Here is a 144,179-nt window from a genome sequence, read left to right as displayed (position 1 = left end):
TAAACCTAGATCTTATAATCTTTTTTCTAATGTCTGAGATTCTTAGTCTTCAAGCCTCAGTTGACTTCCTTTGACCGTTCCTAATTGTTAGCTTCAAAGGATTCTTCTTTTCTGATTAACGTTCCAAATTTCCCCAGTGTAGTGATAGCAGTCCATTTCTCAAGTAATGAAAAAGAAAAATGTAGACAAGATTCTTGGTATATTTCAATATCACTTTTATAACTTATTTCTAGATGTATAATTCCTTTCACAATATTGCTCTTTAATAGGAAAAGGATTTTTTCTTCAGTGCAAAGAATATTGTCATAAAAAGTATGAGTAGAAGTTATGGATAATGGAGGATCATTTAGAAGTATTAGTTTAAATTTTTGTACAATAACATCTTTAGACATCAATGCATTAGAATGTTTTAGATTCCAGGATATTTTTCTACCACATCCACAAAGTCTCCTACAGTATCTGTTATGCATTTGGCTTAAAATGCATATTTATTAGCTAAATACTAGAGAGATGGCTTAGTGGTTAAGAACTTTGACTGCTCTTCTAGAGGTCCTGAGTTCAATTCCCAGCCACAACAACCATCTGTAATAGGATCAGATGCCCTCTTCTGGTGTCCCTGAAGACAGCTACAATACTCATATGCATAATATAAAAATTTTAAAACCAGTTTTTCTGCTTTTAAACTGTTTCTTTGGGCAGAAAGCTTCAAGATGCATTTCCACAAATAATACAAAGATAATTAAGTACTTCTAAACTAAAGAGTTGATGCAGCACTCACGAAAAAAATTCCTCTGTGCAATAATTCCAAGGAAACTCATTGTTTGAGAAAAATTGGAAGTACCTGCCTTGAGGACAACTGCTCTTGAGTAATTAGTTTTTATGATCTTTCCGTGAGTGGAGGATCTACTTTCACCCAAAGTGTCAAGATTACATAGCTTTGCCACACTCATTTGACTTTGCATTTCCTAAGATGAAACTCAGAGAACGTGATGGCCTGGTGAGTAAAGCCCTTCACACATAAGTATGAGGACCAGAGTTTGAATCTTAGCACTCACTGAACATCACAAAAGTGTGGTAGCCCATCAACTCATACTGAGGGAGAGAGAGACATGGCATCCCCAAGAATAAGCTGCCTAACTAGACCAGCCAAAAAGGCTAACTTAGAATTCAAATTTGAGAGTTTGCTTCCATATATACAGTGTTTAGTGATTGATGCAGACACCATAAGTCTATCTTTGCATAAATATTTAAGAGAAAGAAGAAGCACAAAGAAAAGCTAGAGGTTAGTCTTGTTTGAATGAAAAATTTAAAGTGTAATTTTGCTTAACCAAGTATGTTCCACTTTGATGACAATTATTATCTTTTTATTGCATATTCCAGAGGTTACCAAATTATCTGCTTTAATTACACCTCCTTTTTTTCTCTTCTAGTACATGGGAAATGTACATTTCCTTTACACAGTATTTAGACACATTTAATTTTATTCTGTTTGTTACTAGTCTGAAATACAGATTACCATACATTTAAACAGAAATAGAATGTGGTTCTGCACAATATATGAAATTATAGTTTTATACACTGTAAGTATTTTGTGTGCTTATTTTAGATATTAATTTGTTGCCTGCTCCCAAACTCCGTGGGAGAGAAAGCTCACAGGCCAGAAAGGAGGGCACTCCTGAGACTGCAGAATGGGAGAGATTGCCAATACTGCCCACCCTTGCCCACATCCTGGGCCCAAGAGGAAACTGTATAGCGCCTCTGGGAACAGGAAGATAGGGGTATGCAAGCAGCAGGTCCCCTGCAGTCCAGACACCCCCCGGATCTAAAGGGACCCAGTCAACAGCTCCCTGTACCTAAATCCCGTGGGAGGTAGAACAAAACCTTCAGAGGGGCAGACTTGCCTGGGAAGCCAGAAGAGACTACACTCTGCCCACATTTCTGACTCCAGAGGAAAACAACTAACGCCATCTGAGACCCCTGTGCACAGGAGCCAGGGAAAAGGCAGGACAGGCCTTCTGGTTGCCACCCTCACAGAGAGCTGAAATGCATGCCCCCCGGGAACAATTTCCGGCCATGGACCAGAGGTAAGAAAAAGTTTTCTGCTCCAAATGACCTTCCTGGTTGACTCAGGACACACGCCCACAGGAACACCTGAAGACAGGAAAGACTACACGCCTGAAAGAGAACACTCTGTTCCCATAACTGGTTGAAAGAAAACAGGAAAACAGGTCTATGGTACTCCTGATACACAGGCCTATAGGACGATCTAGCCACTGTCAGAAATAGCAGAACAAGGTAACACCAAAGACAACCTGATGGCAAGAGGTAAGGACAGGAACCCAAGCAACAGAAACCAAGATTACATGGCAACATCAGAGCCCAATTCTCCCACCAAAGAAAATACTGAATATCCAAACACACCAGGAAAACAAGATCTAGATTTAAAATGACATTTGATCATGATCCTTAGAAAAAACACAGAAAAACATAAATAAACAAGTAGAAGCCTATAGAAAGGAATCACAAAAATTTAAAAAAAAATTCCAGAAAAACACAATCAAGCAGGTGAACGAATTAAAAATGGAAATAGAAGCAATAAAGAAAGCACAAAGGGAGACAACCCTGGATATAGAAAACCAAAAGAAGAGACAAGGAGCCGTAGATACAAGCATCAGCAACAGAATACAAGAGATAGAGGAGAGAATATCTGGAGCAGAAGATTCCATAGAAATCATCGACTCAACTGTCAAAGATAATGTAAAGCAGAAAAAGCTACTGGTCCAAAACATACAGGAAATCCAGGACTCAATGAGAAGATCAAACCTAAGGAAAATAGTTATAGAAGAGAGTGAAGACTCCTAACTCAAAGGACCAGTAAATATCTTCAACAAAATCATAGAAGAAAATTTCCCTAACCTAAAGGAGATGCCCATAAACATACAAGAAGCCTGCAGAACTTCAAATAGACTGGTCCAGAAAAGAAACTCCTCCCATCACCTAGTAGTCAAAACACCAAATACACAAAACAAAGAAAGAATATTAAAAGCAATAAGGGAAATAGGTCAAGGGACATATAAAGGCAGACCTATCAGAATCATACTAGACTTCTCACCAGAGACTATGAAATCCAGAAGTTCCTGGACAAATGTAATACATACCCTAAGAGAACACAGATGTCAGCCCAGGTTACTGTACACAGGAAAACTCTCAATTAACATAGATGAAGAAACCAAGATATTCTATGACAAAACCAAACTTACACAATATCTGTCTACAAGTCCACCCCTACAAAGGATAATAAAGGGTAAAGCCCAACATAAGGAGGCAAGCTACACCCTAGAAAAAGCAAGAAACTATGCACCTTGGCAACAAAACAAAGAAAAGCACACAAACATAATCTCACATTCAAATAGGAATATAACAGGAAGCAACAATCACTACTCCTTAATATCTCTCAACATCAGTGGACTCAATTCCACAATAAAGAGATATAGATTGACAAATAGGATATGCAATGAGGACCCTGCATTCTGCTGCCTACAAGAAACACACCTCAGAGACAAAGACAGACATTACCTCAGAGTGAAAGGCTGGAAAACAACTTTCCAAGCAAATGGTCAGAAGAAGCAAGCTGGAGTAGCCATTCTAATATCGAATAAAATCAATTATCAACCAAAAGTCATCAAAAAAGATGAGGAAGGACACTTCACATTCATCAAAGGAAATATCAACCAAGATTAACTTTCAGTCCTAAATATCTATGCTCAAAATACAAGGGCACCTACATACGTAAAAGAAACCTTACTAAAGCTCAAAGCACACATTGCACCTCACACAATAATAGTAGGCGATTTCCCCAACACGCCACTCTCATCAATGGACAGATCACGGACACAAAAATTAAACAGAGACATAGACAGATTAAGAGAAGTCATGAACCAAATGGACTTAACAGATATTTATAAAACATTCTAACCTATATCAAAAAGATTTACCTTCTTCTCACCACCTCATGATACTTTCTCCAAAATTGACCATGCAATCGGACATAAAACAGGCCTCATCACATACAGAAAGATAGAAATAATCCCATGCGTCCTATCAGACCACCATGGGCTAAAGCTGGGCTTCAATAACAATAAGGGAAGAATGCCTACATATACACGGAAGTTGAACAAGTCTCTACTCAATGATTATCTGGTCAAGGAAGAAATAAAGAAAGAAATTAAAGAATTCTTAGATTTTAATGAAAATGAAGGTACAACATACCCAAACTTATGGGAAACAATGAAAGCTGTGCTCAGTGGAAAACTCATAGCTCTGAGTGCCTGCAGAAAGAAACAGGAGAGAGCATATATCAGCAGCTTGACAGCACACCTAAAAGCTCTAGAACAAAAAGAAGCAAATACACCCAAGAGGAGTAGAAGGCAGAAAATAATAAACTCACAGCTGAAATCAACCAATTAGAAACAAAAATGACTATACAAAGAATCAACAGAAAGAAAAGCTGGTTCTTTGAGAAAATCAACTAGATAGATAAACCCTTAGTGAGACTAACCAGAGGACACAGAGAGTGTGTACAAATTAACAAAATCAGAAATGAAAAGGAAGGCATAACTACAGAGTGAGAGGAAATTCAAAAAATCATAAGATCCTACTACAAAGCCTATATTCAACAAAATTTGAAAATCTGCAGGAAATGGACAATTTCCTAGACAGATACCAGGTACCGAAGTTAAATCAGGAACAGATAGACCATTTAAACAACCCCATAACTCCTAAAGAAATAAAAGTAGTCATTAAAGGTCTCCGAAACAAAAAGAGCCCAGGTCCAGGCAGGTTCAGTGCAGAATTCTACCAGACCATCACAGAAGACCTCATCACAATACTATCCAAACTCCTCCACAAAATTAAAACAGATGGAGCACTATCCTTCTATGAAGCCACAATTACTCTTATACCTAAACCACACAAAGATCCAACAAAGAAAGAAAACTTCAGACCAATTTCCCTTATGAATATCAACATAAAAATACTCAATAAAATTCTTGCAAACCGAATCCAAGAGCACATCAGAACAATCATCCTTCATGATCAAGTAGGTTTCATCCCAGGCATTCAGGGATGTTTTACTGTACCAAAAACCATCAATGTAATCCATTATATAAACAAACTGAAAGGTAAAAACCACATGATCATTTCATTAGATGCTGAGAAAGCATTTGACAAAATTCAATACCCCTTCATGATAAAAGTCCTGGAAAGAATAGGAATTCAAGGCCCATACCTAAACATAGTAAAAGCCATATACAGAAAACCATTAAACTAAATGGAGAGAAACTTGAAGCAATCCCACTAAAATCAGGGACTAGACAAGGCTGCCCACTCTCTCCCTACTTATTCAATATAGTTCTTGAAGTTCTAGCCAGAGCAATCAGAAAACAAAAGGAGATCAAGGGGATACAGATCGGAAAAGAAGAAGTCAAAATATCACTATTTGTAGATGATATAATAGTATATATAAGTGATCCCAAAAGTTCCACCAGAGAACTACTAAACCTGATAAACACCTTCAGCAATGTGGCAGGTATAAAATTAACTCAACTAAATCAGTAGCCTTCCTCTACACAAAAGAGAAACAAGCTGAGAAAGAACTTAGGGAAACAACACTCTTCACAATAGTCCCAAATAATATGAAATACCTCGGTGTGACTTTAACCAAGCACGTGAAAGATCTGTATGATAAGAACTTCAAGCCTCTGAAGAAAGAAATTGAGAAGATCTCACAAGATGGAAAGATCTCCCATGCTCATGGATTGGCACAATTAATATAGGAAAAATGGCCAATTTACCAAAAGCAATCTCAAGATTCAATGCAATCCCCATCAAAATACCAATCCAATTCTTTAGAGAGTTAGACAGAACAATTTGCAAATTCATCTAGAATAACAAAAAACCCAGGATAGCTAAAACTATCCTCAACAATAAAAGGACTTTCAGGGGAATCACTATTCCTGAACTCAAGCAATATTACAGAAAAATAGTAATAAAAACTGCATGGTGTTGGTACAGAGACAGACAGATAGACCAGTGTAAGAGAATTGAAAACCCAGAAATGAACCCACACACTTATGGTCACTTGACTTTTCGCAAAGGAGCCAGAACCATCCAATGGAAAAAGAGCATTTTCCGCAAATGGTGCTGCTTCAACTGGAGGTCAGCTTGTAGAAGAATGCAGATCGATCCATGCTTACCACCCTGTACAAAGCTTAAGTCCAAGTGGATCAATGCCCTCCATATCAAACTAGATACACTCAATCTAATAGAAGAAAAAGTCGGGAAGAATCTCAAACACATGGGCAATGGAGAAAATATCCTGAACAAAACACCAATGGCTTATGCTGTAAGATCAAGAATCGGCAAATGGGATCTTGTAAAACTTCAAAGCTTCTGTAAGGCAAAGGACACTGTTGGTAGGAAAAAGGGCAATCAACAGATTGGGAAAAGATCTTTCTTTACCAATCCTACAACTGATATAGGGCTTATATCCAAAATATACAAAGAACTCAAGAAGTTAGACTGCAGGGAGACAAATAACCTTATTAAAAAATGGGGTTCAGAGCTAAACAAAGAATTCACAGCTGAGGAATGTCGAATGGCTGAGAAACACCTCAAGAAATGTTCAACATCTTTAGTCATAAGGGAAATGCAAATCAAAACAACCCTGGGATTTCACCTCACACCAGTGAGAATGGCTAAAATCAAAAACTCAAGTGGCAGCAAATGCTGGTGAGGATGTGGAGAAAGAGGAATACTCCTCCATTGTTGGTGGGATTGCAGACTGGTACAACCATTCTGGAAATCAGTCTGGATGTTCCTCATAAAATTGGACATTATACTATCTGAGGACCCAAAAGATGCCCCAACATATAACAAAGACACATGCTCCACTATGTTCATAGCAGCCTTATTTATAATAGCCAGAAGCTGGAAAGAACCCAGATGCCCTTCAACAGAGGAATGGATACAGAAAATGTGGTACATCTACACAATGGAATATTACTCAGCTATCAAAAACAATGACTTTATGAAATTCATAGGCAAATGGATGGAACTGGAAAATATCATCTTGAGTGAGGTAACCCAATCACAGAAAAACACACATGGTATGCACTCATTGATAAGTGGATATTACCCAAATGCTTGAATTACCCTAGATGCACAGAACACATGAAACTCAAGGAGGATGACCAAAATGCGAATGCTTCACTCCTTCTTTAAAAGGGGAACAAGAATACCTTTGGGAGGGAATAGGGAGGCAAAGTTTAGAACAGAGGCAGAAGGCACGCCCATTCAGAGCCTGCCACACATATGACCCATACATATACAGCCACCAAACTAGGTAAGACAGATGAAGCAAATAAGTGCAGGCCAACAGGAACCGGATGCAGATCTCTCCTGAGAGACACAGCCAGAATACAGCAAATACATAGGAGAATTCCATCATTAAACCACTGAACTGAGAACAGGACTCCCTTTGAATCAATCAAATAAAGGACTGAAAGAGTTTGAAGGGGCTTGAGACCCCATATGAACAACAATGCCAATCAACCAGAGCTTCCAGGGACTAAGCCACTACCCAAAGACTATACATGGACTGACCCTGGGCTCCAACCTCATAGGTAGCAATGAATAGCCTAATAAGAGCACCAGTGGAAGGGGAAGCCCTTGATCCTGCCAAGACTGAACCCCCCAGTGAACATGATTGTTGGGGGGAGGGCGGTAATGGGGGGGTTTGGGATCAGGAATACCCATAGAGAATGGGAGGGGAAGGGTTAGGGAGATGTTGGCCCGGAAACTGGGAAGGGAAATAACAATCGAAATGTAAATACGAAGTACCCAAGTTAATAAATATGAAAATAAAGGAATAAATTGTAGTTACAGAGACTTGGAATAAAATTTGTCCTATTGATATTAGTTTATACAGTTCCCTTTTTCTTCCAAGAGCAAACTGTTTAATCAAGTAGTGTTCAACATTTTTTCCCATTGTTAATTTAAGATATCCTGTGTTGAGTACTAGTTTTATTATAACATATTTAATGATTGATTATTCTCTCTCTCTCTCTCTCTCTCTCTGTCTTTGTGTGTGTGTGTGTGTGTGTGTGTGTGTATTAATTTATACATGTGTTTTTATGTACACAGACCTATTCATACCTTGAGGGACAATATAACAAGAATAATAATATATCGTGTTCTGCCATTCTCCACCTTATTCCCTTTAGAAAGGGTCTCCAACTGATTTTGAAGTTAGGCTGTTCTCCAGCAAGGATTCAGAATCCTGCTGTCATCAGTCCCATCTCTTATCTCTGGAGATATAGTTTCATGCAGCCAAGACCAGCTTTTTAGGTAGTTGCTGGAAATTTGAATTCAGTCAACAATGTATCTTAAACACTATCCATCTCCCCAGCCCCATACTTTGCTTTTATTTGTCTCTCTTCTCTGTTTCCCTTTCCCTTTGTTTATTGTCCGTTCAACTATGCTTTCTCCCTTGAGTAATTGTATTTTTGCTTTTATGTAAATATCTTTCATTTCTCTCTCCTTACTTGCTCCCTGATCCTGAAGGACATTTAATCCCCTCTCATGTTTTTCCTCTGTTTCAGAACACAAGCACATACCTACACATGTTTAATGATAATTTAGGTTTGCACACATACACACAAACCTAAATTATCATTAAGAGAAAAACACATGGGATTTTCATTTTCTGAGTCTAACTTATTAACTTAAGGTAATGAACTCTAGCTTCATTCATTCACCTGAATGAATATAATATTATAATATAATATAATTTTCTTTTGCTTCATGAATGAATAAAATTTTACTCTGTGTATACATTTTTAATTCACTCATTTGTCTTTAGATATCTGGGATGGTTCAACTTCTTAGCTACTGTGAATAATATCATTAAACATAGATGTGTAATTAGCTCCACAGTAAAGTGTAGACTCCTTTAGCTATATGTTTGGGGGTGGTATGTTTGGGTCATATGTCAACATTACTTTTCATTTGCTGAAAATACCTTTATCACAATTTATATACTGTCTGTGCCAGTTTAAATTACCAACAAAAATAATTAAGGGTTCTTTCTTCTCACAATATCACCATTGTTTGGTATTGTTTGTTAACCTGATGTTCACTCTTCTGATTGGGATATAACATCCACCCAAATGACCTTTAAATTGCATTATTTTGATGATAGCTAAAGGTATTAAGCATTTTCAAGTACTTATTTCTTATTTTTATTAAGAGTTTTTACTATTTTATTTTTTATGTATAGATATTTCATCTATTTATGTGTCTCTGTACCACAGGCTACACTGATATCTATGAGGACTAGGACAGGATAATAGAACACCTAAAACTGTAGTGACAGATGATAGCAAGCTTCCATGTGGGTCCTGGACATTGACCCAAAGGCTTTTGAAAGACCAGCAAATGCTCTTAACTTCTGGCCCATATATCTAGCTCCTTTTTGGGAACTGTATATTAGACTAATAAATAATTGAGAAAAGTTGTTCAACTTTTACAGTCTTTTCTGGTTATATATACCATAAATGATAAATATTTGACAAAGATATTCTCCCATTCTTTCTTTTTATATTCTCCCATTCTTGATGGTACTTCTTCACTCAAGTGATTGTCTTCTTTACAGTACAAAAGCTTTTTATTTTTATGTAATCCAATTTGACAATTACTGTAGTACATGGCTGAGTCTTGTCACAAATTTCTGGTCTATGCCTGTGTCTTCAAGTATTTTCTATAGTCTTCTCTTTATTATATTCTATTGCTCAGGACTTTTATTTTGACTTATTTTATTCTGCAAGTCAAGAAATACAAATTTAATTTAATTTTTTTACACTTGAATATCTAGATTTTCAAGCACCATTTGTTAAAAAGTCTTTCTTCTCTTCAAAGAAGTGAGGGCATCTGTATGGATTTAGCTCTAGTTCTCTGGTCCATTTCACTACTCTTCATGTCTGTTTTTCTATGCAAACAATGTGGGTTTTGTTATTATTACTCTATAATTAAATATTGAAGCCAGAAATTAGGAATCCTCTTGCATTGTTCTTTCTGTTTAGGCTGTTTGCTTGGCAACTAGGAGATAAAAATTCAATCTTAGACAAAATTCAGCTACATTATTCTGGTAGGACTTTACTTTCCCCATATCTCTTTGTATTTCTCACCTTTTCACATATTTTTCCTAATAATGTTACGTGATTTATGCAAAATAGCTCTTGTACATAATTTATATTGAAGAAAGTCTCTTAGTAAAGGAATATATTATAATTGAATATGCAGAAAACGTGATAAAATACATTAAAACTGTTTATTATTGGACTATATTGTAATTGATCACTTCAGAATTTTTTAACACAGTTGTATTCAGAACTTTTAGTTAATGAGGTAACTGGATCAGTTGAAGTCATGTTGTAAATTCTAAATGAAATGGAGAGATTTCTTATATTTTTGGTTGCGAGCCTACCCTTTAGTGGCTGAACCATCTCTCCAGCCTGAGATTTCTCAACATACACACTCAAAAAATGTTTTCTAGTGAGATGAGAGCAGAGTTGAAAAAATGAAAGGTCAGAGGCATTTCCATCATTTCATATTTACACAAATACTTTATCTGAGAATATTTAGAGAAAAAAGTCTCTCTTTTTTTCACTAATCTAGGATTTGTTTGAATCTCTAATCCTACCAACATAACTACATGTTCAGAAGGCCAGTAGACACAGTCCATGCATAGATCTGGCTGGCTTATTATGGATATGGGAAAATATGTAAGAAAAATAACATGTCAAATTTTCCAATTGTTTCTTCTGTTTTTAAATATTTTTTATAATTTTATGTGTATTAGTACTTTGCCTGAATGTATGTATGTACATCACATACATGCCTAGTATCTACTGGCATCAGAAGAGAGTATTGCATGCAGTGGAAATGGAGTAACAAACGATTGTGAGGGCTTAGACTTGAACCTGGGCCCTCTGAAAGCACAAGGAGTGCTCTTAACTTCTGAGCCAACTCTCTAGCCCCTTCTACACTTTCTTTAGTGAAGTCAATCTCAGACAAACCTTTTCATCTGGTTTTCTAAAAGTCTTATCTCAATATCTGTATACATATAACTAGATAGTACAATGGTTAAGTGTTATTGTAGAATCTAAACAAACCATCGAAGAACATGAATTACTTAAATACAACAGAAAAGAAAATTAGATGATTGAGTGTTAAGTACCAGCATACCAGAAAAGTTGATAAACAATGGAGGGTTGGTTTCCACCTGCATTGCCCATGAGGTCCATAAAAGGAGGCAGATGAAGATGACTTGACGTATTCCTAGGTCATTATGTTTAAGCCAACCGTGTAAAAGTAACAGGTCTGTGGAAAGTGTTAAAATGTAGAACACAGATGAGTGGCCACTACTTAGACAACTGAAACTAATTTGAAATCATAAAATCGGTTCATCTCCAGATTAGGTTTTATGAAACTTTAGTATGTGATTGCAAAATTTGTACACGTAAGCATGTAGGTATGTATCCATATGGAATTTGAAGGCCAACCTCTGATGTTCTGCTGGACACTCTTCAACAGATTTTTGAGACAAGGTTTCATGGGCTGAGATTTTAGAAGACAAACTAAGCTTACTAGTCAGCAATGTCTAGAGACACTTTTCCCCATATCCCTTATCAGAAGTACATGACACCATGTTTGGAATTTTTACAGGGCTTCTTTATACACTCAGTCCTCATGCTTACAAAGCAAGCATGGTACCAGTTGGTTCACTTTTTAGTCCTACTTTACATGTCTGCATTTTAAATATTTTTTCTAAATGTATATATTTCTGTGTATGTGTGTGGGGGGGAATATGGGGCGATATGGAGGAGTGGGTATATTTGATTATTTTGGCAATCATGAAAGCAACATGAATGTCCAACACAAGATGAATAAATAAAGATAACTTGATACAAGTATTAAGTGTAATTCATTCAACATTAAAAACATGATGTAAGTGAAAACGCATGTAAAAGTTTAGAAAACATAGAGGATAAAACAGACACAGAAAAATACTACATGTTTTGTATTAAACTTGGGATCTAAAGTAATCACATTTGCAGGAATGATGCTGGTTACTGGCAGTGCGAATGTGATGGGGTGGTTGAGTGTTGAGAGGAATTTGGAAAAAGAAGTGAAAATTACACTTAAACATAAGGGATAATGCCGTAGAGAGCTTCAGGATAACATAAGGCTATGGATCATATATATATAGTATATAGCATATACTATATATATACTATATACATATATACTATATATATAGTATATATAGTATATACATTTAGTATAGAATGGAATGAATACTACTCAGCTATTAAAAGCACAACTTCACAAATTTTGCAGGTAAATGGGTAGAACTAGAAAATATCATCCTAGGGGAGGTAACAGAGCCAAAAAGACATACATGGTATGTACTCACTGAATATTAGCCCAAAAATCTCAGAATATCCATGATACAATGTGGGTATCCTATGAAGAACCCATGAAGCCAAAGTGCTTCAATCATACTTAAAAGGGAGAACAAAACAATCTTTGGTAGCAGAGGAAGGAAGGAACCTAGGTGGCAGAGATGAGAGGGCTGCAAAAGGTGAGGGCAGTTTCAGGTATGGGAAGAGATAGGAGAGAAGTCAGTGCAGATGGCCAGGAGAATGAGATGAAATACTTAGCAGTGGGGGTGGAGAACAGAGAGAATGAACCACCAGAATGTCCCAAACACCAGGGATGACAGGGGATTCCAGGACCCAATGAGAATGACATTAGCAGAAATACCCAACAAAGGGGAGATATAACCTAATGAGACCCCCCACATGAGTAGATACACATGGTACATAGTTGAGGAAAGGGACCAGTCACCCAACTCAAAATTTTAATTCAGAGTTGTTATCTAAAGGAAATGCAGAAACAAAAATTAGAGCAGAGTTTGAAGAAAGACCCTCCAAAGACCTCCCCACCTTGGGATCCATCCCATCAACAGACACCAAACCCAGACACTATTGCTGATTCCATGTACTTCCTGCAGACAGCAGACCAGTTGGGCTGTCCTCTAAGAGGCTCTGCAGCATCCGACATCAGACAGATGCAGACATTCATAGCCAATTATTGGACAGAACCCAGGAACTCCAGTGGAAGACATAGCAAAGTACTGAAGAGGCTGGAAGGTATTGCAACCCCATAGGAATAACAACAATATCTACTATCTGGACCCCTCGGAGCTCCAAGGGCCTAAACCACCAACCAAAGAATGAGTGGATCCATGGTCTCTGTAACATAAGTAGCAGGGGACTGCCCTATCTGGCATCAAAGTGAGGGGAGGCACTTGGTCCTGTGAACGCTCTTTCCCCAGGAAAGGACGATTCCAGAGGGGTAAAGTGGAAGTTGGTGGGTGGGTGGGGGAGCACCCTCTTAGAAAGAAAGGTGAGGAATATGGGTCCGGGTTTGTGGAGGGAAGATCAGAAAATGGAACATTTGAAATGTAAATAAATAAAATGATTAATATAAAAAGAATGCTTTCCTGAAGCTAACATATGTGAAAGAATGTTTTGTTATAGCAAACACATTAAAAGATGCATGATGATAAGAAGGAATATAAATATGACCCAACAGAGAGGGGAAGCCTGAGCACTGGTTTGCTTTGCTTAGCCTCACTACTCTTTGGTATCCACATGTAGACACACATATATTGGTTTTCCTTACATTACATTGGTGAGTTCAGCTTGTTGCCATTGAGCTAAACTTGCCAAAGACCTTCTCTTGAGGTCCCTGGGGCTTCTTGGCCTTGAGCTAATTGTCAAGACTTGTGGTTACTTCAGGATTCAACTGCCTGCCCTTTCTGGTTCATGTGCGGTCACTCCCAAGTAGACTGGACTACAGCTTCTGATTTGTGTTTGGTGTTTGCTATTAGACTTAACTATAGACTGACACAGAGTCAATTCACCCAAGAACTATATCCAAATATCTCTACTTCCCTTGTGTCCTAATATGTTTTATTTTCCACTACCTCTGGTACATGGTGGGCTAGAGGGAGGGTTGAATGCTTGTTAAACTAGGTTGAGAAAATTTATGTCTAAATTGCTGTGTGGATGTAACCTATTTTTCAGCAAAAAAAAAAAGAAAAGGAAAAACTTTTAAAAGTTTAAAAATATACAGAAAAATTTATGTAACGAAAATGCAAATACATTCTATAATTAAACAAGGTTTTTTGGTATGTTTTAAGGTTGTGCTACTAAAAAAGAAAATTAAGGGTTTATAAAGTAAAGTCATAGTTATTATATTTTGTATTTATTTTATATGTTTTTATGTACAGGTGCCTATAGAGGCCAGAGAGGGGATTAGATCCACTGGAGTTAAAGGTATAGGAATACTGGTACATTATTAAATCAAAGGTCAAATGCATGAATGATAACCTATACTCCAGTGATTACAAAAGCAGAGTAAATACAATAGGCAGTCAAGTAAACAAATACAAACCAACTACAATATTCTATTCTGGAAACACCATAAGCATCCATGTGCAAGGATATTAAACACAATGTGATAATAAAATATTACAAAAGTTATACTTAAAATGTAGTAATAACAATAAAAATGATGTTTTAATTAAGACACTTTATTAAATATAAAGAAGTTTTATATTTCTTCTACACATGGGAAGAAATGTGGCATACATGAGTGACATAGTTCTTCTATGTCACTCTATTGTTCAGGATAGTTTTGGCTATCCTGGGTATTTTGTTATTCCAGACGAATTTCCAAATTGTTCTGTCTAACTCTCTGAAGAATTGGATTGGTATTTTGATGGGGATTGCATTGAATCTGGAGATCACTTTTGGTAAAATGGCCATTTTTCCTATATTAATCCTGCCAATCCATGAGCATGGGAGATCTTTCCATCTTGTGAGATCTTCTTCAATTTCTTTCTTCAGAGGCTTGAAGTTCTTATCATACAGATCTTTCACTTGCTTGGTTAAAGTCACACCGAAGTACTTCTTATTATTTGGGACTATTATGAAGGGTGTCGTTTCCCTAATTTTTTCGTGGCTTGTTTCTCTTTTGTGTAGAGGATTTATTTGAGTTAATTTTATCTCTGAACTCAAGCAGTATTACAGAGCAATAGTGATAAAAACTGCAAGGTATTGGTACAGAGACATACAGATAGACCAGTGGAATAGAATTGAAGACCCAGAAATGAACCCACACACCCATGGTCACTAGATTTTTGACAAAGGAGCCAAAACCATCCAATGGAAAAAAGATAGCATTTTCAGCAAATGGTGCTGGTTCAACTGGAGGTCGGCATGTAGAAAAATGCAGATCGATCCATGCTTATCACCCTGTACAAAGCTTAAGTCCAAGTGGATCAAGAACCTCCACATCAAACCAGATACACTCAAACTAATAGAAGAAAAGGTGGGGAGGAATCTCGAACACATGGGCAATGGAGAAAATATCCTGAACAAAACACCAATGGCTTATGCTGTAAGATCAAGAATCGACAAATGGGATCTTGTAAAAATTCAAAGCTTCTGTAAGGCAAAGGACACTGTTGGTAGGAAAAAGGGCAATCAACAGATTGGGAAAAGATCTTTCTTTACCAATCCTACAACTGATATAGGGCTTATATCCAAAATATACAAAGAGCTCAAGAAGTTAGACTTCAGGGAGACAAATAACCCTATTAAAAATGGGGTTCAGACCTAAACAAAGAATTCAGAGCTGAGGAATGCCAAATGGCAGAGAAACACCCAAAGAAATGTACAACATCTTTAGTCATCAGGGAAATGCGAATCGAAACGACCCTGAGATTTCGCCTCACACCAGTGAGAATGGCTAAGATCAAAACCTCAGGTGACAGCAAATGTTGGTGAGGATGTGGAGAAAGAGGAACACTCCTCCATTGTTGGTGGGAATGCAGACTGGTACAACCATTCTGGAAATCAGTCTGGAGGTTCCTCAGAAAATTGGACATTATACTATCTGAGGACCCAAAAGATGCCCCAACATATAACAAAGACACATGCTCCACTATGTTCATCGCAGTCTTATTTATAATAGCCAGAAGCTGGAAAGAACCCAGATGCCCTTCAACAGAGGAATGGATACAGAAAATATGGTACATCTACACAACGGAATATTACTCAGCTATCAAAAACAATGACTTTATGAAATTCATAGGCAAATGGATGGAACTGCAAAATATCATCCTGAGTGTGGTAACCCAATTACAGAAAAACACTCATGGTGTGCACTCATTGAGAACTGACTATTAGCCCAAATACTCGAATTACTCTAGGTGCACAGAACACATGAAACTCAAGAAGGATGTCTAAAATGCAAATGTTTCACTCCTTCTTTAAAAGGGGAACAAGAATACCTTTGGGAGGCAATAGGGGTCAAAGTGTAGAACAGAGGCAGAAGGAACACCCATTCAGAGCTTGCCCTACATGTGGCCCATACATATACAGCCACCCAACTAGATAAGATGGATGAAGCAAATAAGTGCAGGCCAACAGGAACCGGATGTAGATCTCTCCTGAGAGACAAAGCCAGAATACAGCAAATATGTAGGTGAGTGCCATCATTCAACCACTGAACTGAGAACCGGACCTCTGTTGAAGGAATCTTAGAAAGGACTGAAAGACCTTGAAGGGGCTTGAGACCCCATATGAACAACAATGTCAAGCAACCAGAGCTTCCAGGGAACAAGCCACTACCTAAAGACTATACATGGATTGCCCCTGGGCTCCAACCTCATAGGTAGCAATGAATAGCCTAGTAAGAGCACCAGTGGAAGGGGAAGCCCTTGGTCCTACCAAGACTGAACCCCCAGTGAATGTGATTGTTGAGGGGAGGGGAACACCCATAGAGAAGGAGAGGGGGAGAGGTTAGGGGCATGTTGGTCTGGATACCGGGAAGGGGAATAACAATCGAAATGTAAATAAATACTCAAGTTAATAAAGGTGAAAAAAATAAAATAAATATACTTTACCTCCTAAAGGTTGTACAATCTCTCCAAAAAGTGTCACCAATTAGAGAGAAATGTTTAAATACCTGAGTCTACGGAGGACATTACTCAGTCAAGTCATCATCGTTAAAAACTAGTAGAAAAACTATAAGCATTAATGTAAGACTCGAGAAAAGCCCACCGAGTCCTGAATTTGGAATGTCCCACTCACAGAGACACAGAAACGGAAATCTGTATAAACAAGAGGTTTACTAATCCAGTGCACTGGAGTCCTTCTGCAATCGGGGTAGAGGTGACCCCCAGGAACAAAGGCACATACTTTTTATACTTTTTAGGGGTACAAATTACATCAGCAAGGTTATAGTTTAAACTTATTGTCTAAGCATATTGACCTTTAAATCTATTGGCTAGTAAGTAGGACATACATTCAAGCTCTGGCAGGGAGATATCTTTGGCACTGTAGAAGAGTTAGTGGGGGATTCCACCCCTATTGCGGTTGTGACACTTCTAGAATAGGTTGTTTACTCAGCAAATTCTTGTCGTATTTTTAAAAACAGATACTTTTAATACTAATAATAAATTACTTGACATTCAAACATAAAACAAACTATTACCTCTTTATTCATTTTTGTCATGAACTAATTAAATTTGGGAGAAGTAATGTGAACTGATAGTCATTTTTTCTATAAACAATACATCATCAATTACTATTATTCACTTTTATAGAACAGAGTAAATGTTCTATAAACTATTTTTTAATTTTATTAGTTATCATCAATCTGCATCTTATTTTAGTGATATGTTTTATTTGTGGGTACACATATCCATTTAGAAATCTCTCACACTTAGAGAAGCATTTAAAATTTATTTTTATGTTCCATATTTTTATTCCAAATTTGTGTTTTATGGTTGGGTTAGTTAATGTAAACTGCTAGCAACTAAAATGATGGCACTTACAAAAAAAGATTGCACATAAAATAATCACAAAATATTAATTACATAAATATATAATTTTGAGTAACTAAAATATATAAATTTAATAAATAAAATATTTTAAGCTTAAAATATATAACCTTAAGATTAATTCTGAAAGAAAATATGGAAGAACAAAAAGAAATCTAAGAGGAATAGAAAACATCTGAGCAGTGGATAAAATGAAGACAGAGACTGAATGGTTCCATTATATCTGTCTGTTTTCTGATTGCGAATGCAATGTGACCAGCTGCTTCAAGCACTCATTTCCTCACCAGCACAAACTGGAATCTGTGAACCAAAATAAATGCATTCTCTTATGTAGCTTTTGTCAATATATGTCATTACACCCACAGGAAAAGAAGCAAAAACAGACTTGTTTTAATTGATAATCAATATACATATATGTTTATATTGATACATATATATTCTTCATGTTAATAATACTTAGAATCAAATTACTTTGTAATATTTTAACTGTCCTCTCTCTCATATATATATATATATATATATATATGTTCTATATACATATATACTATATGTTCTGTATCCGTTCTTCGATTGAGGGTCATGTGGGTTGTTTCCAGCTTCTGGTTATTTTAAATAAGGATGCTATGAACAAGTGGAGCATGTGTCCTTATATGTTGGAGCATCTTTTGGGTATATGTTCAGTAGTGGTACAGCTGGACCTTCAGGTACAATTATTTCCAATTTTCTGAGAAACTGCCAGGTTGATTTCCAAAGTGGTTGAAACAACTTGTAATCCCACTAGCAGTGGAGGAGTTTTCCTCTTTCTCCACATCTTTGCCAGAATCTGCTGTCACGTGAGTTTTTTATGCTATCCATTCTGATTGGTATAAGGTAAAATCTCAGTGTCATTTTAATTATCATTTCCTTAATGATGACAATGTTGGAATTTTCTTTAGGATATTCTCACCCATTCCAAAATGCTCACTTGAAAATTCTTTGTTTAGTTCTGTCCCCTATTTTTAATAGGGTTATTTCATCCTCTGGAGTCTAAATTCTTGAATTTTTTGTATATTTTGAACATTAGCACTCTATCAGATGTAGGGTTGGTAAAGATCTTCTCCAAATCTGTAGGTTGCTGTTTTGTCCTATTGACACTGTCAGACGCTTATCAATTTCATGACATCCCATTTGTTAATTATTGATATTAGACACTGAGCCACTGTTCTCTTGTTCAGAAAAGTTTCCTCTGTGCCTATGTATTCAACCCTCTTTCCTAATTTATCTTCTCTTTTATTTAGAGTATCATGTTTTATGTGGAGGTCCTTGTCCCACTTGGATTTGAGCTTTCTAGGAGATAAAAATGGATCAATTTACATTCTTCTATATGAAAACCTCATGTTAGAGCAGCACCATTTGTTGAAAATGCTTTCTTTTCCACTGTACAGTTTTGACTTCTTTGTCAAAGATCAAGTGTCCATAGGTGTATGGGTTTGTTTCTTGGTCTTTGATTGTATCCCATTATTCTCTTATTGTTAAAAATTGTTTTCAATATCCTGGGGGTTTTGTTATTCTAAATGAAGTTGAGAATTGGTCTTTCTATCTCTGTGACAAATTGAGTTGGAATTTTGATTGGTATTTCATTGAATCTGTGGATTGCTTTCTGTTTGCCATTTTTATTTTTTTTCAAGTTTTAAATTTTTAAAAATTTATTTATTTTTACACTCCAGATTTTATTCCCCTCTGGCCTACCCCCTCCACTGACAGTTCCTCATGCCATACTGCCTCCCACCTCCTCCTGTCTCCATAAGGATGTCCCTGTGATTTGCCCTGGAGTTATCTGTATTTTGATGATGGTTCCTCTGCGACAAGGAAAGCTGCCTAGTCACCTACTCATGACTCAGATGACTTCATCAGAACCTTCTCCCCATTTAATTTGTTAAAATAAAGGCAAGAGCAGATGGTGGTAGGACAGGGGAAGGGAAGGTGGAACAAAAGAGGAGGGAGAGACTGGGCCAGAGAAGTAGGAAGAAGTTGGAGCTGAAGCACACGACATGAAGAAGCCTCAAGTTCTGAGGAATTTCACAGCTGGGAAGAGGATAGTGCAGTGGTAGATCTGCCCAATCTAGACACAAGCTTGTATTCACATTACTCGAGTTGTGTTTTCTTTGCAAGGGCATATTCGGGTTGTAGAGGTTACAGCAATATGTCCCCACCCCACCCACCCCACCAGACCTCTAAAAAGTCTCTAGTCTCTTCAGGGTTAGGTACCTCTTCTCTGACTTAACCCAGACCATCTGTATATGTGTTGGAGGCCTCGTCTCAGCAGGAATATGCTGCCTGGTTGGTGATTCAGTGTCTTAGAGATCTTGGGGAATCCAGGATAATTGATACTGTTGGTATTCCTACAAGGTTGCCCTCCTCCTCAACTTCCTCAAGTTTTTCCCAAATTCCAGAGGTGTCAAGAACTTCTGTTCACTGGTAGGGTGGCCATATGTGCATCTGAATCTTTCAGCTGCTTGTTGGGTCTTTTGGAGAGCAGTCATGATAGGTCCCTTTTGGTGAATGTCCCATAGCCTCTTAAATGGTGTCATGTAGTGGGGCTTCCCCTTGAGCTGGATCCCACTTTGGGTCTGTCTCTGCACCTTCTTTTCCATCCCTGTATTTCTTTCAGACAGGAAGAAATATAGGTCAGAGCTTTGACTGTGGGATAGCAAATGCATCCCTCCCTTGATGCTGTCTTTCTGCTAGAAAGGCTCTATATGTTCTCTCTGCTCACTGTATGGCATTTCATCTAGGATCCTCCACTTTGAGTCCTGAGAAACTCTCACTTCCCTGGTCTCTAGTACCTTCTAGAGGGTCTTCCCAACCTCCTTCCTCTTGAAGTCGCCTGTTTTCATTCTTCTGTCGGCCCTCAGGACCTCAGTCCTTTTCCCCCACCCAATACCAGATCATGTTCCCCTCTCCCCCACACCCATCCCCTTTTTCTTCCCTGTCCCTCCCTACCTACCCCCGTGTGGTTGCTTTCTTCTCACTCCCATGTGGGACTAAAGTATCCTCAGTTTGTTGATCTTTTTGGGTTTTGTGGACTATATCTTGGATATTCTGTACTTTATTTTTGGCTAATATTCATACTGTACATATCCTTTTGGGGCTAAAATACCTCACTCACAATGATATTTTCTACTTCCATCCATTTGCTTGCAAAACTCAGGAAGTCCTCATTCTTAAGAGCTGAGTAGTATTCCATTGTGTAATGAACCACATTTTCTGTATCCATTTTTCTGTCATGGGACATTTGGGTTGTTTCCAGCTTCTGGCTGTCACAAATAAGCCTGCTATGAACATAGTGGAACATGTGCCCCTGTGGCACAGTGGGGCATCTTTTGGTTATATTCCCAAGATTGGTATTGTTGGATCTTTAGGTAGTACTATTTCCAATTTTGTGAGGAACCTCCAAATTGATTTCCAGAGTGGGTTTATCAGTTTGCAATCCCACCAGCAATGGAGGAGTGTTCTTCCTTCTCTACATCTTTATCAACATGTGTTGTCACCTGAGGTTTTTATCTTAGCCATTCAGGCTGGTATAAGGTAGAATCTCAGAGTCCTTTAGATTCGGATTTCTTTGATCACTAAGGATTTTGAACATTGCTTTAGGTGCTTCTCAGCCATTCGAGATTCCAATTCTCTGTTTAGTTCTACACCCTGTATTTTGATTGTGTTGTTTGCTTTTGGGGTGGTTAGCTTCTTACATTCTTTATATATTTTGGATATTAGCCCGCTATCAAATGTGGGTTAGTGAAGTTTTTTTCCAATCTGTAGGATGCTGATTTGTCTTGTTGAATATGTCCTTTGCCTTATAGATGCTTTCCAGTTTCATGGGCTCCCATTTATCAATTCTTGAACTTAGAGCATGAACCACTGGAGTTCTGTTTAGTAAATTTTCCTCTCTGCCAATGAGTTCAAGGCTCTTTCCCACTTTGTCTTCTATTAGATTCAGTGTATCTGGCTTTATGTTGAGTTCCTTGATCCACTCAGACTTGAGCTTTGTGCATGGTGACAAACACGGGTCTATTTTCATTTTTCTACATACAGACAACCAGTTAGACCAGTACTGTTTATAGAAGATGCTTTTTTTTCATTGTATATTTTTGGCTTCTTTGTCAAAAATCAAATGTGCATATGTTTGTGGTTTAATTTCTGGGTCAATTCTATTCCATTGATCAACCTGTCTGTCTCTATACTAATACCATTCAGTTTTTATCACTAATGCTCTGTAGTAGAACTTGAGGGCAGGGATGGTGATTTCCCCAGCCATTCTTTTATTGTTAAGAATTATTTTCACTATTCTGGGTTTTTTGCCTTTCTAGATGAACTTGAGAATTGCTCTTTCCATGTCTTTGAAGAGTTAGGTTGGAATTTTGATGGGAATTGCATTGAATCTGTAGATTGTCTTTGATGGGATGTCCATTTTCATTAATTCTGCCAATCCATGAGCATAGGAGATCTTTACATCTTCTGAGACCTTCTTCAATTTATTTTTTTAGAGACTTGATGTTCTTGTCATACAGATACTTTACTTGCTTGGTTAGAGTTACCCCCAAGATATTTTACATTATCTGTGCCTATTTCTCAGACTGTTTATCATTTGTATAAAGGAAGAATACTGATTTGTTGAGTTAATCTTATATCTAGCCAGTTTGCTGAAGTTGTTTATCAGCTGAAGTTCTCTGGTAGAATTTTTGGGGTTGCTTATGTATACTATCATGTCATCTGCAAATAGTGATACCTTTATTTCTTCTTTGCCATTTTCCCCTTAATCTCTATTTCTTGTCTTACTGTTCTAGCTAGCATTTCGAGCAGTATACTGAATAGATATGGAAAGAGTGGACATCTGCTACACCCACTCCAGTGGAGACACTGCAGCATGGAGCAGCATGAATGGCTGCCGGTCTTGAGGTTCGCACCACACATGGTTAGGCTTCCTGGAGGTCCCTGGCAGACCCCTATAAGGAAACATGTGATTAGCTTTTTTCTTGGCTCAGGTATTGGGTATATGTCTGCTTGGATGTGTATTATCTTGCTGGTGTTTGAAACAATAGCTGGTGGCACCTCATCGTATTAGGAGAACCAAGTTGTATTTTTAGATGTTTTAGGAACTGAGGGATCACAGGACATGAGTCAGCAGACTTTGACCTCAGTGCCCTCGACCTCAGCGTTTGAAGCTACTCCAGGAATAGAATTACAAAAAGAGAAGTAATTGTGCAAACTTGCTAGAGATATGGTTTTGCCAGAAAATAGCCCCCCAGCAGCATAAATGCTGATTCAAATGTTGTAAACTACTAATGAGACATTTGGAAAAATTATGGACATTTTGCAGAAATTTGAATTAGGACTCCAGGGAATTTCTAGAAAGAAAATATAGGAGAAACAGAAGATAAGGATGAATTAGACCAGGAAATGGAGGATTTACAGAATATGGGATTAATTGTTAGGAGGAAGAATGACGAGATACAGTTCCTTGTGCAAGGAACATGGTGGCAGCCCCCTAGATGGAAAGGCCCTTACAAGTATGATCCTAAAGAAGCACCTTTACCTTGGACAGGAATTTATGATGATAATTTAGATAGATGAGTGGTGGTTAATGGTAAGAGAGTCAAGTGTAGTTCCCTATTTCCCTGGGAGAGGATCAGGCGAACTCGAGCTCCCTGGTGTGTTCTCTCAGAGGATCAGCAATGACAGCTGAGGTGAAAAGTATATAAATTTCTTATTTTTGGAAAAGATGATTCCTTTTATGGGAGAAACATATTAGATCACTTGAGATCAAAAGAAGAAATATTAAGATTATTAATATGGGAAGTTTAGAGAGAGGTTGTGTTGGCTAATAATGAAACTAGTAAAAATCAGATGTCTGGCAGCATGACCACAGGTGAGCGTAAAATAGAAATTCTTTTCCTGTTTAGTCTGTGCTTGAAGTTTCTATATCATGGTGTGATGATTTCTGAATAAGATTGTAATCATTTGAACCTGTGCCAAAGTCCTTGAAATAAATGTATATATACCCTGATGCTCTTAAGCAAAATTCACAGCAGTAACAAACCTCTCTCCTGTGTTTGACTCTGTCTGTCGTGCCGAATTCATTCCTGACCTGAATATCCAAGCCTGGTCTCTCCGCAGAACGCCAGACCTCTGAGCAGTCTGCGGCAGACATCCTTGTCTTATCCTAGATTTTAATGGGATTGCTTCAAGTATCTCTCCATTGAATTTGACATTGGCTGTTGGTTTGTAGTAAAAGGCTTTTGTTATGTTTAGTTATGAGCCTTGAATTCCTGTTTTTATCAATACTTTTAACATGAAGAAGTGTTTTATCTTGTCATATGTTTTTTCTATATCTAAGAAGGTGACCACGCAATTTTTTACATTAGATTTGGTTTGCAAGAATTTTATTGAATGTTTGCATCAATATTCATAAGTGAGATTTGTCTGAAGTTCTCTCTTTTGTTTGGGACCTTGTGTGTTTTAGGTATCAGAGTAATTATGTCTTCATAAAATTATTTAGGTAGTGTTCCTTCTGTTTCTACTATATGAAATAGTTTGAGCAATATTGGTATCAGGTCTTCTTTGAAGGTTTGGTAAAGTTCTGAACTAAATCTATCTGGAGCTTCTTCGGGTTGGGTGGTTTTATGGGATATGGGCATGTATAGAAAGTTTTCCTGCTCTTAATTTGACTTGGTATATGGTATCTGCCTGGAAATCCATCCATTTCATCAAGATTTTCCAGTTTGTAGTAGGATCTGAAGATTTTTTTAATTTCCTGTTTTTGTTTCTCTGTTTGTTTGTACATTTCCCTTTTCATTTCTGATTTTTTTTTAATTTACCGCTGGGGCCTTTAGTTAGTTTGGCTAGGGGTTCTATCTTTTGATTCTATCAAAGAACCAGCTTTTGGTTTCGCTGATTCTTTGTATTGTTTTTGTTTGTTTGTTTGGACTTGGTAGATTTTAGCCCTGACTTTGACTATTTCCTGCCTTCTACTCCTCCTGGGTGAGTTTGCTTCTTTTTGTTCTAGAGCTCTCAGGCATGCTGTTAAGTTGCTAGTGTAAGACCTCCCTGGTTTCCTTACCGGTTTCCTTACTAAGTGCACTTAGTACTATAAATTTTCCTCTTAGTTCTACTTTCATTATGTCCCACAAGTTTGGGTTTAGGGTGTCAACAATTTCATTAAATTCTAGGAAGTCTTTCATTTCTGTCTTTATTTTATCCCTGACCAAATTATCATTGAGTACAGAGTTGTTCAGTTTCCACCTGTATGTGGGTTTTCTGTTGTTTTTGTTGTTATCGAAGACCAGCTTTAGGCCATGGTGGTTTGGTAGGAAGCATGAGATTATTTCAATGTTCTTGTATCAGTTGAGCATTGTTTTGTGACCAATTATATGGTCCATTTTGGAGAAGGTGCTGAACAGAAGGCGTATTCTTTTGTTTATTGTGAAGTATTCTGTAGATATCTGTTAAATTCATTTGGTTACTAAACTCTATTAGTTTCACTGTGTATCTGTTTATTTTCTACTTAAATGACCTGTCCATTGTTGAAATTTGGGTGTTGAAGTTTCCCACAATTATTGTGTGGAGTTCAATATTTGTTTTGAGTTTTAGTAAAGTTTCTTTTAGGAATGTGGGTGCCCTTGAATTTGGGGCAGAGATGTTCAAAATTGAGACTTTCTCTTGGTAGATTTTCCCTTTGATGACTATGAAGTGTCCTTCCTCTTCATGCTTGATAACTTTTGGTTGAAAGTCTATTTTATTGGTTATTAGGATGGTGACTCCAGCTTGTGTCTTGGAACTGTTTGCTTAGAACTTTTTCTATCCTTTTACTCTGAGATAATGTCAGTCTCTGTTATTGTGGTGTGTTTCTTGTATGCAGGAAAATGGTGGATTTGTGTGTGTGTGTGTGTGTGTGTGTGTGTGTGTATCTAATCTGCTAGCTTATGTCTTTTTAAAGGTGAATTGAGTCCATTAACATTGAGAGGTATGAAAGACAGATGATTGTTGGTTCCTGTTTTTGTAGGTAGCTTTACATGCTTGTGGTTTTCTCCTTTTGGCTTTGTTGTGAGATGTTTAACAGCTTGTTTTTCCTTTGGTGTAGGTATTTTCCTTATATTGGAGTTTTCCTTCTAGGATCCTCTGTAGGGCTAAATTGTTTGATAGATACTGTCTGAATTTGGTTTTATCCTTAAATATTTTGGTTTCTCCATCTATGTTTATTGAAAGTTTTGCTGGATGTAGTAACCTGTGCTGGCTACTATAGTCACACTGAGGTATTTTATATTATTTGTGACTACTGTGAAAGGTGTTATTTCCCTACTTTCTTTCTCAGCCATTTTATCCTTTGAGTAGAAGAAGTCTACTGATTTGTTTAAGTTAATTTTATATCTGCCCACTTTGCTGAAGTTGTTTATCAGTGGTATGAATTCTCTGGTGGAATTTGGGGGTCATTTAAGTATACTATCATATAATTTGTAAATAGTGATATGTTGACTTCTTCCTTTCCAATATATATCACTTTGACCTCCTTTTCTTGTCTAATTGTTCTGGTTAGGACTTTGAATACTATATTTAATAAATAGGGAGTGAATAAGTTTCCCAGATTTTATTTGTCCCAGATTTTAATTGGATTGCTTCAAGTTTCACTCCATTTAGTTTGATATTGGCTACAGGTTTGCTCTATATTGCATTAGCAAAAGCATGGCATGGGTCTTGAATTCCTGTTCTTTCCAAAATTTTTAACATGAAGGGGAGTTGAATTTTGTCAAATGTTTTCTCAGCATATAATGAGACGATCATGTGTCAATTTTATTCAATATTAGAACGGATACTCCAGCTTGAACCTTGGGACCCTTTGCTTACAAAATTGTTTTCCAGCCTTTTCCTCTGAGGTAGTGTCTAGTGTCTGTCTTTGTCACTGATGTGTGTTTCCTGTATGCAGCAAAATGTTGGGTCCTGTTTATGTACACAGTCTGTTAGTCTATGTCTTTTTATTGGGGAAATTGAGTCATGTTAAGAGATATTAAGGAATAGCGATCATTGTTTCCTGTTATTTTTCTTGTTCGAGGTGGAAATTTTTTTGTGTAGTCCTCTTCTTTTGGATTTGTTGCAAGATAATTACTTTCTTGCTTTTTCTAGAGGGTAACTTCCATCTTTGTGTCAGAGTTTTTCCATGCATTATCCTTTTTAGAGATGGATTTTTAGAAAAATATTGTGTAAATTTGGTTTTGCCACGGAATAACTTGTTGTCTCCATCTGTGGAAGTTGAGGGTTTTGCTGGATATAATAACATGGGCTGGCATTCTCTTAGGGTCTGCCCTGTTTCTTCTGGCTTTCATAGTCTCTGGTGAAAAGTCTGGAATAATTCTAATAGGTCTGCCCTTCTATGTTACTTGACCTTTTTCCGTTACTGCTTCTAATATACTTTCCTTGTTCTTTGTATTTGGTGTTTTGACTATTATGTGAAGGGAAGAATTTCTTTTCTTGTCCCATCTATTTGGAATTCTGTAGGCTTCTAATTGCTCTAGCTAGAACCTCCAGTACTTTACTGACTAAATAAAGTCTTGTCTTCTCCCTGATTATATTGAGATGGCTTCAAGTCCTACCCCCAATTAACTTGATATGCTGTATATCTCTTTTATTGTGTTTAAGTATGTGCCTTAACTTTGTTACATTTCCAAGACTTTTAACATAGAGGGTGTTGTATTTTGTCAAATGCTTTTTCAGCATATAATGATATGATCCTGTGGTTTTTTTCCCTTTGAGTTTCTTTATATAGTATATTTCCATAATATATTTTTGTATATTGAACCATCCCTACATTCCAGAGATGACACCTACTTGATTGTGGCAAATAATCGTTTTGATGTATTCTTGGATTGAGTTTGTCAAATTTTATTGAGTAGTTTTGCATCCATATTCATAAGAAAAATTTGTCTGAATTTCTTTTCATTTTTGTCTGTTATAGGTATCAGCATAACTGTGGCTTCATAGGACAAATTAGTCAGTGTTCATTCTGTTTCTATTTTGTGGAATAGTTTAAAATGTATTGGTAGTATGTCTTCTTTGAAGGTCTGGACAAAATCCATCTGGCCCAGGGTTTGGTTTTCTTTTTTTTTCTTTTTTCTTTTTTTTGGATGGGAAACATTAAATGACTGCTTATATTCCCTTATGTATTATGGGATTGTTTATATAGTTTATGTGGCCCTGCTTTATCTTTGGCTCCTGGTATCTGCCCAGAAAAATCAGCCATTTAATGTACATTTTGCAGTTTTCCTGAGTATAGAGTTTTGTAGTAGGATTTGCTAAAATTTCTTGAATTTCCTCAGTTTCTATTGATGTGTCTCCCATTTCATTTGTGAATTTGGATACTCTAATTGTGTCCTTAGTTAATTTGGATAAATATTTATCCGTTGTTTCTCTGCAAAGAACCATCTCTTAACTTTGGTGGATGGTACAGTCCTTTTGTTTCTAATTGTTTGATTTCAGCCCCGAGCTTGATTATTTCCTTCCATCTACTAATGTAAGGTGTGTTTATTTCATTTGTTCTAGAGCATTTAGTATACTGTTTCATTGTTAGTGTAGAAACTCTCCAATTTCCATATGAAGGCATTCAGTAATATGAACTTTAGTCTTAGCATGTCTTTCATCGTTTCACAAATTTCGGGTATGCTGTGCCTTTGTTTTCATTAAATTCTATAAAGTTTTTGATTTCTTTCTTTACTTCTTCCTTGGCCAAGTTAACATTGAGTAGAGAATTGCTCAGTTTCCATGTGTATGTGTGCTTTGTTGTTTTTGTTGTTATTGAAGACCAGCCTTAGTCTGTCTTATTCTGATAGAAAGCAAGGGATTATTTCAATCTTCCTGCATCTGTTTAAGCATGTTTTGTGTCTGACTATACGGTCATTTTTGGAGGAGGTGCCAGGAGGTACTGAGGAGGTTTTTTCTTTTGTTTTAGGGTGAAATGTTCTATAGATATCAGTTAAATCCATTTGGTTCATAACTTGTTAGTTTCACTGTGTCTCTGTTGAAATTCTATATCAACGACAAGTCCATTAGTGATAATGGGGTATTAGAATCTCCCACTAATATTGTATGACATTCAATGTATGTTTTGAGAATTTATAACGTTTCTTTCACAAAGGTGGGTGCTGTTGGACTTATGGCATAGATATTCCGAACTCACAGATCATCAAGATTGGTGGATTTTTTTCTTTGATGAGTATGAAGTATCCTCGCTTATCACTTTTGATAACTTATGGTTCAAAGTCTATTTTGTTGGATTAAATGGCTACTCCAGCTTGTTTCTTTGGACCATTTGCTTAGAATTTTTTTCTAGCTTTTTACTTGAGGTAGTGTCTGTCATTGTCACTGAAGTGTGTTTCCTGTATTCAACAAGATGTTGGATCCTGTCTATGTATCCATTCTTTTAGACTGTGCCATCTTATTGGGGAATTGAGTCCATTAGTGTTAAGAGATATCAAAGTCCATTGTCCATTACTGTTACCTTAGTTGTTAGCAGTAGTATTATGTTTCTGTCATTCTCTTCTTTTCGGTTTGTTGTGAGATGATTAATTTTTGTTTTTTCTTTCTTCCAACTTTATTAACTTGAGTACTTCTTATTTACATTTTGATTTCATGAATTCCAGGCCAACATCCCCCTAACCCCTCCCCATCCAATTCTGTATGGGTGTTCCCCTCCCTATCCTCACCCCATTACCATCCTCCCTCCCAACAATCACATTCACTGGGGGTTCAGTCTTGGCAGGACCAAAGGCTTCTCCTTCCACTGGTGCTCTTACTAGGCTATTCATTGCTACCTATGAGGAGCCCAGGGTCAGTCCCTGTATAGTCTTTGGATAGTGGCTTAGACCTGGAAGCTCTGGTTGGTTGGCATGGTTGTTCATATGAGGTCTCAAGCCCCTTCAAGCTCTTCCAGGCCTTTCTAAGATTCCTTCAACTGGGGTCCCTTGCTCAGGTCAGTGGTTTGCTGCTGGCATTCGCCTATGTATCTGCTGCATTCTGGCTTTGTCTCTCAGGAGAGATCTACATCCGGCACTTGTCGGCCTGCACTTCTTTGCTTCATCCATCTTGTCTAATTGGGTGGCTGTATATGTATGGGCGACATATGGGGCAGGGTGTTCCTTCTGCCTCTGTTCTAAACTTTGCCTCCCTGTTCCCTGCCAAGGGTATTCTTGTTCCCCTTTAAAGAAGGAGTGAAGCATTCACATTTTGATCATCCCTCTAGACTTTCCTGTGTTCTGTGCATCTAGGGAAATTCAAGCATTTGGGCTAATATCCACTTATCAATGAGTACATACCATGTGTGTTTTTCTGTGACTGGGTTACCTCACTCAGGATGATATTTTCCAGTTCCATCAATTTGCTTGTGAATTTCATAAAGTCATTGTTATTGACAGCTGAGTAATTGTGTAGATGTACCACATTTTCTGTATCCATTGCTCTGTTGAAGGGCATCTGGGTTCTTTCCAGCTTCTTGCTATTATAAATAAGGCTGCTATGAACATAGTGGAGCATGTGTCTTTGTTATATGTTGGGGCATCTTTTGGGTATATGCCCAAGAGAGGTATAGCTGGGTCCTCAGGTAGTTCAATGTCCAATTTTCTGAGGAACCTCCAGACTGATTTCCAGAATGGTTGTACCAGTCTGCAATTCCACCAACAATGGAGGAGTGTTCCTCTTTCTCCACATCCTCACCAACATTTGCTGTCACCTGAGTTTTTGATCTTAGTCATTCTCACTGGTGTAAGGTGAAATCTCAGGGTTGTTTTGATTTGCATTTCCCTTATGACTAAAGATGTTGAACATTTCTTTAGGTGTTTCTCACCCATTCAATATTCCTCAGCAGTGAATTCTTTGTTTAGCCCTGAACCCCATTTTTAATAGGGTCATTTGTCTCCCTGTGGTCTAACTTCTTTTTTTCCATTTTGTCTTTATTAACTTGAGTATTTCTCTGTTTTTTCAACCAGTAACTTATACTTTAATGTTTCTTGAAAAAAATTTTTTTATATTTTTGGATGACCTTTTCCCTCTGAATTTTTTTTTTAATAACTTGAGTATTTCTTATTTACATTTCGCTTGTTATTCCCTTTCCCGGTTTCAGGGTCAACATCCCCCTAACCCCTCCCCATCCCCTTCTATATAGGTGTTCCCCTCCCCATCCTACCACCAACAATCAAGTTCACTGTGGGTTCAGTCTTAGCAGGACCAATGGCTTTTCCCATCCCTCTTACTAGGCTATTCATTGCTACCTATGAGGATAGAGTCCAGGGTCAGTCCATGTATAGTCTTTGGGTGGTGGCTTAGTCCCTGGAAGCTCTGGTTTGTTGACATTGTTGTTCATATGGGATCTCAAGCCCCTTCAGGCTCTTCCGGTCCTTTCTTTGATTCCTTCAACGGCAGTCCTGTTCTCAGTTCAGTGGTTTGCTGCTGGCATTTGCCTATGTATTTGCTGTATTCTGGCTGTGTCTCTCAGGAGAGATCTGCACCCAGTACTTGTCGGCCAGCACTTATTTGCTTCATCCATCTTATCTAATTAGGTGGCTGTATATGTATGGGCCACATGTGGGGTAGGCTCTGAATGGGTGTTCCTTTTGCCCCTGTTTTATTCTTTGCCTTCCTATTCCCTGCCAAGGGTATTCTTGTTCCCCTTTAAAAGAAGGAGTGGAACAGATTGGGGATTTGACTCAGTGGTAGAGCGCTTGCCTAGTAAGCGCAAGGCCCTGGGTTCAGTCCCCAGCTCCGAAAAACAGAAAAAAAAAGGAGTGGAGCATTCGCATATTAATCATCCGTCTTGAGTTTCATGTGTTCTGTGCATCTAGGGTAATTCAAGCATTTGGGCTAATAGCCACTTATCAATGAGTGCATACCATGTGTGTTTTTCTGTGATTGGGTTTCCTCACTCAGGATGATATTTTCCAGTTCCCTCCATTTGCCTATGAATTTCATAAATGAATTTCATTGTTTTTGATAGCTGAGTAATATTCCACTATCTAGATATACTACAATTTCTGTATCCATTCCTCTGTTGTAGGGCATCTGGGTTCTTTCCAGCTTCTTGTTGTTACAAATAAGGCTGCTATGAACATAGTGGAGCATGTGTCTTTGTTATATGTTGGGGCATCTTTTGGGTATATGCCCAAGAGAGGTATAGCTGGGTCCTCAGGTAGTTCAATGTCCAATTTTCTGAGGAACCTCCAGACTGATTTCCAGAATGGTTGTACCAGTCTGCAATCCCACCAACAATGGAGGAGTGTTCCTCTTTTTCCACATCCTCATCAGCATTTGCTGTCACCTGAGTTTTTGATCTTAGCCATTCTCACTGGTGTGAGGTGAAATCTCAGGGTTGTTTTGATTTGCATTTCCCTTATGACTAAAGATGTTGAACACTTCTTTGGGTGTTTCTCAGCCATTCGGCATTCCTCAGCTGTGAATTGTTTGTTTAGGTTTGAACGCCATTTTTCAATAGGGTTATTTGTCTCCCTGCAGTCTAACTTCTTGAGTTCTTTGTATATTTTGGACATAAGCCCTCTATCTGTTGTAGGATTGGTAAAGATCTTTGCCCTACCTGTTGGTTGCCAATTTGTTCTAACCACAGTGTCCTTTGCCTTACAGAAGCTTTGCAGTTTTATGAGATCCCATTTGTCGATTCTTGATCTTACACATTAAGCCATTGGTGTTTTGTTCAGGAAATTTTTTCCAGTGCCCATGTGTTCCAGATGCTGCCCCAGTTTTTCTTCTATTAGTTTGATTATATCTGGTTTGATGTGGAGGTCCTTGATCCACTTGGACTTAAGCTTTGTACAGTGTGATAAGCGTGGACCAATCTGCATTCTTCTACATGCTGACTTCCAGTTGAACCAGGACCATTTGCTGAAAATACTATCTTATTTCTATTGGATAGTTTAGGCACCTTTGTCAAAAATCAAGTGACCATGGGTGTGTGGATTAATTTCTGGGCCTTCATTTCTATTCCACTGGTTTATCTCTCTGTCCCTGTACCAATACCATGTAGTTTTTAATCACTATTCACTGTAATACTGCTTGAGTTCAGGGATAGAGATTCTCCCAGAAGTCCTTTTATTGTTGAGGATAGTTTTAGCTATCCTGGGTTTTTTGTTATTCCACATGAATTTGCAAATTGTTCTGTATAACTCTGTGAAGAATTGGATTGGTATTTTGACGGGGATTGCATTGAATCTGTAGATAGCTTTTGGTAAAATGGCCATTTCTACTATATTAATCCTGCCAATCCATGAGCATGGGAGATCTTTCCATCTTCTGAGGTCTTCTTCAATTTCTTTCTTCAGAGGCTTGAAGTTCTTATCATATAGACCTTTCACTTGCTTGATTAAATTCACACCGAGGTATTTTATATTATTTGGGACTATTATAAACGGTGTCGTTTGCCTAAGTTCTTTCTCGGCTTGTTTCTCTTTTGTGGAGATGAAGACTACTGATTTATTTGAGTTAATTTTATACCCAGCCACTTTGATACAGGTGTTTATCAGGTTCAGTAGTTCTCCTCTTGTGGACCTTTTGGAATCACTTAAATATACTATCATGTCATCTGCAAATAGTGATATTTTGAATTCTTCTTTTCCAATCTGTATCCCTTTGATCTCCTTTTGTTGTCTGATTGCTCTGGCTAGAACTTCAAGAACTATATTGAATAAGTAGGGAGAGAGTGGGCAGCCTTGTCTAGTCCCTGATTTTAATGGGATTGCTTCAACTTTCTGTCCATATACTTTAATGTTACCTACTGGTTTGCTGTATATGACTTTTACTATGTTTAGGTATGAGCCTTGAATTCCTATTCTTTCCAGGACTTTTGTCATGAAGGGGTGTTGAATTTTGTCATATGCTTTCTGAACATCTACCGAAAGGATCATGTGGTTTTGTTCCTTCAGTTTGTTTATATAATGGATTACATTGATGGTTTTCCATATATTAAACCATCCCTGCATGCCTGGGATGAAGCCTACTTGATCATGGTGGATGATCGTTTTGATGTGCTCTTGGATTCGGTTTGCCAGAATTTTTTTTTTTTATTAACGTGAGTATTTCTTATATACATTTCAAGTGTTATTCCCTTTCCCGGTTTCCGGGCAAACATCCCCCTCCCCCCTCCCTTTCCTTATGGGTGTTTCCCTCCCAACCCTCCCCCCATGCCGCCCTCCCCCCATAGACTAGTTCACTGGGTGTTCAGTCTTAGCAGGACCCAGGGCTTCCCCTTCCACTGGTGCTCTTACTAGGATATTCATTGCTACCTATGGGGTCAGAGTCCAGGGTCAGTCCATGTACAGTCTTTAGGTAGTGGCTTAGTCCCTGGAAGCTCTGGTTGCTTGACATTGTTGTACTTTTGGGGTCTCGAACCCCTTCAAGCTCTTCCAGTTCTTTCTCTGATTCCTTCAACGGGGGCCTATTCTCAGTTCAGTGGTTTGCTGCTGGCATTCGCCTCTGTATTGGCTGTATTCTGGCTGTGTCTCTCAGGAGCGATCTACATCCGGTTCCTGTAGGCCTGCACTTCTTTGCTTCGTCCATCTTCTCTAATTGGGTGGCTGTATGTGTATGGGTCATATGTGGGGCAGGCTCTGAATGGGTGTTCCTTCAGTCTCTGTTTTAATCTTTGCCTCTCCCTTCCCTGCCAAGGGTATTCTTTTTCCTCATTTAAAGAAGGAGTGAAGCATTCACATTTTGATCATCCATCTTGAGTTTCGTTTGTTCTAGGGATCTAGGGTAATTCAAGCATTTGGGCTAATAGCCACTTATCAATGAGTGCATACCATGTATGTCTTTCTGTGAATGGGTTAGCTCACTCAGGATGATATTTTCCAGTTCCAACCATTTGCCTACGAATTTCATAAACTCGTTGTTTTTGATAGCTGAGTAATATTCCATTGTGTAGATGTACCACATTTTCTGAATCCATTCCTCTGTTGAAGGGCATCTGGGTTCTTTCCAGTTTCTGGCTATTATAAATAAGGCTGTGATGAACATAGTCGAGCACGTGTCTCTTTTGTATGTTGAGGAATCTTTTGGGTATATGCCCAAGAGAGGTATAGCTGGATCCTCAGGCAGTTCAATGTCCAATTTTCTGAGGAACCTCCAGACTGATTTCCAGAATGGTTTTACCAGTCTGCAATCCCACCAACAATGGAGGAGTGTTCCTCTTTCTCCAAATCCTCGCCAGCATCTGCTGTCACCTGAGTTTTTGATCTTAGCCATTCTCACTGGTGTGAGGTGAAATCTCAGGGTTGTTTTGATTTGCATTTCCCTTATGACTAAAGATGTTGAACATTTCTTTAGGTGTTTCTCAGCCATTCGGCATTCCTCAGCTGTGAATTCTTTGTTTAGCTCTGAACCCCATTTTTTAATAGGGTTATTTGTTTCCCTGCGGTCTAACTTCTTGAGTTCTTTGTATATTTTGGATATAAGGCCTCTATCTGTTGTAGGATTGGTAAAGATCTTTTCCCAATCTGTTGGTTGCCGTTTTGTCCTAACCACAGTGTCCTTTGCCTTACAGAAGCTTTGCAGTTTTATGAGATCCCATTTGTCGATTCTTGATCTTACACATTAAGCCATTGGTGTTTTGTTCAGGAAATTTTTTCCAGTGCCCATGTGTTCCAGATGCTTCCCTAGTTTTTCTTCTATTAGTTTGATTGTGTCTGGTTTGATGTGGAGGTCCTTGATCCACTTGGACTTAAGCTTTGTACAGGGTGATAAGGATGGATCGATCTGCATTCTTCTACATGTTGCCCTCCAGTTGAACCAGCACCATTTGCTGAAAATGCTATCTTTTTTCCATTGGATGGCTTTGGCTCCTTTGTCAAAAATCAAGTGACCATAGGTGTGTGGGTTCATTTCTGGGTCTTCAATTCTATTCCATTGGTCTATCTGTCTGTCTCTATACCAATACCATGCAGTTTTTATCACTATTGCTCTGTAATACTGCTTGAGTTCAGGGATAGTGATTCCCCCTGACGTCCTTTTATTGTTGAGGATAGCTTTAGCTATCCTGGGTTTTTTGTTATTCCAGATGAATTTGCAAATTGTTCTGTCTAACTCTTTGAAGAATTGGATTGGTATTTTGATGGGGATTGCATTGAATCTGTAGATTGCTTTTGGTAAAATGGCCATTTTTACAATATTAATCCTGCCAATCCATGAGCATGGGAGATCTTTCCATCTTCTGAGGTCTTCTTCAATTTCTTTCCTCAGTGTCTTGAAGTTCTTATTGTACAGATCTTTTACTTTCTTGGTTAAAGTCACACCGAGGTACTTTATATTATTTGGGTCTATTATGAAGGGTGTCGTTTCCCTAATTTCTTTCTCGGCTTGTTTCTCTTTTGTGTAGAGGAAGACTACTGATTTATTTGAGTTAATTTTATACCCAGCCACTTTGCTGAAGTTGTTTATCAGCTTTAGTAGTTCTCTGGTGGAACTTTTGGGATCACTTAAATATACTATCATGTCATCTGCAAATAGTGATATTTTGACTTCTTCTTTTCCGATCTGTATCCCCTTGATCTCCTTTTGTTTTCTGATTGCTCTGGCTAGAACTTCAAGAACTATATTGAATAAGTAGGGAGAGAGTGGGCAGCCTTGTCTAGTCCCGGATTTTAGTGGGATTGCTTCAAGTTTCTCTCCATTTAGTTTAATGTTAGCAACTGGTTTGCTGTATATGGCTTTTACTATGTTTAGGTATGGGCCTTGAATTCCTATTCTTTCCAGGACTTTTATCATGAAGGGGTGTTGAATTTTGTCAAATGCTTTCGAAGCATCTAATGAAATGATCATGTGGTTCTGTTCTTTCAGTTTGTTTATATAATGGATCACGTTGATGGTTTTCCGTATATTAAACCATCCCTGCATGCCTGGGATGAAGCCTACTTGATCATGGTGGATGATTGTTTTGATGTGCTCTTGAATTCGGTTTGCCAGAATTTTATTGAGTATTTTTGCGTCGATATTCATAAGGGAAATTGGTCTGAAGTTCTCTTTCTTTGTTGGGTCTTTGTGTGGTTTAGGTATAAGAGTAATTGTGGCGTCGTAGAAGGTATTCGGTAGTCATCCATCTGTTTCAATTTTGTGGAATAGTTTGGATAATATTGGTATGAGGTCTTCTATGAAGGTTTGATAGAATTCTGCACTAAACCCGTCTGGACCTGGGCTCTTTTTGGTTGGGAGACCTTTAATGACTGCTTCTATTTCCTTAGGAGATATGGGGTTGACTAACTGGTTTATCTGTTGCTGATTTAACTTCAGTACCTGATATTTGTCTAGGAAATTGTCCATTTCCTGAAGATTTTCAAGTTTTGTTGAATATAGGCTTTTATAGTAAGATCTGATGATTTTTTGAATTTCCTCTGAATCTGCAGTTATGTCTCCCTTTTCATTTCTGATTTTGTTAATTTGGACACACTCTCTGTGTCCTCTCGTTAGTCTGGCTAAGGGTTTATCTATCTTGTTGATTTTCTCAAAGAACCAACTTTTGGTTCTGTTGATTCTTTCTATGGTCCTTTTTGTTTCTACTTGGTTGATTTCAGCTCTGAGTTTGATTGTTTCCTGCCTTCTACTCCTCCTGGGTATATTTGCTTCTTATGGCTCTAGAGCTTTTAGGTGTGCTGTCAAGCTGGTGACATATGCTCTTTCCTGTTTCTTTCTGCAGGCACACAGCGCTAGGAGTTTTCCTCTTAGCACAGCTTTCATTGTGTCCCATAAGTTTGGGTATGTTGTACCTTCATTTTCATTAAATTCTAAAAAGTTTTTAATTTCTTTCTTTATTTCTTCCTTGACTAGGTTATCATTGAGTAGAGCATTGTTCAATTTCCACGTATATGTGGGCATTCTTCCCTTATTGTTATTGAAGACCAGTTTTAGGCCGTGGTTGTCTGATAGCACGCATGGGATTATTTCTATCTTTCTGTACCTGTTGAGGCCCGTTTTTTGACCAACTATATGGTCAATTTTGGAGAAAGTACCATGAGGAGCTGAGAAGAAGGTATATCCTTTTGCTTTAGGATAGAATGTTCTATAAATATCTGTTAAGTCCATTTGGCTGATGACTTCTCTTAGTCTGTCTACGTCTCTGTTTAATTCCTGTTTCCATGATCTGTCCATTGATGAGAGTGGGGTGTTGAAATCTCCCACTATTATTCTGTGAGGTGCAATGTGTGTTTTGACCTTTAGTAAGGTTTCTTTTACATATGTAGGTGCCCTTGTATTTGGGGCATAGATATTTAGGATTGAGAGTTCATCTTGGTGGATTTTTCCTTTGATAAATATGAAGTGTCCTTCCTTATCTTTTTTGATGACTTTTAGTTGAAAATTGATTTTATTTGATATTAGAATGGCTACTCCAGCTTGCTTCTTCTGACCATTTGCTTGGAAAGTTGTTTTCTAGCCTTTCACTCTGAGGTAGTGTCTGTCTTTGTCTCTGAGGTGTGTTTCCTGTAGGCAGCAGAATGCAGGGTCCTTGTTGCGTATCCAGTTTGTTAATCTATGTCTTTTTATTGGGGAGTTGAGGCCATTGATGTTGAGAGATATTAAGGAATAGTGATTATTGCCTCCTGTTATATTCATATTTGGATGTGAGGTTATGTTTCTGTGCTTTTCTTCTCTTTGTTTTGTTGCCAAGACGATTAGTTCCTTCCTTCTTCTAGGGTATAGCTTGCCTCCTTATGTTGGGCTTTACCCTTTATTATTCTTTGTAGTGCTGGATTTGTAGAAAGATATTGTGTAAATTTGGTTTTGTCATGGAATATCTTGGTTTTTCCATCTATGTTAATTGAGAGTTTTGCAGGATGCAGTAACCTGGGCTGGCACTTGTGTTCTCTTAGTTTCTGTATGACATCTGTCCAGGATCTTCTGGCCTTCATAGTTTCTGGCGAAAAGTCTGGTGTGATTCTGATAGGTCTGCCTTTATATGTTACTTGACCTTTTTCCCTTACTGCTTTTAATATTCTTTCTTTATTTTGTGCATTTTGTGTTTTGACTATTATGTGACGGGAGGTGTTTCTTTTCTGGTCCAATCTATTTGGAGTTCTGAAGGCTTCTTGTATGCCTATGGGTATCTCTTTTTTTAGGTTAGGGAAGTTTTCTTCTATGATTTTGTTCAAGATACTTACTGGTCCTTTGAGCTGGGAGTCTTCACTCTCTTCTATACCTATTATCCTTAGGTTTGATCTTCTCATTGAGTCCTGGATTTCCTGTATGTTTTGGACCAGTAGCTTTTTCTGCTTTACATTATCTTTGACAGTTGAGTCAATGATTTCTATGGAATCTTCTGCTCCCGAGATTCTCTCTTCCATCTCTTATATTCTGTTGGTGAAGCTTGTATCTACAGCTCCTTGTCTCCTCTTTTGGTTTTCTATATCCAGGGTTGTTTCCATGTGTTCTTTCTTGATTGCTTCTATTTCCATTTTTAATTCCTTCAACTGTTTGATTGTGTTTTCCTGGAATTCTTTCATGGATTTTTGTGTCTCCTCTCTATGGATTTCTACTTGTTTATTTATGTTTTCCTGGAATTCTTTCAGGCATTTTTGTGATTCCTCTCTGTAGGCTTCTACTTGTTCTGTAAGGGAGTTCTTCACGTCTTTCTTGAAGTCCTTCAGCATCATGATCAAATATGATTTTGAAACTAGATCTTGCTTTTCTGGTTTGTTTGGATATTCCATGTTTATTTTGGTGGGAGAATTGAGCTCCGATGATGCCATGTAGTCTTGGTTTCTGTTGCTTGGGTTCCTGCGCTTGCCTCTCGCCATCAGATTATCTCTAGTGTTACTTTGTTCTGCTATTTCTGACAGTAGCTAGACTGTCCTATAAGCCTGTGTGTCAGGAGTGTAGACCTGTTTTCCTGTTTTCTTTCAGCCAGTTATGGGGACAGAGTGTTCTGCTTTCGGGCGTGTAGTTTTTCCTCTCTACAGGTCTTCAGCTGTTCCTGTGGTCCTGTGTCTTGAGTTCACCAGGCAGGTCACTTGCAGCAGAAAAGTTGGTCTTACCTGTGGTCCCGAGGCTCACGTTCGCTGGCAGGGTGCTACCCACTAGCTCTCTGCGGAGGCAGCAACCAGGAAGATATGCGCCGCCCTTTCCGGGAGCTTCCATGCACTAGGGTTCCAGATGGCGTTTGATGTTTTCCTCTGGCGTCCGAGATGTGTTTGCAGAGTGCAGTCTCTTCTGGTTTCCCAGGCGTGTCTGCCTCTCTGTAGGTTTAGCTCTCCCTCCCATGGGATTTGGGTGCAGAGAACTGTTTATCCAGTCAGTTTCCTTCAGGTTCTGGCGGTCTCTCAGGCGCAGGGGTCCTGCCACTCCTGGGCCCTCCCCTATGAACCCAGAGGCCTTATACAGTTTCCTCTTGGGCCAGGGATGTGGGCAGGGGTGGGCAGTGTTGGTGGTCTCCTCCGCTCTGCAGCCTCAGGAGCGCCCACCTGACCAGGCGGTGAGGTCTCTCTCCCACGGGGTTTGGGAGCAGAGAGCTGCTGCGGGCCGGGCGTGTTGGAGTTTTCTTATTATTATCCTCTGTAGGTCTTTGTATGTGGAAAGCTATTTAGTATTTTTCATGGACTATCCTGCTTTGTCTATCTATTGTAATCAAGAGTTTTGCTAGGTATTGTAGCTTTGGCTGGCTTTTTATTTTTCTTAGTGTCTGTATGACTTCTTTCTGAGATCTTCCGGCTTTTAGTCTCTGTTGAGATATCTTGTATAATTCTGATAGGTCTGCCTTCATATATTACTTGGTCTTTTCCCCTTAGACTTGTAACATTCTTTCTTTGTTCTGTGTATTTTGATTATTATGTGACAGGAGGGATTTCTTTTCCAGTCCAATCTATTTGGTGCTCTTTAGGATCCTCATTCATTTATGGCCATATCATTCTTTAGGTTACATAGGATTCCTTTTGTGATTTTGTTGAAGATGTTTTCTGGCTCTTTGAATTGGGAATTTTCACTCTTTTCGATTCCTACTATTCTTAGGTTCAATCTTTTCACTGTGCCTTAAATTTCCTGGATATTTTCAGTTATAAGTTTTTTCACTTTGTTTTTTTTTTTGTTTGTTTGTTTTGTTTTGTTTTTTTTTTTTTGACTGTCGTGTCAATACTTACATGGAATCTTCTTGGTCTCAGATTCTCTCTTCTATATCTTATATTTTGTTGGTGAACATTGCATCTGTAATCCCTGATCTCTTTTCTATGTTTTCTATCTGCAAGATTGTCTTTCTTTGTGATTTCTTTATTGTTTCCATACCCATGTTTAGGTCATGGATGGTTTTGTTCAAATTCTTCATCTCTGTGTTTGTGTTTCCTGTATTTCTTTATGACATTTATGTGTTTCCTCTCTAAGGGCTTCTATCTGTGTATCTCTGTTCTCTTAAATTTCTTTAAGGGACTTACTTATGTCCTTCTTAAAGTCTTCTATCATCTTCATGTGGTGGGATTTTAGGTCAGATTCCCTTTTCTCAGATATGTTATACTATCCAGGTCTGTCATTAGAGAACTCGGTTGTGATGGTGCCTGATTGCATTGTTTTCTATTGCTTATATTCTTTTGTTTCACTTTCACTATCTGGTGTTCTTTGGTATTAACTGCCCTTTCTACCTCTGACATGAGACTCTCCTTCCTATGAGTCTGGTTATGATGGACTTAGTTGAATCAGTGGTGTGGGAGTGGGTCTGAAGTTCCAGGCAGTGTTGTGGGCCAGAAGGAAAATGTTTCTGCAGCAGTGTGACTAAGTCCCATATCTGCTGGGCCTCATGGGATTCCTAGTTTGGTCAGATATTAGGGCAGAGGTGGGGAGAATGTATCATCTTTGAGCCTAGTTATGATGGAAATCCTGGGAGTCAAGTTGTCTCTAGGGGGCAGGCAGCTGCTTGAGTACCTAATCTGCACTCAGGTGAGGTTATGGGCCAAAACTATTCTTTCGTACATCCATTTAGCAAAATATCCTATAACCTGTGTCCCCTAGTAAAAGTTCATTTGACATAACTGACTTTTGAAAGGAACCAGAGTTTTCTTTTTCATTTTTACATTTATGCTTTGGAATTGTTCTTTCTTGAACCCATTAGAAGAGAAAGTGGGCAAGAGCCTCCATCACATGGGCGCAAGGAAAATTTTTCTGAACAGAAAACCAATGGCCATATGCTCTAAGATCAAGAATCATCAAATGAGACCTCAAAAAAGTGCAAAGCTTCTGTAAGTCAAAGGATAGTGTCAAGGACAAAATGGCTACCAACAGTTTGAGAAAAGATCTTCACCAATCCTACATCCAATAGAGGGCTAATATTCAATATATACAAAGAACTCAAGAAGTTAGACTCCAGAGAGTCAAATAATCCTACTAAAAATGGGACAGAGAGCTAAACAAAGAATTCTCAACTGAGGAATACCGAATGGCTGAGAAATACCTAAAGAAATGGTCAACATACTTAGTCATCAGGGAAATGCAAATCAAAACAAACCTAAGATCCAACCTCACACCAGTCAGAATGTCTAAGATAAAACACAAAACAAAAACAAAAACAAAAACAAAAACAAAAAAAAACAAAAAAACCTCAAGTGACAACAGAAGGACATTCCTCCATTGTTGGTGGGATTGCAAGCTGGTTCAACCACTCAGGAAATCAGTCTGGAGGTTCCTCAGAAAATTGGATATATCTGAGGATTCAGCTGTCCCTCTCCTGATCATATATTCAAAAGATACCCCAACAGATAACAAGGATACATGCTCCAGCTCCACTACACTTATAGCAGCCTTATTTATAATAGCCAGGGGCTGAAAAGAACCCAGATGTCCTTTGAGAGAAGAAAGGATACAGGAAATGGGGCATATTTACAAAACAAAATACTACTCAGCTATTAAAAACAGTGACTTTGTGAAATTCTTAGGCAAATGGATGGAATGTGAAAATATCCTGAGTGAGGTAACCAAATCACCAAAGTATACACTCAGTGATAATCACATGCTATCCCTCAATGATAATAAGATATTAGACCAAAAGTTCAGAATACACTAGATACAATCCACAGACCACATGAAACTCAAGAAGAAGGAAGACCAAGGTGTAGATGCTTCACACCTTCTTAGAATGGGGAATAAAAACACTCACAGGAGGAAATACGAAGACGAAGTGTAGAACAAAGACTGAAAAGCCTTCCGAAGACTGCCCAACATGGGGATTCATCCCATATATAACCACCAAACCCAGACAATATTGAGGATGCCAAGAAGTGCATGCTGACCTGAGCCTGATATAGCTGTTTTTAAAGAGGCTCTGCTGAAGCCTTACAAATAAAGAGGCAGATGCTCAAAGCCAACCACTGAACTGAGAACAGGGTCCCCAGTGGAGGAGTTAGAAAAGGACTGAAGTAGCTGAAGTCGTGTGCAGCCCCCTAAGAAGAACACAAAATCAGTCAACCAGACCCCCTCTCCCCACCCCAAGAGCTCTCAGGGACTAAACTACCATCCCAAAAGAATACAGGGATTGATCTATGGTTCCATCCACATATGTAGCAGAGGATGACCTTGTCGGTCATCAATGGGAGTAGAGGCCCTTGGTGATGCTAAGGCTTGATGCTCCAGTATAGGGAAATGTCAGGCCTGGGAGGTGAGAGAGATTGGTTGGGTGGGTGAGGGAGCACCCTTATAGAAGCAGGGGGTTGTAGGGGGTAGGATAGTGGATTTCTGAAGGAGAAACTGGGAAATGACATAACATTTAAAATGTAAATGAACAAGTGCAATTTATAAAAAGAACTGTTCTTTTCTCTAACATTAACAATCTGCACACAGTAGAAATAACTGTAAGAAGCATCACATTTTTAATAAATAGCATATGTACAATGTTCTTAACAAAGCAGTCTTAAATTTCTTTCAGTAAAAGATTATTCAAGTAAAACCCTTAAATTTCTATAAATATGTAATAATTCAAACAAAAACCTTTAATTTTTATAAATATACAGTAATTCAACAAAATTATTTAATTTTTTTATCAATCTTTGATCATAACCAGTAACAACCTACCATCCTTGATGATAGCTATAACATATTAAAAGATCAAACCTACCCACTCCAATTTAATGAACTAGGTTGATATTCTTCTTATAGTTGCTTCCTGATGAATTGGGGTGAAAATGACTTTATGAACCCCCAAGAGTAAAAAATAGTCTGACAAAAGATAGCTGTATAATTTGTTGCCTAGTCCCTGTGTCCAGACTCATGATTGTCTGTCCAGTCTATGTATTTCCCAATAGTTGTATTTATCCAGTCTCTATGTGGTCATTCACTAGGGATAGCCATTTTGAAGTTAATTTGCATGTATACTTTGAAGAAATCAGAAACTGAGACACTCTGTAAATTGACTAGGCTATTTGCTTTGTGAAGACATTTAAGTCTCAACAGATAAGAGGTTTTGCCTGATCACATATAATCGTTCTAAGTTTTGTTGATATTCATATTTTTTTATCCCCTGTAGATACATAAACATAACTATGTTCCTATCTTAAAATTCTTTGTGTTATGATAAATGTATTCTCTAAAACATCTTTGTTAGAATTTGTCAGCAAAATGTCATTCACATAATAATAAGTGATAGATTGAGAAAATTGCTTATTAATAATTTCTAGTGGTTGTTGCACAGAATACTGGCATACAGTTGGGAACTATTTAACATTTTCTGTGGAAGTGGTATCTCTTTAGTGGATGTATATTATTCAATGTAGGCACTGAGAAAGCAAACCTTACCCTATTTTTTTTTCAGGAAAGGATATTGAAACAAAACAAAACAAGCAAACAAAAACCCCAACATTTCAAATTAATTGTTATTACAGGTCTTGATTTTGGTAAGAAAGAACTTAAAGGAAGTCCATACCTGGATATACAATAAATCCTTGTTAGTCAGCAGAATGTCCTCTACCAAGCAGCTGATCTTTAGTAACATTCCCCTTGCTAAATTGCATCATGCTATGTGTGTGGCTCCATGCTTCCACCATGACAGACATTAAAATTGTTGACCAGCTTCTAGAGCAGATGACACCAATCCCTTCTTATCTTGTGGGACAACCCTTTGCTGTATTATTAAAATTTAGCAAAAGGAGAATGCAAGCCATATGACTCAATAGCCTCTTTAAAATGCTTTAGGTCTAATATTTCTATCAGAATCCATGCCAATACATTATAGGCAGGAATACCATCATTAGCAGGCATATGCTACAAAAGGCTGGCAAAACTTAAGCTGTCTGTATAGGCCCAAGCAAATCCACTGGTGATTTATTTGGTAGCACATTATCCTGTTGTCCCTATGCTGCCTCCTTTTCTTCCCCACCTCTTATCTCACTGAGGTGCTTTGGGTACCTGGTAATGAAAATACATGGATCAGGGAGGAGTGGCTATTTATCTTTCAGCCTAGTTTGCTTCCTCTTTTCATCTAGTGATAAATTCTGGTTTTCATTCACCAACAATGGACCTTGTTGTTCTCCTTTCCTTGATGCTTGTAATTTTTCAAGCATTTTGACCTATATTGCAAACACTCAATGTGCATAGCTAACACTGCAATCCTTTCTAAGGGAATTGAGTGAATTTTCTGAGTTTTCAGTCTCCCTCACTACAGTCTTTTTCAAAATGATATACATGAGGAGTATAAAGCAAAACCAAAAACACAGTAACACAGTAACACAGGAACACAGTAGGAAAACAGCCAGCAGCAGAAACTGTCATTTTGTCAATATCCTTAAGCAACATGGCTAACCCCTAATAAGATGCCATTTCCTCTAGCACATTAGAAGCAGTTTCCCGTTATGTCTAAGCCACATTAGTCACCACTTATAGGCATAAATTTTTGTCAACTTACTTTAATAAACACTCAAAGTTCCCTCTTGCCCACCATCTCCACAGGTAATGGAAAAGAAAAGTTGTTGGGATAAGGTAGAAGTAGAACTATTTAGAAATATTTGTTTAGTTTGCTTTGTCTTTTGAGATAGAATCTCTGTAGTCTATGCTTGCTGCATATTTCTCTTGATTCATTGTAGGTACTACAGGCCTGTGCCACAGTACCCAGCTATTAAGGCTGCTTCCTTGTGGAGGTTTGTTTGTTTGTTTGTTCATTTGTTTTAATGTGCTCATATTGAAGTACAACAGATGATTTTCACTACTAAGTCATTTCTCCAACATTTATGCTTTTCAATTTTATATACATGTAAAAATATTCAAACCCTGTAGAAATAACTCTAGAATGAATTTTTACTATGTTGACATTCTCTTCCGTGCTTGGCAGCTCTGGGCATTTGGCTATAAAATAGCATTTTTTATAACATCCACTGTTAGTCTGGACCTAAGTCAAGGAAATTCTTTCTTCAGCTCCATGACAGTATCTCATGACTGTCTCTGCATAAGTATCATCAATGATCAAAATGCTGTATGGTACATGACTATGTTAAGACTTTAAACCTTCCCAGATAATCAAAGACTTGGAATCCTCAACTCAATTGCTTCCTGATTTGGAGCTGTTTTGTTTGTTTTGTTTTGTTTTCATATTATTTTGTCAGAGGCAATCTAAGAAAGGTTAAGTCTAGCAGGTTACTTTCCCAGAGATGGTACACTGTTTTGCATGGTCTAAGATAGGGGACCTCTGATAGGCAAAGTCCCAACAGACTTCATGCCAAGATAGCTTCTTGCAACTGTTATGTTTTTCCTGTAATTCTTTCCTGCCACTAGTTAGCGTAAGGATTCTTGGACATCAGCCCATACTCTTTGGGCATATTTCCTGCAGATCAACAAAAAGATAAAATTTCATAAGTTAATGATGTTAACATGAATGAATGATTTTGTAGAATTCCTTATTTAATTTAAATGATCTTAGGAAAAAATTTAAAGAGATGATTTTAGTTGTTTTGCTAGAAAGATGTAATAAAGTTAGAATCAAAGCTGGAATGTCCTCATTCCTCATAATAAGTAAAGTCTGTATAATAAGAAATACAATTGAAGGCAAGAACAAGGAGAAATGGGATGAGAAACTGTATGAGGGGACATTGAAAGGGGGAGCAATGATGGTAATACAAATAAATAAAAAATTTAAAAAAAAAAGGTTTCTGCCTATGCACAGAACTGAAAGCCAGTCTCCAGGAGTGCAGACACAACTGACAGAAGAGGAAGACCACCACATCTATTTGAGGGGACCTGCCTAAAGATCACAAGACACAGGAACCAAGGAGTAGTCTAGAACAGGATCCTTCCAGTTTCTGCCTGTGCCCGGAGTTGAACCTGTGACACAGATCTCTGTACCTAGATCCCACTGGGAGAAAGTCTTTCTCCAGAAGTGCTGATACACAGGCTTAGAGGAGGGTCAAGCCATTGTCAGAGACAAGACCAGCTAACACCAGTGATAGCCATATGGTGAGAGGCAAGAACAGGAACCTAAACAACAGTAACCAAGACTACTTGGCATCATCAAATCCCAGTTCTTGCACCAAAGCAAATACTGGATATCCGAACACACCGGAAAATCAAAATTTGGATTTAAAAATCACAACATATGATGATGTTAGAGGTCTTTAAGAAGGACATAAAAACAGCTCCCTTAAAGAAATATAGGACAACACAGGTAAATAGGTAGAAGCTCTTGAAGAGGAAACACAAAAATTCCTTAAAGAATTATAGGAAAACACTACCAAACAGGTGAAGGAATTGAACAATACCATACAGGATCTAAAAATGGAAATATAAAATAAATAAAGAAATCACAAGAGGAAACAACCCTGGAGATAAAAATCCTAGGAAAGAGATCAGGAGTCATAGACATAAGCGTTACCAACAGAATACAAGACATAGAAGAGAGAATTTCAGGGGCAGAAGATACCATAGAAAACATCAACACAACCATGAAAGAAAATATAAATCGCAAAAGGCTCTTACCCAAAACATCCAGGAAATCCAGGACACAGTGAGAAGATCAATCGTAAAGATAATAGGTATACAAGAGAGCAAAGATTCCCAACTTAAAGTCTAGTAAATAACTCCAGCAAAATTATAGAAGAAAACTTCTCTAACCTAAAGAGAGGACAGAAACATATAAGAAGCCTTCAGAATTCCAAATAGATAAGACCAGAAAAGAAATTTCTCCTGTCACGTAATAGTCAAAACACCAAATGCACAAAACAAAAAAGAATATTAAAAGGAGTAGGGGGAAAAGTCACTAACATATAAATGCAGACCTATCAGAATTACACCAGACTTCTCATTAGAGACTATGAAAACTAGATTCTGGACAGATGTCATACAGACCCTAAGAGAACACAAATGCCAGCCCAGCCTACTGTATCCAGCGAACTCTCAATTAACATAGATGGAGACACCAAGCTATTCCATGAAAAAACCAAATTTATATAATATTTTCTCACAAATCCAGCCTACAATGGATAATAGATGGAAAACCCCAACACAAAAAGGGAAACTACACTGCAGAAAAGGGAAAAAAAATAATTATCTTGCAACAAAACCAAAAGAAATTGAGGCAAACAAACATAATTTCACCTCTAACAAAACATCTAAAAAACAGGAGAAAACAATCACTATTCCTTAATATCTTTTAACAACAATGAACTCAATTTCTCAATAAAAAGACCTAGACTAACAGACTAGCTACATACAGAGGGCCTAGATTTTGCTGCAAACAGGAAACATACATCGGTGACAAAAAAAAGACACTACCTCAAAATCAAAGGCTGGAAAACAATTTTCCAAGCATGTGGTCCCAAGAAACAAGCTTGAGTAGCCATTCTAATATGAAATAAAATCGAGTTTCAGGTATAAATTATCAAAAAATATAAAGGAGGACACTTCATATTCATCAAAGGAAAAATCTACCAAGATGAATTCTCAATCCTGAATATCTATGATCCAAATGCAAGGGTACCTACATTCATAAAAGAAACCTTACTTTTCTCAAAGCACACATTGCACCTCACACAATAATATTAGAAGACTTCAAAACCTCACTGTCAGAAATGGACAGATTATGGAAGCCAATAATAATAATAATAATAATAATAATAATAAATAGACCCAAAGAAACTAACAGAAACTGTGAACCAATTAGATTTAACAGATATTTATAGAGTGTTTCATCCTAAAACAAAAGAATATACCTTCTTCTCAGAACCTCATGATACCTTCTCCAAAACTGACCTTATAATCAGTTACAAAACAGGTCTCAACAGGTACAAGAAGACTGAAATAATCCCGTACATCCTATTGGATCACCACAGACTAAAGCTGTTCTTCACTAACAACAGAAAATAACAGAAATCCCACATGAAAACTGAACAACACTCTACTCAATGATAACTTGGTCAAGGAAGAAATAAAGAAAGAAATTAGAGACTTTTTAGAATTTAATGGAAATGAAGGCATAACATAAACAAAATTATGGGATATAATGAAAACAATGACAAGAGGAAAATTCATAGCTCTGAGTGCCTCCAAAGAGAAACTGGAAAGAGCATATACTATATCAGGCTCCTGTCAGCATGCACTTCTTGGTATTATTAACATTGTCTGAGTTTGGTGTCTGTATATGGGATGGATCCCCAGTGGGGCACTTTTGGTTGGCCTTTCATTCATTCTCTGCTCCATATCTTATCTCAATATTTCTTCCTGTAAGTATTTTTGTTCCCCTTCTAAGAATGATTGAACCATCCACAATTTGGTCTTCCTTCTTGTGAAAATTCATGTAGTCTATGAATTGCATCTTGGGTATTCCAAGCTTTTAGGATAATATCCATTCATCAATGAATGCATACAATGTGTGGGTTCTTTTGTGATTGAGTTACTTCACTCAGGATATTTTCTAGTTCCATCCATTTGCCTATGAATTTCATGAAGCCATTGTTTTTGATAGCTGAGTAGTAATTCATTGTGTGAATACTTTACTGTATCCATTCCTCCGTTGAAGGATATCTGGGTTCTTTCCAGCTACTGGTTATTATAAATAAGGCTGCTAGGAATATAGTGCAGAATGTGTCCTTGTTATATGTTGGAGCATCTTTTGGGTATATGCCCAGGAGTGTTAGAGTTGGGTCCTCAGGTATTACTATGTCCAATTTTCTAAGCAACCTCCAGACTGATTCCCAGAGTGGCTGTAATGACTTGCAATACCACCAACAATGGAGGAATGGTACCCTTTCTCCACATCTTCACCAGCATCTGGTGTCACCTGAGTTTTGATCTTAGCCATTCTGACTGGTGTTACATGGAACCTCAGTGCTGTTTTGATTTGCATTCCCCTCATGACTAAGGATGTTGAATATTTCTTTAGGTGTTTCTCAGCCATTCAGATTCCTCGGTTGAGAATTCTTTGTTTAGCTCTCTACTTCATTTTTAATATGGTTATTTGATTTTGTGGAGTGTAACTTCTTTAGTTCTTTGTGTATGTTGGAGGTTGTGAGGTTTTAATTACTGTTTATATTTCATTAGATGTTACATGACTGTTTACATTTATAATCTTGATTTATCTTTGTTGATGCTATACATCAATAAAAGTATCCACTTCTTTTAAATTTTTCAATTTATTTGAATATATACAGTGTTAAAAAATATATAGTGCTAAAATAAAGGTGCCTTGAAACTAGAGATATTTCTCACTTAATACTGCCTGCTCTACTTCTAGATATCCCAAGTAAAATTACTAGCACAAAGTCAGGTATAGTATAACTACCCTTTACTCCAGCACAAAGGGATCTGTCACCTTCTACTGGCCTTCATGGCTACGTTTATACAGAAGAAATAAACTTAAATCGACAATATATATAAGCAAATGAATGAAAATGAACTGTATCTTTAAAGATATGCTATATAGATCAGCAGAATTGATACCTCAGCAAGCAATAATTGCTGCTATCAAACCTGATAACCTGAGATCTACACCCTGGACCTACATTATAGAACAAGGGACCTAGTGCCTATAAGTTGTGGATTGACTCCCACATATGTAACATGGCATATTTGCCTATATACATCAATAAGCACAAGTTAATAATCATTAAAAATTAAAAAATGATTGCTATCATTTGGTAATGTTTTCTTTTTAAATATTCACTATTTTATCAAATATCTGTTGGTTATATTCATGTATGTTTTCCTGGATTTGTTATTGACTACAGAGACGCAATTTTTTGTTATATTATCTCTTTCTAATATTTTTCTATACTTCCTCATTTCAAGAATGTTTTGTCATTTATTTAAGAAGCATTGTTTGTTTTTCTTGTTTTGCATAGACAATAATACCATTTACAAATTATTAATGATAAAGAAAGTTTTTATATTTATCCTTTAAAAGCACTATAGTAATTACTTTTTCTTTCTAAAATAGCTTATTCTTTTGTTCCATGTTAAAGAAAAATAAGCTTTGAACAAGATGCTGATCTATAGGTATAGAAGTATGTCATTTAGAGTCATTTTATTACTACATTCCTTTAGAAGCAAAATAATATTAGGCTTTTCTCTAGGATCCATGACCTACAAGTCTCTGATACTTGCTTAGTTTAGAAGCTATACATATGGGCTCCATCACGTGAATTGGACTTAATATCTAATTTTTTTAGAAGTGGCTGGTTATTTCAACAACTTCTACTATTATTTCACCACTTAGAATCCCCTAAACCAATAAACACTGGCAAACCAGGAAAGAGGTACATTTATTTATCACTGGTAGAAGCGGAAGCCATTAAGAAAATAAGTGTGGTCAATAACCAGGAAATTTAGAATTCATCTACCTCAATATTCGACTATGCAACTTAGTAAAAAATCCAAGGACGTTATATTTTCCTCATTGATCCATATTCATGGGTACCCTATTCACAATTTTCAGAAATTAGAAATAGCATAGATGGGTTTTTAGCAGGATTCCCAAATCCGCGGATCCCTGCCCGCAGCAGCTCGCTGCTCCCAAACCCCGTGGGAGAGGGACCTCACACCTGGACAGGTGGGCACTCCTGAGACTGCAGAGCAGAAGAGACCACCAACACTGCCCACCCCTGCCCACATCCCTGGCCCAAGAGGAAACTGTATACAGCCTCTGGGTTCCCTTGGATAAGGGCACAGCAGCAGCAGGACCCCTGCGTCTAAGACAACACTGGAACTTGAAGAGACCGACCAGATAAACAGTTCTCGGCACCCAAATCTTGTGGGAGGGAGAGCTAAACCTTCAGAGAGGCAGACATGTCTGGGAAACCAGAAGAGACTGCACTTTGCCCACATCCCAGAGAAAAACACCAATCGCCATCTGGAACCCTGGTGCACGGAAGCTCCTAGAAAGGGCGTCACAGATCTTCCTGGTTGCTGCCCCCATGGAGAGATCGTAAGTAACACCCCACAAGCAAACTTGAGCCTCGAGACCACAGGTAAGACAAACAGTCCTGCTCCAAGCGACCTGCCTAGTGAACTCAGGACACAGGCCCACAGGAACAAATTCAGACCTGTAGATGGGAAAACTACCTGCCCGAAAGCAGAACACGCTGTACACATAACTGGCTGAAAGAAAACAGGAAAACAGGTCTACAGCACCCCTGACACACAGGCTTATAGGACAGTCTAGCCACTGTCAGAAATAGAAGAACAAAGTAACACTAGAGATAATCTGATGGTGAGAGGCAAACGCAGGAATACAAAAAACAGAAACAAGATTACATGGCATCATCATAGCCCAATTCTCCCACCAAAGCAAACATGGAATATCCAAACACACCAGAAAAGCAAGATCTAGTTTCAAAATCATATTTGATCATGATGCTGGAGGACTTCAAGAAAGATGTGAAGAACTCCCTTAGAGAAACATAGGAAAACATAAATAAACAAGTAGAAGCCTACAGAGAGGAATCGCAAAAATCCCTGAAAGAATTCCAGGAAAACACAATCAAACAGTTGAAGGAATTAAAAATGGAAATAGAAGCAATCAAGAAAGAACACATGGAAACAACCCTGGATACAGAAAACAAAAAGAAGAGAAAAGGAGCCATAGATACAAGCTTCACCAACAGAATACAAGAGATAGAAGAGAGAATCTCAGGAGCAGAAGATTCCATAGAAATCATCGACTCAATTGTCAAAGATAATGTAAAGCGGAAAAATCTACTGGTCCAAAACATACAGAAAATCCAGGACTCAATGAGAAGATCAAACCTAAGGATAATAGTTATAGAAGAGAGTGAAGACTCCCAGTTCAAAGGACCAGTAAATATCTTCACCAAATCATAGAAGAAAACTTCCCTAACCTAAAGAAAGAGATACCCATAAGCATACAAGAAGCCTAAAGAACTCCAAATAGATTGGACCAGAAAAGAAACTCCTCCCATCACGTAATAGTCAAAACACCAAATGCACAAAATAAAGAAAGAATATTAAAAGCAGAAAGGGAAAAAGGTCAAGTAACATATAAAGGCAGACCTACCAGAATCACACCAGACTTCTCACTAGAGACTATGAAAGCCAGAAGATCTTGGACAGATGTCATACAGACCCTAAGAGAACACAAATGCCAGCCCAGGTTACTGTATCCTGAAAAACAGTAAAATCCTCAATTAACATAGATGGAGAAACCAAGATATTCCAAGACAAAACCAAGTTTACACAATATCTTTCTACAAATCCAGCACTACAAAGGATAATAAATGGTAAAGCCCAAAATAAGGAGGCAAGCTATACCCTAGAAGAGCAAGAAACTAATCGTCTTGGCAACAAAACAAAGACAAGAAAAGGACAGAAACATAACCTCATATCCAAATATGATTATAACAGGAAGGAATAATCACTATTCCTTAATATCTCTCCACATCAATGGTCTCAACTCTCCAATAAAAAGACATAGATTAACAAACTGGATACGCAACAAGGACCCTGCATTCTTCTGCCTACAGGAAACACACCTCAGAGACAAAGACAGACACTACCTCAGAATGAAAGGCTGGAAAAAAACGTTCCAAGCAAATGGTCAGAAGAAGCAAGCTGGAGTAGCCATTCTAATATCAGATAAAATCAATTTTCAACTAAAATTCATCAAAAAAGATAAGGAAGGACACTTGATATTCATCAAGGAAAAATCCACCAAGATGAACTCTCAATCCTAAATATCTATGCCCCAAATACAGGGGCACCTACATACGTAAAAGAAACCTTATTAAGCTCAAAGTGCACATTGCACCTCACACAATAATAGGAGGAGATTTCAACACCCCACTCTCATCAATGGACAGATCATGGAAACAGAAATTAAACAGAGATGTAGACAGACTAAGAGAAGTCATGAGCCAAATGGACTTAACAGATATTTATAGAACATTCTATCCTAAAGCAAAAGGATATACCTTCTCCTCATGGTACTTTCTCCAAAATTGACCATATAATTGGTAAAAAATGGGCCTCAACAGGTAGAGAAAGATAGAAATAATCCCATGTGTGCTATCAAACCACCAAGGCCTAAAGCTGGTCTTCAATAACAATAAGGGAAGAACGCCCACATATACGTGGAAGTTGAACAATGCTCTACTCAATGATAACCTGGTCAAGGAAGAAATAGTGAAAGAAATTAAAGACTTTTTAGAATTTAATGAAAATGAAGGTACAACATACCCAAACTTATAGGACACAATGAAAGCTGTGCTAAGAGGAAAACTCATAGCGCTGAGTGCCTGCAGAAAGAAACAGGAAAGAGCATATGTCAGCAGCTTGACAGCACACCTAAAAGCTCTAGAACAAAAAGAAGCAAATACACCCAGGAGGAATAGAAGGCAGGAAATAATCAAACTCAGAGCTGAAATCAACCAAGTAGAAACAAAAAAGACCATAGAAAGAATCAACAGGACCAAAAGTTGGTTCTTTGAGAAAATCAACAAGATAGATAAACCCTTAGCCAGACTAACGAGAGGACACAGAGAGTGTGTCCAAATTAACAAAATCAGAAATGAAAAGGGAGACATAACTACAGATTGAGAGGAAATCCAAAAAAAAACATCAGATCTTACTATAAAAGGCTATATTCAAGAAAACTTGAAAATGTGCAGGAAATGGACAATTTCCTAGACAGATACCAGGTACCGAGGTTAAATCAGGAACAGATAAACCAGTTAAACAACCCCATAACTCCTAAGGAAATAGAAGCAGTCAGTAAAGGTCTCCCAACCAAAAGGAGCCCAGGTCCAGACGGGTTTAGTTCAGACTACTATCAGACCTTCATAGAAGACCTCATACCAATATTATCCAAACTATTCCACAAAATTGAAACAGATGGAGCACTACCGAATTCCTACTATGAAGCCACACTTACTCTTATACCTATACCACACAAAGAGACAACAAAGAAAGAGAACTTCAGAAGACCAATTTCCCTTATGAATATCGACACAAAAATACTCAATAAAATTCTGGCAAACCGAATCCAAGAGCACATCAAAACAATCATCCACCATGATCAAGTAGGCTTCATCCCAGGCATGCAGGGATGGTTTAATATACGGAAAACCATCAACGTGATCCATTATATTAAACAAACTGAAAGAACAAAACCACATGATCATTTCATTAGATGCTGAGAAAGCATTTGACAAAATTCAACACCCCTTCATGATAAAAGTTCTAGAAAGAATAGGAATTCAAGGCCCATACCTAAACATAGTAAAAACCATATACAGCAAACCAGTTGCTAACATTAAACTAAATGGAGAGAAACTTGAAGCAATCCCACTAAAATCAGGGACTGGACAAGGCTGCCCACTCTCTCCCTATTTATTCAATATAGTTCTTGAAGTTCTAGCCAGAGCAATCAGACAACAAAAGGAGGTCAAGGGGATACAGATTGGTAAAGAAGAAGTCAAAATATCACTCTTTCCAGATGATATGATAGTATATTTAAGTGATCCCAAAAGTTCCATCAGAGAACTACTAAAGCTGATAAACAACTTCAGCAAAGTGTCTGGGTATAAAATTAACTCAAATAAATCAGTAGTCTTCCTCTACACAAAAGAGAAACAAGCCGAGAAAGAAATTAGGGAAATGACACCCTTCATAATAGATCCAAATAATATAAAGTACCTCAGTGTGACTTTAACCAAGCAAGTAAAACATCTGTACAATAAGAACTTCAAGCCTCTGAAGAAAGAAATTGAAGAAGACCTCAGAAGATGGAAAGATCTCCCATGCTCATGGATTGGCAGGATTAACATAGTAACAATGGCCATTTTACCAAAAGCGATCTACAAATTCAATGCAATCCCCATCAAAATACCAATCCATTTCTTCAAAGAGTTAGACAGAACAATTTGCAAATTCATCTGGAATAACAAAAAACCCAGGATAGCTAAAACTATCCTCAACAATAAAAGAACTTCAGGGGGAATCACTATCCCTGAACTCAAGCAGTATTACAGAGCAATAGTGATAAAAACTGCATGGTACTGGTACAGAGACAGACAGATGGACCAATGGAACAGAATTGAAGACCCAGAAATGAACCCACACACTTATGGGCACTTGATTTTTGACAAAGGAGCCAAAACCATCAAATGGAAAAAAGATAGCATTTTCAGCAAATGGTGCTGGTTCAACTGGAGGGCAACATGTAGAAGAATGCAGATCGATTCATGCTTATCACCCTGTACAAAGCTTAAGTCTATGTGGATAAAGGACCTCCACATCAAACCAGATACACTCAAACTAATAGAAGAAAAACTAGGGCAGCATCTCGAGCACATGGGCACTGGAGAAAATTTCCTGAACAAAACATCAATGGCTTATGCTCTAAGATCAAGAATCAACAAATTGGATCTCAGAAAACTGCAAAGCTTCTGTAAGGCAAAAGACACTGTGGTTAGGACAAAACAGCAACCAACAGATTGGGAAAAGATCTTTACCAATCCTACAACAGATAGAGGCCTTATATCCAAAATATACAAAGAACTCAAGAAGTAAGACCGCAGGGAGACAAATAACCCTATTAAAAAATAGGGTTCAGAGCTAAACAAAGAATTCACAGCTGAGGAATACCGAATGGCTGAGAAACACTGAAAGAAATGTTCAACATCTTTAGTCATTAGGGAAATGCAAATCAAAACAACCCTGAGATTTCACCTCACACCAGTGAGAATGGCTAAGATCAAAAACTCAGGTGACAGCAGATGCTGGCGAGGATGTGGAGAAAGAGGAACACTCGTCCATTGTTGGTGGAATTGCAGACTAATACAACCATTCTGGAAATCAGTCTGGAGGTTCCTCAGAAAATTGGACATTGACCTGCCTGAGGATCCAGCTATACCTCTTGGGCATATACCCAAAAGATGCCCCAACATATAAAAAAGACAGGTGCTCCACTATTTTCATCGCCGCCTTATTTATAATAGGCAGAAGTTGGAAAGAACCCAGATCCCCTTCAACAGAGGAATGGATACAGAAAATGTGGTACATCTACACAATGTAATATTACTCAGCTATCAAAAACAATGGCTTTATGAAATTCGTAGCCAATTGTATGGAACTGGAAACTATCATCCTGAGTGAGGTAACCCAATCACAGAAAAACACACATGGTATGCACTCATTGATAAATGGCTATTAGCCCAAATGCTTGAATTACCCAGATGCCTAGAACACATGAAACTCAAGAGGGATGATCAAAATGTGAATGCTTCACTCGTTCTTTAAAGGGGGAACAAGAATACCCTTGGCAGGGAATAGAGAGGCAAAGATTAAAACAGACACAGAAGGAACACCCATTCAGAGCCTGCCCCACATGTGGCCCATACATATACAGCCACCCAATTTGACAAGATGGATGAAGCAAAGAAGTGCAGGCAGACAGGAGCCAGATTAAGATCTCTCCTGAGAGACACAGCCAGAATACAGGAAATACAGATGCGAATGCCAGCAGCAAACCACTGAACTGAGAACAGGACCCCCGTTGAAGGAATCAGAGAAAGAACTGGAAGAGCTTGAAGGGGCTGGAGACCCCATATGAACAACAATGCTAAGCAATCAGAACTTCCAGGGACTAAGCCACTACCTAAAGACTATACATGGACTGACCCTGGACTCTGACCTCTTAGGTAGCATTGAATATCCTAGTAAGATCACCAGTGTAAGGGTAAGCCCTGGGTCCTGCTAAGACTGAACCCCCAGTGAACATGATAGTTGGGGGGAGGGCAGCATTGGGGGAGGATGAGGAGGGGAACACCCATAAAGAAGGGGAGGGGGAGGGGCTAGGGAGATTTTGGCCTGTAAACCGGGATAGGGAATAACACTCGAAATGTAAATAAGAACTACTCAAGTTAATAAAAAAAAAAAAAAAGAAATAGCATAGATGTTCATCAAATGGATAGTAAAAATATCATATATTTATACAGTAGATTATTCCGATGTTGAGAATAATAAAATTTTCAGATAAATAAATGGAGCCAGAAAAAAAAAGCATACTTGAGTAAGGTAGATAACTCAACCTTGAAAGATTAATAGAGTATGTTTTCCTAATCTTTTTTTTATCTTAGCTTCCAACTTTAACAATTCCTCTTCAAGATTGCTATTTTTTAAAATTTCCCACTACCATATTAAGGAAATTTGCTCCTGTCTTATTCACCAGTATTATTGTTCTGACAAAAACAACTTAAAAATAAATGTTTTATTTTGGCTCTTTATTCCAAGGTATCTTCCGTCATACCATGGAAGTCACAAAGACAGAGGAATAAAACATCTGACTGCATTATTTCTTCAATAAAGAAGCAGACAAAAGGATACCAGGGAAAAAATAAAGAAAGAAATTAGAGACATTTTAGAATTTAATAAAAATGAAGGCACAACATACCCAAACTTAGGGGATACAATGAAAGCAGCGCTAAGAGGAAAACTTGTAGCTCTGAGTGCCTCCAAAAAGGAATAGGAGAGAGCATACATTAGCAGCTTGACAACACACCTAAAATCTCTAGAACAAAATGAAGCAAATATACCCATGAGGACTAGAAGGCAGGAAATAATCAAACTTGGGGCTGAAATCAAACAAGTAAAAACACATAGAACTTTGTAAAGAATCAACAAAATCATGAGTTGGTTCTTTGAGAAATTCATCAAGATAGATAAACCCTTAGCCAGACTAACAAGGGGGCAGAGAGAGTGTATCAAATTAACAAAATCAGAGATGAAAGGGGAGATATAACAACAGAATCTGAGGAAATTAAAAAAAATCATCAGATCCTACTACAAAAGCCTATATTCAACAAAACTGGGAAATCTGGAAGAAATGGACAAGGGTCTAGACAGATATCAGGTACCAAAGTTAAATCAGGGACAGAAACCCATCTAAATAGTCCTATAAATCCTATAGATATAGAAGCAGTTATTAAAATTCTCCCAACCAATAAAAGCCCAGGACCAGATGGGTTTAGTGCAGAAATTCTATCAGACCTTCATAGAAGACCTAATACCAATACTATCCAAACTATTCCACAAAATAGAAACAGAAAGAACCTTACCTAATTCATTTTTGAAACCATAATTAGTTTATACATAAGCCACACAAACACCCAACAAAGAGAACTTCAGACCAATTTCTGTTATGAATATCAACAGAAAAATACTCAATAAAAATCTTGAAAATTTAATCCAAGAACACATCAAAATGGTCCTCCATCAGAATCAGGTAGGCTTCATTCCTGGGATGGTTCAATGTACTGAAATCCATTACCATAATCCACTATGTAAACACATTCAATAAAAAAATAATTATCTCATTAGATGCTGAGAAAACATTGACAAAATTCAACACCCATTCATGTTAAAAGTCTTGGAATGATCAGGAATTCAAGGCCAATCCCTAAGTACAATAAAAGCAATATAAAGCAAACCAGTAGCCAACATCAAACTAAATGGAGAGAAACTTAGGGCAATCCCACTAAAATCAGGAACAAGACAAGGCTGCCTACTCTCTTTCTACCTATTAAATATAGTACTCAAAGACATACCCAGAGCAATTAGACAACAAAAGGAGGTCAAAGAGATACAAATTGAAAAGGAAGAAGTCAAAATATTACTATTTGCACATGATATGATAGTATATTTAAGTGATGCCAAAAGTTTCACCAGATAAACAATTTCAGTAAAATGGCTGGATATAAAATTAACTCAAAGAAATCAGGAGCCTTCTTCTTCTCAAAGGATAAACAGGCTGAGAAAGAAATAAGAGAAATGACACCCCTCACAATAGTGACAAATAACATAAAATACCTCAGAGCGATACCAACCAAGCAGATGAGAAAGGTCTGTATGACATGAACTTCAAGACTCTGAAGAAAGAAATCGAAGAGGATCTAAGAAGATGGAAAGATCTCCCATGCTCATGGATTGGCAAGATTAATATAATAAGATTGGCAACCTTGCCAAAACCAATCTTCAGATACAACGCAATCCCCATCAAAATTCCAATTCAATCCTTCATAGAGTTAGACAAATTTAAAAATTCATTTGGAATAACAAAAACCCAGGATAGCAAAAACTATCCTCAACAATAACGAATGTCTGGGGGAATCACCATCCCTGACCTCAAGCTATATTAAAGAGCAATAGTGATAAAAAAAAAACAAAACTGTATGGCATTGATAGAGAGACAGTCAGTTTGATGAATGGAATAGAATTGAAGACCCAGAAATGAACCCACAACCTATGGTCACTTGATCTTTAACAAAGGAGCTAAACTATCCAGTAGAAAAAAAGACAGCATTTTCAACAAATGATGCTGGTTCAACTGGGATCAACATATAGAAGAATGCAAATCAAACCATTCCTATAGCAATGTACACAGCTTGATCTTAAGTGGATCAAGAACCTCCACATAAAACAAGATACACTCAGAACTAATAGAAGAAAAAGTGGGGAAGAGTCTCGATCACATGTGCACTGGGGAAAATTTTCTGAACCAAATACTAATGCTCCAAGATCAAGAATTGAAAAATGGGACCTCATAAAATTACAAAGCTTCTCAAAAGTTTAGACACTGTTTTTAGGACAAAATTACAACGAACAGATTGGGGAAAGATTTTTTTTATCAATCCTACATCTGATAAAGGGCTAATATCCAAAATATACAAATGATTCAAGAAGTTAGACTCCAGAGCGCTCAGCAGCAGGTCTCCTGTGGTTCAGACACCACCACAATCTGAAGGGACCAGGTCAACAGCTCCCTGCACCCAAATTCCCATGGGAGGAAGAGCTAAACATTCAGAGGGGCAGACATGCTGCAGAGTGAGAAGAGACTACACTCTGCTCACATTTATGACTCCAGAGGAAAACACCTAACAACATCTGGGACCTGGGTGCATGGGGACCCGAGAAAAGGCGGCGCAGGCGCTTCTGGTTGCCACCCTCACAGAGAACTGAAATGCAAGCCCCCGAGAGCAACTTCAGGCCAGGGACCAGAGGTAAGACCAAGTTTTCAGCTCCAAGTGACCTGCTTGGTGGGCTCAGGACACACGCCCACAGGAACAGCTGAAGACCAGTAGACAGGAAACACTACACGCCTGAAAGCAGAACACTCTGTTCCCATAATTGGCTGAAAGAAAACAGGGAAGCAGGTATACAGCGCTCCTGACACACAGGCCTATAAGATGATCTGGCCATTGTCAGAAATAGCAGAACAAGGTAACAACAGAGACAACCTAATGGTGAGAGGCAAGCGCAGGAACCCAAGCAACAGAAAGCAAGACTACATGGCATCGTTGGAGCCTGCAGAAGGGTCACGTCACCCTCAAAAACAGCAAGACAAGCAAACATGAGAAACAACCAATGGTTAGAGGCAAGGACAGGAACCTAACCAACAGAAATCAAGACTACTTGGCATCATCAGAGCCCAGTTCTCACACCAAAGAAAGTATTGTATATCCAAACACAGGAGAAAAGCAACATTTAGGTTTAAAATCACATTTTTGATGGAGGACTTTAAGAAAGACATAAAGAACTCCCTTAGTGAAAGGCAGGAAAACGCAAGTTAAAAAGTATAAGCCCTTAGAGAGGAAACACAAAAATCCCTGAATTAGAGGAAAACACAACAAAACAGATAAATGAACTAAAAATGTAAATAGAAACAATAAAGAAAGCACAAACAGAGACAACCCTGGGTAAAGAAAACCTAAGGAAGAGACAAGGAGCCATAGATACAAGCATCACCAACAGAATATAAGAGATAGAAGAGAGAATTTCAGGGGCAGAAGATATCATAGAAAATATCAACACAACTGTCAAAGATAATGTAAAAGGCTCCTAGCTCAAAACATACAGGAAATCCAGGACACAATGAGAAGATCAAATCTAAGTATAATAGGTATAAAAGAAAGTGAAGACTCCCAACTTAAAGACCCAGTAAATATATTCAACAAAATTATAGAAGAAAACTTACCTAACCTAAAGAAAGAGATGCCTATAAACATACAAGAAGCCTACAGAACTCCAAATAGATTGGACAAGAAGAGAAATTCCTACTGCTACATTAATAGTTAAAACACCAAATATACAAAACAAAGAAAGACTATTAAAAGCAGTAAGGCAAAAAGGTCAAGTGACATATAGATGCAGACCTATAACAATTGCACCAAACTTCTCACCAGAGAGTACAAAAGCCAGAGGATCCAAAACTCTCAATTAACATGGATTGAGAAACCAAGATATTCCATGACAAAACCAAATTTACACAATATCTTTCTACAAATCTACCCCTACAAAGGATAATGGATGGAAAACTCCAACACAAGGAGAGAATCTAAACTATACAGATACCAATAATATAGTTTCCTTGCAATGAAACCAAAAGAGAGACAAATAAACCTAATTCAACCTCTAACAATCAAAATAACAGGCAGTGGCAATCACTATTCCTTAGTACCTCTCAACATCAACAGAGTCAATTACCCAATATAAAGACATAGACTAACAGACTGGATACGAAAAGAGGACACAGCATTTTCCTGCATGCAGGAAACACACATCAGAGACAAAGACAGACACTACCTCAGAGTAAATGGCTGGAAAACGAACCTCCAAGCAAACGGCCTGAAGAAACAAGCTGGAATTGCCATTCTAATATCAAATAAAACTGACTTTCAACCAAAAGTCATTAAAAAAGATAAGGAAGGACACTTCATATCCATCAAAGGCAAAATCTACCAAGATGAACTCTCAAACCTAAATAACTATCCTCCAAAAGCATGGGCACCTACATCCATGAAAGAAACCTTACTAAAGCTCAAAGCACACATTGCACCTCACACGAGATTTCAACACCACACTCTCATCCATGGTCAGATCATGGAAACAGAAATTAAACAGAGACATAGAAAAACTAACAGAAGTTATGAAGCAAATGTGTTTAACAGATATTTGTAGAACATTCCATTCTAAATCAAAAGGATATACCTTCTTCTTACAACCTCATGGTACTTTCTCCAAAATTGCACATATAATCATAAAACAGCCTTCAACAGATACAGGAAAATAGAAATAATCCCATGCAACCTATCAGATCACCACGTACTAAGACTGGTCTTCAATAAAAACAATAATGACAGAAAGCCCACGTATATATGGAAGTTGAGCAATGCTCTACTCAATGAAAACTTGGTCAAGGAAGAAATAAAGAAAGAAATTAAAGACTTCTTAGAATTTAATGAAAATGAAGATACAACATTCCCAAATATGAAACACAATGAAAGTAGTTCTAAGAGGAAATCTCATAGCTCTGAGTGCCTGCAAAAAGAAAAAGGAGAGAGCATATGTCAGCAGCATGACAGCCCACCTAAAAACTTAAGAGCAAAATGAAATAAATAAACCCATAGGAGTAGAAGGCAGGAAACGATCAAACTCAGGGTTGAAATCAACCAAGTAGAAACAAAAAGGACTATGCAAAAAATCAAGAAAACCAGAAGGTGGTTCTTTGAGAAAAACAAGATAGATAAACCCTTATCCACACTAACCAGAGGTCACAGAGAATACATCCAAAATAACAAAATCATAAAGGAAAAGGGAAACATAACAACAAAATCTGAAGACATTACAAAAATCATAAAATCCTACTACAAAAGTCTATATTCAACAGAACTGGAAAATCTGAAGGAAATGCACAATTTTCTAGACAGATACCAGGTACCAAACTTGAATCAGGAACAAATAAGCCATCTAAACCACCGCATAACTCCTAAAAAATAGAAACAGACATTAAAAGTCTCCCAACCAAAAAGAGCCCAGGTCCAGATGAGTTCAGCGCAGAATCCTATCAGACCTTCATAGAAGACCTCATATCAATACTGTACAAACTATTCCACAAAATAGAAACAGATGGAGCACTACCAAATTCCTTCTATGAAGCCACAATTACTCTTATACCTAAACCACAGAAAGACCCAACAAAGAAAGAGAATTTCAGACAAATTTCTCTTATGAATATTGTTGCAAAAATACTATATAAAATTTTTGCACACCAAATCCAAGAAAACATCAAAACAATCACTCATCATGATCGAGTAGGCTTCATCCCAGGGATGCAGGGATGGTTAAATATACAAAAATCCATCAATGTAATCCACTATATAAATAAACTCAAAGATAAGAACCACATGATCATTTCATTATATACTGAGAAAGCACTTGACAAAATTCAACACCCCTTCATGATAAAAGCCCTGGAAAGATCAGGAATTCAAGGCCTATATCTAACCATAGAAAAGCAATATACAGCAAACCAGTTGCTAACATTAAACTAAATGGAGAGAAACTTGAAGCAATCCCACTAAAATCAGGGACTAGAGAAGGCTGCCCACTCTCTCCCTACTTATTCAATATAGTACTTGAAGTCCTAGCTAGAGCAAACAGACACTAAAAGGAGGTCAAAGGGCTACAAATTGGAAAGGAAGAAATAAAAATATCACTATTTGAAGATGATATGATAGTGTATTTAAGTGACCCTAGAAGTTCCACCAGAGAACTACTTAACCTGACAAACAAATTCTGCTAAGGTTTATGGAATAAAATTAACTCAAAAAAACCAGGAGTTGTTTTTAGCAGGAGTCCAAATCTCATGCTCCCTGCCTCCACCTCACTTCTCCCAAACCCCATGGGAGAGAGAGAGCTCACCACCGAGACAGGTGGGCACTCCTGAGACTGCAGAGCGGAAGAGACCACCAACACTGCCCACCGCTGCCCACATCCCTGGCCCAAGAGGAAACTGTATACAGCCTCTGGGTTCCCTTGGATAAGGGCACAGGAGCAGGAAATCCACTGTGTCTGAGACACCGCCAGAACCTGAAGAGACCGACCAGATAAACAGTTCTCTGCACCCAAATCCTGTGGGAGGGAGAGCTAAACCTTCAGAGAGGCAGTCACGCCTGGGAAACCAGAAGAGTCTACACTCGGCCCACATCTCTGACTCCAGAGGAAAACACCAAACGCCATCTGGAACCCTGGTGCACGGAAGCTCCCAGAAAGGACAATGCAGATCTTCCTGGTTGCTGCCACCACGGAGAGCTCAAAAGCAACACCCCATGAGTAAACATGAGCCTCGGGACCATAGGTAACACCAACTTTTCTCCTGCAAGCGACCTGACTGGTGAACTCAAGACACAGGACCACAGGAACAGCTGAAGACCTGTAGATAGGAAAAACTACACACCTGAAAGCAGAACACTCTGTCCCCATAACTGGCTGAAAGAAAACAGGAAAACAGGTCTACAGCACCCCTGACACACAGGCTTATAGGGCAGTCTAGCCACTGTCAGAAATAGCAGAACAAAGTAACACTAGAGATAATCTGATGGCGAGAGACAAGCACAGGAACCCAAGCAACAGAAACCAAGACTACATGGCATCATCAGAGTCCATTTCTCCCACCAAAGCAAACACGGAATATCCAAACACACCAGAAAAGCAAGATCTAGTTTCAAAATCATATTTGATCATGATGCTGGAGGACTTCAAGAAAGACATGAAGAACTCCCTTAGAGAAACATAGGAAAACATAAATAAACAAGTAGAAGCCTACAGAGAGGAATCACAAAAATTCCTGAAACAATTCCAGGAAAACATAAATAAACAAGTAGAAGCCTATAGAGAGGAGTCACAAAAATCCCTGAAAGAATTCCAGGAAAACACAATCAAACAAGTGAAGGAATTAAAAATGGAAATAGGACCAATCAAGAAAGAACACATGGAAACAACCCTGAATATAGAAAACCAAAGGAAGACACAAGGAACTGTAGATACAAGCATCATCAACAGAATACAAGAGATAGAAGAGAGAATCTCAGGAGCAGAAGATTCCATAGAAATCATCGACCCAACAGTCAAAAAAATGTAAAGCAGAAAAAGCTATTGGTCCAAAACATACAGGAAATGCAGGACTCAATGAGAAGATCAAACCTAAGGATAACAGATATAGAATAGAGTGAAGAATCGCAGCTCAAAGGACCAGTAAATATCTTCAACAAAATCATAGAAGAAAACTTCCCTAACCTAAAAAAAAGAGATACCCATAGGCATACAAGAGCCTACAGAGCTTCGAATAGATTGAACCAGAAAAGAAACACCTCCCAACACATAATAGTCAAAACACCAAATGCACAAAATAAAGAAAGAATATTAAAAGCAGTAAGGTAAAAAGGTCAAGTAACATAAAGGCAGACCTATCAGAATCACACCAGACTTTTCGCCAGAGACTATGAAAGCCAGAAGATCCTGGTCAGATGTGATACAGACCCTAAGAGAACACAAATGCCAGCCCAGGTTACTGTGTCCTGAAAAACTCTCAATTAACATAGATGGAGAAACCAAGATATTCCATGACAAAACCAAATTTACACAATATCTTTCTACAAATCCAGCACTACAAAGAATAATAAATGGTAAAGCCCAACATAAGGAGGCAAGCTACACCCTAGAAAAAGCAAGAAACTAATCGTCTGGGCAACAAAACAAGGAGAAGAAAGCACAGAAATATAACCTCATATCCAAATATAAATATAAGAGGAAGCAATAATCACTATTCCTTAATATCTCTCAACATCAATGGTCTCAACTCCCCAATAAAAAGACATAGATTAACAAACTGGATACGCAAGGAGGACCCTGCATTCTGCTGCCTACAGGAAACACACCTCAGAGACATAGACAGACACTACCTCAGAGTGAAAGGCTGGAAAACAACTTTCCAAGCAAATGGTCAGAAGAAGCAAGCTGGAGTAGCCATTCTAATATCAAATAAAATCAATTTTCAACTAAAAGTCATCAAAAAAGATAAGGAAGGACACTTCATATTCATCAAAGGAAAAATCCACCAAGATGAACTCTCAATCCTAAATACCTATGCCCCAAATACAAGGGCACCTACATATGTAAAAGAAACCTTACTAAAGCTCAAAACACAAATTGCACCTCACACAATAATAGTGGGAGATTTCAACACCCCACTCTCATCAATGGAAAGACCATGGAAACAGAAATTAAACAGAGACATAGACAGACTAAGAGAAGTCATGAATCAAATGGACTTAACAAATATTTATAGAACATTCTATCCTAAAGCAAAAGGATATACATTCTTCTCATCACCTCATGGTCCTTTCTCCAAAATTGACCATATAATTGTTCAAAAAACAGGCCTCAACAGGTACAGAATGATAGAAATAATCCCATGTGTGCTATCAGACCACCATGGCCTAAAGCTGGTCTTCAATAACAATAAGGGAAGAATGCCCACATATACGTGGAAGTTGAACAATGCTCTACTCAACGATAACCTGATCAAGGAAGAAATAAAGAAAGAAATTAAAGACCTCTTAGAATTTAATGAAAATGAAGGTACAACATACCCAAACTTATGGGACACAATAAAAGTTATGCTAAGAAGAAAATTCATAGCTCTAAGTGCCTGCTGAAAGAAACAGGAAAGAGCATATACCAGCAGCTTGACAGCTCATCTAAAAGCTCTAGAATAAAAAGAAGCAAATACACCCAGGAGGAGGAGAAGGCAGGAAATAATCAAACCCAGAGCTGAAATCAATCAAGTAGAAAAAAAATGTACTATACAAAGAATTAACAGAACCAAAAGCTGGTTCTTTGAGAAAATCAACAAAACAGATGAACCCTTAGCCAGGTTAATAAGAGGATACCGGGAGTGTGCCCAAATTAACAAAATCAAAAATGAAAAGGGAATCAGAGAAAATTCAAAAAATCATCACATCCTACTACAAAAGCCTATATATCACAAATCTTGAAAATCTGCAGGAAATGGACAATTTCTGAGACAAATACCAGGTACTGAAGTTAAATCAGGAACAGATAAACCATTTAAACAACCCCATAACTCCTAAAGAAATAGAAGCAGTCATTAAAGGTCTCCCAACCAAAAAGAGCCCGGGTCCAGATGAGTTCAGTACAGAATTCTATCAGATCTTCATAGAAGACCTCATACCAATACCATCCAAACTATTCCACAATATTGAAACACATGGAGCACTACTGAATTCCTTCTATGAAGCCATAATTACTTTTATACCTAAACCACACAAAGAACCAACAAAGAAAGAGAATTTCAGAACAATTTCCCTTATGAATATCGACACAAAAATACGCAATAAAATTCTGGCAAACCGAATCCAAGAGCACATCAAAACAATCATCCACAATGACCAAGTAGGCTTCATCCCAGGCATCCAGGGATGGTTAAATATATTGAAAACCACCAACGTAATCCATTATATACATAAACTGAAAGATAAAAACCACATGATCATTTAATTACATGCCGAGAAAGCATATGACAAAATTCAAAACCCCTGCATGATAAAGGTCATGGAAAGAATAGGAATTCAAGGCCCATACCTAAACATAGGAAAAGCCATGTACAGCAAATCAGTAGCTAACATTAAACTAAATGGAGAGAAACTTGAAGCAATCCCATGAAAATCAGGGACTAGACAAGGCTGCCCACTCTCTCCCTACTTATTCAATAAAGTTCTTGAAGTACTAGCCAGAGCAATCAGACAACAGAAGGAGATCAAGGGGATACAGATTGGCAAGGAAGAATTCAAAATATCACTATTTTCAGATGATATGATAGTATGTTTAAGTGATCCCAAAAGTTCCACCAGAGAACTACTAAACCTGATAAACACCTCAGCAAAGTGACTGGGCATAAAATTAACTCAAATAAATCAGTAGCCTTCCTCTACACAATTAGCAGACTTACCATAGTAAAAATGGCCATTTTACGAAAAATGATGTATAGATTCAATGCAATACCCATCAAAATACCAATCCAATTCTTCAGAAAGTTAGACAGAACAATTTGGAAATTCATCTGGAATAACAAAAAACCCAGGATATCTAAAACTATTCTCAACAATAAAAGGACTTCCAGGGGAATCACTATCCCTGAACTCAAGCAGTATTACAGAGCAATAGTGGTACAGAGACAGGCAGATAGACCAGTGGAATAGAATTGAAGACCCAGAAATGAACCCACATACCTACGGGCACTTCATTTTTGACAAAGGAGCCAAAACCATCCAATGGGAAAAAGAAAGCCTTTTCAGCAAACAGTGCTGGTTCAACTGGAGGTCAGCATATAGAAGAAGGCAGATCAATCCATGCTTATCACCCTGTACAAAGCTTAAGTCCAAGTGGATCAAGGACCTCCACATCAAACTAGATACACACAAACTAATAGAAGAAAAAGAGGGCAAGCATCTAGAACACATGGGCACTGGAGAAAATTTCCTGAGCAAAACATCAATGGCTTATGCTCTAAGACCAAGAATCAACAAATGGGATCTCAGAAAACTGCAAAGCTTCAGTAAGGTAAAGGACACTGTCGTTAGGACAAAATGATAACCAATAGATTGGGGAAAGAGCTTTACCAATCCTACAACTGATAGAGGGCTTACATATAAATATACAAAGAACTCAAGAAGTTAGAAAGCAGGGAGACAAATAACCCTATTAAAAATGGGGTTCAGAGCTAAACAAAGAATTCACAGCTGAGGAATACTGAATGGCTGAGAAACACCTAAAGAAATGTTCAACATCTTTAGTCATAGGGAAATGCAAATCAAAACAACCCTGAGATTTCACCTTACACCAGAGAGAATGGCTAAGATCAAAAACTCATGTGACAGCAAATGCTGGCGAGGATGTGGAAAAAGAGGAACACTCCTCCATTGTTGGTGGGATTGCAGACTGGTACAACCATTCTGGAGATCAGTCTGTAGGTTCCTCATTAAATTGGACATTGAACTACCTGAGGATCCAGCTATACCTCTCTTGGGCATATACCCAAAAGATGCCCCAACATATAACAAAGACACATGCTCCACTATGTTCATAGCAGCCTTATTTATAATAGCAAGAAGCTGGAAAGAACCCAGATGCCCTTCGACAGAGCAATGGATACAGAAAATGTGGTACATCTACACAATTACTCAGCTGTCAATAACAATGACTTTATGAAATTCACAAGCAAATGGATGGAACTGGAAAATATCATCCTGAGTGAGGTAACCCAATCACAGAAAAACACACATGGTATGCACTCATTGTTAAGTGGATATTAGCCCAAATGCTTGAATTGCCCTAGATGCACAGAACACAGGAAAGTCTAGAGTGATGATCAAAATGCGAATGCTTGACTACTTCTTTAAAGGGGAACAAGAATACCCTTGGCAGGGAATAGGGAGGCAAAGTTTAGAACAGAGGCAGAAGGAACACCCTGCTCCACATGTGGCCCATACATATTCAGCCACCCAATTAGACAAAATTGATGAAGAAAAGAAGTGCAGGCCGACAGGAACCAGATGTAGATCTCTCCTGAGAAACAAAGCCAGAATACAGCAAATACAGAGGCGAATGCCAGCAGCAAACCACTGACCTGAGAACGGGACCTCCGTTGAAGGAATCAGAGAAAGGACCGGAAGAGCTTGAAGGGGCTTGGGACCCCATATGAACAACTATGCCAAGCAACCAGAGCCTCCAGGGACTAAGCCACTACCCAAAGACTATACATGGATTGCCCCTGGGCTCCAACCTCATAGGTAGCAATGAATACCCTAGTAAGAGCACCAGGGGAAGGGGAAGCCCTTGGTTCTGCCAAGACTGAACGCCCTGTGAATGTGATTGTCGAGGGGAGGTCGGTAATGGGGGAAGATGGGGAGAGGAACACCCATATAAAAGGGTCGGGGGAGGGGTTAGGGGGATATTGGCCAGGAAATCGGGAAGGGGAATAACAATTGAAATGTAAATAAGAAATACTCAAGTTAATAAAGATGGAAGAAAAAAAGGAAACAAGTACTATGACAAGTTACATCACATTTGCACAATTCTAATAGATTTCAGATTGTACTAGTATGTTTAAAATGGACTAATAATTTGGATTTAAACCACAAAGTTAATTAATACAAAACCCACGATTTGAAGCTGGGCCATCAGAGTAAAACATTTATAATTATTCCTAGCTGGATCTTGAACTAAAAACTTAGTAGATCCAGCTCTATATTCCATGTATTTGTAAACTCATCATTATAAGTGATATGAGATGGCCCAGTTAGGAAAATTGTGTGCCAAGAAGCCTCACAATTTGAGATTGAGCCTTGAGACTCAGATGGTGAAAGGAAAGAACTGATACCCAGAGTTGTCTTCTGACAACAATATGTGTGCAATGACACAAGCATTCTTACATGTGACTGGATGAACTCTCAACAATAACATAGTATATAAATACAATATCAAGTAAGTTGAACAATTAATAAATCTTTATGCATTCATGGTGTGTGTGTGGATAAATAAGCTCACATGAGAATGTGTGTGTATTTGTGTGTATGTTTGTGTGTGTGTGTATATGCGTTCCCAGAGAACAAAGTTCACACTCTGGCATAATCTTCATGAATACTCTCTACTTCCAATAAAACAGGGTCTGTCTTTAGTCTGTGGCTTAACTATTATCCTAGCATGTCTGGCAAGCCATCCCAGAGGAATATTTCTGCAGCTACCTTTCTAGTACTTGGATTAAAAACGTGCACCACCACCATGCCTGGCTGTTTACACAGGCTCTAGGGATCAAATTCAAGTCCCCAGATTATGTAGTAAGCATGTTACCAGTAGAGCTCTTTCCAAAACCTCTTCTTTTAATCTTGATGTTCAAGGACACCTTAAGGAAGAAAATGTAAAATATTAGTCATTGAAGCTACTGTAAATACCTCAAAATGGGCAATGTGATATAAACTGTCATTGTGTTAACCTACAGTGGTACCCTTCTCTTCTGTCTTCATTAACACATCAAGATAATTGTGAGAAATTACATGGTTATCTTAAAAGACAAAGAGCTAAACATTGCTTTACCATTAATGAAGGCTTCAAAAACACCTCTTCAAAAGCTTGCTGCTGATACTGTAAGTGAAATGACATATTGTTGCTGTAAAATTATAAAAAATGCTGCCTTTTATTCTGCTCTAGGTCTGGCACCACAGTGTTCCAAGATATCTGGTAGATATCTTCATCCCAGTCAGCAAAGTGTATCACCGGCTTTGCTCTGTCCCATGCCACACTGCCGATGGCTACTCTCTGAGCTGGCAACAATCTCTTTATCCATCTATTTCCAAACGCAGGTTGCCACCATGCCAGGCAAACACATCCCAACTCTATGGAGGCCTAGTGTCTCCAGCTACCACATACTGTCTTGAATTCAATTAAATCTCCACACGAAAGGACATACAACACAATAACCTCTGATCCAATTGATAATATACAATTGCCCACCTAGACATACAAAACTCTGTACACATCCATCCCTTAAGAATATTCATAACAATCTGTAAATATGCAGAGAAGAATCTTAACATCTGCCTCCATGTTCTCTCAGCTGCTCCTCCCTTTCTCTTGATCCAGTCTCCTCCTCCTCTATAAAACTTTTCTCCCATCCATCCTTCCTTTTCTTCCAATGACAGGCCCCTCTCTTGTTCCTGCCTTCACCTGCATAATGACATCATCCTACAACCAATGACTTTCAAACTCCTTTCTCAGCACTAGAGAAAGTGCTGTTAGAAAAAGAATTAGTAATATAGACAAGTAATGATGCATAATGCAGCAAGTAAAGCCAAACAAAGTCAATAAAAAGCTGACATTAGTTAGGATTTAGAAAGACTAATGTAGAGTAATGTGCCCTGCTCCATGTGTGGTAGTGAAGTGATCTATTTCATTTGTTTTTTTTTCCCCCCGGGGCTGGGGACCGAACCCAGGACCTTGCGCTTCCTAGGTAAGCGCTCTACCACTGAGCCAAATCCCCAACCCCTCATTTGTTTTTTTCTCCATAAATTACATTCACATTGTGAACAGCAGAATAGCAATGTTCCCTGTTATAAATTTAACCTCTAGAATTATCCAGATTCTCCTTAGACAATGGCCACATGTGGTTAGAAATACCATTTACTAAGAACGGGAAAGTATTGTCTGTTAAGTTACAAGCTGGCCTTTTACACTAGTGATAAGTCCAAGTGTACAAAGTCCATGACTTAAGAAATCAGAACTTGTCCCACCTCAACTCAGTCACTGAGACAGATAAGAAGCAGCCCCTAATTTATGATCCTATTCAGTACTAGCGTCTTTCATGCTCTATGTGATGTAGGATATCTCAGGCTATCTCACATAGCATGGAACTTCCTCCTGCTACCCATTAAAGAGGTATAAAAGTTACATGTCTCCTTTGTGGACTTTCTCTGTCTTTTTTCTGTCTTTGCTTATTCATTTCATTGTTAGATGTTGTAGTCTCCAGTCCCCATGGCCTTTCCATATCTTCCAAGGAAGAAGGACAAACAGTTGAAGGCTAAAAGAAAAGATGTCTTGCTTCTTTTCAGTGCACATGATTTCTTGGCAAAATCATGTCACTTTTATGAGTGATAGCTGGGAAACACAGGTCTTCCCCTTTAAAACACTGGTAATTGTAAGTATCCAGATTCTGTAGCCCAAGAATAAAGACCATATCCACCAACAGTTTTCTTTCTGAGACAGTGAGTAGAGAAGTCTTTCTGGGCTGTGGTTAGTGTATGATTCTACCCAGTATTTGGCTCATACATGTTCTTTCTCATGTTTGCTTCCCCAAGATAAATCATACATAGGAAAGTGAAAGTAACCATTTTCCTCCACTCCCCGAGAGGATATTAAAACTACATATTTTCTCTTGTTTGGTTTCTCTGCTCTTCTGGGATTCTGTTGTCATGTATTTCATGGCTATTATCTTTGTTTTACTTTAAGCTATGCCTATTAACCAAGATATCCTAGATTTTTGTTTAATTGAAAAACCTGTCTCTCTGCTTCAGGATCCACACATGTTTTCTCTGATGTGATGTTTTGCCTATTTCAATGATCTACTTCCTCAAAGTCTGATCATGCCTGCCATGGTCTCATGTCCAGTACTTTTTCCCAGTAATAATCATTCCCAAAAGGTCATTTTATGAGAGTTTCTTTATGGAACAAACTCCTCTGCTACTTCTCTGTCTAACAATAATCACAAAACCTGTATCACAAAACCTGACTGGCCATAGGTGTAATATAGCTTCTCAGCCATTCTTTACCAACATCCTATTGACTAGATAATATTTATCTGCATTAAAGTACACTCAGACTCAGTGTATGATATTTTGGGAAGTATAAAATGCTTCTCTATTGCTTATGAGAAATATATTCTCTGTTTCTAGCAAAAAAATAAAACAAAGGAGTCAAACAGTGTGCTTTGAGAAACTCATAGTTCTCTGAGAGTGAAGCAGAATTGCTGAAGGGAAAGTGTGAGAAGAATGAGTGTAAGATGATAGAGTATTCTACATGAATCATCTGTAACCAGGTTCAATGATGAGCACTTAGTCCCTTAGCAAATGCACAGCTATTGCTGAGAGTTTTGGACTACAGGTCAAGATGTGACTGGGATCCATTAGAAACATACTCTGTTAATGGCAATACTATTACTCAATTTCATTAAAGGGTTAAGCTTCCCAGTAGTAAAGATTAAAAAAATTTAAATACAAAGTTTTTCTCTCTCAATTCACCATCATTTATAATATAAGCTGAAATCTAAACAAACTCAAAACTAGTAGAAATATTTGAGCATAGTTAGTAGTCACAGAAACTGGAAACAGAGGCAGGAAAGGCAATCTTAAAGAGAAATCTCTAAAAAAAAGTGAGCAGTTTAATTCTTCTTATTGTCAACCCTCAAATGTCCTTTGTTCTGGCCTTTCTTGAGGTAAGAAATGTTAAATGTTCCTAATGATTTATATACTAGTTTTCCTGTTGTGGTTTGCCCTGGAGTTATCTGTATTTTGATGCTAATTCCACTGCCCCAAGGACATCTGCCTAGTCATGTACTCAGGAATCAGGTGACTTCACCAGAACCTTCTTCCAGTTGAATTTGTAAAATATAGGTAAGGGGAAGGTACAAGATAGAAGGAGGCCTGTCATTGGAGGAGAAAGAAGGATGGGCAGGAGAGAAGTTTGAAGGAAGAGGAGGAGATTGGAATGGAACGGAGGAGAGAGGACGGAGAAGAGAGAAGCCATGGTAGGACAATGGAGGCTAACATTAAGATTCTGCTCTGTGTATTTACAGGTTGTTATTATTGTTCTTAAGGGATGGATGGCACTGGGCTTGGTAGGTTTAAGTGGGTAATTATATCTTATCAATTTGGTCAAAGATTACTGTGTTGTGTGTTCGTTTATGTGACGGTTTGAGTGTAGGAAAATGTGTGGCGACAGGAGACACTGGGCTGCCTCAGAGTTGGGATGTGTTGCCGCCAAGATATCTAGCAGATATCTTGGAGCACTATGGTGTGGACCTAGTGGGATCAAAGACAATCAATACTTTATTTATTTTTTTATATTTTTACAACAACATTTTCGTACTGGGAAACGAGTAGCCTAGGCCAACATTTAAAGAAGCTAACAGGGCGCTCCAGACACTGACCAGACCTGAAAGGACCGGATCTATTAACAGTTCTCTGCACCCAAATCCCGTGGGAAGGAGAGCTAAACCTTCAGAGGGGCAGACATGCTTGGGAAGCCAGAAGAGACTACACTCTGCCCACATTTCTGACTCCAGAGGAAAACACCTAACGCCATCTGGGACCCTGGTGCATGGGGGCTCCCGGAAAAGGCTGCACAGGCCCTCCTGTTTGCCACCCTCAAAAGGAGAGCTCAAAAGGAACCCCACACGAGCAAACTTGAACCTCGGGACCACAGGTAGGACCAACTTTTCTGCTCCAAGCGACCTGCCTGGTGGTCTCACAACACACAGAGGCAAAATTCCTCTGGGACTGGACACTTCCGGTTTTTAGCTGAAGCCCCAACCTCGCTGATCCCGGCCCACAGCTCACTGCTCCCAAACCCCTTGAGAGAGAGAGCTCACAGCCCAGACAGGTGGGCACTCCTGAGACTGCAGAGCAGGAGAGACCACCAATACTACCCACCCCTGCCCACATCCCTGGCCCAAGAGGAAACTGTATACAGCCTCTGCTACCCGGAAGATAGGGGCACTGGAGCTGCAGGTCCCCTGCGCTCCAGACACCACTGGGACCTGAAGGGACCTGATCAACAGTTCTATTCACCAAAATCCTGTGGGAGGGAGAGCTAAACCTTCAGAGGGGCAGACATGCCTGGGAAGCCAGAACTTCACTGCCCATATTTATGACTCCAGAGGAAAACACCTGACATCATCTGGTACACTGGTGCACCAGGGCTCCCGGAAAAGGCGGTACAGGCCCTCCTGGTTGCCGCAATCACAGAGAGCTCAAAAGCAATTCCACATGAGCAAACATGAGCCATGGGACCACAGGCAAGAACAACCTTTCTGCTCCTAGCGACTTGCCTGTTGGAAACAGGACACAGGCCCACAGGAACAGCTGAAGACCAGTAGACAGGGAATACTACATGCCCGAAAGCAGAACACTCTGTTCCCATAACTGACTGAAAGAAAACAGGAAAACAGGTCTTCAACACTCCTGACATACAGGCCTATAGGAGTGTCTAGCCACTGTCAGAAATAGCAGAACAAAGTAACACCAGAGAAAATCTGATGGCGAGAGGCAAGTGCAGGAAACCAAGCAACAAAAACCAAGACTACATGGCATCATTGGAGCCCAATTCTCCCACCAAAGCAAACACTGAATATCCAAACACACCAGAAAAGCAAGGTCTAGATTTAAAATCATATTTGATCATGATCCTGGAGGACTTCAAGGAAGACATGAAGAACTCCCTTAGAGAAAAACAGGAAAACATAAATAAACAAGTAGAAGCCTATAGAGAGGAATCACAAAAATCCCTGAAAGAATTCCAGGAAAACACAATCAAACAGTTGAAGGAAATAAAGGTGGAAATAGAAGCAATAAAGAAAGAACACAGGGAAACAAACTTGGATATAGAAAAACAAAGGAAGAGACAAGGAGCCGCAGATACAAGCATCACCAACAGAATACAAGAGATAGAAGAGAGAATCTCAGGAGCAGAAGATTCCATAAAAATCATCGACTCAACTGTCAAAGATAATGTAAAACAGAAAAGACTACTGGTCCAAAACATACAGGAAATGCAGGACTCAATGAGAAGATCAAACCTAAGATAATAGGTATAGAAGAGAGTGAAGACTCCCAGCTCAAAGGACCAGTAAATACCTTCAACAAAATCAAAGAAGAAAACTTCCCTAAACTAAAGAAAGAAAAACCCATAAACATACAAGAAGCCTACAGAACTCCAAATAGATTGGTCCAGAAAAGAAACTCCTCCCATCACACAATAGTCAATAGAACAAAATGGCAAAACACTAATTTGGAAAAGATTTTAACAAATTCTATAATAGATAGAGGGCTTATATCCAAAATATACAAAGAACTGAAGAAGTTAGACTGCAAGGAGACAAATAACCCCATTAAAAATGGGGTTCAGAGCTAAACAAAGAATTCACAGCTGAGGAATGACAAATGGCTGAGAAACACCTAAAGAAATGTTCAACATCCTTAGTCATAAGAGAAATGGAAATCAAAACAACCCTGAGATTTCACCTCACACCAGTGAGAATGGCTAAGATCAAAAACTCAGGTGACAGCAAATGCTGGCAAGGATGTAGAAAAAGAGGAACACTCCTCCATTGTTGGTGGGATTGCAGACTGGTACAACCATTCTGGAAATCAGTCTGGAGGTTCCTCATTAAATTGGACATTGAACTACCTGAGGACCCAGCTATACCTCTCTTGGGCATATACCCAAAAGATGCCCCAACATATAACAAACACACATGCTCCACTATGTTCATAGCAGCCTTATTTATAATAGCAAGAAGCTTGAAAGAACCCAGATGCTTTTCAACAGAGCAATGGATACAGAAAATGTGGTACATCTACACAATGGAATATTACTCCACTATCAAAAACAATGACTTTATGAAATTCATAAGCAAATGGATGGAACTGGAAAATATCATCCTGAGTGAGGTAACCCAACCACAGAAAAACACACATGGTATGCACTCATTGATAAGTGGCTATTAGCCCAAATGCTCAAATTACCCTAGATGCACAGAACACATGAAACTCAAGGATGACCAAAATGAGAATTCTTCACTCCTTCTCTAAAAGGGGAACAAGAATACCCTTGGCAGAGAATAGGGAGGCAAAGTTTAGAACACAGGCAGAAGGAACACCCATTCAGTGCCTGTCCCACATATGGCCCTTACATATACAGCCACCCAATTAGATAAGATGAATGAAGCAAAGAAGTGCAGGCTGACAGGAACCAGATGTAGATCTCTCCTGAGAGACAAAGCCAGAATACAGCAAATACATAGGTGAATGCCAGCAGCAAACCACTGAACTGAAAAGGGACCCCTGTTGAAGGAATCAGAGAAAGGACTGGAAGAGCTTGAAGGGGCTCGAGACCCCATATGAACAACAATGCCAAGAAACCAGCGCTTCCAGGGACTAAGCCACTACCCAAAGACTATACACGGACTGCCCCTGGGCTCCAACCTCATAGGTAGCAATGAATAGCCTAGTAAGAGCAGCAGTGGAAGGGGAAGCCCTTGGTCCTGACAAGACTGAACACCCAGTGAACTTGATTGTTGGGGAGAGGGCGTTAATGGGGGGAGGATGGGGAGGGGAACACCCATATAGAAGGGGAGGGGGAGGGGTAAGTGAGATGTTGGCCTGGAAACCGGGAAGGGGAATAACAATTGAACTGTAAATAAGAAATACTCAAGTTAATAAAGATAAAAAAAATCAGTAATCAAAAAAATAAAAATAAAAAAGGTACCAGAAAACAAGGCTGTCCATGAAAATCGTTGTTCAGTGAGATTTATTGGAAGGAGAGGACCTTGAGACCATGATTGGACCTTGAGTTCAGAGGAAGATGATTGCACAAAAACTAGTATATCTATCTATATCTATATCTATATCTATATCTATATCTATATCTATATCTATATCTATATCTATATCTATATCTATATCTATATCTATCTATATCTAGATAGATAGGTAGATAGATAGATAGATAGATAGATAGATAGATAGATAGATAGATAGATAGATAGATATGGGCGGGCTAGAAACTCTTATGCAAAGGATGAGAAGGAGAGGAAAGCCAGAGAGCAGCCTTCAGAAATCTTTCCCATAAAATATGCATGAGGAGTCCCCCTGAACTAAAAGCCCAGAAAAAGAAAATGGCTGACATTTTCATATCATTGCGAATTGTGGAAAGCTTGCTGTGACATAATTATTGAGAATGGAAAATATACATGACAGAGAGCATGGATGAGTCAAGTACCTTAAATTGAGATATCCATTCACAGCTCAGACTACTTCTTAAGAGTGTGTTCTTGAAAGAACAGCAACAACAAGGAGGTGTGGCTTGGTTCAGGCTATGAGATCAGGCCAATGGTTCAGACCCATGGTCTAACAGTGTCGTCTTGTTTTTCATAGCACAGATTTAGTGGAAGATGTATATCAGGGTTTAAACAAATTTCCATTTCAAAAACCTGAGTGCATTGACTCCTCACATGTGGGCCAAGTGGAGTGATCACCTATCCACCTATTCCCTACTCACTATTTTTCATAAGTCCTATAGAAAGCACCTAGGCTAGAATCCCAATGGCATCATGCTTAGAACATGTCTTTGCTATACAGGAACTCTACTTGTTCCTCTCTCTTCACTATCAGCTTTTAAGTTTTTTCTAAAAGATTACCATCCAGGATGTCCAAGAAAGTCATTGTTTAAGTCCATGAGACAAAAGTCCTGAAAGTTACAGCCCCATGGTGTTTTGAGACATTGATTTTTGAGAGTCCCCCCAGCTACTGATGAACCTGATGTGAGAAAACCTCCTCACTCTCTCCAACTTCCAACTTCCTGTACCATCATATATGGCATTAAGTGAAAGAAAGGAATTATTCAACGTTTGTTTCAGAGCTCTCTTAAAATACACAAATATTAAATGATATCTCTTAAGAAACCTAGCATTATATAATCTTACACAGTATTGCATGAGATTTTTTTTTCCTGTTAGGCATAACCTTTTAACTCATTGCCATTTTAGAGAAAAAAAACTTCCTTGGTCCCCTAGCTAGGCTAACTAATTACACAAAACAATATAGATGTAGCTAAGTCTATGATGGTAGTAAAAACTGTCCACAATCTCTAGCAGAAGCAGATAGAGCAGAACAACAGGACACTCACCTGGGTTTCTGGCCACTACTTCAACTACCGGTAATCTTGGTAATTGTTAGAAAATATGTTAGAAAAAATGTTAGAAAATATAAAAAAATGAAAAGTTGACTAAAAGAAATTCCAACATGCAGCTTCCTTAAGGTCATCCTCCATGGTAGTACTCTGTGGTGATGTAGCTGTTTGTATGTCCTATGCTTCTGTAAGAAGCTTCTCCCCAGTACTTTGTAAAAAAGTCTGATAAATTTATGGTTTATTATCAATGGAATTCTGAATTCACCTTTGGACCTTTAGTCTTCTTCATAAAAAATATTTCAAAACAGATTTCAAAAAAAGCTCAAGCCCAATTCTATCCATATTTGAGAGAAACTTCAGCAGTGTAAACAAGATGTAGATTCCAGCAGCTTGGAGAGGGAACAAGATAGTGAGAAGGTGTTGTATTTTAAAATAAACATGGACTGACCCATGACTCCAGCTGCATATGTAGCAGAGGATGGCATGGTTGGGCACCAATGGAAGGAAAAGACCTTGGTCCTGCCAAGGTTGAACCCCCAATATAGGGGAATGTGTGTGTGTGTGTGTGTGTGTGTGTGTGTGTGTGTGTGTGTGTGTAACAGGGGGAGTCTAGGGAGGGGAACACCCTTATAGAAGAAGGGAAGGGGGATGGGATAGGGGGCTTATGTCAAGGAAACCAGGAAAGGGAATAACATTTGAAATGTAAATTAAAAAATATTCGATAAAAGAAAAAACTATAAAAAAGACAAACATGAAGTCAGTGAAAAAGTGAGAAAGGTCAGAAGGTCAGAGGAAGGTTGCTATGGGTTCTGACAAGTATACAAAACAAGAAATAATTACTTAGTGTATAACAATGAGCTCAGGTCGGAGAACTTCAAATTCTCTTGTATGCCAAAATTACATACATGTGGATAATTACATCATAGACACAGCATTGGAAATAAATGTATGAACAGCTGAATTAATTAAAAGAGGCAAACAGGAGCCTGGGAGGTGGCTGGGAAGCACTGAATTGAGGACATTTACATAACACTTGCCTCTTTAACATTTATTTACCATTATGTTTGTCAATTAGATGAATCCCTGGGGAGAGGGCTTTTTAGTAATCCCTAACTGTCCACACCCACTATTAGGGCAGAATTTATTTACCAAAATGGGGGCACAGATACATTTTACCCTTGAAAGAGCCAAAATATTAAATTCCTGTGCTGATTGTGAAATTGATTGATCAATACAGATTGCTTGAAACTCCCAGAGAACCAAGCCATGATGTCAAGGTCTGACTACTGCAATTTCTGTCTGTCTGGACTAAAACAGGATGGAGGTGACTAGCTAAACAATGACTCTACCCACCTTGTGTTCACTGAGTTCAAACAAGGGGCAACTCTAGTGTGGGTCTGGCAGTACCCCATTATCTAAGGAAACCCAAGAAGGGGTCACACCTCACATCAGATGGCTATTAGATTTCGGGTCTTACCAATTTGCCATTCAACCTGGAATACACCTGTTACTGGTCTGCAAGCCTAATTCCATTGACTACACTCAAGTGGAAGATCTGAGAGAAGTTAACAAACGGATGATGGCCATTCACCCTAATGCGGAGTGCTCTGCTACCAGACCATGTTTGGTCTATAGTACTAGACTTAAAGGATGTTTTCTTTAGCATCCATTTAGTCCCCAAAAGTCAAGATTATTTTGCTTTCAAATAGAATGACTCTGACAAAGGAATTGATGAATCGGACTCCCCCAAGTCATTACCCAGATGTCACCATATAGAAGAATGAAAATTGGTCCATATTTATTCTACTGTACAAAATTCAAGTCCAAGTGGATCAAGTACCTCAGAATAAAATCAAATACATTGAATCTAATAACAGACTAAGGATGTAGTGGCTTTGAACATACTGTCACAGATGACAGCTTTCTGAACAGGACACTTAGAACATCAATCAATAAATGCAACCTCATGAAACTGACCCACTTCTATAAGGAAAAAGGACAGCACTAGTAGTACAAAATGACAGCCTACAGAATAGGAAAATGTTTTAACCAACTTCACATTGAATAGAGAGCTAAGATTGAATATATATGAAGAATTTAAGTAACTAGACATTAACAAACCAAACAATCCAATTAAAAATGGGGTACAGATACAATGAGAGAATTCTTATTAGAGGAATCTCTAATGGCTGAGACACGTGAAAAATGTTCAGCAACCTTAGTAATCTTGAAAATGCAAATCAAAACTGTTATGAGACTCCATTTTACACCTGTCAGAAGGTCAAAGGTCAAAAACATAAGTGACAGCTCATGCTGGTGAGGATGTGGAGCAAAGGGAATACCCCTCTGTTGCTGGTGGGAGTGCAAATTTATACAGGCACTATGGAAATAAATACTGTAGTTTCCTTATAAAACTGGTATCTCAAGTCCCAGCTATGCTACTCTTGAACATATACCCAAAGGATCCTCCAGCTTACAACAAGGACACAAGCTCAACCAAGTTAATTTTGGCTTTATTCATAATGGTCTTAAACTAAAAGCAACCTAGGTGTCCCTCAGTTAAGAAATGGATTAAAAACAATGTGGCATCTTTGCACAGTGGAACATTAATCAACTGTTACAAACAATGACATCATGACATTTACAAGCAAGTGGATGGAACTAGACAATGGACAATCATCCTGAGTGAAGTCATTCAGACCCAAAAAGACAAACATGATATGCACTCACTTAAGAGGATATTAACCACTATGTAAAGGATACTTGTGCTATGATCAAGAGACTCAAAGAGGCTTAATAATAAGGAGGATTCAATGGGTGATACAAATTCCTCCATGGAAAGGGGAAATAAAACAAATTTGCAGGTGGACTGGGGTAGATAAGGATGAGGTGGGGTGGTAGAATGACTGGAGAGAGAGTACTGCAAGAGATGACTAGCATTGGGTGCACTGAAAAATCCTTGGAATCTATCAGAGAACCCCAGTGAAGTCACCTTCTAATGGGAGATACGGAGCCTGAACTGGCCATCTTCTATAACCAGACAAGCATACTAGGAACTAAACTGTAACGTCAACCTACCATCAATACCTTCAATCAACAATCTGTTCAGACACTTGTGGGAGTTGCCAACTAATGACTGTTCTGCTTGTAGTCCATGGTATAAAAGGGATCTGTGGCTGATATGGCTTGGATTTCCAGTAACCCAGACAGGTCAGCCTAGAGACCTAGGATAGAATCAAATATAACTGGCAAAAAAAAATCAATGAAATGATTCTTAGTAATATTCTGCTATGCTCATAGATCACTGCCAAGCCCCATTGTCATTAGACAGACTTTACCAAGTAACTGATGGAAACAGAAGGCAGAGACACAGCCAAACATTAGGTGAGCCAGGGGAACACTGCAGTAGGTGGGGAAAGATTGTGTGAGCCAGAGGAGCAAAGTACAAAGAACTCTATACCAAACCATAATAACAGGGTCCATAGAATCAACTAAGCAGGGCTCATAGGGTGTCAGATAGGTGGTAATGACAAAATAACATGTTTCCACCAAAGTACACATTGGTGAACCAACTAACTTATTGGGACTGGTTATAGAAGAGGAATGTTCTTTCCCAAAATATCTCCCACGTATGAATATGTTTGGGCTTCCCTAACAAATCCCTTACCGTTCCATTTTTTTCACAGAACACATCTCTCTGGAAATGATTCTGAAGGTCTCCTTGCGTACTGAAGGAAAAAATTCTACTCCACTCATTCATGTCCTGACTATGATTGTTCCGGCTTTGTACACTCAAGATACAGATCCATTGCACTCAGTTACAAATGCAGAAAAAAAGAACAAAAAGGATTTGTTTTTAAATCTCTTTTCTTGTTTAGTCAAGAAGAAAGGCCTTTTGTGATCGTTTGTTAAAATTTCATGTTTTGGGGTTTTTTTTCTTTGTTATTGTTTTAATCACTACACAAATGAGTTCAATTTTCCTTGTGCATAAATTAACACCAGTGACTACATTCTGATTTGGTCCAATCCTTTGGGGTTTCCTGAAGAAGCTTAGTTCAAAACAGCCCTCAGAAACCTTGTCGGGTGGGGGAAAAAACAAACTTATGTATCAAGAACTATTTGTAACATGAATATGACTTGAAAATACAATACGCAAAACAAGAAAAAACTTTAATTTGTAGTAAGTGAAATACTATTATAGCAGTGCCTTTTAATAACTATGTAACTGGCAAAACAAACAAAAATAATGAAAGAGGTTTGTTTATTATAGGGGAAAAAGGTGTTTTGAGATAGTCTCATAGAGTTAATGTTGCCCTTTGCTATCATCAAATGAGGTATATTTCAGAAAATCAGAAATTTTGGTGCGATTGATATATAGAGAACAGCACACACTCTCATTATAAAATATAAAATTATCAAAATAACATAGGCCCTTATGAAATTTAATCACATATCTGTTGTAAATGTTATAAGCAGCTCCCTCTTTAGAGTCCTTAAGTTTTTAAATAAATTCATAAACGGGTTGGGAAGAAGGCTGGAAGACAATATTATTAGATTCTAAGGAGAACAGTGAAAAGAAGCTATAAACTTTGGTACTGTAAGAAATGAGGAAAATGGAGAAGAAGAAAAAAATAAGTTAGGCCTGCAAGTTCAGCAAGAACAATAAAAATGAAAATAAGAATACAAATAAAAAAGAATGGCAGACAGGGAGGATAACTTCCAAAAGATCATGAGAAATCCCCCACAGTACCAGCAAAGCCATGCCCAGGTTTGAGGCAGAATGAAAAGACAAAGGGTAGGAGAATGAAAACAGGCTTCAGTGGTGCATGAGCTAAGCTCTGCAAGGGAAGACTAAATACATGATTTAATAAATTAAATAATTATTCCTCCCATCTCCTTAATATTAGGTAAATCAGTTTTATAAGGATGTAGACACCTGGTTAGATAATTGATAGGCCTAGCTTCATTAACTCTTAATTATGGAGATAATGATATACAATGTACTAACCTTTGGAAGAGATCAGAATACAATATGTTCACAGAGGGCCAGAAAGAGTTTTTATTCTTTAGATCCATAGGAAATAGCAGTCTCTTACTGTGCTCCAATAGAGCCTTGGTGTCAATACCCATTTGCCTCTAAACTTACTAACATATTTTTTCGTCAGGAGAGCTGAGACCCATAAAAGTACTTAGGAAATGAGCTAAATTTGGGGAAAAGATAAAACCTATTTTCATTATTAAAATCTAAAGCTAATTACTCAGTTCTGAAGCTGTTCATTAGAAGAGATTAGTCTTTGGAGTAAACTACTATTTCAAGAATAAAATGATAATTTATTATTATTTTATTTATTGAAGAATTTTGATGTTAGGCTAATATTTGAAAATTAGTTGTTAGTAATTCTGTATAGTAAAGAAGGAAGGAGAAAAGTCACTTCAGTGCATACTGCAAAGTGTGAAGTAAAGGAGGAAATCCATTCATGATAAAATATCTTAGAATATCAGGTGGAGGGAAATTATTCTTTAAAACACAAAGAATGTCAACTAGAAGGAGAAACCAGCCCTAATAGTGAAATATAAGTATTTCCCTACAGATTAGGAAATAAATTCTCTCTCTAAACTGTCAAAACAGAAAGAAAATAAATGGAGGAGTATGGGGTTGCGTTAGCGATGATCTTAGCTGATTTAACTGTCTACCCATATATGCACTGAATCATAATTGTAGTACAAAGTAAGAATTACACATGTACATAGAAATTCAGTGTGATGGTTCTTTTCTGAGAATGTCAACAATGCTTGGCAACAAGAGCAGGACATAGAAAGTGAAGATGAGACAAACAAACAGAGCAATGCTTAGGGTCCATCTTTCCTTGTTATAACAACAGATATTTGCTTTTAAAGAGATTGGAAATTTAGAATGTACAATCTGGAGTCTAAGGGAACTAACTGGCATTGAGATATCTTTGTTTCTAAATCATTTCCTAACTAGACAGATTTAAAAAAAAAAAACAGCAGCAACGTGTTTTAATATATGTCATAAACTTTTAAACAGAAACTTCAAGTCCCCCACTTGCAGGCCAAATGATTTTTGTATGAGTGATAGTAGTTCCTGTTACATGCTCACAGATCGTTTGCAGTTAGGTGGGCCTGGTTCCTGGCTCATTGACAAGCTCCCCACTCTGTTCAGGACCACTAAATATTGAAATGTGGATGCATACAGAAATAAAGGCAATTCGAGGTGTTGGAAAGAGGGAAAAAAAAAAAAGGACTGAGCAAATAAAACACGGGTGATTCTTTCTTAGTCCATTCAAGCCTCATTAAGTTTCAAATTTTTCAAGCTAGCCATATGTACAGCAAAATTCAAAAAGACAGTGATAATAACCACATGGCAGTCACCTGGGGAGGGAATTTGCTCACAGTGGTAGAATGTAAATGAGCTGAGTTGATAGCATAAGAATAACGCAAATCCTCAACTGATTGATTTGAAGTATCTTTTCCCACATATGAGCTTACTTTAATGAGAGGAATGGTGGACATGTCAACCTTTAATGAAGTACAATTTTTTAAGCCTTCTCTATTCCTATTTTCAGTCATGGTGACTTCATGCAGGATTTTCTGATAGTATATATAAGTATGATATCAACTTACTAAAATCAATAGGAAATACAGTCCAAATTTTTAATCCCAATTAATTAAAGATGAATATTTATGCAAAATTATTTGTATCAAATTGGACAAAGTTGTTTTCGTGAATAAGAAAGGCACACAGAGGTTAGCCGGAGTCCCAAACCTGTGGATCCCTGCCGGAAGCAGCTCTCTGCTCCCAAACCCCCTGGGAGAGAGACCTCACCGCCTGGTCAGGTGGGCACTCCTGAGGCTGCAGAGCGGAAGAGACCACCAACACTGCCCACCCCTGCTCACATCTCTCGCCCAAGAGGAAACTGTATACGGCCTCTGGGTTCCCGTAGAGGAGGGCCCAGGAGCAGCGGGTCTGCTGCGTCTGAGACACCACCAGAACATGAAGGGACCTACCGGATAAACAGTTCTCTGCACCCAAATCCCATGGGAGGGAGAGCTAAACCTTTAGAGAGGCAGACACACCTGGGAAACCAGAAGAGAATGCACTCTGCACATATCTCTGACGCCTGAGGAAAACACCAAATGCCATCTGGAACCCTGGTGCACAGAAGCTCCCGGAAAGGGCGGCGCAGATCTTCCTGGTTGCTGCCACCACGGAGAGCTCATAAGCAACACCCCACGAGCAAACTTGAGCCTCGGAACCACAGGTAAGACCAACTTTTCTACTGCAAGTGACCTGCCTGGTGAACTCAAGAGACAGGCCCACAGGAACAGCTGAAGACCTGTAGATAGGAAAAACTACACGCCCAAAAGCAGAATACTCTGTCCCCATAACTGGCTGAAAGAAAACAGGAAAACAGGTCTATAGCACTCCTGACACACAGGCTTATAAGAAAGTCTAGCCACTGTCAGAAATATCAGAACAAAGTAATACTAGAGATAATATGATGGCGAGAGGCAAGCGCAGGAACCCAAGCTACAGAAACCAAGACTACATGGCATCATCGGAGCCCAATTCTCCCACCAAAGCAAACACGGAATATCCAAACACACCAGAAAAGCAAGATCTAGTTTCAAAATCATATTTGATCATGATGCTGGAGGACTTCCAAAAAAGACATGAAGAACTCCGTTAGAGAAACACAGGAAAACATTAATAAACAAGTAGAAGCCTACAGACAGGAATCGCAAAAATGCCTGAAAGAATTCCAGGAAAACATAAATAAACAAGTAGAAGGCCATAGAGAGGAGTCACAAAAATCCCTGAAAGAATTCCAGGAAAACACAATCAAACAGTTGAAGGAATTAAAAATGGAAATAGAAGCAATCAAGAAAGAACACATGGAAACAACCCTGGATATAGAAAACCAAAGAAGAGACAAGGAGCTGTAGATATGAGCTTCACCAAGAGAATACAAGACATGGAAGAGAGAATCTTAGGAGTAGAAGATTCCATAAAAATCATCGACACAACTGTCAAAGATAATGTAAAGCAGAAAAAGCTACTGGTCCAAAACATACAGGAAATCCAGGACTCAATGAGAAGATCAAACCTAAGGATAATAGGTATAGAAGAGAGTGAAGACTCCCAGCTCAAAGGACCAGTAAATATCTTCAACAAAATCATAGAAGAAAACTTCCCTAACCTAAAAAAAGAGATACCCAGAGGCATACAAGAAGCCTACAGAACTCCAAATAGCTTGGACCAGAAATGAAACACTTCCCGTTACATAATATTCAAAACACCAAACGCACAATATAAAGAAAGAATATTAAAAGCAGTAAGGGAAAAAGGTCAAGTAATATATAAAGGCAGACCTATCAGAATCACACCAGACTTTTCGCCAGAAACTATGAAAGCCAGAAGATCCTGGACAGATGTCATACAGACATGCCAGAGAACACAAATGCCAGCCCAGGTTACTGTATCCTGCAAAACTCTCAATTAACATAGATGGAGAAACCAAGATATTCCATGACAAAACCAAATTTACACAATATCTTTCTACAAATCCAGCACTACAAAGGATAATAAATGGTAAAGCCCAACATAAGGAGGCAAGCTACACCCTAGAAGAAGCAAGAAACTAATCGTCTTGGCAACAAAACAAAGAGAAGAAAAGCACACAAACATAACCTCACATCCAAATATGAATATAACGGGAAGCAATAATCACTATTCCTTAATATCTCTCAACATCAATGGTCTCAACTCCCCAATAAAAAGACATAGATTAACAAACTGGATACGCAATGAGGACCTTGCATTCTGCTGCCTACAGGAAACATACCTCAGAGACAAAGACAGACACTACTTCAGAGTGAAAGGCTGGAAAACAACGTTCGAAGCAAATGGTCAGAAGAAGCAAGCTGGAGTAGCCATTCTAATATCAAATAAAATCAATTTTCAACTAAAATTCATCAAAAAAGATAAGGAAGGACACTTCATATTCATCAAAGGAAAAATCCACCAAGATGAACTCTCAATCCTAAATATCTATGCCCCAAATACAAGGGCACCTACATACGTAAAAGAAACCTTACTAAAGCTCAAAACACACATTGCACCTCACACAATAATAGTAGGAGATTTCAACACCCCACTCTCATCAATGGACAGATCATGGAAACAAAAATTAAACAGAGACGTAGACAGACTAAGAGAAATCATGAGCCAAATGGACTTAACAGATATTTATAGAACATTCTATCCTAAAGCAAAAGGATATACCTTCTTCTCGGCTCCTCATGGTACTTTCTCCAAAATTGACCATATAATTGGTAAAAAATGGGTCTCAACAGGTACAGAAAGATAGAAATATTCCCATGCGTGCTATCGGACTACCATGGCCTAAAGCTGGTCTTCAATAACAATAAGGGAAGAACGCCCACATATACGTGGAAGTTGAACAATACTCTACTCAATGATAACCTGATCAAGGAAGAAATAAAGAAAGAAATTAAAGACTTTTTAGAATTTAATGAAAATGAAGGTACAGCATACCCAAACTTATGGGACACAATAAAAGGTGTGCTAAGAGGAAAACTCATAGCGCTGAGTGCCTGCAGAAAGAAACAGGAAAGAGCATATGTCACCTGCTTGACAGCACACCTAAAAGCTCTAGAACAAAAAGAAGCAAATACACCCAGGAGGAGTAGAAGGCAGGAAATAATCAAACTCAGAGCTGAAATCAACCAAGTAGAAACAAAAAGGACCATAGAAAGAATCAACAGAACCAAAAGTTGGTTCTTTGAGAAAATCAACAAGATAGGTAAACCCTTAGCCAGACTAACGAGAGGACACAGAGAGTGTGTCCAAATTAAAAAAAATCAGAAATGAAAAGGGAGACATAACTACAGATTCAGAGGAAATTCAAAAAGTCATCAGATCTTACTATAAAAGCCTATATTGAACAAAACTTGAAAATCTGCAGGAAATGGACAATTTCCTAGACAGATACCAGGTACCGAAGTTAAATCAGGAACAGATAAACCAGTTAAACAACTCCATAACTCCTAAGGGAATAGACGTCATTGAAGGTCTCCCAACCGAAAAGAGCCCAGGTCCAGACGGGTTTAGTGCAAAATTCTATCAGACCTTCCTAGAAGACCTCATACCAATATTATCTAAACTATTCCACACAATTGAAACAGATGGAGCACTACCGAATTCCTTCTATGAAGTCACAATTACTCTTATACCTAAACCACACAAAGACCCAACAAAGAAAGAGAACTTCAGACCAATTTACCTTATGAATATTGACACAAAAATACTCAATATAATTCTGGAAACCGAATCCAAGAGCACATCAAAACAATCATCCACCATAATCAAGAAGGCTTCGTCCCAGGCATGCAGGGATGGTTTAATATATGGAAAACCATCAATGTGATCCATTATATAAACAAATTGAAAGAACAAAACCACATGATCATTTCATTAGATGCTGAGAAAGCATTTGACAAAATTCAACACACCTTCATGATAAAAGTTCTGGAAAGAATAGGAATTCAAGGCCCATACCTAAACATAGTAAAAGCCATATACAGCAAACCAGTTGCTAACATTAAACTAAATTGAGAGAAACTTGAAGCAATCTCACTAAAATCAGGGACTAGACAAGGCTGCCCACTCTCTCCCTACTTATTCAATATAGTTCTTGAAGTTCTAGTCAGAGCAATCAGACAACAAAAGGAGGACAAGGGGATACAGATTGGTAAAGAAGAAGTCAAAATATCATTAGTTGCAGATGATATGATAGTATATTTAAGTGATCCCAAAAGTTCCACCAGAGAACTACTAAAGCTGATAAACAACTTCAACAAAGTGGCTGGGTATAAAATTAACTCAAATAAATCAGTAGCCTTCCTCTACACAAAAGAGAAAAAAGCCGAGAAAGAAATTAGGGAAACGACACCATTCATAGTAGACCCAAATAATATAAAGTACCTCGGTGTGACTTTAACCAAGCTAGTAAAAGATCTGTACAATAAGAACTTCAAGACTCTGAAGAAAGAAATTGAAGAAGACCTCAGAAGATGGAAAGATCTCCCATGCTCATGGATTGGCAGGATTAATATAGTAAAAATGGCCATTTTACCAAAAGCGATCTACAGATTCAGTGCAATCCCCATCAAAATACCAATCCAATTCTTCAAAGAGTTAGACAGAACAATTTGCAAATTCATCTGGAATAACAAAAAACCCAGGATAGCTAAAACTATCCTCAACAATAAAAGGACTTCAGGGGGAATCACTATCCCTGAACTCAAGCAGTATTACAGAGCAATACTGATAAAAACTGCATGGTATTGGTACAGAGACAGACAGATAGACCAATGAAAGAGAATTGAAGACCCAGAAATGAACCCACACACCTATGGGCACTTGATTTTTGACAAAGGAGCCAAAACCTTCAAATGGAAAAAAGATAGCATTTTCAGCAAATGGTGCTGGTCCAACTGGAGGTCAACATGTAGAAGAATGCAGATTGATCCATGCTTATCACCCTGTACAAAGCTTAAGTCCAAGTGGATGAAGGACCTCCACATCAAACCAGACACACTCAAACTAATAGAAGAAAAACTAGGGAAGCATCTGGAACACATGGGCACTGGAAAAAATTTTCCTGAACAAAACACCAATGGCTTATGCTCTAAGATCAAGAATCGACAAATGGGATCTCATAAAACTGCAAAGCTTCTGTAAGGCAAAGGACACTGTGGTTAGGACAAAACGGCAACCAACAGATTGGGAAAAGATCTTTACCAATCCTACAACAGATAGAGGCCTTATATCCAAAATATACAAAGAACTCAAGACGTTAGACCGCAGGGAGACAAATAACCCTGTTAAAAAATGGGGTTCAGAGCTAAACAAAGAATTCACAGCTGAGGAATGACAAATGGCTGAGAAACACCTAAAAAATTGTTCAACATCTTTAGTCATAAGGGAAATGCAAATCAAAACAACCCTGATATTTCACCTCACACCAGTGAGAATGGCTAAGATCAAAAACTCTGGTGACAGCAGATGCTGGCGAGGATGCAGAAAAAGAGGAACACTCCTCCATTGTTGGTGGGGTTGCAGACTGGTACAACCATTCTGGAAATCAATCTGGAGGTTCCTCAGAAAATTGGACATTGAACTGCCTGAGCATACAGCTATACCTCTCTTGGGCATATACCCAAAAGATGCTCCAACATATAAAAAAGACACTTGCTCCACTATGTTCATCACAGCCTTATTTATAATAGCCAGAAACTGGAAAGAACCCAGATGCCCTTCAACAGAGCAATGGATACAGAAAATGTGGTACATCTACACAATGTAATATTACTCAGCTATCAAAAACAATGGCTTTATGAAATTCGTAGCCAATTGTATGGAACTGGAAACTATCATCCTGAGTGAGGTAACCCAATCACAGAAAAACACACATGGTATGCACTCATTGATAAGTGGCTATCAGCCCAAATGCTTGAATTACCCTAGATGCCTAGAACAAATGAAACTCAAGACAGATGATCAAAATGTGAATTCTTCACTCCTTCTTTAAAAGGGGAACAAGAATACCCTTGGCAGGGAGTAGAGAGGCAAAGATTAAAACAGACACAGAAGGAACACCCATTCAGAGCCTGCCCCACATGTGGCCCATACATATACAGCCATCCAATTAGACAAGATGGATGAAGCAAAGAAGTGCAGGCCGACAGGAGCCGGATGTAGATCGCTCCTGAAAGACACAGCCAGAATACAGCAAATACAGAGGCAAATGCCAGCAGCAAACCACTGAACTGAGAATAGGACCCGTGTTGAAGGAATCAGAGAAAGAACTGGAAGAGCTTGAAGGGGCTCGAGACCCCATATGTACAACAATGCCAAGCAACCAGAGTTTCCAGGGACTAAGCCACTACCTAAAGACTATACATGGATTGACCCTGGACTCTGACCTCATAGGTAGCAATGAATATCCTAGTAAGAGCACCAGTGAAAGGGGAAGCCCTTGGTCTTGCTAAGACTGAACCCCCAGTGAACTAGATTGTTGGGGAGAGGGCGGCAATGGGGGGAGGGTGGGGAGGGGAACACCCATAAAGAAGGGGAAGGGGAGGGATTAGGGGGATGTTTGCCCAGAAACCGGGAAAGGAAATAACACTCGAAAGGTATATAAGAAATACTCAAGTTAATAAAAACAAGAATAATAAAAAAAAGAAAGGCACACAGAACTAAACCCTTAACAAAAATTAAAATCAGGACCTATAGAAAAGGCTCATGGGTTTTCCTTGGTCTCTAGTAGAGAACCTAAGTTCAGTGTCCAGTATCTATACTTGGTGGGTCATTACTACTTGTCAATCTAGCTCTGGAAATTGGGTACCCTCTCTTACATTTTGCAAGTACCTGTACTCATTTGTGCACACATGTACAGATGCATGAAGTAAATATTTAAAACCGCTTTTAAATATGAAAAACTAAAAAAAGTCAAAAAGTAAATGAAGGACAAAGAACAATGATTTGAATGTAATTCATGTTAATACTGTACATATCTATAAAAAAGTCATTTAACATAACCGTGAAACAGCATAATTCAGATAGTTAAAATGCAGTCCCACACTCCTATCCAGTATTTAATATCAAATTATTCTCTATAGTTTTCAAATCAATAATTTCTACAGGTGCACTTAATAGTCTTTGTTCATTAAACTAATCAAAATTTATTTTGTAGTTATTTGAAGAGAAAGAATTTTATGAATAATGTGATATCAACTGAATAAATATGAAAATTATGTATGCAAACTTTACAAAAGTTAGTTTCAACACAAAAGTATAAATTTACAATTTAATAAACAAGGAACTAATTGATCAACCAAATGTTAACAACTAAAATTCATCTATGTATGCAATAGAAAATAATATTTAAGATATAAAATTAAGACTTATGTTAGTAAAATAATGCATAAGTTATTTTACTTAAAAAGAAAATTTTATGATGTATTAATATAGCTAGAAAACATTAAGAAAAAAATTAATACTCTTAAAAATGGGATACACATGCACACAAATTTAGAAAAGTTTGATACATATACATTATATTATAATGTAATTTCAAAAGTTAGAACTATTATTGTGTTTGTTATGAATGAAAGGAAGATGTTTCAGACCATAAATAGAAATAAAATTTTCTGGAATTTTACATAAATAAAAGGCATTTAGAAACTAAAATTTTTAATAGCATCTCCATCATAATTAGATGGGTATGTTCCTGCCTTCTTGCAATGAACATTGAATTGATCTCTATTGTATCAAGAAAATTGTGATAGCTGTTAGGTACAGAGAATGAAAAGCTGTCCTCTGGACAGCTCATGGTTATCACACTCATGAACCCACAGCACCTGTGTTAACACAATACTTTCACATGATCAAGCCAGCTAGAGTCAGGGCTTAGATGGGGTTACCAACCCTTGCCAGTGCCATATTGAGGGACTTTTGGCATTTGATGGCTACTGGTGAATGAAGAATCATTCATTTTGGGGGGGTATTGCCTTGGTAATTTGCTTGTGTTTTAATAGATTCCCTTCACGAGTGACACTAGATTCTGATTCTTTGATGAGATCTAAAAGGTAAACAGATGAAGACAGGGTGTCAGGAGACGTATTATAGGAAATCTGGTGAGATTTGGTAAAGAGAATGTAGAGTGTATACAAGTATATTTCTTTACATAAAAAATAAAGAAAAATACGAAAGAACAAATGTTTACTTAAGAAATGTTTACAGAAGAGAGAATATCTCTATAGACAAATTCTAAATAGCTTATAAGCATATAGCTAGAAATAATAGATGAGTTTAAAAGATGTACAAATTTTCTTCACTGTTTAAGAGATCACCTTAAAAGATCATGAGAGAGAATGTAATGTATTATAATATACTTTCAAATGTAAAAGATTATAACTTTAGCTTAGTAATAAATACAAGGTTTTCCACCGACTGAGATTATGTATAATCAGTTTGAGCTATTCCTCCCTGTTAAATTATAAGCATTTCTAAATTCCTCAGAAAAACAACCTTAGAATAACTACCTTTAGTCCCGCAAATTCCCGGGAATTGGGGCAAAAACTCTTCAATGGTTTCTTCAAGCTGTACATAATTATTTTTATATTTATTACTAAACTAAAATTACAATCTTTTACATTGGCACAGAATTTTTTGATACAAATTTAGATTTTTAAGATTTTCTTTACTATAAATTTCTCACTGATTTAAAATTAATATTGTTACTCTGATGTACACGTATCGTGCCTATACAACACATTTCAGTATAGATGGCTTATACCCAGTCCTTTTCTGCTATTAAAAAATGAAGCTGAGATGATTAAGCACGTGAGTTTAAGGTAAAATAGCAAATTCATGTCTCTAAGTTTATTGTTAAAATGCTTTCAAGATAATTTATTAAGATAATTAATGGACAACAGTCCAGATTACTTATATAGTTAGATGGTTTCTAAAAAACACCAGAAGTCCACAAAATATGACATTTAATGTTCTTTAACTTTTATTGAGACATGTCCGCTCCCACCAGCTCCCCTTTGGTATATTCAAAGAAGAAACTGAAAATCTCCACCTCCAGGTGAGGTGATTTATTGTGACAGACAGGCGCTATGCAAAAATTGCTCCAATTCTTCTACAGACTAATTACTGTCCAGAAAAAGAAACATTGCAGAATAAGTGGGATGAAAATTTCTGCCAAGCCAGAATTACTAGCCGTTCAAATTCAGTGTTTCAAAAGTCTGTCTGATGATCCTAGGCCAGAAGTCTGAAGACTTGCTCTCACGTGTTGTTCACAGGGGACTGTGCAAATAGAAAATTGTCTCTATAACCTGTCTCAGTTCTAGAAGCCATGCTAGGCTTCCTATATTTACAGATATGTGGGTCATTCTCAGATTACTGGCGGGGTTGAAAACTTAGTATAATCTTATAACCCACTCAGACTATTTAACTTTGAGAATACATATTTAATTAGCTAGTTATCAGATAATACATAAGCTAGCCAGGATATAACAGATTTTAAGCCTTTTAAAAGCTAAAATATATAACTAAATGTTCTGTTTAACTGATAAAAGTTGGGCTGGGTGTTAGGTACATCTTATACTTTTAAATTACAAAATGATAATGGTTGTGCTCAACTTATATTTGAGAAAAAAGTTTCTGTTTTTTTTTTTTAATTAAAAGGGTAAAAGAGTAGATTGATGTCATTATTAAGGTGAAGGGAGGTACAGGATAGAACCAGGCCTGTCATTGGATAAGAAGGAAGGATGGGTGGGAGAAAAGTTTTAGAGAGGCTGAGGAAGCCAGAGTGAGAAAGTGAGAGCACAGAGAACATGGCAGTAGATGTTTAGATGTCTCTCTGTACATATTACAGGCTGTTATGACTATTCTCAAGGGATGGGTGTGTACAGGATTTTGTGCCATCTAGATTGGGAAATTATATCTTATCAATTGGATCAGAAAATATTGCTTGATGTGTTCTTTCATAAGGCAACTTAATTGAGTTTAAGAGAGTGCACGGTGGCCAGATGCATGGGCCTACCAAAGAATTGGGATGTGTATGCCTGGTGTGGTGGAAACCCAACAAAGAGGGCTGTGAATGAGGGAGGAGCAGCCTGACAGGGTGCTGTGCTGGGAAGAACAGTGTGTCAGAAAGTAGATGGGGCAGCATGGAGCCACTGAGATAAGTTATTGCTATTTCCAATGGCACCAGAAATATTAAGGGAGTGAGACAGCTAGGGTATACCTGGGAACCAGTTCTGTTGGTTTTTTTGTTTTGTTTTGTTGTTTTTATTTTTACTGCAGCACATATATTATGTGTCGAGTGTCCTGAAGGGAAAACATGCTTAAATCCTTGAGTATGAAGTGATTTATTGCATCATGGCCACATATAACCATGATGAGATACTAAAGACAAAGATAGGAGAGTGAGGATTTTTAATTTCCAAGAAATTATAGGATTTTGGTGTTTCTCAATCATATGATTTTTTGGTGTAGGATATATATCTTGTGATCTAGACTAATAGATGAATCACAGAAAGAAAAAGGTGGAGGCAAAGTTACCATTAAAGGTTTTTGGGGACTGGGAATCAGATGCAAGGGACAGAGAGACTACAAGACCACAGAATATGTTGCTTATCAATTATATTGAGAGGTTACAAAGGGGATGGCAGGTTTGAAGAAAGCACCCAGTTAGACAAGACTGTGATCTAACACTTCCCTGCTTATGAAAGAAAATTCAAAAGTCACATCCAGCTGGAAAGTCTTATGAATACTATGAAGTACCTATTAATGTGAGGATCCAGGACTGCCTGAGGCTGTCTGAAAGACCTGGACAAAAGAATAACTGGAACACTAGTTCTATGACCTTACCCAGGACCAAACTTGTCAAGGCCTGTCTGATGCTGAGCCAATGTCTTAAAGGAGTCAAGGTTGAGGGAAGAGACTCTTCCCTTAGGTTGTGGTTATCAGTTCTTAGGCAGCTGTAACTGTGGTATCCCATGTTCTTTTCGTCAGCATTGTCTGACTTAATCATTTGCTGACTTAGTTGTTCCCCATGTACAACCACCAGTACCAGGACTGAAAGTTATAAATATGATTCTACAATTTCTAATAAAGAGCAAATAAATTTCAAGCAATCTTCACAAAAATGTTTACTAACAGCAATCACATTTTGAATCAAACAAACAAAAAATAAATTGAACACCATGTGCTCCAGCTGTATATCCTCTGGACATAACCCCAAGACACCAAATTACTCCAGAGGTACTTGTACAGTTTCACCCATTGTTGCTTAGTTCCCAGCAGGGAGGAAATGCAATTCATATGAATCCTAATGGGGTGACTGCTCTGCTTTTCCTATCAGTTATTTTGCTATACTGCCACTATGCCATCCTCATTGTGCAATCCTAGATAGCACAGTGATCTATGACTCCAAGATATAATGTTTGACTATGTAATTGCAAACATTGGAAGAGAAATGAAGTCTTAAACACTGCTATATATTTATTTAAATGTCCTTGTTTGTTTTATTCCAGAGACTGTGCTGCAAAAGGTATATACACACTTCTCCGTCATTTCCTCTACTGAAGGCTATGTGGCTCAGTTTTAATTCTCATGTGATAAAGTATCACATTCTCTATCCTATTTCAAGAGATGTATCTCTCTTATTCCTTTTCTATTTATAGAGTCTCAACTGTCTCTATATGAAACTATGCTGTGTATATAACAGGCAAACCCAGAAATATCAACTGTGCTTCACAAGGTAAGTATGCAAAATACGGTATTATAGAATTGCTTATAGTGCATCTACTCCTATTTTTATCTTCTGGTCTATTCAGGTGTGTTTTATAATATCCACCTACAGAATTACCTATGGAAAATTAGAAACAAAAGCAAAAACAGAAAACAATTAAGGTCTGTGATCAAATCTTAAGCAAACATTCACCACTCTAGGACTAGAAAATTGCTCAGTGGGTAGAAATATATGGACCTGGGTGTGAATATTCAGCATGTATACATAATGCCAGGCATAAGGGATAGCTACACATAACTATTACCTCTGAATCCTGAGGGCTCACTGACCAATTCTCCAATCCCACACTTAATTTCTAGTTCAACAAGAGAACTTATGTCAAGACCAGTGAACAGCACTAAAGAAGACGCTTGAAATCCTTCTCAGAACTCCAAAAACACATGCACAGATGGGTAAAGCCACACAGTTACAGACATGCACTACACACTCACGTCCACCAACATTCATACAACACACAACACCACAGATACATAGAAAACGGTTAAGGGACTGCAGGGTAATTCTTAATTTGCTGTTGTCACCCAGCATGTATCTTAGATACTGACAATAACCAAGAAAAGATTAAGCTGGAAGAGAGTTTATCCATAGTTTTAACTTTTGCTTTATTTTAATTTAATTAAAATGCTTTTGTAATTTTACACAAAATATTATATCCAGATTTATGGGATTCTAGAATCACCCAGGACAAAAACTTTTGAGCATGTCTGAGAGAGAGACATCAGACTGGAAGAGTTCTAGTGCAAAGGCCCTCCAGCCAGAACCTGGAACCCAGATGCCCTTCAACAGAGGAATGGATACAGAAAATGTGGCATATTTGCACAATGAAGTACTACTCAGCTTTTAAAAACAATGACTTCATGAAATTCCTAGGCAAATGGATAGAACTAGGAAATATCATCCTGAGTGAATTAACACAGTTAGTAGATACTAGTCTAAAGCTTGGAATACCAAAGATACAATTCATAGACCATATGATGCTGAAAAAGGAGGAAGAACAAAATGTGTACACTTCAGTCCTTCCTAGAAGGGGAAACAAAATACTCAAGAGGGAGGGGAATATAGGGACACAGCGTGGAGCAGAGACTTAAGGAAAGGCCATCTAGATACTGCCCCATCTGGGGATTTATCACATATGCAGCCACCAAACTTAGGCAGTATTGCTGATGCCAAGAAGTCCTTATTGATGGGAGCTTGATGTGGATGTCTCCTGAGAGACTCTGCCAGAACCTCACTGATTTAGACAAGCATGCTTGAAGCTAACCATCGGACTCCATGGGGACTCCAATGAAGGAGTGAAGGAATAGCTGAATCGGTTTGCAAACCCATAGGAAGAACAACAATATCAACCAACTAGACTAACCAGTGCTCCCAGGGATTAAACTACTAACCAAATAGTACCCATGTAAAAGCCTATTGCTTCAGTTGCATATGGAGCAGAGGATGGCATTGTCTGTCATCAATAGGAGGAGAAGCCCTTGGTCTTGTGAATGTTCCTTTCTCCAGTGCAGGGGAATGGCATGCTATTGAGGTGCGAATGGGTGGATGGGAGGAAAAACATCCTCATGGAAGCAGGGGGTGGGGTGTGGGAGAGTGGGTAACTGGGCAAGGGAATAACATTTGCAATGTAAATATATAAAATATCAAGTTAAAAAATGCTACCACTGCTCTTAATAACCCTATATAAGTTTTTAAAATCCATTTGTCAAAATTCTTACGAAGTCTGTTTTGTGTTCACACATGGACAATGATGGATTAACACCATATCTGGGAATATCTTCTCAATATTAGACATAACATCTAAATATGTGATTATTTATATCCATTTTTTGTTCAAGAAGAATCGATGCCAAAGAAAATGTCCTCTTTTTGCTTAGCATGGAAATTATATTCAAAATAAGCTAATAAAATAAAGGATACCTGAGAGTATACACATTCAAATATATGAATATGTGTGTATATATGTATACATGATGTAGGCCTCCTTCACAGGGCATCTAGGCCTTAACAGTTCCCTCAGGACTTCACATTGCATCTAGGCCTTCATGTTTTACCTAGACCTTTAAGAGCCAGCAGCTTTGCCCTCTGAGCCACCAGTCTACAGAGGAATTCATAGAGAAACCCTGTCTGAAAAACTAGGGGAGGGAGACAAACAGATTAACAGATCGCTCTCTCTCTCTCTCTCTCTCTCTCTCTCTCTCTCTCTCTGTGTGTGTGTGTTTGTGTGTGTGTGTGTGCGCGCGTGCGTGCGTGCGCGTGCGTGCGTGCGTGCGTGCGTGCGTGCGTGTGTGTGTGTGTGTGTGTGTGTGTGTGTGTGTGTTCAACTGAGGAGGCACTGGCAAATAAATGTTTGCCCCTCCTCTGTAAGCCAGGCCACCCCATTACTGCCTTTCCTTTTCCTAGTTTGTTTGGTTTATTCCAAGTTAATTGTATCTGTTTCTTTAATTTCCTCTTCATTTCTTTAGTTGAGTCAGGGGTCTTTGCACATAAGCCCTGGAAATCACTACCTGGATCAGGTCTGCAGCATGCTCACAGAGTTCTACCCACCTCCACCTTTCATGTGATGCAATTAAAGACATGCAGCACCACACCTGGCTTCTTTTCACTGTACATTTACTTTAGTTCCAATGTTCATTCAGGTCTGAGAGAGGAGGGAGGGAAGGAGGGAAGAGAGACAGAAAGTGACAGAGAAACAGTGACAGAGAGGGAGAATTGTAGGTTATTGTTCCATCTCTTCAATCACTGTCTATTGGTCACCATCTTGGCAACCATGCCCCGCAACCCTACCTTGGGTAAGATCAAGCTTAATGGCAGCAACCATATAATTCCTGCTTAGTTGCACTGAACACTCTGGTCATCACTACCTGTGGAGAATTGTAAGGGGGCTCCTCTGATCTAGAGAGTAGTACCCTTAAATGAAATGAGAAGCACAACAAGCATTATTTGTTTTGAAATATAAGACATGGAAAGAACTATATGTGTGGATTTACAGACAGATAGACAGACAGACAGACAGGACGAATAGAACAGGACAGGACAGAACAGGACAGGAGAAAAAAACAAGAACACAAACAAAAACTCAAAATGGAAGTCCAGTTCCAGATAGTCTCTGTCTGCACTGTCGCTATAGTGTTGGTGGTCCAGCTTATAAAAGCTTATACATGGGTGGGTGCGGGAAATGCTAATGGGTGTTCGGTTCAGGTTCAAGATTATTGAGGGTAACTAGACAACAAAGAAAGCAGTTAGACTGACTTCTACAGTGTTTGGTTTCTGAGTGTGTTATCACACAGAAGAACCTAACAGAATATGTAATGAATTCCGGCAGTAACAGCAGAAACAACCAATGAGAAAGTGTCCTTATAATATTAGTAACTGCAACAAAATGGCAGACTAGCCAGGTAACAGTTACCTAGCCATTAACTAATCTGACAAAGGCCTTCTTCACATTGCATCTAGATAGGTCTTCCTATCTTCCTCTCCAGTGCTGAGACCAAAGTGAGATCAAAGTCATGCATCACCATGGGTGCCTTCCTTTTCATTTTTTTCTTTCATCCTAGGAAGTGTGTGTGTGTGTGTGTGTGTGTGTGTGTGTGTGTGTGTGTGTGTCTGTGTGTGTGGAGAGAGAGAGAGAGAGAGAGAGAGAGAGGGAGAGAGGGAGAAGGAGACGGAGAGGGGGAGAGAGAGAGAGAGAGAGAGAGAGAGAGAGAGAGAGCGAGAGAGCTTTAAAATCAGCACTTAAGACTTTTTTCTTCCTATCCCTATCCCAATCCCCCCAAACCAGCAGTAAAGCCACCAGCACCAGAGACAGAGGAAGATGAAATCTCTAGTCTGAAAAACTAGAGGAGGGAGATAAACAGATCTCTCTCTCTCTCTCTCTCTCTCTCTCTCTCTCTCTCTCTCTCTCTTCCTCATAATTTGTTAAAGTTTTCCCTTTGTGCTGTGTGGATTCTACTTTATTAAGCAAGTTTCACATCGTACTAGCTCCAAAGAGGAGTCAACAGTCTCTTGGCGTGCAGGCAGTTTTTGCCTGCTTTAAATATTTTTGGTGTGTTTGTTTTTTTGTTTGTTTGTTTGTTTGTTTGTTTCAAAACCCAGGGCCTGCCTTCATTCAACAGATCCAAACCCAGTTCTTCGAGGGGAAAATGGAGTCAAGTCCGAAGTCACCGGCATTTAAGTCATCTGCCATTGACAGTCATAGGAGATGGGAATATCGTGCTTTCTCCAATGGAGATTCACCTGGGTATGCATCAACTACATCGAAGGGCAGGCCTGGGGTAGAACGGGGTGGTGGATGGGGAGGAAGGATCTGGAAAGAGCTTTGCGATGGGAAACTGTGATCAGAATGTTACACAGAAAACAAAATTTGTACTTTAAAAAAAACAAAAAGCTCCCGATATCTATCCAAAAATGAAAGGAAAAAAAACTGACAGCAGAACTTTACTAACAGCAAATGTTCCATCTCCCTGTATCCAACCACTCCACTCCCAGATAGGTAGATGACAGTTTGCACTTCTGTCCCAGTTGGGCTATCGAGGTTAAGAAAACGGGAACCACCTCTGTGGTTATGTGATCCACACACGAAATAAAATAAAAGGAGTGGATAGACGTGCCTGGCATTTTAAGATACTCAATTTGTTTGCAAGCTTCATTTTGTTTCATTCTTTTAAAAGTTTATTTATTTATTTTCATTTATATGAACACAATAAAGCACTTTTCATATACACACAGCAGTAGAGTGCATGGGATATCCCTTTGCAGAGGGTTGTGAGCCACCATGTGGTTTCTGTGGAATGGAACTCCGGACCTCTGGAAGAGCAGAACAGTGAGTGCTCTTAACCTCGGAGCCATCTCTTCAGCCCTTCACAAGCTTTATTCAACTAAACATTAAACATGAATCAGAAACGACAAACCCTGTACATATATATGGTCCAGATTCACCCTTACTTAGAAATCCCCGAGCTGGCAGGGCGAGGCTGGGAATTGAGAGTGAGCAAAGGGAGTCTTCATCTTTCCCAGAGGGTGTGCTACCAACTCCATTACCATTTCCAAACAGCTGGGTGTGAGTCTAACTTGGTTTCCTTCAGTCAGTCATTTGCCAGGAGCCAGAGCCCTGAAAGGACAGCAAGCAATCAGACATTCACACTGAAATCATCACTCACTGATTTCAGGCAGAAAACTTGCCCGCCCGCCCCACTAAAGAGACACAGCTCAGCTCAGCACTGAAGCGTGCTAGGGCAGCAGCAGTATTTCCCCGACAGACATTCAGGGACCTGCATATTCTCCAGCCCCGCCCCACCCCACCCCCTCTCAGCTAGCTCCTGTCCACCCTTCCCCCTTCCCCCACATACAGGGAGGAGGCCTTGTGTGTGTGTGTGGGTGGGGGTGGGGAGATGGAACTCTCTTGAGAGAGAGTTCGGGTCTCCCAAACAAATACATAACTAGAAACTTCAGTGGAAGAGGGAAAAGAAACAGGGAAGCTAGGCCAACTGGTCGAGCTCCTTTTGAAAGAGCGTACCCCTAAACGGGGAGCCGCGTCTCTCGTTCCAATCGCGGGGTGGTGTGCCCCCAGGAATCACGAGTAGCTGTTCTTGATGTAACAGGCAAGAGGTAGCTTTTATTAACGAGATCCCTATTAGCGGGATCCCGGGTCAATACGTATACCACACAGGAGACAGAGGAATCGACCCCGAGCCTCCAAACTCGGGGGTTTATATAGGGGAGGTTAGGGGTATTCGAGCAGTTACACATGATTGGTCAATTCAAATGGTGCACAGTTACTTTCGGCGCAAAATTACATCAGCAAGGAGTACATGCTCTCTAGCAGCTCAGCAGGCAGGTAGGGTGGCTCATCTCACTCAGGGGGGTGAAGGAAGGGGAGGGGGTGGCTACAGATGATCAGTGTCCTTGGGGCTGATTGCTGGTTTGGCAAGTCCTATCTCTGGCTCTCCCTCAGGCACGTCCGGCCCTGCACATTCGGACTCTGACAATGAGTAACCTTTTTAAAACTCTAGTTCTACATTCCCTTCTTCTTTTTTGTTAGTAGTTCTAATCTTAGGACTACATGGAGAACTCAGCTTCATCTAGCATAACAGCTTGGTACTGTTGTCTTAACATGAGGATTCTAATCTGGACACTATCCAAGCCTATACACCAAGGTCATGACTAGCTTTTAGAACTTCTAAACGTATACAGACTGTGATCCCTGAGGCACAGTCCCAAGAAGTATTAGGAGTACTAACGTATGTAATGTTACACCATTTGTAATGGAAATCAAGCCTATCCCCACACCTATCTTGATAGAACCCAGGACAAACATGACTGAATTTCCCTCTAGGTGCCAGCTGTCAGCCCCAACAGCCAGTACACGGCTGGTGAGGACTGAGAATTGACAGCTGTCAGGGTGGTCATCAGCACCAGGTACAGTCCTTTCCAGCGAGGCTCGAGTGTCTGGGCTCAGTGTAGCTACAATCTCCGACCTGGAACTGATGGGATGTCTCAGGGGTCTCCGGGGCATAGGCTGCTGTCAGCTGTGAGCAGATTTCTTTCTGTATCACCTGTAGGTCTTTTAGTCTGGCACACAAATCATTATTACTATGGTACTATGACATGTTGGTTCAGTAACATCATCTAATACAGTCGGGGGGGGGGGCTGAGGCCCCATATAAGATCTCAAAGGGGGTAAGGCTGAATCTGGAAGGGGTATTTCTTGCTCTGAAGAGAGCAAGAGGGAAGGAGTATCACCCAGTCTGCGCCAGTCTCCATGGTTAATTTAATTTGGTCAGGATCTCTTTTAGAGTTTTATTTATTTACTCTACCTGTCCTGAACTTTGAGGTCTGTAGATACAATGTAATTTCCAATTGACCTCTAAATACTTGGCCACACCCTGGCTTACCTTGGCAACGAAAGTAGGGCCTTTGTCTGACCAGATTACCTTGGGCATTCCAAATCAGGGGAAGATTTCTTCCAGTATCTTCTTGATGATTGCAGAAGCCGTCTCTCATTTGGTGAGGAAAGCTATCTATTCCTGAAAAAGTATCTACAAGCACTAGGAGATACTTGTGATTATATTTTTCTGATTTTATCTCAGTGAAGTTCACTTCGACTTTTCACCAAACTCTCTAGGTCTCTTTGCCCTGTTTGCTTGGTAAGCATTCACTTATTGACATACCTTATACTTTCTACTGTCTCTCTGGCTAAAATCTTAAAGTCTATTACATACACTTAACTACTTGGACAAACTTTTTATCTCCTAAATGAGTCCATTTCTGTATTTGGCAAAGTGAGTCTTTTCTTTGTTCTCTGGGGAGTATAGCTTTCCCCTCAAGTGTGTCATTGTCTTTTTTTTTTTTTTTTTTTTTCGTTTAAGCAATTTGGGCCTTTTCTTCTGTTGTACATTCTAAGTGAGGCCATCCCTTAGTCCAATCCCAGTTCCCAGTGGCTGTCTCTTGCAGGCCTGTAACCAGGATAGGCTCCTGCATGGCCATTTCCCGAGCCACTTTATCTGCTTTGTCACTGCCCCATGTCACTGAATCTCTTCCCTCCTGTTTTCCTGGGCAATGAATAGTACTCACAGTTGTTGGCTTCACCAGGGCATCCAAGAGATGGCAAAGGCATCTGCAGTGCTGATGTGCTGGGGGGGGGGGTAGAAGTTCAGCCATCCCAGATGACATCGTTTTGTCCACCATGGCAGCACCCACTTATCTCTGACCTTCATGAAGAGAACTGTTCCCGTCTGTAGACAAGGTAGCCTCGGCCTTCAGCAGGGGTCAATCAACCAGTCGCAGAGGTCTTTCCTCCACCCATGGGCTTCTGCCAGTGCTTGACACTCCTGCTGTGGTGGCTCCAGGTCCGGATTGGGCAGCAAGGTGACCAGATTGTCCCCAACCGGTGGAGAATCTAGTCCATGGCAGCTGACAAGTGGTCCCATCTTTTGGGACACTCTATTCAAAGGCAAAACATCAGCCACTCTATCACAGTTTAAGTCCTGGATTGGGTGATAATTGTTAGTGCCCGGCTGGCAGGAGTGATATGTTCCAAGCAGAACAGCGCTAAGCCATTCATCTCCCAGCATCAGGTACTGGTGCACTGAGACAGGTCTTAAGCTCCACATACACAGTCTGTAGATATGCATACACGTGGCCTCACCCAGCCATTTTAGCCCATGCAAGCCATTTTGGAGATCAATTTTCTCATGAGCAAGGGATAGGGGCAGTCAGGGATGACCATAAACTAGTGGGTGGGTTACCCGGCCCACGCCAAGGTCCACTGTTCTTCGGGCAGTCCATAAGTATTGTTCGTTGCCAGTAGCCCCTTGCACTCAAGGTCTTTGGATATTGGCCCACTCGGGGGGCATAGGAGCACAGAGCATTGGGTCCCTGTATTCACACTTCCCTTCTATCTTTGTACATAGCCAGCACTCTAGGACCAAGAAGCTCTCCAGTGGCCCCTCTTGTTCTTGGGCAGTCCCTGACCCAGTGTCCTTTTTCTTTGTATTAGGCACACTGATCTTTAGCCAGGAATTCTCTTCTCTTGCCGGGTACTATCTTCCTAGGTTCCCTAACTACTGTGGCCAGTATGTGTTCCTCTCTTGTCTTTTATCTCTCTTTAGCTCTCTAACTTCCTCTTCTTTTTGTCTCTTTTCTTCCCTAGCTTCCTGCTCTTTTTACCTCTTTCTTTTTCAACCTTACTTTTTCTGTAACTTATACTAACTCTCAGCAACTTAACTTAACCCTTTAAATTTCTGTAACTTTCTCTTCATATCCTTTCCTTATCTTAGCCAGATTGGTGGGGCATTTTCCAGCGCCTCAGAGACCCACCCTTGGAGTCTGGCGGCAGACCTGGAGCACTCCCTACCTTCAGGCATCTGAAGAGAGCAGGCAGAAGTGAGGGCCTTCTATCCATGTTGGAACCTTCTTTCTGGTCTCCAGTAGGATTCCGTCTTTCCTCAGTGGTAAAGAAGACCTGTAACAGTTACTAACAAGCATCTCAAATGGGATGGTGAGAAAACAAGAGAATCTTGAGAATAGAAGTCTACTGAAGAGGGCAAACAGCATTTAGTCACACAGCTAAGCCAGGAGGTTTTCTTGGACAAAAAGGCGATTGTACAAATAAGCACGAGCTTAGATTTTCCCTCAAGGAGTATCTCTCTTCAGTGTCAGCTCCGTGGCTTTGCCTCTCAAGAGAACCAGCCTCCAAATGACACTAGGCTTCTAGTAACAACTAATAACAAAAGGATGGAGAGATGGTTAGAACCTGGGTGCTAGATGCCAGGTGGCTGACAAAAGAATCGTAACCAATTCACCTGGGGCTATCAGGGCCTCAGTAGCAGCCCTTTACCAAACTGTCTCACTGGGTTTAAAGGCCCATGGAAAAGAAAACATTAATCCTGACCTTGGCCACTGCCTGATAAGGCAGGCTCCCTTAAAGAACTTCTCTAAATGAGCGCTCTCCTACTATGAGCAAATGTCAGAAATTCCTTTCTTGTTCTTGTTTTCCTTATAGTCCTCTCCCACCTAGCTCTCAGCCTTTTTAGATCATTCTTCCTGTAGCATTTCTAACAGTCTGTCCTTTTTTTTTTTTTTAATAGCCTGTTGACAGCATTTCTGATCTTTTAGGCAGCTACGCACTAAGTGCCAAACTGGCTGAAACTCCGCCTTTAAGATTCCTTACTCCCAAGCAAAATTTAAATCTTTCCCAACTCATCACCACTGGCTGCGAGCACAAGCACAGATAAAACACTGTTTTAAAAATTAACTTTGGCTATCAACCAACACACCGCCACTAGAGCGGGGTCCAAAAGATTAAGTTTCTTACTCACTAAGCATTAAGGGGACCAAGTAAAACTCTTCGACGAACAAAGCAAACAGTTTCATGATTTCAAACAGTCGTCGGTCCAAGATTTTAAACACAGTCAGATCTCTTTGACTGCCAGTTGCCGGGTCTTCCCGACAAAGTCTGGCTCTCGGGATGTCTCTCACGCATCCCAGAACCTGCGCGATTGGGGCGTCCCCCTGTGCGCTTCCTAAAAAGGAAAAAAAGAAAGAAAGAAAAAGACTATTCGGAGTAGGAATCCTTCATCTACTCACAGGCGTCTGTCTGGAGCGGGAAACCCTTCCGCTCAAGTACACTCAAATATGGGGCAGGAAACCCATCTGCCCAAGTGTACTCACAGGTGTCTGTCCGGGGCGGGAAACCCTTCCGCCCGAGTGCACTCAAAAACGGGGTGCGCTCAAATTTGGGGTGGGAAGCCCTTCCACCCGTGCGCACTCAAATTAAACCTTAGACCATGGCACAATACACAGTATGAGAAGCACAATGTACAAACACACATACATACACATACACAGCGGCCGCTTTCAACACTCACACCAACGTACCTCCAAGGGGCATTCGGGGTTCCGGGGGGTCACGCTCCAATCCCAGACGAGCCCCCATATGAAAGAGCGTACCCCTAAACGGGGACCCGCGTCTCTCGCTTCGATCGTGGGGTGGGGTGCCCCCAGGAATCACGAGTAGCCATTCTTGATGTAACAGCAAGAGGTAGCTTTTATTAACGAGATCCCTATTAGCGGGATCCTGGGTCGATACGTATCTCACACAGGAGGCAGAGGAATCGACCCCGAGCCTCCAAACTCGGGGGTTTATATAGGGGAGGTTAGGGGCATTTGCGCAGTTACACATGATTGGTCAATTCAAATGGTGCACAGTTACTTTCGGCGCAAAATTACATCAGCAAGGAGTACATGCTCTCTAGCAGCTCAGCAGGCAGGTAGGGTGGCTCATCTCACTCAGGGGGGTGAAGGAAGGGGAGGGGGTGGCTACAGATGATCAGTGTCCTTGGGGCTGATAGCTGGTTTGGCAAGTCCTATCTCTGGCTCTCCCTCAGGCACGTCCGGCCCTGCACATTCGGACTCTGACAATGAGTAACCTTTTTAAAACTCTAGTTCTACACTTTCATTTAGTTTCAAAAAGGAAAAGCCAAAGAAGCAACACCCCCTCTTTTTGGTGAAAGGAACAGAATGGTGAAAGTTGAAACATCGGCTCGCCACTTAATACTTTGGCTTTTAATAAAAGAGACCTCCTATTTGGTAAAAAAGGGAATAAAAAGAACACAAAAAAGTTCTGTCAACCAGCTTCCCTTTAAACCTCTTTTATACAGGAAGACTGTTTTTTTTTAAACATCATTTTAAATATTTGTGTGTGTGTGTGTGTCTGTGTGAGTGTGTGTGTGTGCGCGCAAGTGTCTGTCAGTGTCTTCTGTATGGAGAGGATGTGTTGTAACACTCGGGGCGGGGTGGTCCGGGGCCCAAGGGTGATGCCGCACCGCCCCCCCCCCCAGCCACCTTCCCTGCCGGGCCTTTCCAGCGGTCCCGGAGCCAGTCTGGGCACACTGCCACGATGGAAGTGCGCCCTGCGGCGGCCAGTCACAGACTTCGGGGGGCGGTCCCCCGCCAACCCCACCCGGCCCCACCTGCGCGCCCCCACTGCACCCCACGCCCGCCGCCTGAGTCCTCACCGACACCCCCCCCCCGAGGGAGGAGCAGGGAAGGCGACGGCGGGACCCGTGGAGTGGGGAGAAAAATGCGCGGGTGGAGAGGTCGGAGGAACGGGGAGCGGGAAAGATCTGCCGGGATCACTGGCACGGCTGAACGTGGGCCGCAGGGTTGAATCCTCCGGGCGGACTCTGCTGACCCCACCCGTCTACCTCTTAACGGTTTCACGCCTTCTTGAACTCTCTCTTCAAAGTTCTTTTCAACTTTTCCTTACTGTACTTATTGGCTATTGGTCTCGTGCCGATATTTAGCCTTAAATGGCATTTACCACTTGCTTTTGGCTGCATTCCCAAGCAACCTGACCCCGGGAAGACCCGGGCCTGGGCCCGCTACCAGCCTCACACCGTCCACGGGCTGGGCCTCGATCAGAAGAACTTGGGCCCCCCACAAGCGGCGCTGGGGAGTGGGTCTTCCGTACGCCACATTTCCTGCGCCAGGGCACGTGGCGGGGATTCGGCGCTGGGCTCTTCCCTGTTCACTCGCCGTTACTGAGGGAATCCTGGTTAGTTTCTTTTCCTCCACTGACTAATATGCTTAAATTCAGCGGGTCGTCACGTCTGATCTGAGGTCATGGTCGAGAGGGGAAGGAGGAAAGGAGGGCACGCGCGGCCGCGGGCGGACGGACGGAGAGGAGAGCGAGAGGGCGCCGGGGTCCCAGGCCTGGGCCTCGACCTCTCTACCCTGGCCAGCTCCCACATCCCTGGGGCAAGTCGCGTCAGCTCACGGACGCCCCGGCATCCCGCCGGCTGGCGCCGGAGCCGTCAGCCCCTAGCAGAGTGAGGTGGGGAGGAGAGGGACCTGAGACAGGCCCCCGTGGGTGCGGTATGCCCCCCCATCCGACCCTCGCAGGTCGCTCTCTCTGCGCGCACTGGCGGATGCGTGGCGGCGGCGGTGGATGCACCAAGCCAGTGGGCGGGGCCCGCCTCCCACCAGACCGGAGGCGCGATGGCCGACCCCGACGACGCAGCCCCTCTCGCGCCCAGGCACCCGACTGGCCCACGCCGACAAGTCCCCACGGTGGGGCAGAGCGGGCGAGGATGGTAGCGGGAGTGGCAGAGAGAGCAGGAAAGAGCCATGAGGAGGGTGGCCGGGGCGCGGCGCCATGGACCAGGAGGACAAGGCCGGCGCAGACCCACCGGGCATGGACGACTGCTGGACGCCTCCCACATCTGAACTTCGGGAGAAGGAGGGCCCAGGGGAGAGGCCCTGCGATCAGAGTCCCAGCCGCGCGACGCACACCCCGCAGTGGCAAAACCGCAGGGGTGGGGGGGGCGATGATTGATCCTCAAGTGACTCTCAGACAGGCAGACAGGCGTAGCCCCAGGAGGAATCTGGGGCCGCAAGTGCGTTGAAGTGTCCATGATCAATGTGTCCTGCAATTCACATTAATTCTTGCAGCTGGCTGCATTCTTCATCGACGCACGAGCCAAGCGATCCACTGCTAAGAGTCGTATTGGTATCTGGGGTGTGAGCGGACTCGTACGGGTGCTAACAATGGCACCAGCTCCCCCACCCGCCCCTACTGCATGGGAAGAGAGGGGCCAACAGCAAGGCGGCTCCACCTCAGGCTGGCCAGCGGGAAACTAAAGGATACATGTGAAAAGACAAAAAAAGACAGGGTCAGGAACAGAAAGGCGGGACACACGGGACAAGGGACGCCGCGAACCGAGCACCCGGCGGCGGCCGGCCAATGGGCGGGCAAGTCGGGCGCTCGGGCCGGGACCCCACGGGTGCTCAGAGGGGGCTCGCGACACGGCTCCCCGACCGCCGTCTCTGGAAGCGCCGGCAGCCGGAGGGGACCCGCTGAGTCTGAGGGAGCGCCAGGCTGTAAGACTCTCAGTGAGAATCTTCCCTCAGGAGGGAGATCCTCAAGCCCCAATGACCAGTCCGAGTCCACAGGCTGCAATCTGCAAGAGGATTTTTATTGATCAGGAAGCACAGGTATCTGTGGGCGTCCCAGTCAATTCGGAAGACTGGCGCGCCTACCAGAACCAGGGACTGGCTTTTTATAGTGTTTTGGGGAGCAGAAGCAGGCTTACAGAAGCAGATGCATGGTTACAGGGATGTGATTGGTGGAGTAATTGAGGCATACGTGTACATTACCTATTTTGGCTATAATCATAACAGTGAGTTAGCAAAAAGTACATGGTGGTCGGGTCTCCCACGGGGTCAGGGACTGTTTCTTTTTCCCTGCCAGGTGGCCATGGAGCAATGCCCATATTTTAGTCTAGTTTCTGCATTTTGTTTTCTTTTCTGGGCTATTTTGTCTAAATGTTGGGTCAGCTTGTCCCACAAAGCTTGGGACTCATATGAACTTCTTGAACTTTCTCATAAGGCTTATTTTAGTTCAGGCCTGTGTATTAAAATTCATCTGTCATTTCTATGTTTGAGGGCCTAGGGCTGGGCTCGTATAAACCCCTTTCTGGAGGGGGGTCTTTCAAGGAGGGGAGGAACCGGGAAGCCCTCCTGCAGACAACCGACGGGCTGTAGGGCGACCCCTGGGGTCTTTAAACCTCCGTGCCAGAACAGGACAGCTAGGTACCCCGACAGGAGCAGGGCGGACACGTGAGGCCCAGAAGGCGGGGCGGGACGCGCAAGCCCACCCATGGCACAGGCACCCCCTGCACCCGACAGAGACACCCCGGCACCGTCAGAGCAGGAGAGCGGTGGCGGAGGGGCGCCAGGTGCCCTGAGGAGAGCGAGCACGTCCTGGCCATCGCCCGGGAAGAGATCATGTACCGCCCCCGGTGCACACGAGATGAGATCACAGAGCCGTCCAGAAAGAGGCAGAATGACCTCCGTCTGCCGAGGGCCGTGGCTGGCCGGTGGGCAAGGGAGGCGCCGGCGGCGGAGGCGGCAGTGGCGGAGGCGGAGGTGGGCGCACGAAAGCGAGGATGGAGGCAGAGGAGGGAGGGAGAGAGAGAGAACGGAGGAGGTCCCTCGAAGGACCAGACCAAACACCCTCCCCGCACTGCTCAGTAACGACCCCCGCCTTTCCCGAAACGCTCACTTGGCTGGCCGACCACGGCACGCGCCACGATGGCGACCGGGACCCAGGGACACACCTCCCGGTGAGAGGAGGGACTTACACAGGCCCAAGAAAGGACCAGACACCCTCTCGGCCTTCTCCGTTCATGATCCTTCCGCCAGTTCACCTTCGGAAACCTTGTTACAACTTTTACTTCCTCAAGATAGTCAAGTTCGACCTTCTTCTCAGTCCTCTCACAGGGCCATGGGCCGATCAGGCCTCACTAAACCATCCAATCGGTAGTAGCGAAGGGCAGTGTGTACAAAGGGCAGGGACTTAATCAACGCAAGCTTATGACCCGCACTTACTGGAAATTCCTCGTTCATGGAGAATAATTGCAATCCCCAATCTCCATCACGAATGCGGTTCAATGGGTTACCCGTGCCTGCCTGTGTAGGATAGGCACACGCTGAGCCAGTCAGTGTGGCATGCGTGCAGCCCCGGACATCTAAGGGCATCACATACCTGTTATTGCTCAATCTCGGGTGGCTGAACGCCACTTGTCCCTCTAAGAAGTTGGGGGACGCCGACCGCTCAGGGGGTCGCGTAACTAGTTAGCATGTTAGAGTCTCGTTCATTATCGGAATTAACCAGACATATCGTTCCACCAACTAAGAACGGCCATGCACCACCACCCACGGAATCGAGAAAGAGCTATCAATCTGTCAATCCTGTCTGTGTCCGGGCCGGGTGAGGTTTCCCGTGTTGAGTCAGATTAAGCTGCAGGCTCCACTCCTGTTGGTGCCCTTCCGTCAATTCCATTAAGTTTCAGCTTTGCAACCATACTCCCCACTGGAACCCAAAGACTTTGGTTTCCCAGAAGCTGCTTGACTATCATGGGAATTAAGCAGCCACATCGCCAGTCGGCATCTGTTTAGTTATGTACCCCCATTTGTTTCTCTTTTTCTTTCTCTATTTTTCTTTTTCTTTTATTGGGGGAGGGGATTTTTTAATTCACATTTTAAATATTATCCCCTTTCCTAATTTGCCCTCTAGAAACCAGCTATTATTTCCTCTCATGCCTCCCGTTCTATGAGGGCAGTTCCTCACCCACCCACTCACTCCTTCCAACCTGCCCATTCTGACAGTTCCCTACACTGGGACATCAAGCCTTGACAGGACCAAGGGCATTTGCTCCCATTGGTGCCTGAAAAGGATATCCTCTGCTTCATATGCAGATGGAGTCATAGGCTCATCCTTGTGTATTCTTGGGATGGTTGTTTAGTCCATGGAAGATCGAGGGCAGGGGTTTGGTTGGTTGATATTGTTCTTCTTATGGGGTGGCAAACCCCTTCAACTACTTCAGTTCTTTCTCTAACTCCTCTTTTTGGAACCTTGTTCTTAGTTCAATGGTTGACTGCAAGCATTCTCCCTTCTTCCCTCCCTCTCTTCTTCCCTCCCTCCCCACACTGCTCTAGGTTTGTATGTTTGTGTGTTTGTGTATCTCTGTGTATGTGTGTGTGTGTCTGTCTGTCTGCCTGTGTGTGTGTCTGTCTTTCTAAGTGAATGTCACTTTTCTTTTCTTAGATAAAGTGATGAGATAAGAGTCTTACCCAAGCTATGCAAATACATCCTTTAGGCTGAGGCCAGAGTATTTTTTCCCTCTGTTCTACTATTTATAGACCTAATACTAGGAGCTTCTAGCCTCCATGTAATCCAACCTTCCAAGCTGACTGATTCAATATGGTTTCTCTTGGCATCTTCATGAGTTGTTCTACTTGGACTCACATTAACTTGGACAATGTCTTACAATCTTCTGGATCCTTCTAATTCTCCAGCTTTTTCTGTTTTCCCCAGTGAATAGTTTGTTCTCTCAGAACCTGAATCTGTAAAAACTTCCGCAAACACATGCCACACACCACAACTTCTCTTTCTTGCTCTACTTCTCTCTGTCTTTCTTTTGTCTATTTTTGTCTCTCTTTCTCTACTCTTGTGTATTCTCTTATTCCTAAGCTGTTCTCATGTGAATTGGGCATATTTTATCTGTGATACATTCTGTCACTTTTTCTTTGAATTTCTACTTTATCTGGCCCTCAATTATATGACACTTTCAAACATGGCTACTTCCTTATATAAACTAACCTTACAATGTACAATCATTTTGCTAATATCTATCTACCTAGACCTATTGGTTGTAAAGAATTAACCTTTCAGGATGCCTATATTTATGGCAGAATCTTTCTGACCTTTCATATATGATGTCTTGTGTCTCAAAGATGAGGGTATTAGAATAAAATTATTCTACACATTTTCTAAAACGTTGAAAGATTCAACCTAAGTCTTATTTTATGATCCCATTAGCAGCCATCAGTCCAAAACACAAAATCACTAAAACAAATCCTAGTTGCATCAGGTAGGGTGGGAAGATATCCCAGTGATTAAGCAGGCAGGAAATGTTAGAGAGACGTGGAAGAAGATTGTTTATTGGTCTATATTTAAGGCTTGCTCAGCCTGTGTTTTTATAAAAGCTGGAACAAGAAACCCAAGAGTGGGACAACCTACAGGGAGCTGGGCCCTCCAACAAAATTATTGATCAAGAAAGTGCCCACAGGCTTTTTCATAGGACAATCTTATGAAGAATTTTTTCTCAGTTAAGATTTCTTCTTCCAAGCAAGAAACTAATCGTCTTGGCAACAAAACAAAGAGAATGAAAGCACACAAACATAAGCTCACATCCAAATATGAATATAACGGGAAGCAATAATCACTACTCCTTAATATCTCTCAACATCAATGGCCTCAACTCCCCAATAAAAAGACATAGATTAACAAACTGGATACGCAACGAGGACCCAGCATTCTGCTGCCTACAGGAAACACACCTCAGAGACAAAGACAGACATTACCTCAGAGTGAAAGGCTGGAAAACAATTTTCCAAGCAAATGGTCAGAAGAAGCAAGCTGGAGTAGCCATTCTAATATCAAATAAAATCAATTTTCAATTAAAAGTCATCAAAAAAGATAAGGAAGGACACTTCATATTCATCAAAGGAAAAATCCACCAAGATGAACTCTCAATCCTAAATATCTATGCCCCAAATACAAGGGCACCGACATATGTAAAAGAAACCTTACTAAAGCTCAAAACACCCATTGCACCTCACACAATAATAGTGGGAGATTTCAACACCCCACTCTCATCAATGGACAGATCATGGAAACAGAAATTAAACAGAGATGTAGACAGACTAAGAGAAGTCATGAGCCAAATGGACTTAACGGATATTTATAGAACATTCTATCCTAAAGCAAAAGGATATAATTTCTTCTCAGCTCCTCATGGTACTTTCTCCAAAATTGACCATATAATTGGTCAAAAAACGGGCCTCAACAGGTACAGAAAGATAGAAATAATCCCATGCGTGCTATCGGACCACCACGGCCTAAAACTGGTCTTCAATAACAATCAAGGAAGAATGCCCACATATACTTGGAAATTGAACAATGCTCTACTCAATGATAACCTGGTCAAGGAAGAAATAAAGAAAGAAATTAAAAACTTTTTAGAATTTAATGAAAATGAAGGTACAGCATACCCAAACTTATGGGACACAATGAAAGCTGTGCGAAGAGGAAAACTCATAGCGCTGAGTGCCTGCAGAAAGAAACAGGAAAGAGCATATGTCAGCAGCTTGACAGCACACCTAAAAGCTCTAGAACAAAAAGAAGCAAATACACCCAGGAGGAGTAGAAGGCAGGAAATAATCAAACTCAGAGCTGAAATCAACCAAGTAGAAACAAAAAGGACCATAGAAAGAATCAACAGAACCAAAAGTTGGTTCTTTGAGAAAATCAACAAGATAGATAAACCCTTAGCCAGACTAACGAGAGGACACAGAGAGTGCGTCCAAATTAACAAAATCAGAAATGAAAAGGAAGACATAACAACAGATTCAGAGGAAATTCAAAAAATCATCAGATCTTACTATAAAAACCTATATTCAACAAAACTTGAAAATCTTCAGGAAATGGACAATTTCCTAGACAGATACCAGGTACTGAAGTTAAATCAGGAACAGATAAACCAGTTAAACAACCCATAACTCCTAAGGAAATAGAAGCAGTCATTAAAGGTCTCCCAACCAAAAACAGCCCAGGTCCAGACGGGTTTAGTGCAGAATTCTATCAAACCTTCATAGAAGACCTCATACCAATATTATCCAAACTATTCCACAAAATTGAAACAGATGGAGCACTACCGAATTCCTTCTACGAAGCCACAATTACTCTTATACCTAAACCACACAAAGACACAACAAAGAAAGAGAACTTCAGACCAATTTCCCTTATGAATATCGACGCAAAAATACTCAACAAAATTCTGGCAAACCGAATCCAAGAGCACATCAAAACCATCATCCACCATGACCAAGTAGGCTTCATCCCAGGCATGCAGGGATGGTTTAATATACGGAAAAACATCAACGTGATCCATTATATAAACAAACTGAAAGAACAAAACCACATGATCATTTCATTAGACGCTGAGAAATCATTTGACAAAATTCAACACCCCTTCATGATAAAAGTCCTGGAAAGAATAGGAATTCAAGGCCCAACCTGAACATAGTAAAAGCCATATACAGCAAACCAGTTGCTAACATTAAACTAAATGGAGAGAAACTTGAAGCAATCCCACTAAAATCAGGGACTAGACAAGGCTGCCCACTCTCTCCCTACTTATTCAATATAGTTTTTGAAGTTCTAGCCAGAGCAATCAGACAACAAAAGGAGGTCAAGGGGATACAGATCGGAAAAGAAGAAGTCAAAATATCACTATTTGCAGATGATATGATAGTATATTTAAGTGATCCCAAAAGTTCCACCAGAGAACTACTAAAGCTGATAAACAACTTCAGCAAAGTGGCTGGGTATAAAATTAACTCAAATAAATCAGTTGCCTTCCTCTATACAAAAGAGAAACAAGCCGAGAAAGAAATTAGGGAAACGACACCCTTCATAATAGACCCAAATAATATAAAGTACCTCGGTGTGACTTTAACCAAGCTAGTAAAAGATCTGTACAATAAGAACTTCAAGACACTGAAGAAGGAAATTGAAGAAGACTTCAGAAGATGGAAAGATCTCCCATGCTCATGGATTGGCAGGATTAATATAGTAAAAATGGCCATTTTACCAAAAGCAATCTACAGATTCAATGCAATCCCCATCAAAATACCAATCCAATTCTTCAAAGAGTTAGACAGAACAATTTGCAAATTCATCTGGAATAACAAAAAACCCAGGATAGCTAAAGCTATCCTCAACAATAAAAGGACTTCAGGGGGAATCACTATCCCTGAACTCAAGCAGTATTACAGAGCAATAGTGATAAAAACTGCATGGTATTGGTACAGAGACAGACAGATAGACCAATGGAATAGAATTGAAGACCCAGAAATGAACCCACACACCTATGGTCACTTGATTTTTGACAAAGGAGCCAAAACCATCCAATGGAAAAAAGATAGCATTTTCAGCAAATGGTGCTGGTTCAACTGGAGGTCAACATGTAGAAGAATGTAGATCGATCCATGCTTATCACCCTGTACAAAGCTTAAGTCCAAGTGGATCAAGGACCTCCACATCAAAGCAGACACACTCAAACTAATAGAAGAAAAACTAGGGAAGCATCTGGAACACATGGGCACTGGAAAAAATTTCCTGAACAAAACACCAATGGCTTACGCTCTAAGATCAAGAATCGACAAATGGGATCTCATAAAACTGCAAAGCTTTTGTAAGGCAAAGGACACTGTGGTTAGGACAAAACGGCAACCAACAGATTGGGAAAAGATCTTTACCAATCCTACAACAGATAGAGGCCTTATATCCAAAATATACAAAGAACTCAAGAAGTTAGACCGCAGGGAAACAAATAACCCTATTAAAAAATGGGGCTCAGAGCTAAACAAAGAATTCACAGCTGAGGAATGCCGAATGGCTGAGAAACACCTAAAGAAATGTTCAACATCTTTAGTCATAAGGGAAATGCAAATCAAAACAACCCTGAGATTTCACCTCACACCAGTGAGAATGGCTAAGATCAAAAACTCAGGGGACAACAGATGCTGGCAAGGATGTGGAGAAAGAGGAACACTCCTCCATTGTTGGTGGGATTGCAAACTGGTACAACCATTCTGGAAATCAGTCTGGAGGATCCTCAGAAAATTGGACATTGACCTGCCTGAGGATCCAGCTATACCTCTCTTGGGTATATACCCAAAAGATGCCCCAACATATAAAAAAGACACGTGCTCCACTATGTTCATCGCAGCCTTATTTATAATAGCCAGAAGCTGGAAAGAACCCAGATGCCCTTCAACAGAGCAATGGATACAGAAAATGTGGTACATCTACACAATGGAATATTACTCAGCTATCAAAAACAATGACTTTATGAAATTCATAGGCAAATGGTTGGAACTGGAAAACATCATCCTGAGTGAGCTAACCCAATCACAGAAAGACATACATGGTATGCACTCATTGATAAGTGGCTATTAGCCCAAATGCTTGAATTACCCTAGATGCCTAGAACAAATGAAACTCAAGACGGATGATCAAAATGTGAATGCTTCACTCCTTCTTTAAAAGGGGAACAAGAATACCCTTGGCAGGGAAGAGAGAGGCAAAGATTAAAACAGAGACTGAAGGAACACCCATTCAGAGCCTGCCCCACATGTGGCCCATACATATACAGCCACCCAATTAGACAAGATGGATGAAGCAAAGAAGTGCAGACCGACAGGAGCCGGATGTAGATCGCTCCTGAGAGACACAGCCAGAATACAGCAAATACAGAGGTGAATACCAGCAGCAAACCACTGAACTGAGAATAGAACCCCCGTTGAAGGAATCAGAGAAAGAACTGGAAGAGCTTGAAGGGGCTCGAGACCCCATATGTACAACAATGCCAAGCAACCAGAGCTTCCAGGGACTAAGCCACTAACTAAAGACTATACATGGACTGACCCTGGACTCTGACCTCATAGGTAGCAATGAATATCCTAGTAAGAGCACCAGTGGAAGGGGAAGCCCTGGGTCCTGCTAAGACTGAACCCCCAGTGAACTAGACTGGTGGGTGGAGGGTGGCAATGGGGGGAGGGTTGGGAGGGGAACACCCATACGGAAGGGGAGGGGGGAGGGGGATGTTTGCCCGGATACCGGGAAAGGGAATAACACTCGAAATGTATATAAGAAATACTCAAGTTAATAAAAAAAAAAAAAGAGTATGGAACCCTGTGTCAATGGGTAAATATACATAATGAAAAAAAAAGATTTCTTCTTCCAAGTTATCTCTAGTTTTATATCACATTGATAAAAAAACCTTCCTATATAGTTTGTAGGTGAGAGTTTGTGGGTGTATATCTCTAAGTTTGTGTATTGAAGTGATATCATTAAAAATTTTACAAAAGAGTGGCTAATAATAACCTGTGTGTGTGTGTGTGTGTGTGTGTGTGTGTGTTTCTTTAATTCCGCAGGCTTTCGCCCGATTCTCGGTACTGTGTCGGTGCGGGCATTGGGCACCGACAGTGTATGTCAGTGAAATTATGTGTGTATATGTGTTTCTACATGCCCACAGATAATATGTATCATAATAGGGTATTAAAGAGGACAATGACTTAATCTAAAGAAATGCTTTAGATTATAGCACACACCAGCAAGAAAACATTCCTTTTTTGGCATGGGGTAGCAATTGGGCTTGCAACAATAAATTATGAAATATACTAGGAAGAGTGAAATAGCTCAGTAGGTAAAGATATTTGTTGCCAAGGCTGTTAACCTTGGAACATACACAATGGAAGGAGGAAATGAATGCCATAAATTGTACTCCGTCATCCACATGTGTGCAATCACATGCAGAAACAAGCAAATACTCAACTAAAAGAATCAGAAAATTAGAATTCTATAAATATAGGACTTAAAATATATGCATAAATTAAAGTAAGGAAATAGATTGACATGAGAGATGGTAAGAATTCTGTAAAGCTGATAAATACCCAAACTTAGAGAAAGTATCCCTATACATATGTGTCTTCCATTTCTCCCATTTCTGAAGCAAGAAAAAAATTACATACATGGAATTTCTGCCTAGTATTACAGAGCAACAGAACATATTATTGAGAATTTTAAAAAGAATACATATATAGTTCATATGAAGGCAACTTGGTCTTGCAGAGATAAGTTAAACAACTCCTGGATACTATAAGTTCAGACTCATGAACATGTATTACTCAGACTGGTGGATCAAAAAACTTAAATATGGGGCATGTAGATTCCAGAGACTTTTCCACAGTGGAATTGTGTAACCAGGGTGACCAGACAATAGCACTTGTATTTGTATCACTTAGATTTATAGGGACCTTTCCTTGCATGGTGGAGGAATAGGCATCTACACTGAAATGTACTATATATAACTAGAGAAATAAAACAAAATGTTCTCCTTTATAACCAAATCAGGAATACTACTAGGAGATTCCAGGTTTCTTACTCACATCGTGAAATAGAATCAAGTGACCTTGTTCCAATATGATATTCTTCATTCTTTCTGAGATATGAGGTAGAGGATGAAAGAAAATACCCCAACAACCTTGGTTTAGGGTAATAAATTAGTTAAAAATGTCAAGTGTATGAGTCCAAGGGGATCTGACATTCATCAGGAGTCATGGAATACTTCCACTGGTCTCTCCACAGTGGTTGCCTGTGCAGGATTTAGTTGCTGAATCAGCACTCATTTTTCAAATTTAGAAGACATCAAAATATAGACAAGAGGGATCATCCTCATATTCATTTACAAAGCACCCCCACAAGTTTTCTATTGTCTTACTTGGAAAGGATAAATTTAAAAGAGTAAAACAATATTATTATACTCAAAGAAAAAGCTTGTGTCAAAGAAACAAAACAACAATTAAAGGCAAAAGTCTATGTTTTTCAATAGAGTGACTATAAGGAAAAGAAGTACACTTTAAGCAGCAATTGTTATCTTCTTCAAATTTATGGAGCATGGATGTTATAAAATGAATGATAAGATAGAATAACATTGTAGGGAAAGAAGCTAATTGAGAGAGGAGCAGAAATTAAAATCAAAGCAGCTCAGAGCATCAAAGAAGCCTGTAGTAAAACCAAATCTGCAGCAACACAATTGTAAGCAATAACCATTACGGAAAAGTAAAAGACAATTCAAAAGGCACATTAATGTATATGATGGACACTTGTGTCAACTTGGATTTAGATGCCTCTAAATCTGGAGGGGTTTGTCTCCTATTGAGAAGGCAAAATGTTGTTCCCCTTCAGAAATTTGAAGTAGATTGAATAATTTTACCCTCTTTGTCCTAGAAAAAAAAATAAGGCCAGAAAATAATTTAAATTGTAAACGTGTGTATGTGGGGGTGTGTGTCTTTATTAAATTATGTGTGAGTATTTGCCTGCATAGGGTTGCCTGTGGAGGCTAGAAAAGGAAGGATATTGGGTGCCTGAAACTGAAATTACCAGTGATTATGAATCATCTTGTTCTTTGAATCTAACATGGGTCTTCTTCAAAAGTAGTACATGTTCTTAACTTCTCCGTCATCTCTCCAGTTTCCTGTAAAAATAAGTTTAAAAAAATGATTTCTGTTGCCTAAAGACAAGGAAGCTGAATGAATATCATGATTCTGAGGTTATTTTTAAAGATGAAATTCATTATGATAGACAATGGGCATAATATGTCTAAAACTAAGAAAAGATAAAGTGCAAACAATAAGGAACAGTGTGCTGTATGAGAGATGTTACAGGGTAAAAAATGACATGAAACTTTCTAAAGAGGCTTGAGTCTGCTTATAAGGTCACAGTACTTTGTGTGTACATGTTTGTGTGGGGGTTCATGTGTCTGCAGGTGCATGTCCACAGGTGTGAATAAGGAGGTCAAAGGTCAATACTGGGTATCATTCTCAGTCACTCTCTACTGTATTGATTTTGTGACATGGTCTCCAGCTGACCATGGAATTACCAATATAGCTAGACTGGGGCTCTGTCAAGCCACAGGGTTTCTTTCTTCTCCATTTTACAGGCACCAGGATGATTAGCTTGGAACACAGTCCCATGAGTTTTTACATGTTCTCTGGAGACTGCACTCAGATCCTCATGCATGTATCAGAAATAATTTAGCAGAGGTGCTACCTCTTTCTGGCAGTGGCCATGTAGCTCCTGCAGGGAATAGCATATGAGTGCTTCAGTGACAGGATTCTACTGTGGCAAGTCCATGGAAACCGCTTCTCAGTTGACAAGGTAAATTTGGTGGTCTTTATATTTAGTACCAAGTTTGCATGCCCTACAAGCTCTCCTTTCCTTCATTGTACTGCATATAGTCATTATCAAAATTGTATCACTTCATCAGTCATGGACAAGGCCATCTGGAGTCACACAGGCTAAGTCCCTGTGGATGATTCTACATTTTTCTCAAAACTCTTTCAAGGGATAAAATGTTTTTCACCTCTTTTTGTATGTATCAATCCTCCAGATGTTACCATAAATCCTGGGAATTTGAGACTTATAATCATATCTCTATTATTATATGATAAGAAGTACCCAGTCACACTGAGCAAGTCTGTGTCAGTTGTGGAGAGAGGTAGATCCTGCTTACATAACTGTTTTTAAGAAGCTATATCTGATCAATAGAGACATGGAAAATGCAGAGATTATGTTGGATTGATACAGACTTGAAAATGGCTCTTAGAATGATTACATCTTACAAAGATCTATATATTAGAAAGATGTCTAGAAGATCTGCTTTGTAAAATGAACTTGTTTGTCTGCAATTAAAAGGGAATTAAGATAGGAGATAATAACTAGAGATAGTTTACCAACAAATGTTCAATTAGGCCTCTCACCATGCATAACTATGTAACCATGTTTGCTACCAGACGGGTATGTCTTCCTGTTTACAGGACATGACTGGCCAGACATCTCTTTTGTCTTGCTGAAATTGTGCTTTTTAATGGAAATAAGTTTAGGTGGTAACTGATCCAAGGAATGGGAGAAGGAGGAAGGGGAACTATTGGGGGTTTTGTGTAAAGATAGATCTTTTGAAATGTGGATATTATGATTTCTTTTAATAATATAAGCAATGATATCACTGCTTGGGTAAGCACAATTGTCATTGCATAAATATAAAAAGCTCAAGTTATTTGTGGCCACTTGCCTGAAAATCAAAAGGTGGTCAGTGTCTTCACTTTTGTTAACTCCCCTTCTCCATTTCAGGACCTAAACATTATAGCCAGAACTGACATTGGCATCTTCTTCGTTCCTAAATTTTAATTTTTAAAAAATTTTTATTAGATATATTTCTTTACTTACATGTCAAACATTATTCCCCTTCCCAATTTCCTGTATATAAGCCCCTATTCCCTCCCATCCCCCTCCCCCATACAGGTATTCCCCCTGTACATCCACTTTATTCCCCCCCATATTCCCCTGCACTGGTGGTCCAACCTTGGCAAGACCAGGGGCTTCCCCTTCCCCTGGTGCCCCAACAAATCTGTTCTCTGCTATATATGCAGTTGGAGCCCTGGATTATTCCATGTATAGTCTTTTGGTACTGGTTTGGGCACTGGAAGCTCTGTTTGGTTGGCATTGTTGTTTTGATGGGGTTGCATGCTCCTTCAACTCTTTCAATATTTCGTCTAATTCCCTCCAAGGGTCTTGTTCTCATGTCAGTGGTTTGCTGCTAGCATTGACTTCTGTATTGGACATGCTCTGGATGTGCCTCTCAGGAGAGATCTATATCCGGTTACTTTCAAGATGCATTTTATAACTTCATCAATTTTATCTAGTATACATATATATACACTTACATATATACATACATACATACATACATATATATATATATATATATATATATATATATATATATATATATCCCCTTTTAAGAAGGAGTGAATTTTGGTCATCCTTCTTCTTGAGCTTCCTGTGGTCTGTGGATTGCATCTTGGGTAATTCGAGCTTTTTGGCTAATATCCACTTATCAATGAGTGCATACCAAGTGTGTTTTCCTGTGATTGAGTAACCTCACACAGGATGATATTTTCTAGTTCATTCCATTTGCCTATGAATTTCATGAAGTCATTGTTTTTGATAGCTGAGTAGTACGCCACTGTGTAGAAGTATCACTTTTTTGAATCCATTCCTCTGTCGAAGGGCATATGGGTTCTTTCCAGTTTCTGGCTATTATTAATAAGGCTGATATGAACATAGTGGAGCATGTGTCTTTGTTGTATGTTGGAGCACCTTTTAGGTATATGCTCAAGAGAGGTATAGCTGGGTTCTCAGGTAGTGCAATCTCCAATTTTCTGAGGAAACTCCAGACTGATTTCCAAAGTGGTTGTACCAGTTTGCAATCCCACCAACAATGGAAGAGTGTTCTTCTTTCTCCACATCCTCCCCAGCATCTGCTGTCAACTGAGTTTTTTATATTAGCTTTTCTGAATGGTGTGAGGTAGAATTTCAGGGTTGTTTTGATTTGCATTTCCCTGATGACTAAGGATGTTGAACATTTCTTTAGATGTTTTTTGGCCATTTGATAATCTTCAGCTGAGAATGATTTGTTTAGCTCTGTACCCCTTTTTTTTATTAACTTGAGTATTTCTTATATACATTTCGAGTGTTATTCCCTTTCCCGGTTTCTGGGCAAACATCCCCCTAATTCCTCCCCCTCTCCTTCTTTATGGGTGTTCCCCTCCCCATCCTCCCCCCATTGCCACTCTCCCCCCAACAATCTAGTTCACTGGGGGTTCAGTCTTAGCAGGACCCAGAGCTTCCCCTTCCAATGGTGCTCTTACTAGGATATTCATTGCTACCTATGAGGTCAGAGTCCAGGGTCAGTCCATGTATAGTCTTTAGGTAGTGGCTTAGTCCCTGGAAGCTCTGGTTGCTTGGCATTGTTGTACATATGGGGTCTCGAGCCCCTTCAAGCTCTTCCAGTCCTTTCACTGATTCCTTCAACAGGGGTCCCATTCTCAGTTCAGTGGTTTAATGATGGCATTTGCCTATGTATTTGCTCTATTCTGGCTGTTTCTCTCAGAAGAGATCTACATCTGGTTCCTGTAGGCCTGCACTTCTTTGCTTCATCCATCTTATCTAGTTTGGTGGCTGTATATGTATGGGTCACATGTGGGGCAGGCCCTCAATGGGTGTTCCTTCTGCCTCTGTTCTAAACTTTGCCTCCCTATTCCCTCCCAAGGGTATTCTTGTTCCACTTTTAAAGAAGGAGTGAAGCATTTGCATTTTGATCATCCGTCTTGAGTTTCATGTGTTCTGTGCATCTAGGGTAATTCGAGCATTTGGGCTAATATCCACTTATCAATGAGTACATACCACGTGTGTTTTTCTGTGAGTGGGTTACCTCACTCAAGATGATATTTTCCAGTTCCATCCATTTGCCTATGAATTTCATAAAGTCATTGTTTTTGATAGCTGAGTAATATTCCATTGTGTAGATGTACCACATTTTCTGAATCCATTCCTCTGTTGAAGGCCATCTGGATTCTTTCCAGCTTCTGGCTATTATAAATAAGGCTGCGATGAACATAGTGGAGCACGTGTCTTTTTTATATGTTGGGGCATCTTTTGGGTATATGCCCAAGAGAGATATAGCTGGATCCTGTACCCCATTTTTAATAGGGTTATTTCACTCTCTGGATTCTAACTTCTTGAGTTCTTTGTATGTTTTAGATATTAGCCCTGTATCAGATGGAGGATTGGTAAAGATCTTTTCCCCATCTGTTGGTTGCCATTTCATCCTATTGACAGTGTCTTTTGCTTTACAAAAGCTTTGCAGCTTTATGAGGTCCCATTTGTCGATTCTTTATATTAGAGCATGAGCCATTGGCATTTTGTTCAGGAAATTTTGCCCAGTGCCCATGTGTTCCAGGCACTTCCCCATTTTTTCTTCTCTTAGTATGAGTGTATCTGGTTTGATGTGGAGGGCCTTGATCCACTTGGACTTAAGCTTTGTACATGGTAATAAGAATGGATCAATTTGCATTCTTCTTCATGCTGACCTCCAATTGTACCAGCACCATTTGTTGAAAATGTTATCTTTCTGCCATTGGATGGTTTTAGCTCCTTTGTCAAAGATCAAGTGACTATAGATGTGTGGGTTTATTTCTGGGTCTTCAATTCTATTCCACTGATCTATCTGTCTGTCTCTGTACCAATCCCTTACAGTTTTTATGACGATTCCTCTGTAATACTGCTTGAAGTCAGGGATGGTGATTCTCACAGAAGTTCTTTTAATGTTGAGTATAGTTTTCGCTATCCTGGGTTTTGCAAATTGCTCTTTTTATCTCTATAAAGAATTGAGTAGGGATATTGATGGAGATTGTATTGAATCTCTAGATTGCTTTTGGCAAAATGGCCATCTTTACTATATTAATCCTGCCAATCCATGAGCATGGAAGATCTTTCCATCTTCTCAGTTCTTCCTCAATTTTTTTCTTAAGAGACTTGAACTTATTGTCATACAGAGCTTTCGTTTGCTTGGTTAAAGTCACACCAAGATATTTTATATTACTTGGGAATATTGTGAAGGGTGTCATTTCCTTAATTTTTTTCTCAGCCTGTTTATCCTTTGAGTAGAAGAAGGCTACTGAATTGTTTGAGTTAATTTTATACCCCGGCACTTTGCTGAAGTTGTTTATCAGGTTAATATTTTATATTACTTGGGAATATTGTGAAGGGTGTCATTTCATTAATTTTTTTCTCAGCCTGTTTATCCTTTGAGTAGAAGAAGGCTACTGAATTGTTTGAGTTAATTTTACACCCCGGCACTTTGCTGAAGTTGTTTATCAGGTTAATATTTTATATTACTTGGGAATATTGTGAAGGGTGTCATTTCATTAATTTTTTTCTCAGCCTGTTTATCCTTTGAGTAGAAGAAGGCTACTGAATTGTCTGAGTTAATTTTATACCCCGGCACTTTGCTGAAGTTGTTTATCAGGTTAAGTAGTTCTCTGATAGAACTTTTGGGGTCACTTAACTATACTATCGTATCATCTGCAAATAGTGATAATTTGATTTCTTCCTTTCAATTTTGTATCCCTTTTTCCTCTTTTCACTGTCTGATTGCTCTGGCTATGACTTCAACTATTAGATTGAATAAGTAGGGAGAGTGTGGGCAGTCTTGTTTAGTTCCTGATTTTAGTTGGATTGCTTCAATTTTCTCTCCATTTAGTTTGATGTTAGCTACTGGTTTGCTGTATATTGCTTTTACTATGTACAGATATGGGCCTTGAATTCCTGATTTTTCCAGGACTTTTATCATGAAGGGGTGTTGAACTTTGTCAAATGCTTTTACAGCATCTAATCAAATGACCATGTCATTCTTATCTTTGGGTTAGTTTATATAGTGGATTACATTGATGGATTTTCGTATATTAAACAATCCCTGCATCCCTGGAATGAAGCCTACTTGATTATGATGGATGATCATTTCGATGTGTTCTTGGATTCCGTTTGTAAGACAAATGTATTTTTGCATCAATAATCAGAAGGGAAATTGGTCTGAACTTCTTTTTCTTTGTTGGGTCTTTGTGTGGTTTCAGTATAAGATTAATTGTATAATCTTATTATACAATTATTAATTCATAGAAGGAATGCAGGTGTGTTCCATCTGTTTCAATTCTGTAGAACAGTTTGAACAGTGTAAGTATGTGGTCTTCTGTGAAGGTCTGATAGAATTCAAACCTGAATCCATCTGGACCTGGGCTCTTTTTGGTTGGGAGACTCTTAATAACAATAACTGCTTCCATTTCTTTAGGAGTTATGGGGGTGTTTAAATGGTTTATTTGTTCCTGATTTAGCTTTGGTACATGGTATCTGTCTAGAAAATTGTCCATTTCCTCCAGATTTTCCAGTTTTGTTGAATATAGGCTTTTTAGTAGGATCTATTTTTTTTTAATTTCTTCAGGTGCTGCTGTTATGCCTCCTTATTCATTTCTGATTTTGTTAATTTGGATACACCCTCTGTGACCTCTGGTTAGTCTAAGGGTTTATCTATCATGTTGATTTTCTCAAAGAACCAGCTCCTGGTTTTGCTGATTCTTTGTATACTCATTTTTGTTTGTACTTGGTTGATTTCAGCTCTGATTTTGATTATTCCCTGCCTTCTACTCCTCTTGGGTTTATTTATTTCTTTTTGTTCTAGAGCTTTTAGGTGTGCTGTCAACAGTGGCCCTTAGAATTGGGGGTGATTTGGAGGGGGGGTTCTGGGTCTCCTTGGGTATTCCATTGTCCTTATAGGTGATATCTTCTGTCCTAATGTGGTCTTTATCTGGTTGGCTGTTTTAACACCTACCTCTAAGGAGAGGTCTCCTTACTTGGATGCGGGGAGGTGGAATAAGGGGAGAGGTAGGTGGAAGCTCCTTTGTTTTTTTTTAGTGGAGTCCTGCCCTGGGGGAGAGGGAGGAGCAGACAGTCTGTTTAGTGTCTCCTTTGAAGCCTTGGGGGTTTTCTGCATCAGCTCAGCCACAGGGCACATCCCCTAGGTGATACAGGACTTGGAAGTTTGACCACACTTATCCCACACTGCCACAGGGTGGGTGTTGGGCTGTGGAAAGCTGCAAGAACACTGCCCTGGAGGGGGGGTGCAGGAACTGAGGAATTTTTTTTTAATGTTGTGTTTTTCTGTGTGTCGGTGAACTGTCTGTTACAGAAAAGAGGAGAAACGGTTTGTCCAATGGGAACATTCCCTTGGCCTATTGGCCTTGGGGGATTCCACAGAAGTCCAAAACGTTAAGCCTTCCTGCAGATTAAAGAATGAGCAGCTGCCCTGTGGCTTTATGTGTCTGCTGCGTTACCAGGTTAGAGGTAAGGCAGGGAGTCTGCCAAAACCGATTGCAGGCTGTTTTGCAGGCTGTCAGGATTTAGACAGGGGCTAGAGGGACCTTCAGCCAACCCCAGAGAGTAGCTCTGGCCAGGAGCCTTCAGTTGCCCCTTCAGCTTGACCTAAGCTTGAGATGGTGCTGACTGAAAACTCAGCAGGAAAAGATAGGTTGCTTCTCTCCAGAGTCGGGGGAGGTGACTCACCTTCCCGCACTGCAGTTTTATTGATCATTGTTAGAGCACTACATTGTAGGGCTCTGGTGCCAGAGTGCTCTCCGCAGTGATCTCTTACCAGGCTGGCTAGTTGTGTGGGTACAGGTAAAGGGAAAAAGATCTCAGGCAGGGAGGGGGAACATTTTTTTGCCACCCCAACTGCCTGCCACTTTGGTTACCTGGGCTGGGCTGAACCAGCAGGGGACTGACTAGCAGTGAGGAGTGCAAGGGAGATTCTGGCAGTGATGATTTCCGGAGAGCAGATCTCATCTCCAAGTCGCAGCTCTTATAACAGAAGCTCTTAGACAATGGAATAATTCCTGCACGCCTTTCACTGTGCTTAAATAGTTTTGTGAATGGGTCAGTGTCTGACAGAAGGTACTTCCTATTGGTTTGTCCTGAGAGCTTGGGAAGACCTCCTCATATACTTATTTGTAGGTGTGGTCCTGCTTCTACCTCTGATCTGTGGTGAAGGGGCTTGCAGCATTGCCCTACATGACTGGTCTGTCTCAAACCTCTGTAAAGGGGTCTTTGGGGGGACCTGATATCCTGGGAAATTGGGAAGGCACCGACAGTCCCCTTTAAGTGTCCTGGGGATTCAATCTGTCTCTAGCAGGAATCAGGGTACCTTTCACTGCCTGCCCCTCTAGTGAATTACATTGATGGATTTCCATATATTGAACCATCTCTGCATACTTGGGATGAAATCTACTTCATCATGATGGATTATCATTTTGATGGTTGCTTTGATTTGGTTTGTAAGAATTTTATTGAGTATTTTTGCTTTGATATTCATAAGGGAAATTGCTCTGAAGTTCTCTTTCTTTCTTGGTTTTTTGTGTGGTTTAGGTATAAGCATTGTTGGTATCAAGTGTTGCCTTTAGCAGTAACACCATACATTCCCAGAAGACGTTTTGGCTCAAGTCTCACCTCCACCTGGGCATCTTTACCTCACAGTACAAATAAAAGCAGACTCCCTCCACCCTCACTCTCTTTTCTGTTCTTTCTCTGGCCCCTTCCCCTTGTATTTAATAAGGGAATTATTAAATCTCACCACATGGAACCGTGTTGGTATTGGTTTGGTGTGCTCTTTCTGGACGGGCGCAGCCAATATTTAATAGCAACAAGCATAATGATGGTTTCATAGAAGGAATTGGGTAATGTTCCTTCTTTTTCTATTTTGTGGAATAGTTTGCACCATATTGGTATGATATCTTCTATGAAGGTCTGATAGAATTCTGCATTAAACACATCTGGTCCTGGGCTTTATTTTGTTGGGAGACTTTTAATAACCGCTTCTATTTCTTTAGTAGTTATGGGACTGTTTAGATGCTTTGTGTGATCCTGACTTAACTTTGGTACCTGGTATCTGTCTAGAAAATTATCCATTGAATACAGATTTTCCAGTATTGTTGAATATAAGCTTTTGTAGTAGGATCTGATTATTTTCTGAATTTCCTCAGATTCTCTTGTTATATCTTACTTTTCATTTCTGATTTGTTAATTTGGATACCCTGTGCCCTCTGGTTAGCCAGGCTAAGGGTTTATTATCTATCTTGTTGATTTTCTCAAGAAATCAACTCCCACTTTTGTTGATTCTTTGTATATTCCTTTTTGGTTTCTACTTGGTTGATTTCAGCCCTGAGTTTAATACAATTTCCTACCTTCTACTCTTCTTGGGTGCATTTGATTCTTTTAGTTCTAGAGGTTTTAGGTGTTCTGTCAAGGTGCTAATGTATGCTCGCTCCAATTTCTTTTTGAGCTGTGAGTTTTCCTCTTAGCACTGCTTTCATTGTGTTCCATAAGTTTGGGTACATTGTACATTTATTTTCATTAAATCCTAAAAAGTCTTTAATTTATTTCTTTATTTCTTCCATGACCAAGTTATCATTGAGTAGAGTGTTTTTCAGCTTCCATGTATATGTGAGCTTTCTGTCACTATTGTTGTTATTGAAAACAAGCCTTAGTCCTTGGTAATCTGATAGGATGCATGCAATGTCAATCTTATATCTGTTGAGGTCTGTTTTGTGATCAATTATATGGTCAGTTCTGGAGAAGGTACCATGAGGTTGTAAGAAGAAGGTATATTCTTTTGTTTTAGGATGAAATGTCCTATTAATATCTGTTAAGTCCATTTGGTTCATAACTTAGGTTAGTTTCTCTATGTCTCTGTTTAATTTCTGTTTCTATGAGCTGTCCATTGATGAAAGTGGGGTGTTGAAATCTCCCACTCTTATTGTGTGACATGCAATATATGCTTTGAGCTTTAGTAAGGTTTCTTTTATGAATGCAAGTGCCCTTGCATTTGGAGCATAGATATTCAGGACTGAGAGTTCATCTTGTTGGACTTTTCCTTCAATGAATATGAAGTGTCCTTCCTTATCTTTTCTGAAAACTTTTAGTTGAAAGTTGATTTTATTCGATATGAGAATGGCTACTCCAGCTTTTTTCTTTGGACCATTTGCTTGGGAAATTATTTTCCAGCAATTTACTCTGAGGTAATGCCTGTCATTGTCACTTATGTGGGTTTCCTGTTTGCAGCAAATACTGAGTCCTCTTTAAGTATCCACTCTGTCCATGTCTTTTTATTAGAGAAGTGAGTCCATTGATATTAAGAGATATTAAAGAAGGATTGTTGTTTCCTGTTATTTTTTGTTGTTAGAGGTGGAATTATATTTGTGTATTTCTCTTCCTTTGGTTTTGTTGCAAGAAGATTACTTTTGTGCTTTTTCTAGGGTTAGTTTTCCTCCTTGTGTTTGAGTTTTCGATCTATTATTCTTTGTAGGACATAAATACCTATCTTAAAGAAATACAGCACAACACAGGTAAGGAATAGAAGCCCTTAAAAAGGAAACACAGAAATCTCCTGAAGAACTACAGGAAAGCACAAACTAACAGGTAAAGGAATTGAACAAAGTCATCCAGGAATTAAAAATGGAAATAGAGACAATAAAGAAAGCACAAAGGATGACAACCCTGGAGATGGAAAAAGAAGGAAGGAGATCAGGAGTCAGAAACACAAGTATTTTCAATCAGAAATCAAGAGATAGAGGAGAGAATCTCATCGGCAGAAGATAACAGAAAACACTGACACAACCATCAAAGATAATGTAAAACGCAAAAAGCTCCTAACCCAAAACATTGAGGAAATCCAAGACACAATGAAAAGATCAACCCTAAGGATAGTAGGTATAGAAGAGAGCTAAGATTTCCAAAATAAATATCCAGTAAATATCTTCAACAAAATTATAGAAGGAAACTTCCCTAAAGAAAAGAAAGACATGCCCATAAACATATAAGAAGTTTACAGAACTCCAAATAGATAGACCAGAAAGGAAATCTGTCCCATCACATAATAGTCAAAACACCAAATGCACAAAACAAAGAAAGAATATTAAAAGCAGTAAGGGAAAATATCAAGTAACATATAAAGGCAGACCTATCAGAATTACACCAGACTTTTCACCAGAGACTATTAAAGCCAGAAGATCCTTGGCAGATGTCATACAGACCCTAAGAGAACACAAATCTAGGCTACTCTATCCAGCAAAACTGTCAATTAACAAAGATGGAGAAACCAATATACTCCATGACAAAACCAAATATACAAAGAACCTATGCATTTATTATGTGTATCTAACTGTGTGTCAGACAGACATCTATATACCCATGTAAATAAATTACATATTTACTAAATTACTCAAAAACATTTTACAATATTCAAGTAGACATATGTACACACATGCCTACACATATACACATATACAAGTGTGCCTGGTATATACCCACAGGTTAGGTGTCTTTTTTGCACATCTGTCTTTATAAATGTATGTGGTCTGTGGGGGGGTGGCATGTGTGTGATGTGTATGTATTTATGTGTGAATGCACACCCTTTTGTGTGGAAACACATGTGAAAGTCAGAGGAAAAGGTCATGTGTAGGTTCTCACCCCTTACCTTGTCCTGGGCAGGCTCTATTACTACTACCACTGTGTAGTCAAGGCTACCTTGATCAGAAGCATCCAAGACTTATCTTCTTTTCTCTTTTCACCTTATCATATGACCTGTGGTATCCACATCAACCATACCCATGCTTATTTCATATGGATTAGTTTTTGATATGGTGGGTGTTTGTGGCAAGGTCTTTTCCTTAATGAATAAAGATTTCAGGGCACCAATCACTGGACATATACTTCCAGGTTAGACTTCCAGGTTGGAGGGAGAAAGAGAGGATGAGAAAAGGGACTTGTGGATTGTTAGATTGTGGGAGAACTTGGGGTAGGTGATATAATGAACTAGAGCCGCCCACTTAGATTTCTGATCAGTCAGGATCAGCCACTGAAGGATTTCATTTACTATGGCTTACTAATAAGGAATGTTAGTAGTTGTACCCAGTGATTGAATTTAGTTGATTCTAAACTAAGTTTGTGTGGTGTTTGCCTTCACACAGCTTCTCAACTGATTTCCAGAGATAGGTACAGCCCCACTCCCACCCCCACCCCCAGCCAGCCGATAAATTTGGATGCTCGAGTCTGAGGTTTGTCATGGTAGTGAATTTCTAAGGTTACTTAGCAAATTGGGGGAAGAGATTGCTGGAGCTACAGGCCAGAAAGTCTGTCAAGATGAGAACAGCCCACCAGGGCCAAATGACCCATTGGTGCCATGTGACCTGCTGGTACATGGGGTAATATGGGATGGTGCCCTCTTCGGTATTTCATGCTGCAGGTGTTCAAATTCAGTTTGAACCAAAATGAGTACTTTGGTATTAAAGCCTAAGTTTTAACCAATAACAATATTCCAGCACTGACATTATATTTCTTAGCATAAAGCATCCTATGGGATCTGTATGGTTCAGAATGAGTTCTCTGTATTTGATCTTTTCACAAGATTCAACCCAACTCCCAGCTCCTTTGGAGGTCACCAACTATACTATAGGCTGTTCTCCTATGGCACCAAACCTGGGCATAAAATGTAAAATGTTATCAGGTTGATTGAATTCCCATGAATCCATTTCCTTTCACTTTCCTCTTTGTTCAGCCACTAACGGCTTTTGGTTGTCTTTTTAAGTAGCCATACACATACCACCTTTTACATTGTCTTTTACAGAGAGGCTCTATGGCTCACGTCTGGACGAACCACACCAGGCCAACAGGGCTCCACGTGGAGAGGTTTATTGGAATGGTAGAGACAAAGGCCAAGGGGTGAAGAGAGGTAGGAGAGAAAGAGAGGAGAAAAAGGGAAGAGAAGAGAGAGAAGTGGAAGAGGGCAGAAAGAATCTGCCTTTTATGTGAAATGTGGTATAACTGTAACATGAAATGTATGCTGAAAATGGATGACTGTTGCCTTGACAACAGATGCTCAGGTGACCAGATGACATCATTGCTGGAGGCAAAAGCAGTTCCTGATACCAACATTTGGAAATTTAGGTCACCAACTGGGACCCTCCTTTGTACCTGTAGCATACCTGTCAAAAAAACTATATCTAACCATGCAGGGATGGCACCTTGTGTTTGTACCTTAGCAGCTGCTGAACTCCTTATTCAAGAATAAGAAAACCTAACATTTGGGTTGCCTATAATGGTCTTCTCCTCTTATAACATGTCACAGCTCCTACCGTTCAAAGGTTTACAGAATCTACCTCCCTCCAAGGTTCTTTCTCTTCAGGTAGCACTAATAGAAGACTCCACACTAACCTTTCAATCACACCTGCCTTTCCAATCTTCTTTCTCCACCAAATACTAACCACTCCTTATCTCACCCCTGCACTAAATCCTTAGAGGAATTATTACCTCACCCTTCACAAATACAGGAGGGCAATTTGTCTAAGACCATCTATACCTGGTATACAGATGGAAGCTCCTTTCTACATGAAGGAGCCATAAGAGCCAGCTACCCCATAGTGTCAGACACTGAGGCACAGGCCCTTCCTGCTCATACCACCAATCAACAGGCTGAAGTAGTAGTCCTTATCCATGCCTTTCAACTGGCACAGGGACAAACCCTCAACATCTACACAGATTCTAAACATGCTTTCCATATCATCCTGACCCATGCCACTAACTGGAAGGAGCATGGGGTACTTATGACTAAAGGACGATCAGTAACTAATGCAAACCAAATTACAGCCATGCTATAGGCCTCCCATCTCCACACAGCTATTGGGTTTGTCCACTGCAGATCCCACCTGACAAATGACTCTATTGTCTCCAAGGGAAACAACAGAGCTGAAGAGGCAGCCAGAGCTGAGGCCCTTAGGGGCCTACACATGTAGCACCCTCCCCAGGACATTCTTACACTGCAACCCACATCCCTACTCTCACTCCCTAACACTCATCAAACTGTCCTATCTTCACCACATCTTTCATCCTAACAGCAAGGCAGTGTTTTATTTTGTTAAAACCCATCTGAAGCCTACTCCTAAGGACTTAAGTTTCTTAAAATCCATCACTGCCTCTTCCAAAGTCTGTCAAATGTCAGACTTCAACCTCTGGTATTGTAGCACCCCTTTTTCTACCCATCAGGCCAGAGGTTCCCTTCCTGGAACTGACTGGCAACTTGTCTTTACCCACAAGCCAAATGTGCCAAGTACTTCCTAGTTTTGATTGACACATTCTCGGGGTGGGGGAAGGCATATCCCACAACTAACAAAAGGGTTCAGACAGTTTCTGAGCTCCTCTTCCAAGAGATCATCCCCAATTTGGTGTCTCAGCCTCCCTTCAATGAGACAATGGTTCCGAATTTACTTCCCAAATTTCTCAAATTCTGTCTAAGGCCCTAGACATCACCTCACATTTTCATATTCCATACCACCCTCAATCTTCAGGTAAGGTAGAAAGAACTAACTGCTCCCTAAAAACCACTCTTGTCAAACTGTCACAGGAACTTCGATTGGGCAAAACTCCTACCTCTGGCTCATTTTAGGCTACAAGCTCTCCCCAAGTGACCTCTCTTTGTCTCACCTTTCAAACTCATGTACGGATGTCAGTACTAACTCCTGGTCTTTCAACTAAATGTCCTCCTAGACCATTTACTTACCCCATTACTTTGTCACCCCCTTTCTCTCCTATGGAACTTTACTGACCAACACTGACTAAGACCACACGCTGTCTCCTTCCACTACCTATCAACATTTGAGACCAAGTTCTTTTGTCCCCTCCAGATCAGCATCTCTTAGCTGTCTCTCCTAAATGGTAGGGCCCTTCATGGACCCTGCTCTCTTAAGCTCCACAAGATGTTGAGACCACCCACCTTGTCCCCAATCCCAGAAGAATGAGACTCCACTCTAGCATCTGCGCTCCACTCCACTGGATTAGACCTGGGCTTCTCATCTGATCGTTTCCATCCATGGTATCACTTACATCTAGAGATTTGAGGTTCAAGGAATCCCCACTGATAACAAACAGACTTTCCCAATAGGATCAGGAAACCGCTCCATGCTGGGAGCCAATCCAAATTGCTGTCATCCCTATATCTGTCATTCCTTCTACATATTATGTTCTCTTTGTCTGCTTCCTCTTTGACCAGACAAAAGATGATTGCAAAAAATGGCCAGACAAATATGGGGGCTGCCCATATTGGTCGTTCCAGATACATATATTAAGATCAAGGACCAATCACTTCTGTCAGCAATGCAAGACCCTGTTCTTCTATATACAAGACCCATGGAATCCCAGGTAGAAAACAGGAGTTGTTGGTAAGCTGTAATGTAAAAACCAAGCAGGGTCTCTAGTGAGTACTATCCACATCCAGAGAAATTTTGTCCAATTTCCCAAACTCTAGATATCGGAAAAATAGGAGAAATAATCAAACACTACTCCAAGGTCCTTACGTCCTTGACATCCCCCCTCACAAATGCTACTAACTTGTCATTCAGCCTTTTGATTCAGACCCTGACCTTGGTGTACCAACTCCTTTTGGCACCCAACCTGGTCACTTTAAAGACTGCTAGCTACGCAGTACCCCCCTGAAACTAATTCACAATTGCCAATTACAGCCTCTTTAGTGATACTGCCCAATAACCTTACCTCAGCTTTTATCAGCTGCCCTGACTCTGATGCTGCCATCGCCCCATACTTTTTTACATCCCTCTTTTTGGTGTGGCAGTTTTATGACATCCACGACATGTTCTGAAGGAAAACTCAGTTCCCTAGACTGCAATAGAACCACAATCCTTGATACCCCATCTCTGCCGCAGTGCCCTGCAGTCCAAAACACATCAATTCTCTGTGGCACTGGTATATATCATCACCTACCTGCCAGCTGGTCAGGAGGAGTTTGCAGACTGGTGTTCCTTCCCTGAACTAGGAGTAATACATGGCAAAGAATCTCTACCAATTCCAGTTTTTGTCATATACCTGTCCAGCATAAGAGGGCACTGCAGGTTGTGCCATTCCTGGTTGCTGCAGGAGTAGCTACAGGTGCTGTCACTGGAACAGCAGGGCCGACGACTTCCCTAACCCTATACAAGAAGTTCTTATCCCAGCTTTACAACAGTTTCCAAGGAATGTATGAAACCATGCTCATCATCCAGAAAAAGGTTGATTCTTTGGCAGCAGTTGTGCTTCAGAACTGACAGGGACTAGATGTCCTGACAGTTAAAGAAGGTGGTCTTTGTCTGTTTCTCCAGAAAGAATGCTGTTTCTATGTCAACGAATCTGGGGCAGTATGAAATACATTCCATCAGCTGCAATCAGACATCCAGAAATGCATGGAATAGCATGAGGCTTCCAATTCCTGGGTTTTTCAAAACCCTACATGGAAATAGGATACTGCCCTTCTTAATGCCTCTTCTCCCCATTTTCCTGGACCTACTATTTCCTCCCTGCCTCATGAATCTTGTTCCCACATTCCTTCAAAGACAAATTCAAAATTTTCTAACCAAAAAGTCAAACAGTTCCTTTTACACAACTATCAAGTGGGCCCGGATGGTGAAAGTCAGCTACTCCCCAAAAACTGATAATGCTCCTAGACAGCAGGGAGCAGTTTAAGAGGTCTAAAGCCCCTATTTCCCTTTTAGCATTGGCTTCCCCTTTTTCCCTTTTTTCTTCTTTCTATGATAAGAAAAAGGGAGGTATGTTATCATCAGAAGTGGTTTACAGCTAGCCTCTGAATCCAGCAATGACATCATCCTTAGGTAACAAAGACCTGCTCGCTTCTGTTGCCACAGCAACCGCCACACTCTCAAGGCACATGCCTCACTCACATTAAAAATACACACACACTCACATTAAAAATACACACACACACACACACACACACACACACACAAATGAGTATTTACAAACAGATAAGTAAGATAGAGTACACTATTCACTATTCTTGGTATTATTTTATACTATCATGTGTATTTATAACTATGCTCACATAAAGAAAAACTATTATAAGTAACTAAAGATCATTTAAAAGATGGTAAGAAGAAGTAATACGTATCTATATAAGCAATGGAAATGGAGAAAAGTACACAATTATAGTGAGAAATTATCTCTTTTTAAATTGTTTTTAATGAGTTTTTAAATAACCATACCACTAACTTTCAATTTAAGTCCCCAGGAATTAAATTCCTAAAGCATATTGTGCCATAACTGACATGGATAAATCCTACCTCATAGTAACTAGTACTTTTTTAAATAGGCAAAGACATATTTGTATCCATGAAAATACATTGTTTCAGGTAGCACAATTTAAATTTTCAATCTCCTCCTTCCTCTCCAGCCTGTCAACAGCCTTATTTTCAAATGTTTTCGTATTTCCCATCCTTTCCTTTTCACTTCCTCAGTCAGGTTCTTCTAATGAAATTTAGGTCTTATACGCAGTATTCCTGCTTGGCATAATCTTCTGTGAATATGTAAGAGATATACTCCTTTCCATGGTCCTTCCTCTTATGTTCATTAATGGACCTGGTGAAATTCAATAAAAACACACTAAGAAGTGAAATAAATGGTCTAGTGACTTGTTTTCATATAAATCAAGGATGTGATTACAAAATATTAACTTTAAATTAATAGGCTAAATAACAATTTTGTGCTACAACAAATAAAAGCAGTTTTTCAAAAAACAAAACAAAACAAACAAACAAAAAGCAAAAACAGGGTATGTTGCAAAACAAAGCAGGTGAGCCCTAAACTATGACATTTAGGAAGCAGATTTCGTTCTGAAAATATTTCCGCCTATAGTAATGGAACCAAGCTCATACATGGTTCAGAACCAAGAAGTATACCTTTTGAGTGTGCACAGTACTGTAATCTGTATTGAAAATAAGTCAATATTACTTCCTGAATCCTATTTGAGTCGATATAAAGGTAGGGGAAGAAAAGTATGAAAAGGGCGGCCACCACATTCTCAAAGTTGAAAAGGTAAGATATTCCAAAAACAGGTAGAAAACATTTATTGGGAGTCAAATCCTGATGCTAAAACCAAACAATCGGAAAAGAAAGTCATACACCAACATCTCTGATGACCATACGTGCACAAGGCATTAATAAAATACATGTAAACCATGTGCAGTAACACAAACACATTTCCCATTAGGCTTAAGGCCACTTCATCCCAGAGATGGAGGAAAGCGTCAATACATGAGAATTAACATAATCTACCACATAAGTACAAGTATCACCCTATTGCATACATAAAAGACCTTTGATAAAATACAGCCTCCGTTTGTGATGAAAGTCTTGCAGAGAATAGGGATACAAGGGATTTATCTCAACTTGATAAAGGCAATATACAGCAAAAGTCATCCAAAAGAGAGAAGAATTCAAAGTATTTGTGTTGGAATCAGGACCAAGACAAGGATGCTCACTCTTCTCACTTCTCAACAAACTTCTTACAGTGTTAGGTCAAGCAATTAAACAAGTCAAGGTAATGAAGCAAATACAAATGAGAAGGGAAGAAATCAATATATGTTTATTTTCAGGTTTTAAGATTCTATACATAAAAACTAAATCATTAAAAAAAACTCCTAGAGCTGATAAATATTGATAAAAGTTGAAAAACACAAAGTTAAAGCACAGGAATCAGTATCCTTTTTTTTTCTTTTTTTTATTTTATTTTACTATTTTTTTTATTAACTTGAGTATTTCTTATTTACATTTCAAATGTTATTCCCTTTCCCGGTTTCTGGGCAAACATCCCCCTAATCCCTCCCCCTCCCCTTCCTTATGGGTGTTCCCCTCCCCATCCTCCCCCCATTGCCGCCCTCCCCCCAACAATCACGTTTACTGGGGGTTCAGTGTTAGCAGGACCAGTTTTTATGTACAAAAGACAAACACAGAAAGCAAGGGGACAATACTATTCTCAATAAACTAAAACAAAACAAAACAACAACAAAATACTTGAAATAAATATGACAAAGGAATGTGTGCCATGAAAACTGTAAAACACTAAAGAAATTCACTGAACATATTCCTGCTTAAGAAACAGCTACAGGTGTTTCTTGCCCTCTTGCTAAGAGCAGAATAAATAATACTCTGTTAGTACTCAGTGGCTTCTGGGATTTTCTTAACATACACATCACCACAGAGAACTACAAACAAATAAGAAACCTCTTAAGTTATTGAGAAGCAAATCCCAAGCTTCATGCATTTTTCATGTAAATAAAATAAACCATTTAAGTATCAAGTTTAAAATGGAGATAGGATCTAGTGTGCACCCCCCCCCCGATTACCATAGTCGTGTGGGTGCGACTCAGTGTGACAGCTCCAAGGACTATGTGTCCTGAGAGCTATGTGTCCTGAGGACTTGATGCTGTTATGCTCTTATGGAGTTCTGCTCTGTTCACTGCCAGCATGTTCCTCATAATCTAAGAATTATGGGAAAACTCTAAGGGGCCTCAAATCACTGGCCAACATCTCTGGCACTAACAATTGATTTCTTATACAAATTTTTGCCCTCAGCTTCCTGATGAGATTTATTAAGAGTTGCTCTTGAGTAGATACTCATTCTGAAGATTTAAAGTAGATATGACTGATTTTTATATAAGTGGTTAGATCTGTGAGTCTTTTAAGAATACTTTTTAAGGATAAATAATGAAATAATTACTCCTGTCTTTGTCTAGAAGAAAACTAAAACAATTACATTGTAATTTAATGCTGCTTGAAAGATTTGGCTGGGATATATAAGTGATGGAACAAAGAATAAAGCACAAGGGTTAGGGCATCCATCAACTATGTGTATCTGTTAAGGCTTGTGTATGATGGGCTGGAACATTGTTCCTTCTACCATCAATTCTGTGTGTGTGTGTGTGTGTGTGTGTGTGTGTGTGTGTGTGTGTGTGTGTGTTTTCTCTCTTCCCTGGTCTTTCTCACTGACCCCAAAGAGTTAAGAGTTCATAGATTTTCGCTGATCATAGAGAGTGCCAACCCCCCAGTAACTTAAGCTTTGCTCCCTCAGAAAACTGTCTGTTGAGTAACATCTCTAGTGGCTGGCTGCCTGTGGCAGCATCCCATAGGTGTCTGGATCCACCCCCATCAATACCTTTAAGCACTGACTCCCATCGACTGCCTGCTTCATTTTACCCACCACACAGATGCCAACATTGGTCATCAGCAATGGTAGAAAATCGTTTACTTTTAATTTAGAAGGAAATCGACTTTCAGCTTAATTTTCTGTGTGTTTTCTTGAATGTATATGACCGTGTCCATGAAGAGACGGACTGCCCAGAACTGCAGTTATGAACAGTTGTGAGGCGAGTTTTTCTTATTTGTAAAGACTGACAAATAAGGCCCCGTCAATGCCATTCAATTAAAAAAAGAAAAAGAAAAAGGAAAATGTAGCTTTCAATTTCTTACCATTTTATACCTGAAGGAAGATAAACATGACAATGCCTATTATTATTATTATTATTATTATTATTATTATTATTATTATTTTGGTTTTCACTGGAGGATCACTCGGGACTATTATGTTATTTAAAATTCTTTGCATGGTAGTATAGATGAAGGACTCAGACTAAAATATTTCCTTTTGTAATATATATTTCATATGTGGAAATTGTAGAACTGACTTGTGAGGCTGAATCTTTCTAAAAATATTAAAAAAAATCAACTATCCATTAAGAAATAGAACTCACTTAGCTTCTCCATACCTGCCTTCATAGCCACAAGAAGCAATTTCATCTCTTGAAAAAAACAGAATCAATTCAATTTCTTTGCATAGAATCAGGATACTTACTCACTGATGAATCTGATATTAGGTCTGCATTAAAATAAGATTTAATCATTATGTTAAAATATATTTTCCTTAAGTTTTATTAAGGAAATATGGTTTCTATTATTTTCAGGT

The 144,179-nt window shown here is 39.5% G+C and overlaps 1 long non-coding RNA gene, 1 other non-coding gene and 1 pseudogene across 3 annotated transcripts; all 3 read right to left on the bottom strand.

Annotated features, from left to right (window-relative positions):
* Window positions 1–71,843: 71,843 nt before the first annotated feature.
* On the bottom strand, window positions 71,844–139,868 carry LOC148003240 (uncharacterized). Of its 2 annotated transcripts, none has more exons than XR_015629282.1 (4): window positions 139,154–139,868; window positions 125,010–125,114; window positions 123,320–123,413; window positions 71,844–72,260 (listed from the first exon to the last, which is right to left on the bottom strand). It is a non-coding gene; the product is annotated as an uncharacterized LOC148003240 (long non-coding RNA). The 2 variants fall into 2 exon arrangements; XR_015629283.1 differs by lacking the exon at window positions 71,844–72,260 and adding an exon at window positions 103,896–104,356 and having other exon boundaries at window positions 139,154–139,526.
* Window positions 112,098–112,249, bottom strand: LOC148003242 (5.8S ribosomal RNA). Its single transcript, XR_015630026.1, has one exon. It is a non-coding gene; the product is annotated as a 5.8S ribosomal RNA (ribosomal RNA).
* Window positions 113,932–114,833, bottom strand: LOC148003241 (18S ribosomal RNA; annotated as a pseudogene; the record flags this gene model as incomplete).
* Window positions 139,869–144,179: the final 4,311 nt, after the last annotated feature.

This window comes from Rattus norvegicus, chromosome 9 (genome assembly GCF_021556685.1).
Source record: "Rattus norvegicus strain SHRSP/BbbUtx chromosome 9, alternate assembly SHRSP_T2T, whole genome shotgun sequence".
Lineage (NCBI taxonomy): Eukaryota > Metazoa > Chordata > Mammalia > Rodentia > Muridae > Rattus > Rattus norvegicus.
This window is presented reverse-complemented; position numbering and strand designations above follow the sequence as displayed.